The 144,179-nt window shown below is 43.2% G+C and overlaps 3 protein-coding genes and 1 long non-coding RNA gene across 6 annotated transcripts; 1 reads left to right on the forward strand and 3 right to left on the reverse strand.

The window, feature by feature from the left end:
- Window positions 1-34,203: 34,203 nt before the first annotated feature.
- On the reverse strand, window positions 34,204-58,965 carry LOC135244478 (uncharacterized). 3 transcript variants are annotated; one of them, XR_010326977.1, is made up of 4 exons: window positions 58,560-58,965; window positions 52,694-52,834; window positions 37,735-37,848; window positions 34,204-34,776 (listed from the first exon to the last, which is right to left on the reverse strand). It is a non-coding gene; the product is annotated as an uncharacterized LOC135244478 (long non-coding RNA). The 3 variants fall into 3 exon arrangements; XR_010326975.1 differs by having other exon boundaries at window positions 34,204-36,012; XR_010326981.1 differs by having other exon boundaries at window positions 34,204-36,012; window positions 52,694-52,837.
- Window positions 58,966-72,720: 13,755 nt separating this feature from the next.
- ndufaf5 (NADH:ubiquinone oxidoreductase complex assembly factor 5) lies at window positions 72,721-78,830 on the reverse strand. The gene is made up of 11 exons (XM_064316828.1): window positions 77,909-78,830; window positions 77,776-77,816; window positions 77,428-77,491; window positions 77,291-77,338; window positions 76,383-76,486; window positions 75,629-75,668; window positions 75,008-75,205; window positions 74,651-74,711; window positions 74,423-74,506; window positions 74,204-74,286; window positions 72,721-73,422 (listed from the first exon to the last, which is right to left on the reverse strand). The coding sequence occupies exons 1-11, from the start codon at window positions 78,245-78,247 to the stop codon at window positions 73,324-73,326; spliced, it is 1,161 nt and encodes a 386-aa protein (XP_064172898.1). The 5' UTR covers window positions 78,248-78,830; the 3' UTR covers window positions 72,721-73,323.
- esf1 (ESF1, nucleolar pre-rRNA processing protein, homolog (S. cerevisiae)) lies at window positions 78,664-91,458 on the forward strand. Its single transcript, XM_064316816.1, has 14 exons — window positions 78,664-78,767; window positions 80,098-80,623; window positions 80,886-81,223; window positions 81,661-81,774; window positions 81,885-81,994; window positions 82,809-82,961; window positions 84,511-84,625; window positions 84,885-85,074; window positions 85,235-85,390; window positions 87,966-88,096; window positions 88,584-88,668; window positions 89,380-89,477; window positions 89,925-90,077; window positions 90,263-91,458. The coding sequence occupies exons 2-14, from the start codon at window positions 80,107-80,109 to the stop codon at window positions 90,575-90,577; spliced, it is 2,475 nt and encodes an 824-aa protein (XP_064172886.1). The 5' UTR covers window positions 78,664-78,767; window positions 80,098-80,106; the 3' UTR covers window positions 90,578-91,458.
- Window positions 91,459-118,827: 27,369 nt separating this feature from the next.
- Window positions 118,828-138,925, reverse strand: LOC135244505 (isthmin-1-like). Its single transcript, XM_064316841.1, has 6 exons — window positions 137,683-138,925; window positions 126,151-126,312; window positions 123,915-124,161; window positions 120,802-120,945; window positions 120,259-120,348; window positions 118,828-119,633 (listed from the first exon to the last, which is right to left on the reverse strand). Exons 1-6 carry the CDS (start codon window positions 137,818-137,820, stop codon window positions 119,116-119,118), a joined length of 1,299 nt encoding a protein of 432 aa, XP_064172911.1. The 5' UTR covers window positions 137,821-138,925; the 3' UTR covers window positions 118,828-119,115.
- Window positions 138,926-144,179: the final 5,254 nt, after the last annotated feature.

A 144,179-nucleotide genomic window follows, 5' to 3' on the forward strand; every position in this document is an offset into this window, starting at 1 on the left:
TTTTTCGTTTTTTTTTTTTTTAGTTTCGTTGTTGTCGACCGTTGTTGTCGACCGCCGCGAGCGTCGCGCGAAATCGAAGACGCGCGTCAGACGTCGACGACAACAATTTGTTAACTGGGACGCGCGCGAGACAGATACACTAATTGTTTGGGGTGGAGGGGGTGGGGGGGGTGGGCACGAGTGGCGGACAATGGAAGGGCTGGCAAAGTCATTAATCACGTCTCCGGAAATGTGCAGATAGCAGACGGGTCGAGTGAAACACGGGCGATCTGTCAGGGGCCGATCGCTCGGTGACACGATCTCTCACTCCAGATGGCCAAAAACAAAACAAAAAAAAAAGAATAAAGCTTTGTCTGTTTGCTTACACTGGAACCCTTCTCAAATTAGAAAGACAATTGAAACATTTAATAAAAATGCTATATTGTTGATTTCAAATTCTCAGAAACTTGGTGGAGGTGAAGGTATCAGGACCAATAAGAAGTTTGACAACAAAGGACAGGTTTGAATGCACTACAATACTTTATGTTGGCGGTCAGTAACCTCTCTTTGTCTCCCTGCCAAAGAGAGAGCAAAAAGAAAGCAAAAAAAAAAGTGCACAAATTAAATTTCTGGCATTTATGAGCCAGATGGCCCTTGATTTTGGCCAAATTCGCTCAGCCTGACCCGCACAATGTCTGACTGACACATAAGCATATTAAATTGATTCGCCAGATAACTCCGTCAACAAAGAAGCCGGGGAATTTATTGCGTTTTTTTTTCATTTGAAAGGGAATGACAAATGACTTTCATATTGATATTGTTAAGTGGACCGCAGAGCAAACACGAAAATCCATTAATCAATGAAAGTAATGCATTCACGACAGGAGCGAGCGCCCGGTTGTGCGTCCCTGGGGTACGATCTCAGTGATCAGAAGTAAGAAAGTGCTAGTAGTTATTGGGGCGGGGGGCGGGGGGGGCGGTGGGGGGTTGGGCTGGGGGAGGGGGCGGTCAAGAGGGTGGAAGGTGTGTAATAATAATAATAATAATAAAAGTAAAATAATTCGTTTTTTCACTGGGAACAATGACACAAAGAAGGGCCAGCAACAGGACAGGCACTGCAGATTGTTATGAAATATAGAGAGCATGCGCTCGCTTCTGTTATTGAACCCTCTGATCTCATTGAAATACTCTCAAAACACCAACATGTTCAGTGCAAAATCCACTCTGGTGTTGCTTTTGTTTTTTTTTTGTTTTTTTGTTTTTTAAAGCTACCTGAGTACCTTTGTTCAGTGTTTTAGTCACAGGAGCTCAAACAGAGTTGTTTTAACACTGAGAATTGCGCTGTGCACTGGTGCGATGCGAGAACAACACGTAGAGACGGGGGACAGACTGTTCACGCGTAAGATAAACGTGAGTGTTAAAATATTATAGGGGCCAATTTGCACGCTATTATTTATAGTCAGACCTTTAAGCTCGGGGAATGTGAGCCAGACGCTGTACATTTGAAGATATAAAATATGAAAATATCAAATTGGGCCTGGAAAAAATAAAATTAAAAAAAAATCACGCATTAAGTTTTTTTTTTTTTAATGTCTTGATCTTCAGCAGTCGTTAATTTAGGATTCTCGGAGCTGCGAGGCACACTGGGGAGGTTGACGGGATGCGAAATGTCAACTGTTAAATGCAGTTATTTGTGCCGGCGTGCTTACGTGCGCGTGGCATGCCGAATCCTTCAGAGAGCGCGAACGCCGCGGCTATCTCCAGACGAGCGCGCCAGCAATCTCCCGCTCCGTTTGAATCCTTTTTTTCTTTTAATTTTTTTTTTTCCCCCTGAGGTGAGAGTCGGTAGAAAGGAGCTTGGCTTCCCGGCTCGCTCTGAAACGGAGCTCGTGGCCCACTCCTCCTCCCTCTTCGCCCACGCTCCGCAGAGCAGAGTGGATGGCGGGGAATCTGATTGAAATCAAAATTGCCCAGTGCCCCCCAAAAAATATACAATAATAATAATAATAATAATAATTAGATTTTGACTGTATTTTTCCCCTATCCACCTCCTCCAATTTCAAGCTGTGGGCCATTCCCATTCAACGGCATGCTCCACATCCTCCTACCAGCCATTGCTTCTTTTCATGCTAAAATACACCACGTGAGCTGCCAGAGCTTACACAGAGCACAGCTTACACAGACTGCATATTCCTGACTGACCAGAGGAGTCGCTATTGAGCAGATTGGGAATAACCTGCTGACTAGAGCCCTCCCTCCCCAAGTATCAGCAGATTGGTGGACAGGACGTGTTGAAAGCATGTTTTTATTGGTTAACAATTCAGTCAGTTGTACACATGCTGTCCAATCCAAAGCACCCTCCAGAGAAGTAGGCGTATCATTTTTTATATTGAAACCATATACGTCTCAGAACCTGTGTAATCTCAGAAAACTGCTACATTCATATCAATCTAATGCTGTTTAGACATGCAGACCTTCAGCTACCAATAGTTGTGGTTTGTGGAACGCAATGCACAAAGTGCAAAAAAATAGGCGTTCTGGCCCACTTCAAACACTAGATTTACACCTTGTGATGCAAGTGTTGTATGACACGTTCTATAATAAAATCTATTATCGTTGTATCAGTCCTTCTATCCACATTTTGATAGAAAATAACATTAATAACCATCTAGTGAAACAATCAATCTCAATTTGCAAATTATTTAGGCAAAATTATAGTTGTTACTGCTGTCCTAAACCCTAGGGAAAGCATCAAATAATGACTCCACTCCAATCAGCCTAATCATCTTTTGTAGAGTAACTGTAGGCTGGATTTCCTTTAAATATTGCTCATGATTTTTGACCCATTCATATCAATGCAGACATAAGGTCCCATAGGCCTTATGACCAATGCTACAGTTAATCAGACATTCTGATAACCTCATTCACATTACCAATACAGCACAGCACTCCAATAGCATATAAAAGTCAACACATTGCAGACATTTTGATAAGGTCAGCATTATATTGCAAACATTAAATTACTTTCTTTGTAATGTTGATACATTTCTCTTTCCTGCAAGTTTCAATATTGATTTTATTTGGTTTGATGATACTGACATAAAAAAAATAATTTGTTCATCATTATGAAAACCTTGATCCTCATGACTCTAAAAACAAACAGCACTTTAATTTCATTAATTTCAACAGATTTAATAACCTTGGTGTTTCATTCTTGCTCTATGTATATTGCTTATTTAATAACTTACTGCAATAATTCTCAGAATGTATCACCCACTATTCCACAAACCTTTTTCACATTAATTTGTATTTAAAAACCTCAACACCCTAGTACAGCTACACAAAGTATTCATATAATGAAACTGTTGAGGAACCAAATACCACAAATTTTGTTTTTGAGCGTTGTTTACTCACTGACATATTTGCTCGCTTGCACAACAAACGATAAAATACAGGCATATTTCCTGTGTGCTTTTGATAAACCTTCTTCCTTGGAGCATGCTTTTGATTGGATAATGTGAGTAACTGACAGAATCGACCAATAGAAACATGTTTTCAACATGCCCTTTTTGCTTTGGACACGCCCCTCTATTCTGACTTGCCCCATACTCTCCCAGCCTCCTCCATGCTATAGCCATTAGCATTTCTGCCTTTAGCGCATTGGATGTTTATACACAATCTTATACAACTGGATATTTTTACTTTTAATAAGTACCTTGCTCTAGCGTACCGTGCCAATGCTCCAGTTGGAAATCAGACCTGCCGCCCCTAAATTACAGGCCCAGTTCCCAAAATATTATGCTACAGTGCGCTCTATGCATTGTCCAGTGGGACACTTGGTCACAGTTTCCACCGCCGCAGGCACGGTCCGGACACAGTGGGGGTCGTCGTGGTCATGACACTAACACAGTCTGCACATATGGTGCACCATTGCACTAAAGACCCAAGTACTTCAATTGAATGTGCCAATCAGGCTCTGTTCATAGGGAGGTTTTTTTTTTTTTTTTTTAATGCTCCATTGAATAATCTCACATTGCACTTCATCTTCTGCATCTTCAGGGGTGGTAAAATACACCACACCTGCTGTAGCAATGGTACATTTCAATGCCATTGGGCAGCTTAGTGTGATATCTGGGATGTCATCTGGTGAGTTCTACAGTGTTAGTGGGAATCGACCAACCATGGTCTCACAGACCAAATTCTGGCACGGTAGAGCATGACAACAATAGCATCCTGGTTGTTATGAGTGAAGAGTCAGAGATAACGCTCGAAAAGGTGCTGGGCAAGAAAGGGAGAGAGATTTAGATTTTAATTTTTTTTTTCATGAATAAGCATGGTGCAATAAACACCAGAAGGCTTGTATAAGTAAAGGGGGTAGGTCAAACTTCAAAAAACAATGTGACGACAAGTTTTCACAGGTCAAAAAAACAACACTGGTAAAAAAAAATAAAAAAAAACAACAGCGGGAAGAAAAAGTACAAAGTGTTCGCAGATGACAAAGCTGTCGTCGGCGTAGGAACTGGAAAACAGTGCCGGCTGTAGTTTGGGAGATAAAAGGCTCCACAGAAGAGGACAGCGTGATGACAGCAGAGAACACACTGCACCTGCGTCTGGCTAGCATCATTGCACTTCAAAGAGACTTCTCTAAAAATACACTACAAATTGGCCTCGCGGTAAACACTCAGCGTGCATTACATTACATAACATTTATTTCGCGGGCGCTATCACACTATCACAAAGTGACTTATATGCAACCGAGCCTAAGTGTGTTCATGTCAAACACGCGCACAACAATGGAATAAAAATGCTAAGAATGCTCCCAGACCGGCAACAGCATACATGAACAAACAATGGCAAGTGTGACAATGTAGAAACCATGACACAGTCATCACAAGAATATATCATAAAAGAGCAGATCCTACCAGTGGCATAATAAACACTATGTGTTAATCAAACACAAAGCTTAACATGTGGTCCTTGGGTTTAGTTTATTGTACACAGAAAAGCACAGAGGCAGTGGCCAACCTAAAATTACACCTGCGGTACACGTCTAAATGTGTGTGTGTGTGTGTGTGTGTGTGTGCATTTATGCATGTATGTGAATGCTTGCAAGTGTGTGTATGCATGAGGCATAAGTGTGCATGTATGCATGCATGTACGTGCACCTGATGTTGTGTGTGAGTTGTGTGCTGTCTGTGCTGTGTGTGTGATGTGTGTGAGTGTGCTTGTCTGTGTGTGTTTGTGTGCAAGTGTGTGTGCCTGTGTGCATGCGTGTGTCTGGGTGTGTCTGTGTGTGTGCATGTCTGTGTGTGTGTGTGTGTGTGTGTGCATGAGGGTAGGGGATATGAAAGGCTTATCCTGAATGTGGCCTGTCCTTATTTTGAATGCAAACGAGTCCTCTGCATGCATAGAGATTACCTATTTACTGCACAGCACTGGAAAGTTGCCGCGGAACATGCAATTTCAAAATAAAGTAACAGAATTGATTCCCTCCAAGCCCCCTTTGTAATGAATAAGACCCTTTAAAAAAAGCAAAGAATGTGAATAATAAAGACAGAATTTTAAAAGCAGGCATAAATATTCAATTTCTGAAATCTACATTAGGAGGAAAGGGTAGACATACTAATTGCAAATAAATCTATTCTCTATATTAAAATTCAAGCATTAATGCTCCACTGTAATAAAAATGTAGACAATGTCATCAGTAATGCTATTAAATTCAGAAAACAAATGTTACGCCTGTCTCTTTCATGAAGAAAGTGGTAATTATAATGTAAATTGCATAATCACGATGCAAATGCATTGCACCCCAGTCACAATTTATTTATTTATTTTCATTTATTTTTTTTTTTTTAACAAAACCTTCAAATTGTTAATTTCAAAGACAGTGAATACTGATCTCTTTAAAATAAATAAATAAATAAATAAATAAATACATAAAATGATTCATGCGTAGGAAAACACACGAGTGAGCGTGCCATGTTTCATCTGCCAGCGAAACGTGCTTTATATTATCGTCTTCCTGTAATCACATTCCCAAACAACAATTTCCACCCCGTGGGGGTTTCACAGAAAGATCCTACACAGAGAAATATGAGCATTATTCTTCAGGTGACAGATCCATCATGGATTGTGTTAGCTCGCATGCGCGCGGACGCAAACAGAAACAAGGAGGTTGACAGGGAAAGGGAGAGAATACGCATGGATAAATTACGCTATTTTCTTCCATATCCTACAAGCCTTCTTCATCTCCATTGAGTTGTACAGCTGTCTACCTATTTCACTGCACTGGAATTGGGCAAGGACGTTGGGTTTATTGGAAATGAACTGAAAATGTGTGCGCTCCTGGTTCATGTTTGATGTCCTGTTGTTACATTTTAGACTAAAGCCAAATGGAAAATTTGATGTGGGGTGTTCATTTGGAGAAGAAAAGCAAGGAGGACACAGCTAAATTTCCATTTTGCACCATAATAGGCAGGCCCCATCTCTTTGGAGACACTTGGAAAGCCATATTACATTGTTATCAAATGACAAATGAGCAAACTGGAATACCTGCTAATACTGATCATCATTTTGCCCTGCTCTTCTTCAGCTTTTGTTCTGTATTATATTCCCAAATATGAAACTCTGAGGGAGAGCGGGAGATAATGTAAATTGCGCCCTTGCTTTGTTCACATTGGACTTGCTAAATTGACTTTCAGTGGAGCCTGGAGAAAAACAGGCCTTTGTTTCCGGTTGAAAAAAAAAATGTGGAGCCTTTTTTTTATTTTATTTTATTTTTTTTAACCAGGGCCCATCGGAAGTTCTCTATTCGATATTTAAATCAAAGGAAGAGTAACCTCAATGGCATAATGACATGAACCTTTAAACTCGGAGGGTATTAAAACAGTGAACTTGGCTGAGCCATCTCCTCGTCTGGCTTAGCAACAGTCACTAAGCACCATTACACCCTCACACTGAAAGCCCCAGCCACGCCCTGTGATACTAAAATGCCTAAATGCTCGTTGAGCTTCTCACGGTCACAGAGGGATCAGTCCAACAGCTCATAAAGCGAGGATGTTAATTAATGTTAATGGATCACAAATTTTTAGAAGATTTTTATTTATTTATTTATTTTTTTTAATGGACTCCCACACAAGGAGGGAAAAAAAAAAAAAAAGCTGGCACATTGAAAATGCACTCCATTAGTTAAACACAAAGGGGGTGGAGGGGATATCAGGTCATTCAATTCAATGGCAAAAAGAAAAGGAAAAAAAGGAGTGCGCTATTTTATTTTTCAGGGTGCCAAAAGGAGCAAATTCTGTGTTTTTAAAATCACTCGGGAAGTTCGGGCTGAGTCTTACCTCAGCGTCACCTCCCGAGAGTCTCTCTCGACGTTCTGAACTGGAGAAATTGCAGTCTGCACCGGACCGGTTGAAGACTGCCGCTGGACGGATCAGTGAAACGGCAGTGTCACCCTGGGCCAAACTGCTCGGATGATTGACTGTGATACCGGAATGCCGAGGACAACAAGTGTCAGTTCAGTCTGTTAACATCAGGGACCCACACTCTGAAACCATTATTTCATTTTCAGCAATGTTGTCAGAACTGAGTAGTACCCGTTTGGTTCAGCACAGGCAGAATTTTCTCTCTTGTAGAACGTTTTAATGTTCTAGAACTCATTTCTCTTCGAGATACGTTGGCAAAAAGGAACCTTGGACACAGAATTCAGCCAGAAGCAGCGGGCCTCCCAGAACTGGAGAGCTCCACGGCGTGTAATCAAACCCTAACTGTGCTAGTGTCGGCTGTGTCCTGGAGTTCAGCTCAGCAAGTGGGCTGCAAGCAGCAGTTGCTTGACTCCATATGTAGAACATTGCAGTCTACACTCCAATTAGATGATTGCTACAAAGGAAGATAACCTGCATTGCATTCGATTTTGGAACATTTTAAATTAGAAAGATACAATTTTTGTGAAGCTGGCAATTTTGCATGTTGTTTTTGCAGATTTAAATAAAGATTTGAATAAAGTTAACTTTTAACAAGATTATTCATGAGTCCTATCCACATCGGAGTTCAATTTAAATTGAACTGGCATTGGTTTGATAGGAAACAAGACAATATGCAAAAACACAGAGACGAAGGAGAATAAAACCTGGAGTGATTTAATGCACTAGAAGTACAAAATACCCAAATAGCACCTATTGTAGAACATGCAGATAATCCCCCACTTCTTTTAGGCACTGCAACCATTTTGGTGCCGAAGAACATTCCTCATTGCTACAAGATTTAAATAGAAAGGAGGTGGACTGCTTGGGAGCTCACAGCAGCAAGACATAACGTCCCACTGGCCCTCCCCAAAATGTAAGTGAAAAATAAATGTATGTCAAAATATATAACAACATATTACAAATAATATGTCTCCTGTCTGTTCTGGCCCCACGATGGTGGAATGACCTCCCCGTGGAGGTCAGAACAGCTGAGACACTGACCCACTTCAAGCGACGACTGAAGACTCACCTCTTCAGGCTGCACCTCTCCCCATCCCTCCCTCCCTCCCTGTAAATGACTGTAAGCTTAGGGTTGTAACTAGGTAGCTGTTTTGTAGGTGACTTACTTAATGCACCTGTCTTAACTACTGCTTGTATTTTTGCATAGACTGTGTTGCTGCTGTTCTCGTTTGTGTTAGTGTTAAACAGTTTAACCTTCAGGGTCCAAGTTGAACTATGCAGTTGTTCCCTGCACTTGGACCGGTATTTCTCTCTAGGGTTCTCGTCATACTTGTTCCTGGTTATGGTTATACACTTTGTTGTACGTCGCTCTGGATAAGAGCGTCTGCCAAATGCCTGTAATGTAATGTAAATGTAATCATATATGTAGAACACACGTTATAGCTGGGCAGAATAAGAGTTATTTGAAAACTTGGCAAACAATATCTGGCAGGCACATTGATAGAATCGCAGTACCAAGCGAAGATTTTCAACTTTGCAAAGTGACGTCTACAAAATACTCCATTGGCTGAAGTTCCAGAGTACAGAAATCACCCAGTGTCTTTGATCTGTTAAAGTAATTAAAGTGTAAAAGGAGGCTTTGCCCTGAAGAAGTTTGGAAAGTGACCCGGCACAAGACAGACCTGACTGATGGGACCCAGGCAACAGGCGAGTGGGCACCGCCAAATTGCGCTCGGGCAACTGTCACCTTCAGAGCAGCGAGTAAAACGAGTGCAGAAAATGGGTTTCGAGATCAGAAAGCGAGCGTGTGACAGATCTCTGAAAATGTCTCATCGAGGAAGATTCAGCCTATTCCCGAATTCTGACACCATCAGGTCTGAATGTAGGGATACTTACTGTGCATCGCAGATTTATACAGTGCCATGAAAAAGTATTTGTATACATGATATGGATGGTTTCATAAATCATAAAGTAAATGAAATAGCAATTTTAAAAATACAATTTCTGCTTACTCAGTTTCCATCTGTCTAATACTACATTTTGACTGAAGTTCTGAAACAAATTCTGTGTGATAAATATGGGCAAGAAGGTGGGGCCCTGGGTTGAGAAGGCGGGGCCCTGAGCGAGAAGGCGGGGCTCTGGGCGAGAAGGCGGGGCCCTGGGCGAGAAGGCGGGGCTCTGGGTGAGAAGGTGGGGCCCTGGGTGAGTAGGTGGTGCCCTGGGAGAAGAAGGTGGGGCCCTGGGTGAGAAGGCGGGGCCCTGAGTGAGAAGGCGGGGCTCTGGGTGAGAAGGTGGGGCCCTGGGCGAGAAGGCGAGGCCATGGGTGAGTAAGCGGGGCTCTGGGCGAGAAGGCGGGGCCCTAGACACTGTACCTGATCTGCCTAACAGGAGGGACAGCTCTGTTCCATTCCCCAACATGACTCTTTCTTTCTGTAATGCCTTTTCCCTCTATCGTCTTTTCCCCCTCCCCCTCTCTGCTTTCCTCCTGTGAGACTGAAGAGAAAATAATAATACACGAGAAGGGCAAACTGCTCTTTAAAAAAAATAAAAATAAAGAAAGTTACAAACATTTCAGAGTTGTGAATGACCCCCATTCTTGCTGAGTTCATATCTCTGCGGTTTCGCTGTGTTTGATTTATTATGGCAACTTTCAGGGCAGTGGAAGAGTAAAGGGTTTGTAAAGTTAAAATAAGTGTGTGCTTTTTATTACCATGTGTATACAATAAAAAAACACTGTACTTCCGCAGGCGTGTTTGATTTCAGATTGCCTCTGCATGTTGGTGGATCTTGACCTTCTATGTAAGGTTGTGCTAGTGTATTCATCTACTTACTCAAACTGTGAATGAGTGTGGTATTTGCAAATCTGAACTAATGTGATTGATTAATTTATGTCTTGCAGGGTGGAGAATGAATTAGCCACTAACAGTGCCTTTTGAATGTTTGATTACCTCTGCTTTGCTTGTGTGTTCTATTTGCAATCATTTGCTTATCAATAAATGTTTTATTCATAGTTGCAATAAAACAACCAATAAAACGGTTGCAAAATAAATGCATTTTTAATGATTTATAACATTATAAAGCATATTATTTTTACTATAGTACTGTTTTGTGTGGATTCCTCTAAGTCTTTATTCATCCCCATCAACAGCAAGAAGTATTATTTAATTATTTTAACTATTATTATTAAATTAAATAAAAAATGACAAAGGTGATATCGCATGCGATATAACACTGGTACTTAGTACACACCAGATATTAACACATATGAAGTCTGACAGAAGAAATTAAAGCTGGGGCACCAACTTCATTTTGCAGGTTAGCTGTAATTAATGTGTATTTTTGGATTCTGGAAGTGAGAACATAAAACAATCTGGAGGAGAGTCTGAAAATAAATGAACTACCTCATGCAATTTATCATTGCCAAGTAAGGTTCATAAACCTTTTTTTCCTTTTTTTTTGCCACCTGTGGAAAGTAGGTCTTAACTATTGATCAGACACGAAAGCATTGGTATAAATGTTGTAATATTTGCTCAGATGCATAATTGTAGAATAGGAGATTACAAACGACGGGCTTAGGGCTTCTCCAAGTTTACACCTGACAGTCAACATTTATTGTGAGTGGTTTGTATATCATTCTGAACAGAATGTGTTTATAGATGTGCTTATTTGCATCATTATTTTTAATAAACACTAATCACCATTTTGTTTTTTCTCAACTGTTTATAGCAGTTTTAGTAAATTTTCCCTACGTTTATCACTAACAGACATTCTGGTTGCATCTGTGCCAATCTAGAATGTCAATATTGTGTTAACCAACTACATAAATATGAATATGTTATATGGCCATAAATATGTTTACAACACAGATTGTGAAAGCCGATAAGAATATCAACAACCATTTGAAAATTCTTAAACTGCTTCAGTTAGGGACAAAATAAGTAAACAAACAAACAAGTAAATAACATGTAATGCAGTATTTGTTAACTGTACTAGACCTAACCTCACTGCCTAAGGCCATGTTCTATTCATTTCTCTGTACTATTAATAATAACATGTATGCCATTACCTCTTCTAAGAACTGGCTATTGATTTCCTGGATTATTATAAACCCTGTGACAAGATACAGAACTGGAATCACCCAGATTCAATTAGTTTGTTCAATATCTGAGGAAGATGTTATGGCGAATTAAAGCTCCTTAGATCAGAAAATATACTTTGTTTTGAAAATGCAAAAAAAGAAAAAAAAGAGAAAAGAAGAAGCACAAAGAAAACTGGGGCAGGTCCTTAAACAAATACCCAAAAAGTCTTAACAGCTAATGACAGACATTTTTGCTGGGCTTACACAATGGGGGGGGGGTGGGGGGGTGTTGTGCCAAAATGGCTGCATGATCAATACCTGCCAATGGGTGGCGGGATGGATTTGTGTATTGAAAAGGGTCTCCTTCACATGCTCACACATGCGAAAAGATTAGGGAGATTTGAAGGGGAAGGGGGGGGGGGGCGCCACAGAGCACAGGGAACATTTGAAGTGACATCTGTCCACTTTGATGATCTCAGTCCCTGCCAACTGCTCAGATAAATCAATTGGTCCTGCACCGAATCAATCTGCCAAGCTGGGCCCCATTCCCCGCTGCAGTTAGATGAAGCGCATTACTTAACAACGGAGAGAAGGGGGGGCGGGGGAAAAAAAATCATAATAATCCTTTCGGTCAATAGATGAATGGAGGCGTTCAATCCATGTGGAATCCCCCTGCTTCTCCCGTTCATGCTACTATAGAGAACCGAGGTTCATGCGAGAGATGTATGTGCTGTTTCGCAACGGCCCAAGTTCGTAACGCACGCACGCACGCACGTAAAAACCGTGCTTTCCCACTCGAGTGGCAGAGCCGAAATTACCCAGAGCGCAGCTGGGCAATTAGGCGATGTAAAGGGGATGAGAGCGCGGAGCCGAAGTTGAAAAACTACGCAATTACGTTTTTTTATTACTCGTCGAAAAAGAGGATTCATTAACACCGCCGTCAGAGGCGTGTGTTGTCGGCGGGTCTCCGCGGCGGCTTTTTTTTGACAACGTAGGGGCTCGGCGGTCCACTTCTGTTTGCGAGAGACCGCGTTCGTACAGCTCCCGGTAAGCATGTCGCGCGTCTCCGCGGCACGTACCTCGTCTGCCGGGTTCCAAACGGTCGATTAGTTTGGGCCATCGAGAGAGACGGGCGTCGGACGTGTGCGCGACACTCCGGCGATATGCGAAGCGCCAAGAGTTTTTCAGCGCGCTCGTTTCCGTCGGGGGGGGACTACGATCCCCCTGGAGGCTGAGAACTCCTAAAATGGCTCCTAAAGAGCTTCCGTTTATATCCAGTCATCAACACCAAATTCCCAGGCTGCTTTCAGAACCATTTCAGCCAGCTTCTTTTCTTTCCTGCTGCCCCACCCTTGACGGAGACTGGAAGTGGACCTATTCTTCGCAATGGCGCCATGGCGACTAACGTTTATATTCCACAGTAAAGGGCCAAAAGACGTGACATAATCAGCTTACCGGCATTCATACGATACATATCAGAGTTTCTTGGTTCTTAGACAATATCAAGACAAATGTATCTGCAAAGACCATATAACAGGAAGACGGTTTTCTGCCTGCAAAAGGAATGCAAGATGGTCTATAAATACAGGAAATGTGACTGAATTTAGGGTGTATTTTTTGCTTAGTTTCAAATTTAAACAATAACTCTGTCATCGTCTTTACACCTGCATTTTACTATAAACCCTTGTGAAAAAGAGGAATATGCAGAAAATATTACACTCTTTTCCATGCAGTACATTTACGCAGATGGACGTTTTTACTGAACCATTTCCTCCATCCATCTTCAGCAGGTAGGTTATGGGCAAGTACCCTGATGTGTTTCTTTCGTTCTGTTTTCTGTCGGTACGAAACATTTTCGTGAAACTTAACGAGTAGACTCAATTTGGGACACGGCACAATTCCTGGCTTGCATTGTCAGTTCTGTGGGTGTTGGACATATGCGCATTTCCAAGTACCATTCTCGTTAGAGTCAGTAATTAATGCCTGCCTCTAGAATATCATGCCAAAAAAAGCTGTCAAGCGCTATAGGACGTGTTTAAAGAGTGGAAATAAGCCTTGTAGAGCCAGTCTGTCTGAAATTCGTATTTTTAGCCTAGCAGGCTATGTCTGTCATTCCGGAAACATCTATTCAGAGAGCAAAACTCATTAATGCCAGTTTCTTTTTTGTTAAAAACCAAGTATATCCAGCGGCTCTCAGTCCTTCAGATGATGAAGAATAACATTTGGAGAGAATAGAACACAAGGACAAATTACAAAATTCCTCAGACACTCATGAGACAGAATCAGTCCATTTTAAAGGTGGGCTCGTCCGAAAGGGGCAGTAGAAGGTCTTTCTACTGGGGGCCCAACACCACACCAGGTTTCACCATTCCCACAGATGCGCTGTGCTAATAAACAGATTTCCAGTTACTGCTTCCGATGATTCATGTGCTTGTGTATGTGTGGCTGCAGTTAAAGCTTACGAGCACCACACTGCAGGGATACTGCATCTCACAGACTTTAAAGACCAGGCATGTGCAGAGTTTGGACCTAACTGTGGCTCGAAGATATTAAGGTTTTTCCATCCCTGTTTCTTTTTTTTTATGTACACAATGGATCATATCAGTGAAACACTATTTGGCATATCAGAGACAGCATGTAACTTCATATAGCATTGACCTCATCACAGCAATCGCACAGGAAATGTCAATGGAGGTGCTTAACCAACCATTTGAAATGCCCTGTCAAACTTGCAGTGAGCTAATACTGAAGATTTTGGAGGGACATGTCTCTACTGAATGTTTCTATACCATTGGTGCTTCACATTCTCAGTTGCTGGATTTTATGTGAGACATGGGAACCCAAATTGTCCCAAAAAAATTCAAAACTTTGATTAGTCATGAAGTGAAGATTATATTTACAAAACGTGGATAATAACGACCTATTAAAAGGAAAGTGAGAAGATGGTAGTTTCCCGGTGCATATGGGTGAGCTGGCTGTAACTGTATTGGATTGATTTATTTTAGTCAGCATTTTTAATTGTGGAATTGTCACCACCCACCCTTCCCTTGCAGCGAGCCAGTTAGCTTCCCATGTGTCCCCTAACCAAAGTTTAATACTACAGCTGCACATGAAAATTGCACTGAATTAAATCTTGTCTATTAGAGCGCGCCAGTCAGCAAGATGGCTTTATGTGCCTTGTGCGTTGAAGTCTGTGCCAGAAGAAATCTCTCCTGCTCGCAGCGTGTGGTGCAGATGAAGTCGTTATTAGCCGCACAACACAGGAGAGATCTGCTCAGGAGTGCAAAAGGAGCCACAGATTATTGTTTGAATGATCGTTTTAATCAAGACGCTGCGGCCTGGTTCGGTGAGAGCGGCATTTATAAGGGTTCTACTTATATTTATACACCGCGTGTCAGGAGGCAACAAAAACCATGAAGTCATTTATTTAATTTATGCGCTGGTGCACCCGCGAGCACCTGAAACACCTCAGCTCATCTTGCATACAAAGACCAACCAGAGGAAACTAACAATGGTATAAGAGCTACAGAGGTATGATGACTCCTGTCCCGAATGCATACTCCATTAATTCAAGATGCTCTCTGCTGGGCAGGCACAAAATGGCCGCCGTCGCAGTCTAGTTCTCAGTGAACCGCCGCCCCGGTATTAACCGAAGATTCAAAGCATCTGCTCCAGAACGGAATTGAAATGTCCCGGAAATTTACCCAGAAACAGGTGAGTTCATTTTTATTTAACAACAATCATTGCAAAAGTATTGGGTGTGTATTATGGTTTTCTTTCCATTTTTAATCGAGTTAATGCTCGTTAGATATATATATAACTAGTCGAAATATGAATTCTCGTCTGTTTCCATTAGAGTGTTTATCATTACAGGGTTTAGTGAAAGTGTTCATGAAATTCAGACTCTTCCTTTAGTCCAGTTAATGTAAGATTTCAGTGTACAAGTAAGTATAAGCCATTTGTCTTTTTGGTGTTTGTTTTGTGCACGTTCTCATTGAAAAGTGCTAGCCTCCCAATTGAGCACGGCTCTGGTATGCCTTGTCAGCAGCAACGGCACAAGAGATGCTGACTGTAGGGCAGTGTCTGTCCATTAACTACATTCTAGGGGGCTAGTAACCCTCAAAACGCAGGCCGCTAACTATGAATGCGCATCAGTGAGGATTAAGCAGCCATTTTGCTGCTGGTCACTGAGGTGCAGTTGAAAAACGGGGAATTCATTAAATTCCTACACAGTAATCTTGCACTAATCTTTACAATAAATATGGAAAATGGAGTCGCGTGTTAGCAAAGGCTAGGAACTTCAGACGTTTACACTTTTCATTATTATACTTTAAAATAATGTTCAGTTATGTAATACGATAACCGTTTTCAGTCTTGTCATTCATATTTACATAATATGAAAAATAACATGAATACCTCTTAATATCGACAATCGCAATGTGCGTCAAGTGTTTTTTTTTTTTTAGAAAAATGAGGCTTCTGTTTATGTCCCTTTAATTTTGATTGATCTAAAAAAGGGGGAAAATCCCTTACGTGGAAGAGTGCGGGTATTGATTCGGCACACCCACAGATGCCGATCCACGATAACTACAAAGCCATGTCCTAGGTTTTCATCATTCCTGACGGGGCAGAGATGAACTATTCAGTTTTGGTTCGGTTGGGTTCGTTTCGGTTCGGGTTGATTTGGTTCAATTCAACTCAGCTCAATACAGCTGTGTTTGCACGGCACTGTTCACATAGACCCAGTGTCTCAGAGGTGTCTTTACAGACTTCACAGGCCCAGAACCCCATGAGCAAGCAAACTGGGAGAGAGGCAAGAAAATAAAAAGAAAATAAATAATTATTAACAATAATAATAATAATAATAATAATAATAGTAATCATATTTTGACAGTACCTTTCCAGGGCCCAAGATCATTTAATAAAGTTTTTTTTAAAACACAAAAAAACAAGGAACGGCATGTTCAGAAAGCAAAACAGATATGACATTGATACAGAACAGAGTAGAGGATACAGCATAAAGACAAACGCTCAAGCATGCTAATCAAAGCAATAGCGGAAGTTAAACTGAAGGTGGGGCGGGAGGTGGGGGGGGGTGGCGGTCCACTGCTGGGAGACACCGGCCTGGCTAATTGAAAAGTGGTGACGTGGTATAGAGAAATTTGGGTTGCAGCAGCAGGCGGTGCTTAGCTTGCAAGAAGGACCGTGGACCGTAATGAGTTTAGTCGGGGTCTTGTGAGGCTGGGCCCAGCAGGAAGGGTGGGCAAAACAACTGGGGAGGGTACCAGGATGTGAAATTGGGATTTAGCATCATAATTTAATGTATTTGCTTATCTGACAGGGACTGTGGCACATTGAAAACATTTCTGTAAATGTGCCAGGGTTAGCCAGGGATGCTAATATTCATATATATAATATTCATGTATAGTTCCTTGGCTGTGTTTCTGTGGACTGTGGGAGGATCCAGAGAAGAGTATCCTGAGAAGACACACAAGGACACGGGGAGAACACACAAGCGTCACGCAGGGAGGATCCAGCTGAGCGGGACTCAAACCTGGAACCTCCTTCTTGCAAATCAGGCTGTGCCACAGTGTCTTCACAGGGATACCATATCCTCATCCTTCCTATCACAGGGAGCATGAGAGCAAAGCATGATGGTAAAGAGTCGCTCCGAGAAACTCATCATCACCATTATCACTCATTACCAAAGTTATATATCTCCTGTAACTCAAACACGGCCATCCAGAGTAAGATCCAGAGGCACAATCTTACTAAACAGCACAATCCTGTATGAACACAATTTTGGATGGACAAATTTAAAGCATTGCTATCTGAACTTTTCATAACTTCATCACGTCACAGCTGAGAAATCAATGCATTCTGAAGGTAATCGCACTCCGAAGCCACCACAGAAACCATTGGAGTTCCTGTTCAGCTGTTTGGCCATCGAATTTCCACTGTGGTTAACAAACAGAGACCTGGCCTCGAAATTCAATTTACCCCATTTAGCGATAGGATTACTGATCCACGAAAGCAATGCAGAAATGCATGATCATCAAAGCAGGGAACTCCATTATTGTTATTGGGAGGTTCAGATGAGGCTACACAGACCCTATAAAATAAATAAAAAATAAAGAGAACACACCCTTCAGTCAGTGAAGCATTTCTTATTAATTGATCAAAATTGACCATCGTATACAGATAATCATTCTAGACTAACAATTAGACAAAAATACAGACGTGAAAACATTAAATCAAACGAGGATGGATGCCAAAGAATATAGCCTATACCGAGCGGTAGGGAACGCGAAGCGAAACTAATTAATTTCCAGTTACCCACGCCATTCGGAGACTCGCATTGATTAAACGCTCACGGTAATGAAAGGCGGGCTAATGGCAGAGTCACCTTTACAGCAGCGCCACGCTTTTCCCCGTAGGAGCGCTCGCGACCTTGTCTAGCCTCGACATTTAAAAAACCCCTCGAGTGACGATGGAGCGGTGCCGTCTCTGGGGGGTGGAAAAACCACGGCCTGCGCGACGCTCTACTGAGACAGAGCGCTCGCCTTGAGTGCAGAAAGAACTAATAACCGGAGCCGACTCTTGGATTTTTTGGCTGCCCTAAACAAGAATGAACTGGAGGGAACAAATCACGGAATGGAGGGAGGAGGAGGAGGAGGAGGAGGAGGAGGGGGGGCGGGGGGGTTGCGGAGGGAAGGAGGAAGCAATCACGAACCGGGAACCGGGGTGGAGGGGGGGTTGTCGACAGTGATCACAGACCGAGGAATTGACGCAAGAACATTTAAAACCTGAGTTGTGTGGCCCGTGGATGCTTGTGGTCCTAAACGGCTGTATAGACCGTTTAGGCCGGCAGCCGGTACTGCTAAATAACACACTTTTGTTTTAGCAATACTTTCAAAACCAGCCCAGAGCATCCATTTCATTCCCTCTGCAATGACCGCAAAGCCAGACTAAACCATCCATTTCCATTTCCTGCAATGACCACTAACCCAGCCCAGGGTATCCATTTCCATCCCCGGGAATGACCACAAATCCAGATTAAAGCATCCATTTCAATCCCCCCGCAATGACCGCAAACTCAGCCCAGGAGCATCCATTTCCATCCCCTACAATTACCACAATCTCGGCGGCGAATGTTGTTTGCAGAATTTATGCTCCTGTCCCCGAGCGTGTGAGCGTCTACGTAACAGGTGAGGCATGACTCTGAACGCGCTCCGGATAAAAAAAACCGTTTCCGAGAACACGCGTTCACTTTCGGCTAACTGCGTATTCGCCGCAGACGTGCTCGGAGAGCTTCCCGTCGGCATCGCCGTTCGCTTCTGTTCGTTCCACAGCTGCTGCTCGCAAAAAAAAAGAGATCTTGAAGGAAAACCTGAAGCAGCGCCACCAAATGTGTTCATTAAAAAAATTTAATATAATTTAAAAAATAATAATTTGAAGGCCTCAGCAAGTACCATCAGCTGGTGGGTTGCATGTGGACCCACAAAAATCCACAAGCACTGAAAAAATTAAGACCATGCCAAATTTACTTTATCTCCCACAAATGCACAACATTGTGGGAAATGAAACAAGTACTCCAAAACATGATTTGTGTTCATTAAACAACAATTTAGGGCGATTAACAGGTAATCCGCTGATCGTGGCAGCCAAGCTTTTTTTCGCTGTTGAAGTTTCAGCACTGTGGCTCTCTCATCACTTTTATAAAGAAGGATAATACATAAAATGTGCTCATCAAATAATACGATTTGCATATTGCAGTCTCTACACAACAGCTATTGATATTTTTGATCACAGGAAGATAAATAAATAAATAAATAAATCCTCAAAGTATCCATCAAAAATATGTTGAAGATTTCCCCCCCAGCAGAATCTTATAAATATCATATCATCACGTGTAGTGGCCAGAGTTTCATCGCATGCCAGCTCGGAGCACTTCATGAATTAAAGATCCATCAACATCTGCCTGGGACATGTGGCGTGTGTGAGAAGCGGCTCAGCACATGAGGACAGAACGTTTCAAGGCATTTTCTCCTCGCTCTCCTTCAGAAATCTGACGTTTGGACGTGTTGTCTAGCCGACCTCCTCGAACAGGAAGTCCGCTCCGATGCCGATCTAGGAGCCCCCCTTGTTTTTATCTTCGGTATTTTCTACCGAGACTAGGAGCTGCCAGCTTTATCGTTCTGTATCTAAAAAAACTGAGTTCTGAGTGGCTTCTTCACAAAAAACCATTGGCTCTTGGGAACTGGAACCCACACACATCCACAACAATCCTGGGGGGTCCAAAGTATTGAAGAACAAGACAGAGGGATGACAAATAGAAAACCAATTGGAAAGTTATGCATTAAAGAAAGTCCAATGTTCTGTTTGAGCAATTTTGTGTTGAGATTCTTTGATATAAATGGCAGCATGGGAACATTTTGTTTTTGCAGCTCGAATGAAAAGCCATCATGTCAAATCTTTGCAGAGGTTGGCAGTGCAGTGTCGCACAATGCCACTGACGTGGAAGCTTCCGGTCCACAGGTCAGGTCATTGCGCGTCCGTTTGATTTAGCCTTCTCTACGTCGTGTTGTTTCAGCTGTGTCTTTAATTTCCACCTATTTTAATGACCTTGTTTTGCTTTTTCAAAGCGCATTGCATCCAATGGCTGCCATTTGAAAAATACAAAAGAAAAATGGACAATGACTTTCAACACCAGGTCATGCCAAGGAGTAGAAGAAAGCTGGACTTCACATCAGGGTCTATATATAAATTTGGCTGAATGGCAGGAAATCCTGTGGTGTACTTCACCCTTCCATTTTCACCTGGAGGCTACTCCAGCTCCCACAAGCCTTTGCACAACACAGGTGAATCCCCCGTGTTATTCAATCGATAAAATCTAAAGTATCACTGGCAGAATCTATGTACACAGCTCTGTAGGTGTCCAACACTCTCCAGTAAACTCGCGAGCAAACTCAACCAGTACACTTTTTCTTGACTGCGGCGAATTAGTTCTTTAAGCGGTTGCTGAACTCGTCAAAATGTGTTAGAAGGAAAAAAGAAACATCGCTTTTGTCAAAGTTAGGGACAAAGGTTGATTGAATCCCGACCGGAGGGGAACAGAAACGCATTAGAGGATATGGTGGCAAAGTTTCCAGACCTCAGCACTTTCTGTCAGCACTGTCTGTCAGCAGTAACCTCATTTAGCCAAAAGGGACTTTAATATTGTCACATTACAAGTGGGGAAAAATTAATTTGGGCTTTTTTCCTGACCCCTTAATTTCTTAATTTCTCCCATGAATATGAGCAGATTCCTCTAATTATTGTGCGGGATCTCACCATATTTCACCCTATTTTCACTCTTTGTAAACTTCCCACTTATAATTCTGAAATAATTCAACTGCCATACTGTATACATATCCATAACGTGTGCTGATCCAAATGTCCGAGACAAAAGCACGGTTTCGGTATGCTGACCCATAACATGACCACAGACACGTTTCTTCTTCCTTCTCCGTACCAGCACCAGAAACCGGGCACACAGTTCACAGTAATCTTGTCAGGACCCTGTGGCTAAGTGCGCATAAAGGACGCCCCTTATAAATTTAACACTACGCCCTCAAGCCCATTTGCTGGGTGAAGCCCCATTTCTCACTCGCAGCAAAGGCTCCCTCTTTCGCTTACAATGGTGCTTAACTTTATGCTGCGGGTTTATGTGCTGACCTCCTCTATCTGCTGTGATGCTGCTTGACTAGACACCGTCTCTTCCCACCGTCTGAGTCTTTATTTATGCGCTTTCTTCTGTCTCTCTGGGTAACAGAATGTACGAAATGTGCTTTTTTTTTCTTTTTGGTGAAGCCCATGAACGTCAGGTGAATCCCCCATTAAGGCCTGGCGGTGGAATTCCTCGTCTTCCGCTTGGCCGAACATCAGCTAAATCCCCCCCCCACCCCCCCCTCCAGGACCCTTATGAATTGATCCAGCGATTATCCCAGCGGGAATAATCTTCCCAATGCCGTCGCTCCCTGGCTGTTCTCTCAGGACCCGCCTCAATGGGCAATGCCACCCCCCCCCCCACCCAGCCCCCCCAGCCCCCCCTTTGGAAAACAATGCAGTGGAAATGCACTGGCAGGAAAATCCCCGCTCAATACGGAGGGATTAGAGACTGCCCCTCTGCGTGAGCCCCCCCCCCCCCCGGATGACCGCTCACCCGTTCGCTATGCGCCCATTTCCCCGGTTCATTCCAGTTCAACCGGGCGGACGCCTCCCAGCAAAAAAAAAAATAAAGGAAAATAATTACAACTGCTTAACTTTAATCCTTTCTCTCTTTTTCCGTGAGCTCATCTTATTGGTTACGCTGTGCACTGAATCCAGGGAGAAAGTGTCATTTTAAAGCCTGTTAACCCCTCAAAAAAAGGAAAAAACTGTCCAGGGAGTATTCCTGCCTCTCACATGCTTGTTGGGATTAGGCTCCAGCACCTCCAGCAACCCTGACCAGGAATAAGCGGGAATAAATAAGTAAATAAATAAATAAATAAATAAATCCATGCGTGGCAACCTTCTTTGTACAGAATGAAGGCACATTATGCAGTGAACCATGTAAAAATAGAAATATAAACTGATTTTCTTTCTATTTACAGAGCTTCCCTCTTCAGTTTCAAAACTCTATTTTATAAAATGTCATTTAAACTTCATGCCACATTGGAACTATGCCGCATTGGTATGGTCTGCCATGAGCACCACATTCTATCTGGAAAACCAGTTTAGTACTAATTAAAGAGCTTTCTTGGAATGCAGGACTGCGTTTACAGTGTTTTAAGAGGGTGGGGAGAGAGGGAGAGAAATGCAGTGAATTAAATATTGTGCGTACACCACTTAGGCACACCGACGTGCTTGTACACTGTCCATTGTAGGCCATTCCTCCTTACAAACATTGGACTTAGCGCACCTTCTTACTGTAATGTTTCAGCCATTTTAGAAAATGCAAAAAAATCACATGGGCAGTGTAAAGGATAGCTGACGCCTGAGGTAAGATGGAGCTATGTCAAACCTTTCCTAGGATTAGGCATAACATTGTTCGAGGCACAATATGCATTCTGTACAGATGCCAGTGTCATTTTCAACTCTGTACTGCATTATAATCAGTGAGGGAGACCAAGGTGCCAGCAGTCTCTCCAGCTTGGCAAAGGTTTTAGTGTGGCGCTGTCAGAGAGTTCGGGACGTCTTCTGGCCGACGAAGAACTCCCTATTAAAATCTTATTTTCTACGTCTCGGCAGACTGGCAGAAATGAGGATTTCGAAATTAAGTCTGTCCATACCTCATTTGGGTTTCCAACATCTGAGGAGTGGACTAATTAAAAATCAGCAAAGGAGGGAGAGACTGAGACAATGACTAATAATCATAGCTCTTTAGCACTTTTTATTTTATTTATTGTTATTTTTTTTTACCATGAATAAATGTTGCATCATAACAGGCCAGTGCAGAATCTACCTATTCAAAATGCAGTTGCTCAAGAATTCAGATAGAAATGCTAATGTTCCAGGGTGACAAAACAATATATGATCTTATTTGTAAGGAGGAGAAATATTAAGGCTGTGAAAGATGATCTCTCGGCTATTTAAGAATTGATTAAAATGATAATCCCCATGAAGATAATGAGGCGAAAGGGTTCAATTTATCACAGATAATTGCATTCCACTCAGTTCACAGTGCAATATGCAAAATGCAATATTCTTTGTTTGGGTGTTTTAATAACAAATCTTTAAAAAAGGTGTTATCATGTTTTCTTTTTCATTACTACCTGCAATATGATGGAATGTGAGCATTTGAAACATTGCCATGCTCAAGGAGAAAGAAGATTGCAGTTAGACTGAACCTCTTGTCTCGGATTGCAAATGATTGAAAATTATACAGTTTTCAGACGAGGCATGAATAATGTTTGTTAAATATTTTGTTGTTAAGTTAGTTTCATTCAGTTAAAAGGCTATTTGATTTATCCTTAAATTGTTGAATGACACAATAATGTATGTTTTCTTTTTTTTGTAGTAACAACACGTTCGTTTTATTATCATTTAATTGTTGCAACTGTGTAAATACTGTCCATACAATGAACAATGAGTGCTAAATGGATTATGCAAAGTTAGGAACACACTGTGGTTACATTGAATAGGGCCTTTTGTCTCAATTACTCATTGAGAAAACTGGTTTAACACGTGGGGGTGGGCTGGGGGGGGGGGTTGTTTTGGTTGGCCTCATCTCCTTTGTGTGAAAAGGTGCCAAATACCCCATAAATGTGTTTGTAAAGTCCTGGGTATTGAAGTTTAATTGGGGTTTTCCTACCGAGCACCCAGGCCCTTTAAAGTTGTAATTTAGCTTCCAATGGGCTGGCTTTTGTTTTGCACAACAGAAAGTTGGGTGATACATCCTGCTTATCTGTGTCAGTTCCTTCTGCTGCTGGTATGTATCTCCCTGTCATACACACACACACACTTACTCTCTCACTCTCTCATCCTCTCCCCCTCTTGCTCTCTCTCTCTCTCGCCCTCTCTCTCTCTTTCTCTGCAGATGCTTTCGTTAGGTTTGGAATGACTCCTAATCCAGAAACAAAGTAAAAAAAAAAAAGAAAGAAAACAAAGAAATAGAAATCTGACTTGGAGGAGATGAGATTGGTGTTGAGATGACTTTGGAAAAGCCATTTCAAATAACCTAAAACTGTCCCCTGGTGAAATGAAATACACTGCAATATGTCAAAATAAAACATATTTTCATAAAAGATAAGGCAGCGTTTCATGATATATGCAAAGAAATATATACATATTTCTGCTTTCAGATATACTGATATAATCTCATGCTATACTCAAAAAGTACTCATATTTATAAAATTTTTCATTATTTTTTATTTCTGCATGGGGGCTTTTCTGAGAGGACATTTCTGTTCAGAGGTACTTGCAAAGGCAATGGTTCTATCAATCTTACCTTGGCTACACAGCTCCCACTCAGATAATAAAGTAATCGACAGAGGGGGAAAAAAGACTAAGCTCTTTGTTTGATTGCAGAAATGTCTGAAAAATGCAGGCACTTATGTGAGTAGGCAAACATCCCCTATTATCTCACAAAGCTGCGATAGAAGATTTCAAGAGCGCAGAGGGAATTCCACGTGTCAATGGAAACAAAATTTATGTCATAATTATCTGCAAGATGCTCTCTTTATGCATTGAAAAAACTCGATTTTTCCCCCCACGTATATATATTTGTAGTGGGTTGTTTTTGAAACTTACAATGGCAGTTTCGCAATGGCGAGATGCCATGTTCGTTTTATTTGCAATTTGTTCATAATTGACTCAGAAATGGAACTTCTTATACTACTACACGAAATCACAGGCGAGGAGTACAGTTTTAAAAGTGAACACGGACTCTCATTGCAGTGCAAATCGTAGAATTTCATGGGACTACAGTACATTAAAGTTTCCAATAAATCATTCTGTCTTCCTGAAACAAGCCGCATATACGTACATACTGTATAATAAAACAATATTTTAACATTGTGATCATGTTGATATTTGCAGTCGTTTGTATTTTAAAATACAAAACTAAAACTTGAGAGTTTGGAACAAAAAGGAAAATTATTGCGAGTAATTTTTGTTTTTTCTACACCTGAGAAAACTATGCGTTGTCTTTGATGCTTGATACAATGTTTTGTGTGATACTGTTGACACAAATTGGACGTAGCCGTGACGCCTTCTCAATGGGCAAACTGCCTCTACGTCACGTCGCGCCTGCCCCCCACAGACGGAAAGCGACAGAACACCAATGTCAACCCTATGTCAACCCTATGTCGCCTCTCTCGGGGTGCTGTCCGGGAAGGGGCTGGGTGGGGGGGAGGGGTAGCTGCTTCCGGACGGCTCGAATTCGCCCGAAGGAGGAAGCCAAGTGCAAGGAAGCCATACTTACAGCTCTCTCGTTAACAGGAAGTTAACACTCCTGTGTAAATCACCCCAGCCTCTGGCCTTGTCATTGATCCCAGGCACCAAAGCGGGAAAGAAAAAAAGCCTCAGAGAAAGGATGGAGTCTGCGGTGGGGGAAAAGCATTCGCACGGATTTGCCGTATAGCGGGAGCATGAAGAAAAGCTAAACGAAGCGCCTGATACTGTAAGACTTTAAAATCCCATTTCCTGTGTGAGATTTAATTCATTTTATTTTTTTGTTTGGGCAAAGAGCCGGAGGGTAGGGGTCCTTACCCGTCATCCATTCATTTGCAGATCGTGCCAGCCAATGGCAATGTCTGCCATTATTGATATTGGTTCTAAAGATGACTATAATGGACAGATTACCAGCTTCCTGCTGCTGACGCTAGGGCTCCTGCAGCATAAAGAGCACACCTGCTGCTTTGTTGATGCCACCTAATGCTTCCAGTCATGTGACCCCGTTGGTCCAATGGGTTTGCGACCAATCCACTGGAGGCAATTTGGGAAGCAGCTTAGGGTGCCTGAAAGGAGCGTATAACCCCCCACATCTTTAATTTTAGCAATGTTAAAGAATTCGGAGGAAGACTAATGGAGGCATTAATGGAGAAAGAGTTATTCCTTGTTTTTTGATTTTTGAAAAAAAAAAAAAAAAAAACAGCAGAGACTGTCTCTGACACAAGCTGGAGAAAATGTAATTTTCATTAAATCTGTCGATAACCAATGGGAAGCAGGGCATTCCTGTTCCTAAAAATAAAATGATCTTTAATTCAATTCTCACCTCCTCATTTAAAAATGGATTATAATTATCAAAGATAATTAAAATAATTATAAGCATGGTTACAGCACAGCAAAACCGAGGTCAGCAATTCTAACTTCCGGGTCTTAAATTATCACAATATATGAGATCATCTCCATGTTTGTGATAACATTCTATTATTCACCTCTTTTTTTTTTTAAGAGCATTTATTTATTTATTTATTCATTAATCTATCTGTCTAGTCTCCTTATTTTCTTGTTCTTTAGCCAGGTAAATTAATTGAAAACAGATTGTAGTAATGGCTTGTTTAAAGGCTGCTATACAGCGATGGCTGTCTCAGTCTGTGGCCCACCAGTAATTCTTTAATCCAAATAGTTGGATTGGTCTTGGAATAAGCAAGAGGGAAGAGTTTCATTAAAAGAGTAGCAGCAGTATGCTGCCTGTACATCAATACATCATGCAATCTTACCAATCATTTTTTGCTGACACGGTGGAGTAGGGCAGCTCCAACGCATCACCTTAGTTGACCATGAACATCTCTGAATGCATACGGATGGATGCTGTAAATCTTGGGACAGAAGCTATAACTGTATAGCTACTTAATACCAGAATCAAACACTTCAATATTTGATGCCCAAAGACTCGATTATGGATTTCTGTCTTAGGCCATTCATGAGAAAAAGGTTATTTTGGAAGCATATGGTATCTGAATGTTTTTTAATTTTTTTTATAATGTATTTTACTTTTGTATTTTCGGTCGTACTCCAGGCATCCACACTGACAAAGTAACACAATTACAGTATTAGCACTTTGGGGGAGAAATCAATTACTTCCTTCGCACAACTCTACTGCTTTCACTGCCCATGGGTGCTGATACCTTGTGAGGCAAATCATTTCTATGGCAACCTGTCTAAGAAATGTAACCTTTACGGACTCAGAATGCCGTGCTGTAAAACATACCAATTTCTACCTTCAGCGGCGCAAGATGAGACCGGGAGTTAGCACCACGTTCTGGAAATTCTTCACCAAACTCAATTTCATGGATAGAATCAGGAGGCCGTACTTGGCACCCAGAGTATTATAAGAAGAAGAAGAAGAAAAGAAGAAGAAGATTATTGTTATTGTTGTTGTTGTTGTTATTATTATTAGACAAAATATATAACGAAGATAGGAAAACGAACACAAAAACAAATTCAATGGCAACAGTAGGACATTCAATAGTTAAAGATACAGTGGCTAAGACCAGATTTAAAAAATGAATAAGAAATATACAATATAGCTAAAGGGGAGGGGAAAACAGATCCATCAAAGATCCGCAAAGGTCCATCAGACTCCAGAGGTATTTCAGAGCCGAGAGTCTAGACAGAGAAAAGTGTGATTTCCCCCCCCCATTGTATGCAATCAGGTCCCGGGGATAAATGGAACGTTTGTAGCTGTTTGATTTCAGATACCATTCGGGCGACTGAAGAGTGGATATCTCTTTCAGATATGAAGGGCCCGCGCTCGCAGTCTTACTTTGGAGGGGGAAGTGCATTTCTCAAATCAATTCCGATCCCGACCTGCCAGTCACCGGTGACACAGAGTGACGGCTTTGTTTTAGACCGGTCCCTCGAGATGGAAATCTGCAGCTGTCGAATGGATTTTTTTCTGGGAATAGTGCTGATTAGAGCACTGGGGCAGTCAATCCTGAAGAAGCAAAAGAAGTCGCGCAGATGGGCTTTTCAATATCCGGCTCGCTTTTTTTTTTCGATGATCGCCGTAGATATGCGATGCCTGATTTTTTTTTTAGGTGAAAGAATGGTTCCTTGCAGGTGGAGTACAAAAGGACGGGTAGAATGCAAAAATAAAAACAAGGTTCGTGACCAACAAGAAAGGCATCATTTGTGTTATAAATTTAATAAAAATCTAGGTCTGTCGTTAAAAGGAAAGTATATCAAAATGAGGCCAAGTTACAACAAACAATATTGGCCATCTTAGCTTGCACAAATGAAACAAGTTCTATTCCAAAGTAATGATACCACAAAGGTTCCTAAATTATTTTATTTAGCTTGGTCCTGGGTTTTTTTCATCTTATAATCTGCAGAGATATTTTTTTTCCATCCATCGCTGTCAATCAGCCATACAATCTGTTTATAGCTAGGGGTCAGGTTTAGGTTCAAAACTGGCCCCTAGACGGACCCTTGCAGGACACCCAGAGTTGGGACGTTGAGGTCAGATCAGGTACCGCCCCCGCCCCCCCCCTCCCCAACTAATTTCTCATTTTTTGTCAGAAAGGAAAGATGATGGACTACAGCCAATAAAGGGGCAGTGTGGTCTCTCGGGCAATGTGAAAATGTGTTGAAGGCAACACACAGATCAAGAAGAATTATAGCACTGGAGTGAGCTGGAATCTGCAGCCATCAGCAAGCCATTAACAACTTTGACAAGGGTCATTGCAGCTCTAAGCTTAAACCTGACAACATCATAGTTTATTTATTTATTTTTTAACAAATATTAATTTGATTTATATGTACACATTCATTCTCCATATGAACTGCATTCTGTATAAACACTATTTCCCTTTTGTATAAACAGTAATTCTCCATATTTCATGCGTTCAAAGACAGACGCGTGAAAGTATTCAGATTGCAGCAATTGTACAGTATCACTCCCAACAGCACGGCTCTCTCGAAATCAGGCGTTCTTTCAGGTTAATTAACTGCCTACTCTCTCTCTCTCCCACCGTTGTCTCTTCTCCTCCCTCCCTCTCTTCGGTGTGAATCTCTCAATCCGATGAAAAGAGACGTGCGGCAGATGCCGCATCCCGGTTTTGTGTCGAGCGTCAGCATGAAAGAACCTGGGAGAACCTGCCAGTTTCCTCCGCGGGCGCGGAAACCAAAGTGTAGCCCGCGGGCGTCGGAGGAGAAGACTCGCAAACAAACTACCTGGCAGTTCGAATCTGCCGTCCGCAAGCAATTCTGAACGCGGCTAGAAACTCACCATCTGCACATATCAAGGAGAACGATTACAGATGCGTTACAGGGTAACACACAGTAGTGATTAAATGCGCGGCACAATGATGGACAGATCATAATGATGGTGGGGGTGATTCCTTGTGCGTGCACGCTGTAGTGAGACCGTACCCCCATGCCACAAGGTGGCACTCACAGCTGGTGTCTCACTAAAAAATCCAGGGTACAGGGAATAGCGGAAACCTTGTCTGAACTGTGGTAACGACGGGTAACCTATTCTGTAAATACCAGTGGAATCAAGGAACAAGGCCACCGGGGACATGAAATTGAGAAACGCAGTCACTAAATTTCTCTAAATTGTGACGGAAAGGCACAGAGAATCAGAACTCAGTATCACGTGAGAGTGATGGAAATGAACACAGCCTGGCCATCAACAGCATCGCATGTGCTTTCTGCTGCCTGAAGTCATCACAAGAAACCAAGAGCATCTTCAGTATTCTTGCCTAGATGTATTTCAAAGCTTTAAGCTTTTCTACAAAGACAGTGTTTTTCTTCTTCTTCTTCTTCTTATTTTCCCCATTATTTTGCCAATTTCATGCCCAGGCTCCTATAGCTGTAGCCATTTCAAAAGCAGACTCTTAATTTTCGAGTCTACACAACCTCACATTGCAGAGGAACACCTTCCAACCCTCCACCGGCGACTCCGCAACGCTCCAAACGAAAGAATAAATCGATAAACAGTGTCATTTTGTTTTTTTGTTTTTTTTTTTGTCTTCCCCGCGGCGGAAGGGAGCTCGAGAGCGAGTGGGAGTCGTCTCTCGCTGCGGTGGGCGAGCGGTGACTCACCGGGGGTCGAACGAGCCGTCTCGGTGAGTCGCGGCTGCGCCAGGCCGCCGGTCAAACTGCAAGCCCGTCTTTGACGTCAGGAGCTGCAACCCAACCGGCAAAAAAAAATAAAAAAATAAATTGAGAGAGAGAGAGAAACTCGCTACACAGACAACGCACCATCTGGAGAGGAAGTATAATCAATTATCGTACCAGGCAGTAAACTCTAAATAAGGGGTATCAGGGGATAAGGGATATGCAGTCTTGGAGAGCCACAGTGTCAGCAAAGTTTTTTTGTGGTTTGTTTTACAACAGCAAACAGTTTCATTTTATTTTATTTTATTTTTTCTAAACAAAGTGTGTGTATTCTTCAGCCAATCACAAACCACTATAAACCAACAGATACAGCAGCTGTGCAGGACTGGGCTTCGATACGCATCACAAACTGCAGGATGGGTGCACGTGGTAAAGTGGGACAAACCACACCCATCTGAGCTTCAGCACATAGTACGCCCTAGCAGTACCCTATGAGAAAGTCATTTCAGAATCAGAATCAGAGTAGGCAAGACCGCATTCATGATCTGATATCTGATATCATGAATGACAGCCGGGGCCAGCTCTAGACGTAAGCAACAAGGGTAGTCGCTTAAGACGTCGTCTGTTTGGGGCAGGGGAAAAACAAAAAAGGAGGGGAAGCATTAAAATCAGTGTGTTGTGTCTGTTATAGTCAGTGACTGGCCCCATGATCCCCTGTCTGCAATTGCAACTGTATTTTCATTTAAAAAAAAAAAAAGAATATTATTAATGCCACACTTACTTGTTTCCCCCCTGGTACATTCACATTCACAGCTACACTCTACCGGCTTTCACTTCGACTTCCCAGAACATTCTAGAAAACATGCCCTTGTACAGAACAGGTGCGCATCAAAACCAGAAATAAAAAAGGCACAATTCGATGTTCTCTTTCATCTCGGAACATTCCCCCATTCTATGCCACCTAAAACTCAGATTTTTTTCCACAAAAAAAGAAGAAGAAAAAATAATAATGAGAAAAAATATCCTTGGATACCCCAGCCTTAAACCCTGGCGTTGAATTATAATAAGCTCAGTGTCACATTCAATTATTTCCTGCTCTTTACGACGTGAACCCTGGGGTTGATCAAGTGCTTGGCTTCTCACGATTACAATCATTACTGAAGTCTCTGCAGCGTCAGACTTCTCCTCAGCAAAGTTTCACCCCAGAGTCTCCAACAGCAGTTACCTTATTGGAGAGTAATATATGGTTACACTGTTTGATACTTGTTTTCTATCGTTTTTTTTTTTTTTTTTTGTTTGATTTGAGGTACTTGTCAATTCTTAATTATGATTAATGCTTTATTTATTGATTTATTTTGTGTTGCGCAGGTGATGACACTGATTAAAGAGCTTTGAAATTTATTAATTTTTTTTCTGATTTTACTGCAACAAAAAATAAATTGTGCATATAACGATTACATTTTTATTATTACAGTTTTGCTCTTCTGAGTTTAAGGCGTCACAATGTAATTGCTCTGCTATGTGTTTGTGCTGTCACTGTATCTGAATTTAAAGGTCCTCGTCTCCAATTATCTCTTAGCACTGACCCAACAAGGGGTGTGTGGCGTTGCAATTTAAGAGTCCACGGGAGCGACATTATGATTTTAACGCCCTGTCTCATAATTATTCCGAAGGGATGAGAACTGCATAGTTTTAATGTCATACATACAGTTGAACTGTAAAATTTGAAAGTGTGTTACTGATATATTACTGACAAACGTGGCCAAACCGCAAGTGCACAAGAAGAAACTCAAAAAGAGGTGAGACAAAACGGCCATAATTCTTCAACAACTACATCATCTCAAGGGGTCTGGAAAATACACATAAAAAGCTCACACTTACAGTGGCTAATTTGGGAAAATGAGCAATAACATTCTCTTCCCCTTTCGGCTCGGTTGTCCTAGTTACATTGAAAAACATAAAGGCTGAAAATTAAAGTTCTCAATAGCCGTCAAGCATGAATCTCTTCTCATTCTCGGCGGTGGTTTTAAAACCATCAAACCTATTTTATGAAACCCAGTTACTTTTGTGCATATGACAAAACATTCAATATCAGTCTCTCACATCTATTGTATGATTGCATGACCCAACCTACCATTGGTTTTGCCAGTATCATTATAAACATTATCAAGAAAATTATTCCTGTTACATAAACTTTATATAATTCTGGTTTGAGCTCTTATGTATGTATTTATTTTAAGGAATCTAGCAAAGCTAGTGCGGCAGGATGAGAGGAAAGTAGGTCAAACCAATCTTAATAAACACTCAAAAGGTGAAAATGACTCATCTTCCACAGTCTGTTTTGAACATGTGTTTCCTAATCATTATTTTAGATATTATCATCATAAGCTTAATGCGCGCTTTCATAAGTGTTTTCAACATTATCATCCAGATCATAATTATTAGCTTTGGCTAGACTGTGGGAGGAAACAAGTAGCCTGTATGTACAGTGCTAATGAATCATGAAGTGAGGGGGGGTGGAGAGAACTAGATTTTGACCATTTAAAAAATTCGGATACCAAGCAGACTCTTTCTTTCAGCAGATAATAACGGCATTTGGCATTCAACAGTCTTATTCACACCCGTCAGTACTGAGACTGCAACAACAGATTTCACATTATCGTGCTGCGTTCGGGAATTCATTCCGGAAGCGTCGCGGGCCTTCCGGAATCCCAGAGGTGTCTGCGCGAAGGGAATCTTTGAGCCAGATCGCCGCGCGTTCACAGTCAGATATGATTCAGGAGAATATTTCACGCGGCGCGGAACTGAAAAGAACCTGTGAGAAAACAGCTGAATGTGAAAACGCTGCTCGAGTGTCACCACACTCTCGCGTCCCTTCCTGTTTTTTTTTTTTTTTTGGTCAATCATGGAAGGGGAATATCTTTAATGCGTCTTAACACAGAGAAACTGGGTCAGCTTTACTATAAAAAATGCAGCAGGCCCTACTATTTCCTGTCGTCTCTTTAAACACATTTTAAGGGCAAACTCAATACACGGTTGTTGTATGTGAAGGTAAGTGTTTGTCAAAGGCATTGACTGCATTTGTTTAATATGCTTTCCCCCCCTTTTCGACTCAGTTAGTCTAATTGTCCATCCCATCCATCCATTATCTATACCCGCTTATCCTGGGCAGGGTCGCAGGGGGTGCTGGAGCCTATCCCAGTGCGTATTGGGTGAGAGGCTAGAATATACCCTGGACAGGCCGCCAATCTAGTCACTCACCATTCACTCATACACTCATACCTATGGGCAATTTAGAGTCTCCAGTTAGCCTAACCTGCATATCTTTGGACTGTGGGAGAAAACCGGAATACCCGGAGGTAACCCACGTGGGCACGGGGAGAGCATGCAAACTCTCGACTGGGGTTCGAACCCATCGCTCGTTGTTGCATCCTTTCGCAATTCGGGAGAGGGCGGATGAGAATGCCACGCCAGCCGATGCTCACCACGCTACAGTTCACAAGTCGGGACTCACAAAGACACGAGTCGAAAGGAACTGGGCTTGCAACCGAAAAGGTCGCAGGTTCGATTCCCGGGTAAGGACACTGCCGTTGTACCCTTGAGCAAGGTACTTAACCTGCATTGCTTCAGTATATATCCAGCTGTATAAATGGATACAATGTAAAAATGCTTTGTAAATGTTCTGTGAGTCGCTCTGGATAAGAGTGTCTGCTGAATGCCTGTAATGAAATGAATAATGAATAATGAAAGAGGAAGTTTTGGTGTCACATCAAACTTACATGTATACATTTATGTTGCTATGCTGGTATTTATTAAATCGGGGAAATTAGTGTGTGTGTAGTATTTCAAGCATTCAAAAACAAGTTAATGCATTTAACAGGATGAGGATTCATATTTTTTATTCCCATATGGGTTTGACCTTATTCCGAACAATACCCAATGCATAACCATTTGAGTCCCTATTAAAGTATAATGAAAAAAAAATTTCAGCCATTGGTTCAAGGTTTTTTTTATTTTATGTTCTTTTTTTTTGTACATCCTACATCATTTTATTTAGTATTTTTGGTCAAAATGTGTTATCTTTTATTAGACTGATAAACTCGGCACGTAATCACTTTCATATGAATTCCAGTCATATGTACTTCCACTCTTAGCGGGGCTGATCCAAGAAATGACTCTGAACAGATGACATAAATTAAGATTATGTTTATTTGCGCACACAGCATGCATATTGGATGAAAACAATAATGTGTGAGCACAAATTAAATTAACCATGGCAACGCAACAGTTCTTTTGTACATGCGATATTGTTTAACAACAAAATACGCTTATGACATTCGATACGTGTACCACTTAGTTTAATTGTGTATACTACACTTTGTGAATACATGGCATACTTCCTTCTGAATTTTTTTGGCATTACAGTATCACAATTTTTTCAGTGTTAGATAACGTAAGTATTAAATAAACACTGCAGAAATTTTAAACGCATAGGAACATAGCACGTTAGCAGTAAATCATCAGATAATTTTATGGAGTTACTCCCATTGGTCAAAAGTATCATGTGGCCATCGGTACACGTTGCTGCAGCATCAATCACCACTGGCAGGCTTTTCTTGAAGATTGAATACTGAAGTGAGATTGGAGTGCATTTGAGATGATTGCACATGTTCAGGAACCTGTACTAAAGTAGATCACTAGCCATGTAAGTATAAAGGTAACGTGTCTGTATCCTGATTGGTCATACAACGCAGACACCATCCCCTGCACAGAATAATAACAAGGAAAATAAAAACAATATGAGCAAATATTTACATTTAAACAAAATCATATCATAAATGTCTCACTGGTACTCCCAAGACTTAGAAAACATGAAAGGTATGCAAAACCAGTGGCAAATACAAATTTGAAAATGAAAAGGATAGATTGCCTACAGGGAAAAGCTCTGGATAGGTGTTTTTACTTCGTTATCCTCCTATGCTTTGAAGAGAGGCTTTTATCCTTGAAGGAGTATAAGCATACATTCAGTACACCCTGTTGAACAAGGTGATACGAAGGAGCATGTCTTTTTTTTTCTTCAATATTTTGTCATTGTCTGGTAATAATATCACATGTCCTTGCGGATGCTGGCATTTTTTTTTGTCTGTTTAAACTAACTAACTTGGAACAAATGAGAAATTAAAAATGACAGGCTTTTAACCCCCCCCCTCCTTTGTTCTGGAGAAGCATAACTACTGGCATATACCAAGTGGAAAACCAAGCACAGAACCAAAAGAAGCAGTGCGTTATTGATTTTTTTTTGTTTGTTTCTTTAAAGTCATTGTCTGACACGTAGTGAAAACCTGTCGCAAGACATCTTTTTTCCTGTCAAATACAATACCTCAAAGCACTTTTTTTTTTATTTCATCTGATGGCAAACAGTTGTGTTTTTTTGCGAAGCCGAGATCTTGAAGGAAGCCTGATGCAATCGAAACATGTACACCTGCAATGCTCTTCAGTCGAGCCCCAACAGCAAGGCAGGCTTCCGGGCGGCAGGTCCTTTGCGTACCGCAGACTTCAAGAAGTTCTTGTCTTTGCCATGTTGTCATTTAAAATATTTCTGTTTTCATTCGAGGCATTACACGGCTTGGCCCCTGAGTATTTAACCAAATTTTTCACCTCCTGTGAGGGTCCCTCTGGGGCTGTTTCGGCAGAGTTTTTCCTCTGCGTGCACAAAACCTGTTTTAAACTCAGAGAGCGACTCGGCTGATTCTGCAAAAGGCTGACAAGCTGTAGGATATCCTGCCAGGACGTACTGTATGACGAAAAGTCCTTCCACATCCACACTTCAATCTTGATCAAAAACCCACTTCCTGTAATGACTCGTTAATTCAATTGCTGCTGGCATTTTATTCTTCAGCCTCCATTTTAATTGAGAAATTCTCTTTTGTTTTCTTTTAATTTGTCGACGTTTCTCTGCAGTGATGTCCACTGTGAAACGTTTAGCCACTTGAAGTAGACCTGCACGAATCAAAACCTTTATTTGTGTCCAAAAGTTTGCACTAGACGAAAAAAAAAAAATGCCATTACGCTCAGGATGTACAGCTCTGTAAAAATAGCATTCCCTAAACCAGAAAGTATGGGCCTTTAACTCACTTTCAGGACACAGGTCATCCTTACAGGAAGGCAGGTGTCAGAAACGTATCTGTACACAGACACCTACCTTCACGGCAAAACTTCTGATGTCCGTGGCTATTATTTATTAAAAATGGAAGAACTGCCAAAGACATCAAATCGAAAATATATATATTAAAAAAAATCGCTTGTGTCATGTTGGCCCCTGACTGCTGTCATGGAGGATGATTGCGCTGTCTTCTGTGTGATGCTGGCGGAGGATGAAACTCTAAAACCCCTGACATTCCTCCCAATTGCACTTCCAGAAGTCAAGATTGTCCATTGTGCTGGACAGGCAGCAACAGCAGCCTTAGGACAGCCACATTGTTAGCCAGTGAGCAGGAGAGGAGGACGTCTATACAGGACACAGAATGAGCCGGCAGAACAAGGGGCCACAGACTGAATTTAACCAAGAAAAAACTCTGAACAAATACTGGGAAATTTTCTCTTAACAGTTATTTAAAAAAAATAATAAATAAAAAATGACAAGCCAAGTTTGCTGGAATGGCCTGTTCTTGTCATATTTTTTCTTATGTTTCTTATGAGAATATACTACAACCAATCAAGCAACTATACCATTTGCTTTTATCTGACCCATTTTTTTTTTTAAGTAGCTTGCTCAGGAATGATCACGGGCACTGGAAAGACTTTGGGCCTAGTAATTTCATTGCATAATGTTTAAAATGTTTAAAATCATGTCAAGTGGTTCATAAGGCTTTGTTATTGCACACGCTACATGGAGACGGTCAGTTTGATATATGCTTGTGGAACTCAAATGAGCTTGTAAATCCTCAAACTTTTCTTTCTCAGGGTTTTTTAATTTCCTCCTCTAACATTCCACATTCATAAAACGAGGTAGATGTGAAGGATTTATATGACAACTAGCAATGTCTGTGATTAGTGTATCGTAAACTTGATATGCACAGACTGCTGTATTAATATTCTGAAATATTACAGCGCAGCAATTCAGTAAATGGCTCCAGAGAGCGTGTTACCCTGACAACAAGCCTTTACAGTGTTGACAGGGAAAGCAGACAAATATTACAGTTAACCCTTTGAAGAGTTTTTTTTTTTCTTTTTTTTTTTCTTGAGTGATCTAGAACGCCATTGCTTTCAATTACCGGTAGTGATTGTTACATCAGCATTAGAATGCTCAGTTAAGAACATTCTAAGCACATAATTGTGATCTTATACCTTAAAGAGAGAGGGGGGGAGGTTTCTAATTTTCTGGCTACTTCTGAGCAGTTTTTACAGTTGCAGTATATAAACATGTGCGTGCAAAAATTAGCACATTTAGATTTTGCTAATGCCACGTTATGAATAGGCCCTGCGGCGTTGTCAGTGAATTAATTTTCAGCTCCTGCCTCAATAAGAGTTAGCGACACAGATCAAAACATGCTAGTTAGAAAGCTAACTGGGCAAAAGTTTAACTGTATTGTCAGATGTGATTTTTCGATGACACTGAGGACTGCATTTTACTGTGGTTCCCAGTCTGTCTAGACCTCTCAGATGCACAAATGAGCATTTGGAATATTCACTCAACAGAAGAAGAAAAAAAAAGGAACTCACCACTTTCAGCTGAACATTCAGAGCCTTCAGCCTTGAAGTTGTGCGAACAATGGCCGCCATTCATCTTTGAGGATGTGGGGGTACGTTCAGTCGCGTGCTTTGGTGTCCGTCCCTCTGGAAGGCCATGGAACAGTCAGATTTGGCCAGGAGGGAAGCGTTATGAGGATAAACCGAAGTAATTCATGAAATGCCAGCCTAACTCCAAAATTGCACACTGTGATGCAGCTGGACATTGCCAGACCGGATCCCCTTGTGGTCCCTATGACTGCAACCTCTGCTTGTCATTCTTACGGTGACAGGTGAGAATACAGCACACGGGTTCAAAGTGGATTTCAGGGTCTGTTAAAAGTGACCGCTGTGACAGATGTTAGAAACTATTCATCAAAAGAGATAGAGCGGCTTACTATGTAATCTTTGTCATGTTGAAATATGGCGACACTTAAGGCCGAGAGCTTACGTGTAACTCTATAACCTCTTTGACATCGACCGTGATGTCTTTTTTTTTCAGACATCACAGGGATTCCAGGATTACCTCCTGGTGGGGAAAAGATCTGTAAGATCTATTCAAATGCTATGTGTCACGGCAACGACAAAACATCTACATATTAATTTCATAATACTTAATTAGCTTATGCCACAACACGTAGACTGAAGGACTGAAGTATTGATATGAAAGCACATATTTCACTGCCTCGCCCCTGAGTCGAGCTCAGAAATTGACACAGAGACGTTCCATCAAAAACGGCATAAAGGACAAGCGAGCCACTCACATTTTAAAGGACCATTTTCAGTCCCAGGGAAGACAGACACTGTAAATGATTTTGGTTTTAATGCGCTGCTTCGATCTGAAACAGCCACAAGGACGCCGCAAAATAATAAATAGCAGAAGGAAAAAAAGAAAAAAATAAATTTCATGGTGAATCATCGGGAGAAATGTTGTTTCGAACCCGCCGCCATTACCATGAGGAAGTGCAATCACAATGCTGCCCGCGGTGACAGCAACACGTATTCATCTATGTACAAGTGTGCCAGCCTCCGCCATTTGTATTAAAAGAACTTTTAGCTACTATGCCTCATACCACACAGTGTACATTTCAGCTTAAGCCTCTCTCTCTCTCTGCACGAGCAGTAAAACAACTATTACTACAACTTTTTACTGTCTCACAACACAACTTGCTTGTAAATAATTACCAAGCTTGCAGACATCACCGCACTATTGCACTGATAAAATACAAAGTAAAAAGGAAATAAATAAATAAATATAAATAAAAAATGGAATCCATACCGAGCTATGAAATGGGGGAGTAATCCGCAGCACAACTGCATTTTGTATTGGACTGCCGAGTGGACGGGGGGGGGGGCGGGGGGCGGGGTGCAGCGTGTAGATTTAGGGCCTTGTTTTTCATCAATCACCAGTGCCTGAGCCTCCGGAAATGCTGATCGGCAAAACAAGAGGGTGGGAGGAGGAGGGACTCTCTCGGGAACCGGAGGGGATATTTCGACGTTAGAATGTTTTAATAACCAGCCTCCCCGCCAGCAGATGTTGTGTTGTGGGTATCTGCTTCTGGGGCAAACAAAGCGAGGGCGGCTTTGGTATACTCTCAAAAAAGTTTACCAGTTTCATCACTGCGAGACAGAAAGGGTAAAAATGATTTTATTCGCCCAGCGACCTCATTTCTGTAATACCGTGTTTTGAGGGAGATTTATTTCTTATAACGCCTTTGTGAGCATTCATAAAGCATTCACAAGCAGAGTCATTGCTTTCCAAAGACTGGTTGGTCCTGCATATGTCCTATAATAAATTAATACATTGTATATAAAAGCTATAGAGGGACATTTTTGCTTGTAAAAGGTCCTATATATGCATTTTCAGGGACATATGAATTTGTTATTATTATCAACCATGATTCTTTGGTGGCTGGTGCACATCCATAAACTTCACAAAGAAAAGAAGGCATTCGAACCAGTGGCCGACACAAAGAATTAATGTATACTATTATACTGGTGTTCACATTCATTTGAACACACACATATTAATACACACACACACACACACACACAGATAAATACATACACAAACGCATACGCACAAATGATAATAGTGGTGATATGTACTGTACAAAATATCAAATATGTTGTGTCAATAAATGGGAAACTTGTAGAAATTCTCATGATTAAATAACGTGCCATGGTCTTCCATGTTTGAATAAAATTAAAGCACAGCACAGCATCTTGTCATTTCATATGATTCAGATTTAAGCATTTTATTCACTCAAATCTGTACGCAACAGCCAATGCATAATACTATTCGTATAAATATTATGTTGAATCTAAGTTGAGAAACCAATCAGAAGGAGGTGTGAGTCCAAGCAAGTGGTAAAGGAAATTTGGGTTACACTGATAATCGGTGCAACTAGATTGCAGGTTACTGCAGTAAATCATATCAAATGCAGTTTTGTCCTAATTTTTCACAAACTAGAAGTTAGAACATTCTGTTCCCTCCAGAATATTTTCATCAACAACTTGGATACAATTTAAATACATTTAACCATATACCATTTTACTTTACAAAAAAGTTTTTTTTCATTAAAATGGTTTGTCTTTGCACAAAATGTAATTGATAGTGCTTCCTATTGAAGGCACTTCTACCATAATACAGATAACATAGCTTCCACATTCCATATTGCTTCATATGTACAAGTACATGCAAGTGCACACACACAGTATGTGTATGTGCTGGCGAGCAATAGTCGCAACTCGTTTGCCGATATTATTCACGCCGGCAAGATTGTGGCAAACCAGTGACAGAAACAGACACGGTTGCAAGCATCCCAGTGCCGGTGAATACATCCTTTTGTCTGGAAGACATTGTTCACCGTGGTCCTTGAGCTACCTTCTCAACCATGCCCACATACAAAAAGAATGCGCATGAATGCTCCAAGAATGTCAGATGTTTATCATCTCAAGTTGATACGGAGCTTTCAATCCCGCTACTTAATATTCCTTGCTACTTAATGGATTCATAGCCATTTACTTTTAGTCTTATTTATTGAAAATGTAGACTTGGAGTTTTTTTTTTTGTTTGTTTTTTTGAGAACACTGCCAAGTAGTGCAAAGATAATTTACTTTGTAATTGCAAGAGAAGCATGGCCACTCAAGAAGGTTGGATATACTGTATGTGGGCACTTAAATACAAAGCGGTGTCATCATATCTTCCGTTTTACTTTTGTATATTATGTTTGTAACACGGTCTCATGCACAAAGTGGTCGGCGGCCATGTTTGCTCTCCCACAGAAGCTATTGAGGTGCATTGTGGCCACAACTTGAAGCAATTTAACAAATCTTAGCCTATGAGAAGGCCTCTGGCCTTACTAGACAATAATCTTTTTATTTTTATTTTATTTTTTTTCTTGAAGGGTTGGCCGTTTCTTGAAAGATTGCTATTGCAGCAGCGGCTAGCATAGTAGCCATTTTGTCCAGAGTTAGCCAACGAGAAGGGTACAGAGCGGTATATGGCTGCTTAGCTTCAGCAGTTTGACATGAGAAGGGTACAGGGTGGTGTGGCTGCTTAATTAGCAGTTTGACATGAGAAGGGCACAGGGTGGTGTGGCCACTGGCTGGTATGACTTCAGTTCCGGGTCAAAGGTTAAAAACCAGTAATCCCCTGGTTTAAAGTGGTCTTTACTTGCTCTGGCCCCACACTGCTCCATGCAAGATAAAATTATTCTGAAATTAGAGCTTTCCTTTCTTAAAAAAAAGGTTATAAAAAAATTCTAAACATTATATTTAAATGTACAGACAGCAACATTATTTGATCTGAAACTGAAATAGAGTCAGTGTATCCCAATGCATCTTCGGGAACTGAGTATAAAGATTAACCTCAAACCACCCTGATTCATGCAGCATGGCCCATGTGATATTTTCAGCGTTACTTAAACTGTCTGAGAGAGAAACTGAGCTTTCATCCACCTCCAACAATGTTTACCACATCTAAACAGCAGCATTTCCACAAAATCAATTATGGAATGGTTTTTCTTTTTTTTTCCCAACATCAAAAGGATGTAGAGTGTGTGAGTAAAAAATGTCACATCTGGGAGGTTTTTCTGGTTGCTGAGAAAGAATCAAGGTGAGTCTAAAGACACTTTTAGAGTATCATAAATGACTGATTTTGAAAATACATATTAATGCATGAACATTTTTTCCCCCCTCACTTTCAAATATTGTAGTAAGCCTTTTGGTCTGCACATCTTCAGCCCGACAACAATCGGCTGCTGAAAAATTAATGAAACCCCCCTTTTCATAGACCTTAACATCAGCCTACCAAGAGCCCCCCCCCCCCCCCGTCCCCCTCCCACCCGCACATTCGCTTAGTAGCACAGCCCGAAACGTCGGGGACGAGCATAAAAATGTCCCCCGGGGAGATTATTTATTCCTCTTACGGGCCCCTGCCGCCATCAAATTAAACCGTTGTGAAACGGCACCCTAAAACAGCCACCGTCCCTCTGTCAGAAAACGCAGGGGGACAGGCCGCCACCGCCACCGCCGCCGCCACTGGCGAAAGCCCAAATTATCGGAAAGACGTCGACCGGCCGCGGAGTTTTCGATGACGAAGGGTATCTGGGGCGCGATTCAATCTGGGGGGGGGGTGTGTGCAGGGAGGCTGCTGTAGCAGCGCGCCCGTCTCCAGGGCCCGGGTTCAGGGCTGCAGTAAGACCCATTGATAACAGATTACTGCTTCGATTAAGCCTGGCAAGGAGAGGCAAGCTATTCTGCTGCGCTGCCCGCAGAAATCCCTCTCTCTTTCTGTTTTTATTTTATTTTTTTTATTGCTGAAGAAATAGTCTGGCTCTTTCCATTTTTCTTAGGTCCCTCTTCTGGGGGTGGGGGGTGGGGGGAGACGCCAGCGTTCCCGCTTACTTCGCGAGTTCCCCCACCGTCAGCTGATCAAGCACACCCCCCCCCCCCACAACATTGACGCTATGCTAAAGAAACTGCAGCCCTCATCTGTCAAAGCCTTGGGGCTTTTTTTGTTTTTACATCAGCCCTTCAATGAGGAGGCAGACGACGAGGAGGCGAAGGAGCTGCACGAAACACGATGGGAAATATATGGTAAATATCCAGTATTCCACTGCAGTATACCTTTACAATTATACATCGCAATGTCTGAAAGCAGCAATATTTTCTGCTCGGTCATATATTTTGAAGTTTTTCAATATCTAGGTGGGGGTGTCCAAGATAATATTATTGTGCTCATACGTGGGGGTGGGGTGGGTGGGGATTTGTTCTTTTTTTCAGAATGCTCCTTTTATAACCTTGACCTGATGAGGGTCAAGGATGCCGTGCCACTAACAAATCTTTGTTTTTACTTCGTCCTCCGTGTTGTGCATTTCTGTCCTTGCTTTGGATGACACCAGCTGTTCAGTCAGAGATTCTCTGCACTTTCGCTGTTAAGTCTGCTTTGCTTTTCACTAAACCTGCCATCTAACACTCAGCAGACCGCCTAGCCCCCTCTCTATCGATCTGCCGGGGAGAGGGGCGGGCGGGGGAGGGGGGGGGGGGTCACCGGAGGCCAAAAGCAGAGGAGCCCAGCGATAACTCTCATGCGACTCTGCCGGTGGAGATGGGGGAGATACGCGCATCGTACCCATTTAAGATGCTCCGAGCACAGCCAGGCCTGGCGTGGGGATCCGTCTAATCCCCCGCTTCTGTCTGAAGTAGCGGCGGCAGTCCCACAATGCACCGGGGGGCTGGATCACACAGACCCCCTCCGGGCCCCCGGTCGCCGCCATATCGCCAGGAGATGGAAAGGAGATTCACAGCCCCCCGGCTTAAAATATAACAGAGATCGGCCAGGTAGTCTAGGTGTGGATAAAGAGTATTTGATGTCCTTTTTTTTCAATGCCCTTTCAACCACTCCATCCTCCCATCCCCCCACCCTTCCTTCGGTTACATTTAAAAAAAAAAAAACACACCCACCCTTTCCTGACACACACTTTAAAAATTTTTTTGGTGATCGCGAGATACGCTCAGAAATTGGGTACAGATGGGGACGGGGGCCCGGACCAGGAGGCATGCGGAGTCGGCAGGTGCTGGGAGGGATTACGGCACTTTGCTTCCTAAATAAACATGGGACCCCTTCGCCTAGGCAGCACCCCCAAGGAGAAATCAGCAATGGGCTGAGACTTGTATCTGCAGAGGCTGGAGAGTGGACGATGTTGTGGCAGGGGGTGGGGGTGGGGGGACAGGGTTTTTTGGGGGCCCGGTAACACACCGCAGGAGAAAACAGGCCTCGTCACACTCGAGCGAGAGTCTGAAATGCACTATTCTCCTCGGATAATGAAACTCGACCCCCCCCCCGCCCCTCCCATGGAGAGCCCACAGACAGGGCCCAAGCGGGCGATCACGTTCCTTGCAGGGGCACTGACACCTCCCCAGAAGACCGGGCGCCCGCTGGGCCGCATAGGATGGGTTGGGGGCGGGGGTGGGTTTGGGGGGGGTTGGGGAATGGGGTCCAAGGGGGGGTCAGCCGCCCCCAAAGAAGCAGGTTATCGCCTGGCTTCACCCCTTTGTACATCCCTTCTATTTCATTTCTCCATCCCCCTCCCTTCCCCCTTTGTCTCTAAAAAAAAGGGGTTCTGGAGGGCCCCCGTCCCCCGCAGGTTTTCAATCGGCACCTTGGAAACAAGGTGCGGGCGGACCCCCTCGTCCCGCCGAACCGCCGAAATTTAGCGCTTCGCTGCCAGACCACGTCCAACAGCCAGCGGACACCCCGGCTCCCCGGGACCTCCGGTTCACAGGCTTTACCGCCATCCCCCCCCCCCCCGAGAGCCTCGCAGGCTAATGTATATAAGCACACCAAGCGCCGCGTCGACGGACACGCGGCATTCGCGTCCACGCAACGCGGCGGATGGCCAATTACGCATTCGAGAGCTATTTCGCCTAAAAGTGGACAGCTAAGTAAGTGGCTGGGTTTGCGAGAGAGAGAACAGCTGGGATTCAGGAGACACATCCCTCTGCAGCACTTTCAGTAACCATGAGAGGAAAATGCAGATGATTGATGGACGCAAGTAAAAACTAAAAAGCTGCCGGAGAATGTTGACACAGCTGCCAGATGGTCGTATGTATTTATGCATTTTGCGGATTTAATTACTGAATTTAATGCACGTATTAGCATTTAACACTGCGCAAGATCCAACGGACCAGTGCATTGCTGGTAACCTGAAATAAACGGACTGCTCTGCATAGTGGTTATTCTCAGTTACGTCACAATAGTTATAACTGCTTTTTATTGTCTGTATGCAGTACCTGAACCATGACTTTGTGCCCAACAAACATTTTTATACAGCCGTAAAAAAATAATTTTATTGCATAGTATGAACTGTAAAAAGGAGTGTCAAACGCAGGTGCTTGGCTCTGTTCTGTCTATGAGTGGGTAGTGCTGGCTATCACAGGCCACGTTAATTAACCTGATGCTAAAAAGCGGTGAATTTTACGAGAGCTTCACAAAAGCTGGGCTAACAGGTGCATAAAGATGGGGACCATTTTATTTTAGTTTCATGGTGAGCTCCTTGGGTGACAAACAACCTTGAAATCAAGCAAAAGGGAAACAAAGCATGTGGTCCAAAGGCAAGAGTGTAAAATGCATCGAAGCTCGAAGTTGAGAAGCAAGGTTTAACAATTTACAAAAGGTAAACGAAGAAAGAATAATATTTAAAAAAAGAAAGGATAAACGCTCTTTCTTACTGGCATCCTGCTGGTGGCAGATTTTCACCCCAGACGGAGAGAGAGCTTTTATCCCTCAATAAAACTCCGTGAGGAGGTGGGAGAAACACCTCTCCCCCGGCCGCTCGACTGGAAAAGCATTCATTCTGATTATTCAGCGGCGGGAGCTCGGGGGCGGGGTGGGGGTGGTGGGGAGATCGGCCCTCACCAGGGACGTGCCCCAACACCAAAGTGAAATCACTGGGAGGGGGTTGAAAAAAAAAATGTTTGGTCGGCTCATGTTTCTCCAGTGAAGAAACCAAGGGGGGGGTGGCAATCACTCCTCCTGGTCCAAGACTGGGGGCTACACATGTGTCACATCAGCTTTGTTTAATTCAAATGATGTAAATTCTGCAGACACCCCAAACCCCCCCAAAAAAGGAGAGCCCCCATCAGGGCGGACGGGCTATACTTTGTTTTCACTGTAAAATGAAAGCCTACAGGACAGCGGATCTCCAGGAACAGGGGTTGGGCAGCCCTGCCCTAGAGGCAAACCTCACTGCTAAGAGGGATGCGGACCTCTTCCTAACAGTTCTGACCGAGCATTAAAAAAAAAAAGCAGCAAGACGTCGCCAGCAGGGTGGAAAAACAGGAAGCTCTATAGACGTGGATCTCCCTCTTTGGCTCGGTGACCAGCGCGTGTGGGTCAGCCTGAATGAAACCTGCGACAACCTGGTAAGGTGTGGGGGGGTACTACAGGTATTGCATGGACGGATGCAGCCACGTGGCTGACGTCAGCATTGTGGGTTTCGCGATTCACAAGGACACCTTGCTGCTTTCCCTCTTACTGCTGGGGTTTGAGGTGCAAAAACAACCTGAGTCACAGATGGCTACTTGCAGCTGTGTAGGAGAGCGGTATTGTTTGAAACCGAAATCTCTGGACCCTGAAAAGAGAGGCTTTTATTATTCTTTCTTTTTTTTTTGTACATCTAGTTCCTTTTTCATAAATCTATTAAGAGCTAACGATGAGTCATGTGCACACCGTGCATGCGATGACACAATTGCAGACACATGCACACACACGCACACGCACACACACACACATACACTGCAAATGAAATGAGAAGGAATTTCTGAAGGACAACTGAAAGAAGCTTGAGGACAAGTAGTGCGGGTATGTGGTCTGCATACCTCTTCCTCATTGGTGACTCAAGACATAGTGCGACCTGATTGGTTAATAGTCACTACATGAACCGAGAGACTGAAGGTGCAAGAGAAAGAAGATATAGTGCTTTTAGCAACATATGGGTTTGAGAGTACAGTATTAGATGTAGCATAATCAGGCCGGGTGAATTCATGATAATAAATGCTCAGAGCTCAGTGTTAGTCGAGGCTCTCCCACTGTCCTTGTTCAAGAACGGCCCACTTCTCTCTCTCGTCCGACCTTCCTGTTGGCGTGTTTGCTCTCACGCACGCTCTGATAAACCAGAACGTGTCCAATCAGGTAAACTGTGAAAGACGGACCCACTGAAGAGGCGTACTTTCTGCACCAAACAGGGCTGCCTTTTATCCGACTCTGAGAAAACTAGTGTGGAAGGCTCCAATTTGACCTGAATGGAATTTTTAAAATTAATTACTATAATTTTTTTTTAAATTTTTGAATCATACTTCTCAGAATACCTTTTTGTAGGACACCAGTTTTTGGTTATTGTTTTGTTTTAGAGGAGCGTTTCCTGCGTTTCTCGCTCTGTGATTGGCTGTGGGCTTCTGCTGTAAACCTACCGATAGTACGTCCAACAAATAACAGGATGCTCATTCAGGCAGGAAGTCTTTAAGCTCTTTAATTCGTCTACTTGGTCTGTTTTTTTTTACCGCAGGGCCATGGCCTTGACAAGAGGAGTCAGCCTCGTCAGATAAATATGAATTAATCACTACCAACATCCACAAAGAAATGATTCAAGCCTGCACTGCTGAAATGGCTTTGTAATAATATGAATCACCACCGTTTAAATGCAAGTTTTCCTATTTAGACCTTCCAAAAAAAGTAATAACCCATAACAACACGATAATAATTTGACACGGAAGCAAGAAGACGTAGGTTTTTGGCGGCGAACACCATCACCGTACTGTGAATCATTCTCGACAGACCCTGGCCATGTGTAAATATGCATGAGTATCACTCATATGTAATCCTTGAAGGGCCTCAAGGACGTTTTGAATTTATTTACCACCCCCGATTCCGCCTAGCAACTGCCAATCAACCGTAATGCATATTCCTCCCAGTGCGTTACTGCCTGACAGAGAAGCGACTGCAAATGGACGAAGAGCCGGTGGGGTTTACGCCACTGGGGAGAGGCATCGCTGCAGACTGGCAGCTGTTGTGATGTAGTCAAACAAGGTAGTTTAATTACATTTCGCAGCAGTTTGTGCTTGTGGTTCAACTACATTCACTAATTTTTTGTAGTGGTTGTAGTAGCTGATTACATTTTTTTGTCATTTCGAGGTGTTAAGTACAGGAATTTAATAACTAATTTTTGCCGTAAGATATTTGCTTCTTCAAACCCCTTTGACCAAATGCCTCCTCTCTCTCTTTTCCCTCTAATCCTGGTTGGGGAGAAAGCACTCCGCTTCACAATAGTTGCCAACGGTCGAACGCCAATCGCCACACATCGCTGCTTCTCCCCAGTGAGCAACTTAGTGATTCTCCTCCTGTGTAAAAAAAAAGGCATTGCTCACATGCACATCATATCTAGGGAATATAATAATGATGTGTTTTGGTAATTTTTTACTAAGCAGTTTGAACAGAAATGTCACAATATCACATTGTTAGGTTTTGAGTTCCAAATCCTGTTTTTTTTTTTTTTTAAAGTAATTTTTAGAAAGCATCTGTCTCCTTCATTTAAAAAGAAGAAAATGATTGGCTGTCTGTCTCAGTGGAGTGTATTGACAGCGATGCAATCAGAGGTCAAAAGTGATCTTTTGGCCTCTAAATTACAATCAGCATGTTTCTCTCTACTCCCTCGCGTCCGTGTACGTGTCCTATACGGGGGAAATTAAGGGAAAGGTCTCCGATCCAGGCACGCTACGACGAGAGCCCTTTGAAGACTCAATTGCCAATGATCACCTCCAGTTCACTTACCTGCGCGGAAAGCAATCCATGGCCTCCCGTAATCAGGGTAGATTGCACCGGCCCTAATGAACATTCCGGAAAGCTCCGGCCTAATGACAGAGCCATTCAATGCAATCAGGAAAGGGTCCGATGCCGTTTATAAATGACTCTGAAGATGGCTCGATATACACTGGAAGCGCCGAAGTCCGTTTCGCCAAGGCGGGGGACCCTGTTGCTCTCTACTGCGGTCGGAGAACATTATAATTAGCGGGCCGCTCCGTAGCTTCTGTGCGTCTCCTAACTTTGCCCTTTTCATCTCGTTTAAACCCCACGCTCGGTGAACGAACGGTGGAGGGAAAATAGAATGCCAAGAGGAGGCATTGAAAGAAATGACATTTTGTGGTTGTACAAGAAAAAAAAAGAGGCACTTACAAAATGATACAATCAAGGGAGATTAGCTTATAATGGACTACTGAAGGTCAACTGGTGATTATAAATCTAAAAAAAAAAAAAAACATCTTCTAAGAGTTCCTGGGCTTTCTGTGGCTGGCCGGGTGCCTTTTGAGTCACACGCCATATGCTCGCAGTTTCCATTTAATGTTGATGTTCAAAATTGCTAATGCGGAGGGTTTTCATTAATGCAAGCACAGTCCCTTAACTCCACTAAAACCGCGAGCTCTGCTTCGCCTCGCAAATGGCAGATTTTCGCACATGGTGTTTACAAGCTATTCCCCACTGATGCGGTTTGAAGACAAAACTAAAGAGAACCAATGATTAAGGATTCTTCCCCCAGTTTAAGCCATTACGAGACCTGATTAATTCAGGGCTATGTTCTTGTCTTCCAGCCAACGTTTTTTTTCTTTAAGGCAAGGCGTTGCTAAGCAACCTCGGTTGATTATCAGTGTAACTGACCAAAGCAAAAGTATACTTTTGTGTATTAAAAATATAATTCAAGTATACACAAATATTTCAAGTGTACTTATAGTTTTTGCACTTAATAAAAAGTATGCCTAAAATATACTTTTTAAAAGTATGCTTCCAAATATATGACATTAAGTTATACTTCAGTATACTTAAAATAAGCATACTAAATTGCATATACTTATAGTGGTATTTTAGACTTTATTTTCATCACTGGATAGCATGCTACTAGTGTACTTTCTGAGAGGCTACTTGACTTACCTAAAAGTGTATTATATATTATACTATTAGCACTGTTTCCATTCTTGGGAAGTGTACTATTACACGTTTCTAACACCAGTTCAGGATAAAGCCTATACACTGTACCCCTGCTGCCTTGTTTAATTGTCTATCATGGTTTTATGCCTTTCATTTTAAGTATGTACGCAAGCATATGTATATTTAGTTGTTCATTTGACCCATAATAATAATGTTCCGTGTTTCTCCTACTTGGACTACATTTGTGAAGTACAACGGTGACGCGTGGGAAGTGCATGGCATGGTGGTGCAGTGGGCAGCACGGTCACCTCACAGGCAGAAGGCCCACGGTTCGAAGCACAGCTGTGTTTGCCCCGCGATGGATGAGTGACCGAGTCTTAAAACCCACCGAATATTAAACAGAAACCACTGCAGTGCTGCATTTGTCACCCTCACCTTTCCTTATTGCAAGAGGGGAATTTTGTATTTTTCTTAAGAGTTCCGCGAAGGGGTAATTAATTAGCCCTATGCTATATTTGATAAATAAACAGGGAAATCTCTTAGGAGCTCCCCCATTTGTGTTGTTTTTTTTTTTTGCATTATTCCAGATGGTCGTATTTTCAAATCGTACATCTTGCTCAGTTGGGTCAGCAGAAGCACACGCAATGGGAGGCTCGCAGCTACAGTTTTTTCCACATTGATACTCGCTATCGTAACAGCCAGTCACAACATAATATCACAGATGTGCGTGGAGGAGAGCGCGCCGCGGCTGGTGAAAACAGAGCCAGCCTACACAAACGAATGCTCATATGCGCAAACAGCCCTCGTGTTCAGTCTACAGGGTTCTCGTCTTGACGTATCCTAGCAGTGCACACATAGCCACTGTGTGAATTAGGTCTGCCTTTCAGAGTTCATTGCTATTGAAAGAAAATGCACCACAGTACAGACTGCTAGGAGTTCATCACTTCATAACTTGTAGCTATGTCTTAGCCTTGATCAGAGTCTACATGCTTTTTTTTTCCATTGCAAATTGTGCATATATTTCTAAATACTATTTATTTATTTACTACTCAAATTGTGCATGTACATGGGGGGAAAAAAAATATGTTTTAATATGTTCAAAGCATGGACAACACAATTCAAGCCAGCTCTGGGTTTTGCATCAATCTGGGGCATGATTTATCTTCTTTCTTAAAAAAAAAGAAAAGAAAAAAAAATTAAAAAATGAAATTTAAAAAATCACTTGCCACGAACGCGACACAGGAAATCAGACGGCCGCCCAGCCGAGAGCGTGTTCCCCGCTCCTCTGCGACGCGCGATCCTGCGTCCGCGAGCACGGCGGCTGTCTCCCCATCGCCATATTTAGAACGTACCGGAGGCGATGATGATTAATTTCCCTGCGTTGACACTTTCGAGGACTCTCAGTCGTCTCTCTCTCTCTGTCTCTCTCCTTCTCTCTCTCTACTCTCTATCTGTCTCTCTCTCTCCCAGTCATCTCTCTCTCTCTTTCTCTCTCTCTCACTTTCTCTCTCAGTCATATCTCTCTCTCTCTCTGTCGTCTCTCTCTCTCTCTACTCTCTATCTGTCTCTCTCTCTCTCTCCCAGTCATCTCTCTCTACTTTCTATCTGTCTCTCTCTCCCAGTCGTCTCTCTCTCTCTACTCTCTATCTCTCTCTCTCTCTCGCTCTCTCCCAGTCGTCTCTGCTCTTAATTGTACTTCTCTCTCCTGGCGTGATTCGTGTCTTCTCTATCTGAGTCCATCTCTGTGACGGAGGCGGGAAAGCGCAGGATGAAATCACAATTCGAACGGACAGGGAGGGTGGTGCGGAGGTGTCTTTTTATTTCAGCCTTCCCTCGTCAGGACAAGGACGACAACGCGCAGGATCCAACACCTTTCATGATAACGGTGCAGGGGAGAGTAGGTAATGCTTTCATTTTTAACCACGCTCACAGGCTCACGTCAGGACTGACAAACCTTCCAACTGGCCCCCAGACCCCCACCGTCGTAGTCCGGTGTGTCAGCTGGGAGAACGGAGGGAACATGGGTTCGATGAATGGGAGGCCAAGCAGGGAGCTCCACCGTCGGCTCGTCACAACCGTCAACCCATGTGCTGATTCGGCGGTAGCCTCCATTCTCCTAGACCCGGTGGACTGGCTCAAGACCATCGATATCCCTGCTTCTGTCACCAGTCTACCATGTGAGATTGCCGGTAGCCATTCCAGAGGTATGTAAACCCGTTTGCTTCTGTAAGTACACAAAATCGGATAAGAGTATTAACCTTTGTGTAAATCAAATATGTAAATCTACTTTTTTTTGTTTTTTACTGACCGATCTAATGCGGATGTAACAATCAGTACTGTAATCCATTCATACAGATTAAATACCTCGTTCAAGAGTACGAAAAGCAGTGCCCAACCTGGGAATCGAACCTGCCTCGTGCCGCCCTGTATGACTGATGTAAATAAGGTGCCAATAAAATATTTTCACTAAATCTATGATTGTGTTCAATTCTGCAAACAGAAATACAGAGCTATGATGCACAAAATAGCTTACATTTCTGGAAACTGGGGCATTTTAGAGGGAATTCTTGAAAGGCTCAGGAGTGGGAGGTTGTTCAGTGCAGCACTGATGACATCAGAAGGCAATGTTTGGTTAGTAGGAACATTGTTCCAGGAACTAAAAGGGACGTTGATCCAGGAACATGTCCTACTCGAGTACATCACGTTATCTGGGGGTTGTGGTGTGCCGGATATAACCACTGCTGACCCATTTGGTTCCTCCTTGAACAGCTGGTGCCCTATGCAACCACCTATGTTGCATATTCCTAGAACTGGCACTCAATTTGTCCAAAGCAGAAACTCTGCTGTCAATCTCTCTCTTAAAGCTTCTCCAGGTATAGCACAAAAGATGTTTATGCGACAGAAAAAGCTTTCTGGAAATGGATCAGCTAATGTGAAAGCATTTAAAAATCCAGGAGAGGGGTTACTTACTGTGTGTTCCTGTCTCTCAGTCATCGTTTGCTTTTTTTTTTCCCGACAGCCTCTCTATCGGTTGAGATAAACATCTGGCCCTGCTTGGAAGAACACCTCTCCGGTCTTCAGCGTTTGTGTTCAATAAGGCTTTCCTTAAGCCTGCTTGAGAAACACAAACATGCAGCGGAAAGTTGAAAACAGCCAATGTGTACCTACTTCACGTCTTCAAAAGATGCACAACTGCTGATCTGTGTGAGTGGTTGATGTGTGGCGCATATTAAACACTGCGACAGAAGAAGTTAGGTGCATTTCTGGATCTCTCTCTCTCTCTCACTCTCTCTCTCACACACACACACACACCATGCAAACTAGCATCCCTGCAGTGTGTATATGCCCACCGGCAGCGACATTTGACAATGTTACTGGTTAGATTCATGTCAAGTTTTATTTGTATGTGTGTATATACACATACATTGCATGTTTCGAATCTGTATATTTAGGAAACTTGATATTTGTACCCTGTTTGGCAGCCCGCTATAGGCAGTATGTTGTATCCCATTCCCACATCAGACACACTGCTCTGGTCCCTGGATACCGTTGCCATGCTGTTGGCTGTAACGGGTGATGACAGCGCTGACAGTGCAGCGCGTCTGACTCCTGGAAACACACACGCTTCCTGGAGGGCCCCTGAGGGCCCCAATGTGAGAGACCCCTGGGGGTGAAACGCCAAACAGGAGGAGACAGTTTGTTTTCAGTAAAAGTGTTTTCAAATCAGCCCAGTTAATTTCACTACATAAACCCCCCAAACCCCTTCCCCTTCCCCTTGTCATCTGAGCTCACCTGAAAACCATCTGTTGCATTCCTAGATTTAAAAAAAAACTTTTCTTCTTAGTAGTAGCAGTAGTAGCAGCAGTAGTAGTAGTAGGTTTAGCAGTAGTAATAACAGCAGTAGTAGGTAAATGATTGTTTATTTTCTCTAAATATCTGTCTAGCCTGTATACCTGTGACATAGCCTATACACCTCGGAACCATACAAAGCACAATTCTTAATGCTAAATCAGTTCTAACTGTGGTAATTTAACTCCAACAGAGTTGAGCAGAGACAATATTTACTTTTTTAGTTACTTAAGCTACACCGTTAGCATATGCATACTTTAAGCAGGCTGGGCAGTAAGGGAGATGCAAATAAATATAAGTGCAAATATTTGGAGTCAATATTTATGTCACATATGCAAAAGCAGAGAGGTTTTTATCTCCAGCACATGGTGGGCATATCTTTGTAAACCTGTCAAGGGAGGGAGGCATTGAACTGTTTCAACAGTAGGTGCTTTGTTGCCATAGAGAGAGAAAAATCCATATTAATAACAATAACTCAATAACAAAATAAGGTGGAAAATGGTAGGAGAAACAAAATACATTTTTCTGGGGAATATTCAAACAATGTCATTTTTCTTCATAAAATATTACAATTTTCTCCACTAGAAACACATGAATACAATTCAGTTGAATAGGTGTTCTCTGAAAAGCACAGACACATACAAAAAAGAAAAGAAAAACAAGACAATAAAACACACGGGATCCAACACCTCATGTCCATGCAAAAGGCCATCAGATCCGTTGACCACAGAGTTCTTTATGTCAAGAGCCCCTTTTGACATTTTAATTCTGTCAATGTTTTTAGTTACTGCACGCGTTCGCTCGGGAGAACGATATGATGCAATCAATTCCATCTGCCAGTCACGTCAGCACTTAAAGCTACGGCGCCCGGTTTACGAAGGGCCACGGGCTGCAGTGATTGCTCACCCCAGAGCCGTCATTACCATCAGAGGGATTCAACACTCTGCGCGACGAACGTTTCGACCCCGTCCTTTGACTTCGGCGCACCGTCAATTAGAAAGTGCGGAGAGCGAAAGTCATTTAAACGTGATTTCAGCTCCTCTGACAAGAGGGCGATAGGAGCAGTTACAGCCTGTTTGTTTGTTTGTTTGTTTATGCATTCATTCATTCGTTTGAAAAAGTTGACCCTGTCTGCATCGATTTGACGGAGCAGCTGAATGGAACCTTTGAGTGTAATTCCTAAAAAAAAAGAAGAAGAAAAACCAAGTAGTAAAGGAAAGGACGGCGATCTTAGTGGGTAAACAAATGAAGAAATAACGGAATGACGCCATTCGCCTGAGCGTCTCGAAGAAAACGGAAATTTGCCGCGGTCGCTCTGCGAGCTCGTTCGGCCCTGGGGGCGGCGAAGGAAAAGGTGGCGGCAATCAAGATATGGCCCGGGGCCCCCCGGAACCCCGAGAGAGACCCATCAGAGCCGTTTCGCGTCTCAAAATTCAATTGAGCCACAACGCGGCTCTCGCTTGCCATCGGCGGCCCTGTCTGGTTTACTCGGTCTGCGAGCACACGGAGGGGGATTTCTCCTTAATTTAAGGTAGCCGCGACTCTGGGGGGGTTGGCGGAGATAAGGTCCTTTTTTCGGGGTCTGATTTTTCTCAAATCTTCAAAAGGAGAATGTGTTCCTCTCATGTCCACCAATTTCAGCTCACCTCTCACTATCGTTGCTGGGGGTTAGACCCTGTTTATGTTCTTATAATGGAATACTGAGGACAAATACGATTCATAAATATATATATATATGACATGCAAGTGGACAATCGTGATCAAGTGTGAAATCGAACATCCCGTCATATGATGGAGTGAATTTCCTGTTATCTTTTGTGGGGCACATGGCTCATGCAAAGCTCATTTTATTAAATTTACATTTGCTCTCATTTGCTTTTCATTCATTTATTTCCTTGTTTTCATGCCTGTGTCCCTCCCTGTTCAACACTGTTGGGAGTTAAATTGCCACTATTAGAACTGATTTAGCATTGGGGATTGTGCTTTGTATAGTTCCAAGGTGTAAGGTACAAGGACTAGACAGATATTTAGAGAAAAGAAACAGTCATTTACCTACTACTGTTATTACTACTGCTAAAACTACTGCTGCTGCTGCTGCTACTACTTCTAAGAAAAAAGTTTTTTTTTTTTTTTTTTTAAATCTAGGAATTCCAACAGATGGTTTTCAAGTGAGCTCAGATGACAAGGGGAAGGGGGAGTGGGCGGGGGGGTTATGTAGTGAAATTAACTGTGCTGATTTGGAAACACTTTTACTGAAAACAAACTGTCTCCTCCTGTTTGGCGTTTCACCCCCAGGGGTCTCTCACATTGGGGCCCTCAGGGGCCCTCCAGGAAGCGCGCGTGTTTCCAGCAGTCACACGCGCTGCACTGTCAGCGCTGTCATCACCCGCTACAGCCAACAGCATGGCAACGGTATCCAGGGACCAGAGCAGTGTGTCTGACGTGGGAATGGGATACAACATACTGCCTATAGCGGGCTGCCAAACAGGATACAACATATCAAGTTTCACAAATATACAGATTTGAAACATGCAATGTATGTGTATATACACACATACAAATAAAACTTGACATGAATCTAACCAGTAACACTGTCAAATGTAGCAGCCGGTGGGCATATTACATAGTTTGTTGCACATTCTATGGGATTCAGGGCTGTTTTAACATTTTTACAGCCCCGAAAGAGTTCTTTCAGGACCAAGACACCGACCAAACACACACACTGAAAGTGCACCTGTTTAACAGCACTGGTGTAAAAAACGTCCAGTTTGAAATTTAAAACGTTTCTTGAACATAGCCTTGGAAGCAAAGCTGTAATTACACAGCATCCAGACATTAACACTGTTTTTTTTTTTATCTTTTTTTTTTTCCCCTTTATTTCCACACTGGCATCCTGCTCATTAGCACAGCATCTGACATTCTCTCTAAGACAATCAGCACCTGTCCACCTGACGGACTGCCAGGGGAAAACGCGAGAGGAGACGAAACGCTGAAGGACTCGTCCGCTGGAGATCTGCTGGAGTCCTGCTGGATGTTTACTATGCGCATATTCAAGGCGACCACAATTAACAATTCACTCAGAATCCAGTGAATATTAACAACCAGGTGCAGTTTTTTTGTAAACTCACAGATGCGTGTACAAAGAATATCTGTACGTATTTGTCTGGATGAAGCATGGATAAATGTGATAACGAATGAGTAAATTTGCCATCGTGGGAATTATAGACATTTTTCTTGTACACTGTAGAATTTTCAGCACTAAACAAACTGTAATAAGTTTTCATATGACCATGAGGGACCAAATGTACCACATTGGAGTTAAACGCACTCTGACATTTTTCTGCGTATTGCAAATATGTTGACAAGACTAGCACAGGGGTGTCAAACTCCAGTCCTGGAGGGCCGTAGTCTTTCCTGGTTTTTGTGAATTCCTTTCAATCAGCCACCAATTTAGGCCTTGAGAACAAAGTATACGGACTCCTTTCCTCCTCAGTTTATTCTTTGGACTAGAAACTAAGTTCTACTGAACAACAGTGCTATGCAAAAGTAGCTATAGCCATTGTTGTTGAATATGTTTGAGCTAATGTGGGTTGCTTGCCTCATTTGTTAAGTTGAGAATGTGAGTTGGCAGTTTATTGTGAAGCTTCAATTGTTTTGTGCCATTTTTATGCTATCATATGTTTTTGCATGAGCGCTTTTGACTCCCATGATGGCTGACTTTAACCGCATAGAACATCATTAATTCCACTGTGGGGGAACCTTGTTTATATGGCTTGACAAGACACTCTAATAAACTAAGATGTAGAAATGAAGAAAACATAAAATTTAATGCATTGCTTCTTAAAAGAAATTAGCAGTTAATACGATTTCTCAAGTTGAAAATGATGTTTTGCTTGGGTTGCAATCCACGCTATAGTTGTGATATTACATTTCAAAGACACAACCCTACCTAGCTGCCAGAGTTATGTGAATTAATTTTATTTTGGTCTTTTACACATCAGCAGATTCTTGATGGCTATCATCTCTCACCAAACCAGCTGGCTTCCAAGATCAAGTGCTTCTGAAATGATTCATTATTCTTTTTTTTTTCATTAAAAAAAACAAGCTTTCAGTGTTTTAAAATAATAAATAAATACATAAAACTAAGCACTCAAGGCGTACAACATTTAAGTGAGAAAATTGTTTCAGCATAAAAAGAAATGCAGTTATAATTTACATAATGCTTTCTAATCTAATTTCTTCAATCGCCCCATTGATACCTCAGTGGACTGTGCCCAACGAGTGTTGTATTTGAGCTCAGCAAACACGGAAATGAATAACGGCAAGACGCTCCAAATCTACTTGTTTCTGATGCAGCAAAATGTCCCTCTTTATAAATGTATCCCTCTGTCTGGCTGTGTGACCCTATTCAGATTAGAGACAGGCTGCCTTTTAGTTCTGGTAACAAACGGACGTCAAATTTGATTGAGAAAGCCCATTTCCAAGCAAGAACAGGAAGGTTAGTGCTGTACCTAGATGCACTTGTTGTCTTTTATTGAAGCAAACTCCAGCCCACGTGTCAAAAATAGACTGGAAACCCCTGGGGGAAATCCACGACGCGATTGTTCACGTTTGCAACTTCTGATTACCTTAATAGGCTCGCTCAGTTTATCTCTTCAATCAAAGCCGAAAACGACGAAATCTCAAATGTCAGGTCGTTTCGAAGCCCTTGTCGTGCTGCCCACGTCCGGTCGGTGGTTTGAGAATACTAAGAAGATTAAACTCTCTCCTTAGCTAACATGGCTTTCGTAAGTCAACAAATTCACCGGCAGCCTACCCGACAGCCGGTACTTATCGATTCATTTCATCAAGCAAATGGCAATAAGAATCATCCCATTAGACAGGGGACTATAGGGGGGCTTTAGCAAATCCTGCTTTATAAGGTCAACACTTCCAAGTCAGGAGGACTCCGCGCGCACACAACGAGCTTATATATATATGTACTCACGGTTGGCCTCGTGTGAACTATCCTGTGCGTTATACCCATTCCTCCTTGTCCTAAATCTCGTTTTTTACTGCAGAAGGACATCCATGGAATTTATCTATCCGTTAAACACACTGCCGTTTATTTGGTCTGTTCGGGCTTAGCAATTGCTTACCAAGGCAATTAATTGAATCAGTTAGCCGGTGTTTACAATTAGAACGACACTGAAAATCCTGCGCAAATTAGCATCCTGGAAACAGTTGTTCGCGCCCTCCTGTTAAATTGGATGGAACTAGCTCGGAGTCATAAGGGGGAACTTAGTTTTAAAAACGTTTTCTCTTCCTGCGCGCGCAGTCTGTGATTACTGCAGAAGGAGATTTAGGAGGTTTACAAATGAAAGTCCGCGGATGGCTCATTACCGAATCCCGGGGACGCCTGGCAACGGTACAGCGATGCTGCGCACAGATCGCATCTACCATACGTCACGTGCCTCCCCGAATACCTGCCTCCACCGAACATGACATTCACCTCAGAAAAAGGATGTCAAGAAAACAGTTTTTATTGGCCTCCCCGCGGAGAGCGCGCAGCGACGAAGCTGCGTTTGACTTCTGCCCTGCGTCGCAGCAGAGAAGCGAAGTGGGAGAATGGTTGCGCAGAGACGCAATTATGTCCCCGCATCCAGGGTGTATATGCTCCGTTTCATTACCCTGCAGAAACTTGTTCACTATCTGCGGTGTGATTTGTGCCAAACTGCTTAAAAATGTGTGTTGATTGTTTATATCTCAGTGCCCTTTCTCTCGCACTCCATGGCTCACTAACATCACATTATTAAAAAAAGAAGTATATTCGGTTTTAGATATTACGTTATGTAGTCTGTTTCATTCAGGTGGGAATGAGCTAGTGGAGTGGTAAACAGTGTAGCCTATATAAAATATATACTTAGTCATCTGATTCTATTTATATAGCATTGTATTAATCTCATAGGAAAGCCTTATGCGTGATGCATTGCACACGATTGCATAAATTAACCATTATAGATTTCCAGCAGGCTTTTTTTTTTTTTTTTGTCAAGTATATTAATTTGCCTCAATGAGCAGGCCAGTTATCCAGGTACGCCATGGGCATTTTCCAGCCTGCGTGACTCCAGCGCTGATGTCTGGCTTTCTTTTGTCAAATGCTTGCATTACATGCAGACCAATCTAATAAACTGATTTTTTTTTTTTTTTTTTCCAAGTGGAATTAAAAGAGGAATATGCAGTGCACTACGAAGCTAGGAGAGTAGCGTACTCTGGTTGAGCCAGCAGAGGAAGTGGCTGCGGTGGCGCGCGCGTTCCAGTGTGGAACGTGGTTTAGCAGTGCACGGGGATCTGCGGTGCCAAACACAAAGAGCACGCTCGGGTTGAAAATCAGGCAGTCATCCGATCAAAAAAAAAAACATGAGATGGGGGGAAAAGAAAAGAGCATTTGGTTGCTTATAAGAGCAGTTGGCTTTAGTTAGGTTGGTCAAAGAGAAGGAAAGGAAAGCAGGACTGTTTCCTCCAATTTTTATTTTTTTTGGTAATCGTGGACAAATACTGCCCCCCGGTGGTCATTGTGAATAACCGGACAAGCGCTTTTCTGCAACCTTTGTTGAAGCACCCAAAAATGGGTTCTGCTCATGGAGCGTACATAGGAACTGGAGAGGGCAGGAAGGGCCAGTTGGTGAAGCCTAGGAAATAACAGGAAACCGCCTCTGCTGCGCATGTTGATGTTGAGAGAGAGAGAGAGAGAGAGAGAGAGAGAGAGAGAGAATGGGTGTTGGGTGAAACTTGAATGCAACTATAATTTCATATAGCACTTCACTTGTTAACCCCTATGTAGTTTCAAGTGCTAGTCTGCACTGGCCACCTCTGTGAGTCCAGCAAATCCAGCGACTTGTTCATCTCACTCAAGAAAATTGCATCAAAAAGTAATTCAGCATGTAGTGAATTACGCTGTGCTTTTTAATGCTGTACTGTATCCATGTGATGTAGCCTGGTGTTCAATGACTCACATCCTGCCGGCAATTGCACAAAATGCCAAGTTACCATTTTTGGACCTGTGATACATATTATTTGTCTAGAAGGTGAACAGTGTTTTGGCGTGACCAGTCCTGCAGCATCATCTCCAGTCAATTAATTCACTGCCGTCCAGGGATGGAAAATTAACCCTCTGAAGAGCCCTCCTTTTTTTTTTTTTTTTGTGTTTTTCAAAATTCCAAGTCGGTGTTCTAGAACTCCGTTGTTTCAAATTACCAGTAGCATTGTTACATCAGCATTAGAATGTTCAGTTACGAACACTGTGATCACATATTTGCGATGTCACACCTTAAAGGGTTAAGTGTTGCCGCAAGTAGAGTTAGGCAACGGAGCACGTCTCCTCGAGTGCCTTTCCAAGTAATCAGAAGGCTGAGGGGCGATTACTAGAGCGTGTTCTCAGGGAAGGAATGGAATAAATAAATAAATAAATAAATAAATAAATAAATAAATAAATAAGTAACAGCCCTGCAGCCAATTGTTTATGACAAAGCCTGATATCTCCTCTCTTCTTCCACGCCTGACTTGAGCTTGCTGTCGGGAGTCCAAGGTCCCCTGGGCCTTCAACTCCAGACGCTTCAGCAGCTCAGGTTTTGGGTGGGGGGGGGGGAGGGGGGGCTGGGGGGGGGGGTATGGCTGGGGGGGCTTCCTCCTGCCTGCCGTCTCCTGCCTTCTCTCTTCCTGAAATGTCATAGACTGGTCATACTCCATTAACACTCTCCACATATTTATTTTTTTCTGCCAAAAAATTGTTAGAACGTGACTTCCTGGTGACAATGTGCAAATAGAAACTGAGGATGCGATGGACAAGGCTACCCATTGATGCCATTAGCCTGTCATAAATTATGCTGCAAGGGCTGATGGGAATCCACTTGTTACAGCAAGCAAACAGGCTACTCTGTCATTCGAGGTACTAATGAGAACTTGAGCTGAGAAGAATGAGTATATACTACGTACAGCAACTCCAAACAGTGTAACAAATATTGTTATAACATTGTAATAAACAATGTTGTTGCTACTTGTAAGGTTACCGGGATATTGAACTTCTTGGAAACACAAGGTTACTACCTGATAAGGATGAGTATATTTCACATGCAGCAATTCCAAAGTGTCATAAATAACATTGTTATAACATTGTAGTAAACAACACTGTAACTACAGTAAGGTGTGTGTGTGTGTGTGGCGCCATCATTGCTATTAGCCTCTACCCTCACCTAGCCTGTCAGAGGCCAGTCAAACGGTGCGGAAAACCAAAGCGAAGCTTAATATCAGCGCCGAACGGATTTCCGCCGCTGGTTCGCGGTTATTTCACCGTCCAGCAGAGCAGTAACTTCCCCCCGAGCCAGCGTCATCGATTTACACCGCTGTGCACCCTAACACACGGCAGACGGCTAACTCCTCTGAGCCCCGCGCGAGCGTTCTCTCTCTCTCTCTCTCTCTCTCTCTCAATTCAATTCAATTTCAATTTCAATTTAAGTTGCTTTATTGGCATGAAATACAGACATATTTATTGCCAAAGCATACATATAATATGTAAAATAAGAGTAATATTAAAATAATAATGATAAATGTACATATACAATAACAGCAACAGAAGTAAATCAATAAGTATATACAATGTTTATATGGGGTGGGTGGTCACTCACTGTCCCTCAGGTTATGGCAGGCTGAAATGAACTGTGCTGCAATTGGGGCTGTTGATCCTTCCCCTAAAAGAATTGCACATTTTTCTTCTTTGATTTGTAATTAAAATTATTTATAATTTGGGATAATTTTGGAAATATTTTTTTCTAATTTGTAAATATTTTGTGCAAGTAAGGAGGAAGTGCATCTCTGTTTCTACCTCTCCTGTCTTACAGTGACCACATATTCGCTCTTCTTTTGGTACCCATGAGTTTTTGTATCTGCCTATTTCAATTGCAAGCGTGTGGTCACTGAGCCTGTACTTGGTCAGGATCCGTCTCTGCTTCGTATCTCTGACAGAGAAGAGATACTCTGCCTGTGCGTATTTTCTATTTAGGGCCCGATAACAATTCAGTTTATTTTGGGATTGTGTTTCTTTGTTCCAGTGGTCCAGATAGGAGTTTTTGATGTGTTTTATAATTTGGTTGACTCTAATGGGCTGTTGTGAAGCAGTGCTGGTCTGAAGCTGGTTTGCATTAGTATGTGTTAATGTTAGTCTAGAGAGGTTCAGAACCAGCTGACTGAGGGGATACTTTCCTGGGCTGAGCTCTTGGGTTTGGAGTGCCAAGAATTGTAAGGAGTCTGTTGGACTCATTTTTAGATGTTCAATAAAGTTTAATGCCCTTTTTTGAATTTGAATGAGAGTCGGAAATCTGCCTAATTCAGCCCTGCATGCCCTCTCTCTCTCTCTCTCTCTCTCTCTCTCTCTCTCTCTCTCTCTCTCCGTCTCAGTCTCCGGCCCTCCATCTTGCGCGAGCGAGTCAGTCTGGTGTGAAACGATGGAGTCAAGGGGAAACGCGGCAGAAGGCTGGAGAGTCGCTGCAGGAGAATTTAATAAATAAATGAATAAATAAATAAATAAAAAACTTGGCTTTTTAAGGCGGGAGGAACCTGGGAGAGGCGATCGCTCGGCACCGCCGGGGACCCGCGGGGCGAAGCGTGGCGGTGAAACCGGCGGCCCGTGACTTCGACACGGATTAGTAGGAAGCATCAGCCTCTGACAGCAGCGCTTTGCCTTTCCCCCACAGCAACCGCTTCCAGCTCTCCAGCCCCCCAACCCCCCCAACACCCCCTCCCACCTCGGGCCAGGATCCGGTGACATCCGTTCGCTCTCTGATTCGTGCCAAGCGCGCCGAGCCGCGAGAGAGGAGGAGGAGGAGGAGGAGGAGGAGGGGCCGCGAACGAACGGTCCGCGACGACGTGCGGGGTCTAATTAACGGCCCTGTCCGTCAAAAAGGGCGAAAGCCCGGAGAAGATTGCGCTGTGTAATTTCCATAATCCGTACCCCCCGCCCCCCCTTCGCAAGTTACGGTCCAGTTCGGGCGAGGGGCTTGGTGCATCTCGCAATTTCGCAAACATGTGATTAACCAAAGAATCAGTTAGACCAATTACAGCAAATAGGCCCGCCCATGTCATTATCCGCTACCCAATACGTCCCTGTAATTCTCATCTCGAAGCTTTTCAGTGATTATTTGCAGGCGCCTGTGCGCGCGTGCTTATTTTATTTATTGAAATCGGGGCAAAACAGTGCATATTTGTTGAATGTTGCTTATACCTGGTTCGTATTGTTTCCGGGAAAACTGTTGCAGGTTTAATTCCCAGGTAGGGAGCTGACATTGTGCCGCTGAGCAAGGTACTTAACCTGATTGTTTCTGTAAATAGTCTGATGTGCGTACCGATAATGTGCAGGTCTACAACATGTCAGCAGCTGCATACAAGTCACCTGGGAAAAGGAAATAAATAATGAATTGTGATCTGGTAAAAAAAAAAAAAAAAAAAAAAAAAAAAAGAAAAAAAAGCTAGACGCTGTAAGAACGCTCAGCTTTGAGTGATGTCACACCAATACGCACGGAGCACCTGGGCACAGCAGGTGTGTAGAGGAAGCGAGATTCTCCTCTGGCAGGGCTGTCGGCATGGAAACGAGGGCGTGGGCAGGGCTTCGGGATCGAGAGGGGGAAAAGGGGGAAGAGAGATCTGCAGCGCCGTGACACTGCTATGTTACTTGTCAACGGCAGTGGATCAACTAAGGACACAGACCCTCGATCACTAAGGCTCGACACTGATGGGCCTTTTTTCCCTGACTCTCATGAAGCCCATGTTCCTCATGGAAAATAGGCCTACAGAATAAAAACGCAGAAGTTAAGTTTCTCAAAACCCACCAATTTTGACTTTGAAGTGCATGATCAACCCATGAGCTTCTGATTCAAGATTACATTCCAATATCTACTTTGAGTATAGATCAAAACCATATCAAATGTATTGAGTCATAAAAGCAACAGATATTAATAGCCTAAATTGTAAGTAATTAGACGTTATAAGCAATATGCATTGGATGAACTGAAAATCACCACATTTGATGGCAAGTGCATCTTCCTATAAATGCCTTAGGAGGTGGCCTGATGGGAAGATTAGTTTTAAATTGCATACAGATGAACTAATCAAGAAACAGAATATAGAGTTAGGCTTCTCGGTAACACTTTACAATGAGGTCACATGAATTTGCATTAAATAATGTAGTTGTTAGCTTGAATTAACGATGCCCAAATACATTAGCATGAAATCTAGTCAGTAGTGAACAAATACATGAACTAATGTATTAGTTACAGGATTATTTATACATTATAAAAACATAGTATAAACTTATAATTAATGAACCATTAACAAATACATGAACTTTTTTATTTTTTTATCTCAATATGAACTGGCATTAACAAATGTAGTTGTTAACATGAATTAATGATGTACCAGTTCATTAACAAAGCTGTACAGAATAACTTTTCAGTTGTTAGTAGTCAACAACTACATTAGTTTATGCCAATTCACGTGACATTACATGCATTGGACCATTTATCATGGTTCTCTGCACTTTATAACAGGTGCTAAATCATTAACCCATCACTATCTCTTATATGAATAGTCTGGGCTGGCTTCTTTACATCCACACAGATTGATCCACAGGTATATATTCATATATAAAACAATAATTGGTTTACTTCGTTCCTACCTCAGCGGTCTGTTAAATAGAAATCCACATACAGTAGTTATCCCCTCCGTCTTAAGACTCCTAGTGATGAGGTACTTTTTAAAAGTCCTCTGTCCCTCTGCTGAACCTGGAACATTGGGTATCAGCCATTCCGCTCTTACAGTTGGAACAATCTTAAGATAGACAAATTGATTTAATTTTCCCATCCCATTGGCCTCACACTGACAATAACAAAAAGCAATCAGAGACCGCGCAGGACATTTTGTGAAATATTTTGACAAAACACAGAACATATTCTTGCCTTGACATTTATCATAGCAATAATATAAATAAATTTCATATACCTCCTCCTGGCCCTAATAACTTTAGCCAATCTGTCTCATTTTCCTGTGAAATTGGATGGCAGATTTACTCAGTTAAAAGTAAAATGATTTAAAAAAATTAATTCAAGAAATCCTAAGTACTGGTGGGGGGAACTAAAACACAGTTTGAAAGGACCATAAAATAAAAAAAATAATAATAAAAATGTCATTCGTTCTACACAGTTAAAACAGTCTGTTCACAATAAGATTTTCCACCTTCAGATAATTGCGTAAGAGCCTCTTATTGGCGTGCAGCCATTGAAATGGGCAGTGCGCATTAGACACCATTACCAGACACTGCGGCAAACCATTTCCCCTTATTAGACGCAATGAGCGATGCTGGGCGTCCAGGTCCAGCAGGCATGTCCTTATTGTGATCACGGCTTACCTTTATTACTGGGAAAAAAGAAAAAAAAAAGACTCACTGCTTTTCAGACAAACAGAGTCGCTGTTAGAAGGCTTCCAGTTACCTTCTGAAAGGGGCTCTACGAAGAAAAGCTGAAAAGGCTGGAACTAATGGCTAGGGGACTGCGGCGACCCTGAACCGTATCGAATGTGTTTTAGGCCGATACGTGTCTTTCCTCGGTGATGCTAGTTTCATATCTGGCAGTCCAACTTTGTCTCCCTCTGCTCTAACCTGGGAGGCATTGAGGCTTTCCTGTTGACTTTGGCCATATTTATTTGGCCATATAACTTCCCAGTCATTAAATGTCAATTTCTGTAAAATGCTTTGTTGGAGACTAGTGAAATTAAGCACACTGTCAAAATACTACTGCTACTGTTGCTGCTTCCACTACTACTGCTACTGCTGCTGCTGTTGCTGCAACTACTACTTCTACAACTACTACTACTAATAATATTATCAACCATCCAGAAAGTGATCTGAAATCTACTCAGTGCAATCAGTTTTATTCCTACACGCTGGAAGGTGTTGCAGAGTAAATAGCAAATAGTAAATAGTGTTACAGCTTCCTTTCATGTTGCCTGATATTCATAATGAAGGGCCATCGGTACAAGCCAGGAGACAGCAGGCTCTGCTCGGACTCGCGTTCGTACCGACGCGACGCTCGTAAAACAGAATCGCCCACGCCCCTCAAATCCGCCGCTCTGCCGGGAAGCCCTGCGGCAGCGTACCCCCGCCTCGTCTCGGGACCCCCTCGCCGAAATTGTTCCAATATATCTGCCTCGTCACCATAAAAGATCCGTCGTGTCCGTCGAATCCCCAGCTGCCGTTCCGACCCGGCGGAAGAGAGCGCGATAAAAAATAACAATAAAAAAAAGAAACAAAAACAAGCGCGTAAAAAAAAAAAAAAGCCGTGGCCGTATTTTATCGCGTACGGCGTCGCGCAGCGCGACCACGGAGCATTTTTTTCCTTCCTTTCTTCGCTCCGAATTATTAATGCGATGAGCGGGAAGCGAAAAACGGCAACGACGTGGAGCGCGTTCGCGGTTACTCGGCTAACCAGCGCGCCGCCGGTGACCCCCCCGGTGACCTCACACAGCTTGCCTGCGCCTCGGATGCCAGGAAGATGGAGTCATGTCTCTCGGACTCCCGTATGGTGTCGTCCACGGGTCACTAATAATCTCATCAAAATCCGTAATGCTATTAAGGAGGCACTTTTACACTTGCCGTAATAGAATTAGCCTTAGATCTCCACCAAGCTACTCTGGGACTCAGGTTTCTTAGAAGTCTTTCTTTGGTCTTGTAAAAACAAAAACAAAAAAAATTAGATAAACGAACAATAAAATTAATGAAATTATGAACGCAGGTTCATGCTAAGATTATATATTCAGAAGAAAACAAATAACTTTATGGTCGGCAGGGGATCACGCCACAGTGTTCGCTATTTAGTCACAGAAACGGTTCATTTAGAGGTGGGTTGTTTTACTGCCCTCAATTTCCAAGAACACAGACAGGGGAGAAATTGCACACATATCCATTTCAGAAGATGTTAAGAGAGCCATATTGGGATTTATGAATAAAATTATGCTCGGTTCGAGCTGCAAGAAGGAGCAAAGGATAGGATTAGCACTGAAGCCAAAGGGAATTTATTTCACTGGTCAATCGAGGCACCATTTAATATCGTTCCTTTAAGGCTCAAAGTTCCTGATTTTTTTATTTTTTCACTCTGACATTGATCATTGGTAGTGTGCCAAATCCCTCCAATAAACTGCCCTTCTTAGCACAACGGGCTCATAAATCAGTGAAATTGCCTGACACCCCCGAATCGAACCCGAGGGACACCGACTATACCTTCTTCCCCAGCTGTTCATTAAGAGGCTACCACACGGACACTTAGCTACAGGGGTCAGGACCTGTATTCGCGAAGCGTTTAAAAAAACGGGAGGGCTGATCGAAGGGAAGGTTTTACCGTTTAGCTCATCGTGGATAAGGTTAAACTGTAGATGGGAGAAGCCTAATCTTATATCAGCACTCCTAATCTGCGATGATTCATGAACACGGGCCCAGAGTTAATAAAATGCATCATCAGATGATCTGGGATCGTTTTTTTAAATTTTTTTTATACCACAACAGTGCCTAAGGTTTGGCTATGGACCGGTGAAGCCTGAATTCTAGATGAGTGCTTCAAACCAGAGGAGCTTCATGAACATGGGAGCACCACGGTCAATAAAATGCATCAGAGTTACATTGCTGATCTTGGATCAGTTTTGCCGTTCAGCCCGTGATGGGTAACGTTGGAATATGGACAAGGGATCAACGTGACCCGAGATCAACATGGCCCTAGGTCAACACTTATACTCTGGGATGCTTTTGAATACAGGCCCAGGTCTCAGGAATTAATTTCATTGCAGATGAAATTCAGAAAGCACACTCAGCTCTTAAAAACATGCGAAGCCACGGAACCCCAAATCAAAGGCCCGCCTGCATCATCTCCGTCCCGCGAGCTCATTTGCTTTGCAACAATTTAGCGATGAATAGGACAGCGGGACTCAAAGGACAGTGACGCACGCGGCTTGCTTCCGTTTCTACGAAGCTACGGGGCGAATATGAAATCCAAAAAAAAAACACTCGCTACTCAATCAATAGTCCTGTTTTTTTTTTTTTTTTTTTTTTGTTCAAGTTCAAGTCGCCAACAGCACCCCAAGGCAACAGGGAGGGAGGGAGAGGATCAATCGGCAAAGACGACTTCCTTGTTGTTCACCAGCGCCCCCCACTGACCAATTAGGTGACCACAGTCTGAATCTACAGATAAAGGAGAGACGATAGCATCGGCAAGAACAGGCCATTTAGCTCTAGTCACACTTGCCAGACAATTTGCTACCATTACACAGGCTAGAGGACTATACGAGTATCTAGCTCACCATTCCCTACGGGCAGGATCTAGCTACCTCCCGGCTAGGAGTATCTAGTGCACACCATTCGCCTACAGACTAGAGAGTATCTAGTGCTCACCATTAACAGTGGCGTGAGAAAGTATTTGCCCCCTTCCTGATTTCCTCTATTGCTGCATACAGAGAAGGGTGGGCTCATCCTTCAAGTCTGTTTCATTCCCATCTGCCCCCCCCCATCTGCAACGGTCACCCTAGGCTTGCTCTTGTGGGGTTTCAGGCTGGGGTTTACTGGGAAGTGCATCGTGACAATTGTTTTTTTTTTTATTTGTTTGTTTTTATGTGCTATGCTGCTAAATTTTGACTTGATTTTGATTTGACTCTTCCAAACTGACAGTGGTCGCAATGCACTGCTTCTCTCTACCATGAACACTCCCTCTCCTGTCCTTACCTCATTCTGTGGAAACGTCCGTCGAACCGGACACTTGAGGGAGGTTTCTGGCCAACCAGCTTGCGATAGCAAAAAAAGAAATAAAAGCAGTGGTGAGATCTAATGATGCTTGTAATTGGAATTTAAGAGATAACACCTCAAGACCTTTTACAGCACATCGACAGCTGTTTAAACACAGAGTGACTGAATGGATTTCCACTAGACTGACTGATCCAAATAACACGAGGACCAGCTGGAATCTTGACAGGGATGAATTACATGCAAACTCTCAGCCTCTCCCTTGGAACAGCTCCTTAAAATAACCAGGCCGCTCTTAGACTTGCCTGTCAATCAATTTCACACTTAATCACTGCTTAGGATGAATCTATGACAAAGTAAAAACCCACAGAATGTGTTTGACGTGACACAGTGAATGTTTCTAAAACAGCTTTGTAAAAACCACAGACAGGCCTTTTTCTACGTCTACATAGGGGGTCGCCCTTGATATACCAAACCAAACAGTTTTCTCGAGTGCATTTTTCATGATTCATGACTTACTACTGCCAGCTCCCATTAGAACTAGCCTGAAAATTAAACGATGGCTGTGTGATAAACTATTAATAATTTGCACATGAGCAATGCCAAGCTGTCCTCCTCGAGATAAACCTGATAATTGGTCAACACTGGGACATGCAGCTAGGGCTTGTGGGTAATGGAATAACTCCATGGAAACATTGAAAGTTCTCCATGGTAACAATGCACTTGCCACCCCGTTAAATGAGACCATGCTTATTTTTGGCTCATTAGCACCCCTGGAGGCCTAATATTTACATGATCTTTTATTCAGCGGCACTTATGTATGTAAATTTATCAGGAAACAAATCTAATTTACATCCATTGATAAAAGCAGTGGCTTCGAGGTAAATAAGGTCTGAATAGTGTGAGGACAAGAGTACTGAATTAACTTCACTACAAACAGCATCGGTTCAGGTATTGTTTTAAAGATGTTTTGTGCTTAACAACATGCAAATACGCACACATTAAGCATTGTTTCATTTCAAATACACGTGCTGGAGTACAGGAGCCAAAGTATCAAAAATTGAGTCACTGTCCAAATACTTACAGACTGCACTGTACATATGAGGTTGTATATGAGGTTAAAGTGCAGATTGTTAGCTTTACTTTGAGAGTACATCCATATAGGGGCGACAAGGCTCAGGAGGTATGCTCAGACACTGCCATTGTCTGGCAGTCGGAGGTGCGGTCAACCCACCCTGGGCATGTCAAGGGCCTTGAGCAGACACTAACCCCTACTGCTCTGGCATGAGGGCATCAATGTAAGCGCTTGGATAAAGCGCTATATAAATGCAGTCCATTTACCATTTATTGGGTGACCCACATAGGAATGTCAGCTCCTTTCTTTCTCTGTGCTTTGACAACAATACTTAGAGGGATGTTAATATACTGAGAAACCATACTGCAAATCTAGGCAGAGGGAGCACTTATCATGTATTAATTCACCAAATCACCTTTTGTGTTTTTTAAAAATGAAACAAACCTCTCCAGCTATTTCAGGCCAAGTTATGTTCAGCTGTTGGAGTTTAACAGTAATGCCACGGTGATTTCTTTCTGCACACCCCCTTGATTAACTACATATCAGGAATGAAGCACCAACATGTCGAAACTGCAGAGCACTCAAGAGATACTCTCGATTGGCTTTCACGCATCACACTGAACTACAGTACCCATCTCTCTGCCAGGTTCAGCTTCACTATAATATATTTTTTTTTTGAGTGCTTAAACCACAATATGCAGCTTTTTTTACATTTAACCTGCAGAAGTGACTCGAGCTAGCGTCTGGAAGCAAGCCAGAGAATGATTCGACATTTATCCCAGATCTTTAAATGTCACCTCTAATTAAGCTTTCACAAGAGCCTTTAATTATGAGATAATACAATAAATAGCACAAATGGCCTGATAACATATTAAAAAAAAGGAATATAATGAAGCTGTTGGATGCCTGCACTTGGAACCCTGCCTTCTTTAACTGAAATGCCTTTCCTGTTTGCCAGGCATGTGACCACGGTTTATTTCCATTTGTCATTTTTAGCGAGACAATAACCCAGCTGAGATTTCAGATAAAAATACATTTCCCCGTTGTACACAAGTAAGGACATAAAACAATGCCTCTTTTTTTTTTGGCTGCTATTAGTTGGGTTTTTTTTTTTTTTTTTTCATTTGCAAACTGTTATGTTCCAAGATAATGAGGGGATGCAACAGTCACTCTCTCACATTTTGAAAAATATTTTTTCTTCAAAATACAATTGTATCTCTATTCTCCTCATCGTTCTGAGAGATAGATCTTCATTTGGTGCCGATACGCACCCTCCTAATAGAATTTCTCAGTCTCCCGCAGATTTCATTAGCTTTGATTCCTCTGACAGAAACTTGAATGCAACACATTCTGCACCGATTTAAAAAATAATAACAATAATAATACACCCCCACACCCCACCCCATGGTGATTCTTAATACTGTTTCGCATTAATAGCTTTGTCTTCCAATGAATCAAAACTTTTGCTAAGCGGTCATTGCACAGTTCTCTATACAACCAGCAAAAAGTATTTCTAGACACGCAAGTTCCCATGGATGAAAAGTATCTGGACACCCCTAGGTCTGGGGCTGTTTTCCATGCAAATTTTGGATGAGATGTTGGATGTCAGGCGTCCACGTACTTTTGGCCATCTAGTGTATTAGAAAATGCAATTCCAGGAAGTTGTTTTGTTGGACAACGCAAGTGTACAGCTCATGTATTTATTTCAGTTATATTCAGTCAGCCATGCTGTGTACAACTCCCCCCCCCCCAACCCCCCAAAGGTGATAGAATATTCTCAGTAATCCTATGTCCATTGTGTGAACACTAGAGGGCAGACGAGAGCACAGTGAAAAGATACGTGCAGAGAACAGGCAGTACCTGATTTTCTTCCAGAAAACAAACAGATTTTTTTTAAAGAGCTGTCTAAAAATATAAAATCAGGGTTTAATTTGTCTCATTTTAGGCCCAGACTCTGTTAATGTAAAAACAAGTTGCAAATATAAAAATGATAATGATAACATAATCAACGTAGTCTGTACACATCGTGCTGAATATGCAGGCTCCAGACAGTGCTGAATTTGTATCTCACACGCCAAACAAATCATGGGCTGTCTGCTGTCTGTCATTCACAGCTTTGCTCTCAAAAATATCGCTAAACTGTCATACACCACCGTTATCACAAAAATATTATCCCTGAATTATCATCATTTAACATGTACTGTATATCCAGTTGATGTTTTGGTATGGGGAACCCATTTTTCAGACTAATACAGACACATTGATTTATTTTTGATTTATAAAATATTTATCCAGTTATCTAACTTTATCAACACAGTTCTGCACAATTTTTATGCATTTATTCAAAACATTTTATACAAACTTTATATGAACTGTAAGCTCACCAGCTTTGCAGTTACTGTATAAATGCTAAATACTGCACATTTATTTGAGTGTGCGTTCATTAAACAGTATCAGTACCCTGCAACACATTTATGTTCAACAACCTGCATTAAAATATTTAAAATATTTTCTCAGTCAAAACAACACAGAACAATACATATAACAACCACTTCATATAATTCAGCGGTTCTTACAGAAGAAGCTTCTTAGCCTGAATATAGGCTGCATTTCAGAATTTATCTGGTCCAGAGCTACTCGTGCAGAAGGAGTACACTGGCGCCCCCTGCCTGTCCAAAGACGTGCCTGAACTGTACAGGGGGGTCTCTCACAAGTTCTGGAAACACACCAAGAACTGGGAGAGTGCCGAGCTGGCAGTGAAAACGGACCAGGTTTTTTTTTTCTTTTTTTTTTTAATGACGAAGACACTTTTATCGACAGATAAAACGAAGCGCGTATTACCACGAGAGCCGCAGATACAAACGCGGGATTTTACTGCCCCTCCTTCGATCGGTCCGCGGAGGTCGGCCGGCTGAGCTTGCCGAGCTCGCCGAATGTGACGCTCCCTGAGCCCCTCCTCGCCGGTTTCGCCTGAAAAAAAAAAAAAAAAGAGCGATTTTCCCCAGGAAATACAGCGAACGAAAACGCAATTCACACAGACGCAAAAGCACCGCCTCGAATACCAGATATTCTTATATGACTTCTTTCATTATTTTAACCTGGGAGAAAATAAAGCATACCCCCGGCACCAGCTACAGTAATGCTGCCTCGTGGTTTATTCAAAGTTTCGACCCGAGAGGTCTTCGTCTGGCATGCGGTATGATGAGGAAGACCTCTTGGGTCGAGACGTTGCGCGTGAACAAACCACAAGGGAGCATTTGCTGGTGTGCGGGCAGACCTGGGTCAAATACGTATTTGTTTTGGATTCAAATACTTTTCTGTGCTCTATTGATCTTGCCTGGTGTAACTGAGCCTGCCAATATGACCAGAAGGTGGGGTCTGCACTTTTTGAGAGTATTTCATTGGTTCCAATACACCAGGCAAGATAAGTAAAGCGTAGAAAAGTATTTGAATGCAAAGCAAATACGTATTTGACCCAGGTCTGTGAGCAGGTATCCTTGATTTCTTCATTGTCTCATTCTACTGTCCTGAATTTGGCCACGCCAGTTGGATGTGCCTGCGCCACCTTCTTTTCACCGTTTTAATCTGCGTGCTATTCATTAGCCCACCTCTGCACGCCAGGCCTTCTAAACGCCACTCCATCACTGTAATTAACTGAGCGGTGCATTATTAAAGAGCGCCTTATTCTGAAGGAAGAGCCGCGTGAGTAAGAGAGAGAGCCGAAGAAGCCTTCCGGGCGATCTCGACAGACCTGCGACTCGTGGGGCTTCCAGCCAATCATGTACAAGATCTCAAACGTAGCAGGAACCGAGCCATCTTCATGCCCGTACATTTCTGAGGGAGATAAAAAAAGCCAGTGACTGTTAGATTTTTTTTTTACAGTCTCTCTCTCGTCTCTCACTTGCAGCAGCGTTTGCGTACAGTATTTTGTATCTTTCAAACTCTCCCTGACATTAGGCCTCAGTCTCACCTTGGTAAATGGCGGCAGCAGCCAATATGGTGTCTCTGTGCAGCATGGACTTCCGGTTCCAGGCACAGTTGCTTTCTCCCATTCCTGATGGGCAGAAATATCACACGCATACATGCAGAATCCATGACAATTACATAAATCAGCAGCCTTTTATCGTCAAACCAAATGTGTGTTATGCAAACAAGTAGCTTCTCTTTTATTCGTATAGTGAACATGGCTTGGAAATACCTTGCAAGTCTTTCATCACTTCAAGCATTCCTGGGTAATGTACCTGGATTTCATCAACATCCTATATTTAAAAAGAAATAAAACGGTAAATACACACACTTTATTATATACATGACATACTGCACATACTCACATGCAATGTAAAAATGTATGCAGTTAAAATGTCAAATTTATCCTTTTATGTTTGAAATGTCAAAGATAAATGCTTGATTTATTATCTAACCAAGTACAGTAATGCAGCACAAAGATTCTCTAGACGTAAAGGTGAGCCTATGGCTTTTTAAAATTTATTTTCACATTAAAGTTAGTTCTGTTATCGCCCTTAAAGTTCCCCTGAGATGAAGGGTGGGACTTTACCACGGTGAGCATGGTGAACCCCGCCCGCCCCATCAGGTTCCCCAGGTCGGTGACTGCGGTGTAGGGGGAAACGTGGGGGGCGAAGCCCCCCTCCCGCTCCAGTTCGGCCAGCTGCAGGGAGCAGCGTAGCTCGTACAGCGTCTCCCCCCCCACCATGGCCCCGATGAACACCCCGTCCGGCTTCAGGACATGCTGGATCTGCACGGAGAAATGCCTTAAAATTCCTCACGCTGCCACCCTCCCCAAACACACAGGGAGGTGTATTTTATACACCTAACATACACACCACCACCCACCCCTGCACCCCCTCCCCAACAAAACCTTAATATCAATCTTATCCTGGCCCTTCTCCCTCCCAGAAATATCAAACTCAATTTGGATTTTTTTTCTCTCTCTTTCCAGTCACATTTAACTGCCCTTGCTCTGATGCCAAAAAAGTGAAAGTGAGTCTCGGTAAAGATGGAATGGATGGGTACGCATTCCATACACCAATTCCCCGCTGAAATATCATCCGCCTGACATTTACTGAAAAAATCTTTACAAAAAGGGCCACTGGTGGTCCATGCCGTTACATAACATTCCTGATAATTCTCGCGCTTGTGAGAGAAAACATTAATCTACCTGTCGGAAAGCTCCGGGAAGATCGTTAATCCAGTGCAAACTGCAGGGACCAGAGAGAGGGAGAGAGGGAGGGAGGGGGGGAGAAGAGAGAGAGAGAGAGAGAGAGACACCGTTGTTTACTTCTTCTGTCGTCTGTGTGAACCTCTGTCATCATGCATGAGTTTCTTTTGTGTGCTCTCCGATCATACAGATGAATATTATGATGCCTGTTCTAGAGGAATTGATCACAGAGAAGAAGGGATAATGCAAGAGTCTACAGGAGACTAGGCAATTGAGAGCTAATCAGTATCCAAAGGGAAACAGCTTTCCTTTTAATTATATTGAGATTTTGTATGACACTACATCCCAAATGTGCTTAGACATAACTGATAAAAGCTAGTAGTGAGTGGAAGCAATTGGGAGAACCTGGAATAGACTATGGAATGTACTTTTGACCCCGAAATGGAAACCGAGGGTTATTTAAGATTTTTTTTTTTTTTCAAATTGTAAATCAGTGTTCTAGAACTCCATTGCTTTCAATTACCAGTGGTCATTAATACATGAGCATTATAATGATCAGTTAAAACACTATAATCAACTATTTATGATCTTACACCTTAAAGGGTTACAAGTGGTCAACTAAAAATAAATAAATAGATAAAAATAATTTAAAATAACAGAAATAATGCTCTGTGCAGCACAGGGGAAGTGACACGCTGCACGGTGTCTTTCTTTATTGCCGCTGTGGTGTTGAGAATTGGGGAAAGCCGCCAACCTCATGCTGCTGACCACCAGGTCGAACGTGTTTTCTTTGAAAGGAAGGAACTCCTCGTCCGCCATTACACAGTGGGTGGGCATTTCCACCTCCTTCTTCCGTTTCTGAAAATACACGGCACGGTGTTGGACCATATGTCAACATAACTCTTGTTCGCTTCCCTCCAATTCAAAATCCACAGATTTTTTAAAAAAGGTTTATGTTGTTTAACTGCCTTATTTGTGAGGAAACACACAATGCTAATTTCACAAACAGAAAATTGAAGGTGTCAGGTAAGTGAAAAACAGATACAATTACACATTCTCCTCTTTAATGAATTCGTCCAGAGTGAGAACAGGAGAGTGCAAATGAGTCTGCTGCATTAAACAGAGTGTGGAATTGGGTCAGTCGATAACAGCACTCTGCATGAGCCCCATAGCCCGACATTACTATAAATCTGGGCGATGTCATTGGCCAGCTATGATCACAGTGGAGTCCCACCCATGGATAAGCATTGGTCACCTGGGACTCTCGAGATCATCACTGCAGCAATATGACATGGCTACCTGGTTGGCTCCTACAGGCTGTCGGTTGTTGTCAATCAAAGATATGCCCCTCCTTCAAATGAGAACAAACCCTCCTATAGTATGCTGTGGGGTTTGTTGTGTGTAAAATAGTCAGCGGTGAGCCAGTATACTGAAAGAGTGCACAGCAGAACTGTCGATTCCAAAAATGTGTTAGTAATATGTGTGAAAACACTGCAGAGGGAAACAGCAGGAATGCTTGTGTTTAGGCCTAATTTGAAAAAGCTCAGAGGACATCAGTCACAGCTTTTTTCCCCCAAGCTAATTTCAGACAGACACAACATTAAATTACAGAAAATAGACTATGTCTCCACCAACTGGTAAAATATTAGATTGCACACTTACCAAAACATTTTCTGAGATGTCTGTTACGAAAAGTCTCTCAACAATATCCTAAAATAAACAAAAAATAAATCAATATTATGAACATCGTCAAGAGAAAGAAAATAGTTAAAGAGTTTGTAAGTCAAACACACGAATACCTTGCTCAAGTGCGCTGCAATGTGATTTCTTCCACAACCAACATCCAAGGCTAAAGGAAACGTCCTGTGAAATGTTTGCAAATATTGACATATTCATGCATATGCTGTCCTTCTTCACATTTCACTGGATGCTATTTCTAGGCAGAATTAAACGGGGAAATCATAAGTTAATACTTACAGGTACAGCGTCAATACACAGAGATCTACAAATGTAACTCCTGACAGTAGTGTTCATGCCGACAGTATAGTGATGACTTGTCAGAACAGTGTTTGCTATCATTAGTAATCATATAAACTTCATTGTGTTTACAATAAACCTTGAGCTACAGCAGTATCGTCGTTTAATACCTCGCAATGTCATAGACTCTGTCTGCAACTCTGCTGCCAACCTATAGAAAAGATACAGGGATGTCACTGTGAACCACATCATATCCTACATTTCAAACGGGGCAGGCTGTACATCCAGGCGACAGCTACACACCTCATCTCTTAGATAATCGTACTTCACTGTGTCCTGTAACATTGAAGCCCAATTCTTCTGTTTTCGTTTCATGTTCCTGTCAAAAACATTCATAGCTCCGCCAAACCCGCTAGAAAACGGCTTCCGATGGGGCATTCTTGCTGAACACAAATGTTGCGATAAAGACAAGAATCCATTATTCTTATTGTGAAAACCTGATCTGTCTGCCACTGTATCTTTCTGACTGAGAATCACGGGGGACGCCTGAGGTGCCGCAGGATGCCTAATCGACCGAGTACTGTACAGTCTCTGACACACACAACTTCCACCGATTAATCTATTACTTATCACGTTATTCATATTTCTGAGTCTGACGACTTCTATTAGCAAGTAGCCTGAACAGACAAAACCGCTGGACTACATAACAAGCTAGGTGGACAACACAACAGCAATACTGATGGAATGTAGTTAAATGGTTAGCCGACTAGCTCAACTCAGCAACAGCGGTCGGCTCTGTTGACCTCTGGAAGGAAACCAAAACGCCGCGCGATCCAGCTTGTGCTAAAATGTGGATCTGGATTTTTCGAGCGAAACAATTACCAAGCGTTTTATATATTCATATTTAAACACGGCTTGGTACACGTAATGTCCAAACAGGTGCAATAGATGCGAATACATACTCTAGGTTAAACCTAGTTGGATGGATTCTCAGTATTTTTTGTATCCTTCAGTGTTATGTGAAACGCTCCTTATGGCCCACCTGCCTTGCCGTAGGAAAGAAAGGGGTGGGGATAGAAGAGGTCAGGGAAGTAGTGCATGGTGGGAGAACACGTGGTTAAAGTGAAGTGTCTAGTGGCAAATAGTGGATCTGTGTTTTACAGTAAGGCTATGTTTTGTTTTCTTTTATACGATTCTAATTGTATAATTAGGTTAGCTCATAAGAGTAATACTAATAAATTTGATATTGTTGGTGTTGTCGCGTCTGATGAGAGTGTATTTGCCACTGGCTTCCTGGGGTATACCAGAGAAATTAGCAATCTGGCTATTCATTTTGAGTTAATGTGGGAATGGATTCTTCTTGGTTGATCGCAAGCAGGATTTTAGCCGTTATGGAACGGTATATAGTTTTAGGGGTGCTAGCTACAAAGATTAATTTGCTGACAATTTACTACATGCATGGCTAACTACTCGTTAGCGCACTCGTTCGATCATACGTTTGGAAATAGAGCTGCTAACCGCCACTGAGATCTCCTAAAACAAATCTGAAATGATCGTCCATTCTGAGAATTGGAATTTATATGCGGGGCTAGCTAGATAGGTAGCTATCTGACTAATCAGCGTAGATTGTGTAGCATAACATGCAAGTCTGAAGGTACCGCAGTGTCACTCCACTAGTTACCTGTTAGACATAATTTCCAGGAATTGTTTTAATCTCGAGACCTCTTAAAACACTGCAATGTGCTAACCTGGAGTTTAGACCTCAGGGTGAAATCGCTGGACCCCAGAACTGCATTACAACCGGAACAACGCATTCTTATTTAATAGATTTTGATGGCTAGCTGTTCCCGTTACAATGCAGTTTTGTGGTCTAGGGGGTTTAAACCTGAGGTCTAAACCACAGCTAAGCACAGTGCAATAGAACTGCTGTATCTACCGCCCTCACTAACTTGAAATGTTTGACTGTTTCGTCCAGCGTCCGCAACGGCCTGCTTTGAATGTCCAGCTTGATGCATTAGTGCCGCGTTACTCAGATAACAGTCCCTTAGAGCCGAGAACTGCGGATCTCTCTCCATTTATATGGACGCCAGGTGTGAAGGCAGCGTGGCCAATCGGTAGCACTAATTGTGCAGTTAATAACCTGGCAGATAATAAAATCAGGGCGGAATTTGGATTTAAGGGGCCAGATTTGAGTATCCATGCATCAGTGCGTGGAATGTCTTAACGTCCACATCTAATCTCGTGCATCTAGCTTTTTTGTTACAAGTTATATGATAAAAAATATTACCATTGATATGCAAATGAAGACAGACAGTCTGAACCATGAAACTCAGTAATAGGCAAGACACAATGGGTGGACAAATACTTTGCATTTAAAGCACCAACCATGTCATAAAGAGCATTGTGTGGATGTAGAAGACAGGTTCCTGTTTTGCTTTAAAAGTCCCAGTGATATTTAAAATAAAATTTTCTTTGTATGTTATTTCTTCCAGGTCTGGGACATGGCTGACAAAAAGAATCTGGGCGGTGATGACCGCTTCCTTCGGGTGACGAAGGACCCGCGTTTCTGGGAGATGCCGGAGAAGGAGCGCAAGATCAAGATCGACAAGCGCTTCCAGTCCATGTTCCACGACAAGCGCTTCAAGCTCAAGTACACGGTGGACAAACGGGGGCGGCCCGTCAGCCACTCCTCCACCGAAGACCTGAAGCGCTTCTACAACCTGTCCGACTCCGACCAGTCCGACGAGGAGGCGCCGGCAAAGGAGAAAGAGAAAAAGAAGAAGAAGAAGAAAGAGAAGTCGGAAACGAAGGTGGACTCTGCATCCCAACGGGGGGTTGAGGAGGATAAAGGAGGAGAAGAGGAGGAGGATAAAGGAGGAGAAGCGGTGGACGACTTGCCGGAAAAAGCCGTGAAGAAAGACAAGAAGACTTTGAAATCCAAAGACGTCCAACGCAAGCGCAGTGAGCTCCTGGATGCTCCAAAGGGCCCCGTCAGAGGAGTGAAAGTGTATGAGGAAGGTGAGTACCACAGATGCCTGAGCATGAGCAGCTTCACTTTCATTTTCAGTAAAGAAGAGGAGTAATCTGACTTTTTAAAATGGAGAAACTGCAGAGTAAAAAGCTGCCAGTAATCTGTTTGAATTTCTGCAAAAAACGCTTTAATACGGTATTTTTGTATTTTTGTATTTTTTGTTTTCTGTTCTGCCATTGGTTTAATTCTTCAGTGGAAATGTGTTTGAGGATTTTTGTTTGGTCGTATTCACATTTAATTTTTTTACAGATGGAGAAGAGGAGGAAGCCAGCATTGAGAGTGACAAAGATGTCGTAGAGGCCAGCGATGATGGTGACAGCGAAGGTGGCAGTGAGGAAGACGATGAAGACGAGGAGGAGGACAATGATGATGATGATGATGAAGATGAAGAAGGGAGTGGCTCAGAGGTGGAGTCCGAAGAGGACAGCGACAGTGGCCCTGACTTGGCTCGCGGGAAGGGCAACGTGGAGACCAGCTCAGATGAAGACGAGGATGATGATGATGTGGAAGACCAGCTGAGGCGTGAGCGAGAGGAGATAGAGCATAACTGGGGCGAGATGTGGAAGGACGCTCCCCGAAACGACAACGTGAGTTTAACCCCCTTTACCTTTCACCATCCCGCACCATCAAAGTTTGGGTTGCCGTATTTACCTGCAAAAATATTTCTGCATAGTGCAGACTTTCTTTTGGAATTTGTTCCTTTAAAATGAAACAGTGTGCCTCTTGTGTACACTGTTAATCCTTTGAAGAGTAGGTGTTTTGGGATGTTTTTTGTTTTTATTAATTCTATATCTCGTTCAATTGCTTTCAATTACCAGCAGTTAAATTACCATTAGAATGTTCAGCTAAGAACATACAGTAGGGCTGCCCAATCCTGTTCCTGGGGATCTACCATCCTTTACGTTTTCGTTCAAACCCTAATTTGCTAGTTAGGGTTGGAGTGAAAACCTGTTGGACAGTAGACCTCCAGGAACAGGGTTGGTGTTCCAAGGTGGTGATGACTGTTGTGAATCCTCTACTGTAGGTTACTCGGAGACTGGCGGCTTGTAACATGGACTGGGACAGACTGAAAGCGAAGGACTTGCTGGCATTGTTCAGCTCCTTCAAACCCAAAGGAGGGGTTGTGCTCTCTGTGAAGGTAAGACACAGGTGCTTTGGGTTTGAGGTCAGTTCTGTTTGGTTAGCGATGAGGTGATGGCACCGGCAGAAGTGTGACTCACGCGTGTGTTCCGACGGGCCGTCTTTCAGATCTTCCCCTCCGAGTTTGGGAAGGAGCGGTTGGAGGCGGAGCGAACACAGGGACCCCTGGAACTGGTCACGCTGCCGGAGAACCCCGAAAAGGACACAGAGGAAGAGAGGTGCGCCCTGAAATTTCGGGTCCAGACCTGGCCCTGTTTTTTTTTAAATGCCTTTCCTCCCTGTGGAATTCCCCAGTCACGTTCACCATGCAGCTACACTCATCGCTGCAGTCTCCATGATCGTTGTAACAAGGAGGCCATCTTATCCTGCTGAGCTGTTTACTTCCACATCTTCTTGAGTTTTGCTTGAGTGTTCTTGAGGTAGTGTTTGCTGGAGAGTGTAATTATGGACCTGCTCACTCTGGGTGAGAGCAGGGACACACTCAGTCCATCTCCCACAGAGGGTAGCGTGAGAGGAAATTAGCTGTAGGTTAACTTGATTGCCTACTTCTGGCAGCATTATTTAATTGAATCTGATGCTGTTGTTCTTTGCATTTGTGGTCTATTAGCATTTCTTTTTCTCCAGTCTATCTAAATACTGTGTAGGTTATTTATGTATTTATTTAGCATTGGGGATCAAGGGGATATTTTCTACCTTTTCCCAATATTTTCTTGAGCAGCAATTAGAGCATGTCTAATGGTCTGATGCTGTTTGCAACATTAACATAGCCACCATCGTAGCAGAAAGACCAGGCAGGCCAACAGAAACACCATGGTCACATGTGTGCGTCTGTCTGTGTGTGTGTGTGTGTGTGCGTCTCTCTGTGTGTGTGTGTGTGTGCGTGTGTGTGTGGTGTTGTGTGTGTGGATGCGTGTGTGCCTGTGCCCGTTGTGTGTGTGCATGTGTGTGCGTGTCTGTGTGTGTGGATGCGTGTGTGCGTGTGCCCGTTGTGTGTGTGCATGTGTGTGCGTGTGCCTTGTTGCCTTGTTGCAGGGTCCACCGTGAGAAGATGAGGGAGTACCAGTTCAAGCGCATGCGCTACTTCTACGCCGTGGTGGAGTGCGACTCCCCGGAGACGGCGGCCAAGATCTACGAGGAGTGCGATGGGCACGAGTACGAGAGCAGCAGCTCCACGATCGACCTCCGGTAAGGATCAGCGGCTTTAGAATCAGTGTCAGGTGAGAAAAGGTGTCTTTAGGATCAGTATCAGGTATGGAAAGGAACCCTTAGAATGAGTCTGAAGTCAGAAAAGGTGTCTTTGCCGTTGAACTCGGGTAATGGAAGGTCCTGAGGTGAGTGAAGGTGCGTTAATTAACATGAATATCAATATATGTTCGCGTTTTTAGAATTTCGTTTTGTACGAACATCAATCGATGCTACATGCATTTTACAAAAATTCACAAAATGTTTTATGATCAAAGAAAGATGACAAAGAACCGATGAAGAGCATCTGACATTTTAAAAAAAATCAATAAGACCTGTGTTCATTTTTATTAGTTGCTGAGTAACTTCTGTTCATCTTGAATAGATTTGCACAAAATTAGTTACCTCTCAAGTTTACCTGTTCATCAGAGATGGAGTTAGAATGAAGATCAAACTGGAATTGATACTGCTGTTTGCTTTGTATCCGGGACAAAGTGAAGGAGTTGATCTGAGGGCAGAATTATTTGGTGTTGATTTTGCTGACATACCTGAACTCTGACCGGCTAAGCGTTTATTTCAGTTAAAAAAGCACTCCAGGGCAAAACTCAAAAGGGTGGCCATTTTCAGCTATGTCTGTGCATTTCAGATTTACATGGCTAGCCAAGGGAACGCAGCTATTGATTGGATTAACCTCAGGGCTCAAATCAAGTTGATTTCCATTTGCATTACAGGCAGGTCGTTTGACCGCAGAGCACGGGTACAGCCTTATTTTGAGTCACCTTCGCCTTCAGAATATGCTGGAAAATTCAGAAAGGATTTACAATTTAATACAGTGTACTTCCTTCGAACTCATATGGGAAAAATTAAACACAAGTGCACGACTTGATGTTTAATTTGTACCAAATGCTCATATTTAGTGGTTCCAAACATCTGATGAAACTTCGTGACCCTGGTTTATGCAACTTGCAGGAACCATTTGTTTTCCAGTGGAGAATTATTCATCTTTTAGACAGAAACTAGGTTGTAAACACACACTGGCTTGTGCCTTGGCCGTTTATAGGTGAATAAAATCCATTGTTGCAGGACCACAAGCTCCTACTGACTTGACAGAATTGTTTAAAACCTTTTCCCTTTGGTTTACATTCGCTGTACAGTTAATCAATATAAATACTGATATGGCTGAAGTTGTGTACCTATTGGGGAAAAAATGCAATTAGGCACAAGATGGATTCATTATTGCTTTGAGGATACTAAGCTGTTATTTGTCTTAATTTATCAACTTAAAGATTAAATACACATTATCTTACGAAAAAGATAAAACTTGTTTTTCCTCTGTGTTTAATTAGACTTGTAGTAGAAAACAAACTTTTATTTGTAACCACAGCCAGAGTGTTAGCCTTTTTTTTTTTTTCTTTTCCAGCTGCTCAATAGCTTTCCCATTCACCGCCAACGAAAGGAAATTTGTCAATCTGGGCCTAGGAGCTTAGTCTGAGCAAACAAATCCCCTCTCTGTTTAGACACAAATATTATGGTTCCTGTCTTTCTCCAACAGGTTCATTCCGGACGATGTTTCCTTTGATGAGGAGCCAAAGGATGTCGCGGCAGATGTGGACTTGGCTTCCTACACCCCCAAATACTTCACCTCGGCGGCCATGGCCACTTCAAAAGTAGGGGGGGGCAAATTTTCAAAGTATTCTTTTAGATATTTCCCGAAAGTATGAATGGAAATGGTAATAATTTGAGGAAGCCATGTCGTACCGGCCTCCTGAATGCTCTGAATTGTTAGGGAAACTTCTGTTTAGGAGCTAGCTGAAAAAATTAGCTAACTGTATTGGGCGTATTTGGTTGAAGCAAAACCAGGTTCAACACTGGCTCACGGTGTAGTATCATGACTTGACTGGAGATGGCGCTGTTGTGTCCCCTAAGGTGGAGCTCACCTGGGACGAGACGGACCACGATCGCGTCACCATGCTCAGCAGAAAGTTCAAGAAGGATGAGATCCTAGACATGGACTTCCAGGCATATCTGGCCTCTTCCAGTGAAGAAGAAGAAGAAGAGGAGGAGGAGGAGAAGAAGAGGGAGGAAGAGGAGAGACAAAAGGAAGAAGAGCTGAAATGTAAGTGCATTTTTCTTGAATGTAACTGCATTCACATTTATTTTTTCTTTGCTGTATTCTTTTTTTTTTGGTTGTACTCATGCCTCTTGGAATATGTTTAATGTGAATTTAAACAATTTGTTTTACAACGAAATTCGTATTGTGTGTAATTTGTTGCTAGCCAAAAAGGCAGAAGACTCAAAGACCAAGGTGAAGAAGACCAAGAAGAGCGACTCGGACCAGATCGCCAAGTACCGGGAACTCCTGAAGGGCATTACGGACCAGGACACGAAGCAGCAGGACAAAGCCATGGAAATGGAGATCACCTGGGTGCCAGGTAGGCCACATTTCCTGAGAATCCCATCTGTGGGGGTGTGTACGTGGATTCCCGGCCTGTCCTGTGACTGCAGGTGTTCCCAGTCTGTGTCCAACCTTCAGCATTGCCTTTAAGCAACCACCAGAGGGCAGCACTGTATAAAAACGGTGGCTCTGGCGCACGTGTGGTACTGTACCTGCAAGCTGTACTTCTTCAGCAAATCCTTTGATAGAGAACCTCCAGCAATAGACTGCTGAACAAACAAAGAAGTAAACGGCTCTAGTCACATCCTGAGCAGTTGTGATCTGTAAAGGGCAGTTTTCATTTCATGTTTAATACAGAACCGCATTTGACCTTGGTGGGATAACATTTGATGCAAATGCATTAGAATTATTAAATAATGCACATCATTCATTCTCATATTCTAAACCTTTTGCAGAATGAGTATAACCTCAGGAAGCAGGTGACAGGAGATCGGAAATGCTGCTGTTAAATAAAGGACCTAACTGAACGTTTATTCTGCAGGTTGCTAGGTTGTATGGCGTTCGTTTGTATTTGACTATGAATGTGGGGTTTGAAATGGAAGGCGTTAATACAGGCTCGATTGTGTACTTTGGAACACAATGACAGTGCCTTGTCTTGCTTGCAAGTTTTAACAGGACACCCGGGCATCATTGACGGTTTCGGTGTGATGGGGAACTGTGGTCCTTTGTATGTTAATCTTGGCCGCCGAGTTCTGAACATGATGAAGCCTGTCCACAACTCTGTGAGCAGCGTGAGCGCACGATGTCACAGTAGTCTAATTAGGAAGAAACTAAGGCTTAAGTACACAAGTTCCAGAATTCTTAGATAGCCTGGCACCGTATGGTATGTGTGGTTTCAGAATTGTGAGAAGGACAAGAAGCCAATTCAAGAAGGAATGAGCGTGGCGTGTAAGGTGATACCATCGCCTTGACCTCAGGTGAGGCCAGGACTGATAACTCGCTGATAATCATGTTAAATTGAGCCATTTTGGTTGCTGTGCGGATGACTGTTTTCTCGCAGTTCAACTTGAAAAGCTTTAAGCTCAGCTGTTGACCTAGCCTTCATCCTGGTGTTGACAACAGATCCTTGTATCACAACAATAGCAGAAAAAACACAAAACAGGGTGCCACGAAATAGGGAAATGTGTATGCTTCCTCCAAGCCTTTTTGTCGAAGGTTTAGTGACTTAGCGTGTATTTTGTGGTGGCATTAGACTGCTATTGTGTTGTATAACGTGTTGAACCTGAAAACCGAAACGACTGAACTAGACAACTGAGCGTTTTGGGATGCAAGAGATTAACGGGACAATTGACGGAGATACCTTTCCATTCATCATCCTGTTGCAGAAACACAACACATGGTGGCTTCATGCAGCAATACAAAACGGGGTGTGATGTGGCCTCAGTGAAACTTTGAATTAAACACACTGAGCATGTACTTTAGCCGTTGGAAACACAAACAAATATGGGTTGATAAGATGAAAAAAATAGTTGGAAGAAAAAGTTGAAAACATTTTTTTTTTTTTCATTGAACTTTCATTTGACAAATAGAATTGTGGCCTTTAAATAGCCGTTTTATTACTCTTATTTCGTTTGAACTTTGCGGTGAAATCGAATTGTGACCTGTGTGTTGTTTTGTCTCGCTTGTGAGCAGTTGGCGGGGTTGAAGTGGAAGACTAAGCCGTATTTTTCAGTTATCCAGCCCTGGGTTTCTGTGGTCGCTAACTCGCGGAGCATCAGAACGCTGGCCCTCAAACTCGGTAATGCGAACCATACACACGCACCGGGCCCCGTAACAGCTGCTGCTGGAGCGCGTTGGACTGGCGAACGTTCCCGCCAATATGGCCGCCTTCGACAGGTTTCAGATTGAGACGGATGACCCGTCAGCCCCTGAATTAAACAGGCGTTCTGGAGCAGGGCGGGTGAAGCCGGGTTTATGGCAGTGTGTGTTTTTGGCGGGAGGTGCAAGCCAGCTTGTCTGCCCCGTTTGCTGAATGAAAAATAAAGAGCGCCAGAGGGCTGAAATGGCCGCTCGCCTTTGGAGAGGCACTTGCTCTCATGCAAACGCAGTGGGGAAGAACCTGTAGGGCCCGCACTGAGGCAGTCTACCTCTGTACGTCCTGTCACGTCCTGCTGGGACATACACGAAAATCTGACTGCCGCCACGGCGCATTCTAGCCAGGGGGGGTGGGTTTTTGGCATGTGGGGGGGGTGGGGGGTGGTTAGCGAATATCTCACGCTAACACTTAATTGACCCTGATCCTCATCAGCTGGTCTCTGTCACATCCACGGAGAGAGAGGAAAAATATGTGCAGCATATTCCCGGTTTTTTTTTTTTTTCCTTTTCTTCTTTTGACTTTTTTTTTCCCCTCCCCATCTGTGTGCAGATGGACAGTCTGAAAGCAGTTAGGACGGGGACACTCTCTTCTGCGTAAACACCGTTTGAAGTTATGGCGCCGTTATGGAATGACCCACTTCTTTTCTTCTTCTTCTTCTTCTTCTTCTTCTTTCCCCCCCTTTCCGTGCGATGTGCGATCTGTCTCTTCACGTCTTGTTTTCGTCTTCTCTCCTCAGGCCTGAAGGAGACGACCGAGCAGCTGGTGAAGAAGAAGCTGGAGGGGAAGAACGCGCTGACTCCTTGGGAAGAGTTTCTCCAGAAGAAGAAGGAGAAGAGGAAGGTGAAGAAGAAGGCCAAAGCGAAGCAGGTCAGCCCCTTGTGTGTCGTGTGAGAAGATCACTTCATACCTACAGTCCAGGGGTGTCCGGTCTTACCCAAAAAAGGGCCGGTGTGGGTGCAGGTTTTTGTTTTAGCACAGCACAAGGACACCTGGTTCTACTGATCTTGATTGAAGACCGTGATTAGGCCATTTAGCTGAATGAGGTGTCACAGTGGTGCGCAAGGGAAAAAATCAAGACTGAAACAGATCAAGCCAAATTCAATTAACCATGTCGCAAGTGGCCAGTGGGCATTCTGGTCGGCTCGTTTGTCCTGTTCCTCCACTACATGACGTCTGGCTGCTGGACCCATATCCAACACAGCTCGGCTCAGTCAGTGTGACTCGACATGTATCTGCTCCCAGATCTTCTCCGCTGTTCACCTCAAGCAAAAAAAAGTAAAAAATGTGTGTTGTGTGCCGACGTCAGGTTCCTTTGAGCTTCAGAGGTGTGTGTTTGTGGCCCTTCTTTTTGCAGGGGGCCGAGGGTTCCGACCTCAGCGACGACGAGCTGCCCCCAGACGTCGACCTCAACGACCCCTTCTTCGCTGAGGAGCTGGGAGGTGAGCGACGTTCATCTTCCGTTCTTAGAAAGACAGCCCTGCTGCCCCCTGCTGGGAGAATGGAGACGCTGTCACGTGACTGTATTTATGTGCTTCGTGTCTGCGTGTGTGTGTGTGTGTGTGAGTGTGGAAGGGAAAAAAATAAGCACTTTATTTATGTATTTATTCATTAATATTAAACACATTTTTTCTTTTTAGCACCACCAGGGCTTCTGTTCCTGTCCTTGCATAGATTTAATAAAAAATCTTATTCTTGGCCTTGGGGGTGGGGGCGGCGGGGGGGATGGTGGAATAAATCTTTCTCAGTCAGAACAGTCCCTTGGGCTCATCAGTTGAATCATTTATAATTTAGCCTTTTGTCTAGTATTTCTTTTTGGTCTGAAATGGAATCGGTCGTAAAAACTAAATGGTACAAAACCAAACAAAACAAAGACTTCAAACGGCCTTCGTGTTCGCGGCTTTGATGTGCGGACTCGAGCACGATGAAAAATTACTCAATCATAATCATTTTCGGAAAAAAAAAACGTCCGTTGTTTTTGTGTCCAAAGTTAACAAACTCATTTTTTAAATCAGTTCTAACGGAAAAAAAGTACATGCTGTGCAGAACATGTGGTTACGTCAGCTTTTCTGAGATACCCGGTTATTTAATGGGGACGTGTTCACTGGGGCATTTTTTTTTTTTAAACGTTCGTGCGCCTCTCTCACGCACAGGAACGGCAGCGCTGAAAAGCAAGTCAAAATCGAAGAACAAAAAATCGAAGGAAGCGGAGAGGACTCCAGAGGAGGAAGAGGAACTTGAAAAACGGAAGGTGAGCTTGTGCAGAAGTTTGAGGTGGAACCACTTTCAGTTTAATGACGGAAGATAGGCTTGTACAGAAGTTGGAGGTGGAACCACCTTCCAATTTAATGTGCACAGCAGATTGCTCTGCTTACTTCCTTGTTGTACGCATAACCTTCACTTGATTCAGGTATCATTGGTTTCCCTGAAAGGAAACTGCCGGTGCGTGCTTCCGAGTACCAACCACGCTACTTCAGCTGCTTTGCTTTATCTCCTTGGAAACAGGTCATAGTAACTCACTATTATGTCTGGCTAGAGAGGAATCGCAAGTGATGAAGCCTTTTTGTCTATTCCCTCTGCAACGAGGTGTTCTGGAAAAGAGCTTCCGTACTACCTGTGTCATTTCTGTGTGAACATTCCAAACATCGTGAGGTTTTTCCGTAATAAAACGAGCGTTCTGTGTCGTCGGCGTTCCCAGGCGGAGATGGCACTGTTGATGGACGATGGCGAAGACGATGACAAGCACAAGCATTTCAACTATGACAAGATCGTGGAGCATCAGAACCTGACCAAGAGGAAGATGAAGAAACTGCAGAAGAAGAACGAACTGCTGGAGGACGATGACTTCCAGGTCAGTACTCAACACAGACCGACTATGGTCACAGCTCACATTCATCACGGTCACTATTCTCAGACAAACTCACATGATCTATTGAGCCTTATTGAGCATTATTAAAAAGGCTAAATATAGGCTATTTATTGATTGTCACTGATTTAAAAAAAAAAAAAAAATCCTTCTTTCTGATTGGACGACAGGTGGACGTGAAAGACGCCCGCTTCCAGGCCATGTTCACTTCCCACCTGTACAACCTGGACCCCTCGGACCCCAGCTACAGGAAGACGAAGGCCACGCAGAGCATCGTGAAGGAGAAGCAGAGGCGCAGGGAGGAGACGCAGAGCAGGCAAGAGGCGGCGGCCGCCACCAAGAGGAAGCAGCCCGAGCCGGAACAGGAAGTGGCCGCACCCGCGGAGACCAAGAAGGCCATGGACCCGGGACTGTCCATGCTTATCAAGTCCATCAAGAACAAAACGGAGCAGTTTCAGGCCAGGAAGAAGCATAAGACAAAATAGACGGGCAACATGGTGTGTGTGTGTGTGTGTGTGTGTGTGTGTGTGTGTGTGTGTGTGTGTGTGTGTATATGTGTGTGTGTGTGTGTGTGTGATTAGCGGGTGACAAGCAGGCAGTATTCATTGTATCGGTGGATTTCTAGTGTTTTATTTGTTTTTCTTCCTGTTTTTTTCTTCCATTATTTTGGTTCTGAAAGGCTTGACACTGAATCCGTGTGTGAGCAAAGCATGGAGTTATTTTCTACCAGATTCTCAATGAAACTGTCTTATTGACATGTAAGCTCTCACTATGTACTGTGGTTGTCCAGGAAGTTGGAACTTCTTTTTTCTTTTTTTTTTTTTGAAGAAAATGTCCCTGTGGAATGTGCTGGTATATAAACGTCTTTGAAGTACCCAGCACGAAATAGCTGCCGGGCAAGGAGTTTCTTTTTTCTTTTTTTTTCTACTTTTTTATGCTGCATAAAGGATTCTCTTGTGCGTTCATTTTGGCTCCGGAACAATACAGGACATAACTGCAGTTTCCGCTCGTTAAGAACCGGACGACCGCAGTTGCAGCCCTCGTTCCCTGTGATCCTGGGTAGAGGCGGACGGCTCGAAAGCTGGCCTACCAACGCCGCCGCCACCGTCGTAAATAAAGGACAGCGCTCTGTGGCTCGCTTGAAGACCCCGGGACACTCAGACTGATGATGGTAATCTGGACGAAACATTCTCCAGGTCAAGTTGATCTTGACCTTTGACCTCTGTCTGACCCAGGGAGCTCCGGTCACTCAAGGACTCGCAGGATGCTCCTGGGGGGGTTGAGTGGTTGAAAAAGCTACTTGAGATGTGCTGGCAGGCTTTGCTTATGACCCCCCCACCCCCCAACGACTCCCTATAGCAACTAATTTCCAAGATCTCCTGAAAGCCTTTCAGAAAATGAACTCTGAGGACGTTTCAATACCTTTGAAACTCTGTTGTTCTCCAGAAATTGTGTGTGAGTGTGAGACCTGCAAGTCTAGTTTAAGTAAAACTATTTAATAAGATAGGTTTAATCTTATTAATAAGTTTTATTTCATAAAACAGTGTTCTTGTGAATTAGGCTTGACATGGGGGCATTCTGGTGGGGGTTTCTGGGTTGGCCTGCTGGGGTCTTGCCCTGGTGGGGTTGAAATTTCTGAGAGATCTCACTGATCTGAGAGATTGTACAGAGGGGAGGGTACAAAAACGTACAAAAAATGTTAAGCTCCACTAAAAACAAAGGTATGCAGCCCCAGGATTCAAGGGGTTAAAAGACCCAGCCTTCTCTGGCCTGTGGGATTTTGTAAGTGGCCTCATAAAATAAACAAAATTGATGGCTGTATAAATTTGAATGTGATTATCCAATGGTGGAGACATACGTCTCTGAATCTTGTAGCCGGTACATTTAAGAATTAGATTCATTATAGGAATTTACATAATGGCTTTTGGGCCGGCCTAGATCATTGATGTGCTCAAGACGCCGAAAATGAATTATGAATCATATCTGTCATAATAAAGGATCCACACCCTTAGAGATAATACAATCAGGAGCAGCGTATCCTTTTTATGAAGGCACAAAGTTTCATTTTGAGTTATGCTTCAGAAATGTTATGAGGGACACTTGCTGCCACAGATTTCAAGGATAACTACGTGTCTTTTTTTAAAATGATTTTTTTATTGTGAGTCGTTCAAACGCATAATTGACCCCCTTAGGGCTTGGATAATGGTACGGCCCATCAACCCCACCACTTTCTGCTGTGGATCCAACCCAAGGCCATTCAAAACTCATGGAAAATGACAGCTTTGGTTAGCACTCTATGGTACTTTACTTTGTGATACTTTAAGGAGGCAAATGGCCATGATTCACTCAAGAGTAATGCATGCAATTTCAAAGATTACTGACACTAAGCGGTTTTTCTTGCAGGAGCTCATCCGCCTTAAATAGTTTGTGCTTGATTTATTTCAATTATATGTCTTTGGAATTCAGTATGTAGAAAATGCATATAAGGAGGTTGATGGATTTATCATCCATCCATTATCTATACCCACTTATCCCAGCATGCATTGGGCGAATACACCCTGGACAGGCCACCAATCTATCACAGGGCACACACACCATTCTCTTACCATTCACTCACACCTCTAGAGTCTCCAATTAGCCTACCTGCATGTCTTTTGGACTGTGGGAGGACACCGGAGTACCCGGAGGAAAGCTACGTGGACATGCAAACTTCAAACAGAAAGGCCCAGGCTGGATTCGAAACCAGGACCATGGATTTATCAGCTAGTACTATTTCTGGATATTTTTGATATAGTGAAAAGGGTTAGAATTCCTTTATGATTTCCATTTGTTTTCAATAGTTTTTTTTTTTTTTTTTGGCTGGATATTCTCTTCCTGACTTCAGATCAGAAGCTGGAGTAATTAAAACAATTTGCTTTTCGAAGAAATTCGCTTTTCAAGGATTTCAAAGAATCCTGCTTGCACACACGACATCCCCGCCGTGTTCCAAAAAACAGTTGAATATCTGCGCAACGTCGAACAACGTACACTGTCATGTGTTTGTCTTTCCTAGTTGAATAACAGTACCGCTCTTCCACCTCTGTTATGATTTCAGCTTCGCCTTTTACAGTTAAAAACCTGCAAATGACCCCTGGCTAATTCATTGGAAACCTTTTCTTTATTTATTTTTTTTTTTCTGCCAAAACAATTCCATTTCACACCGCAGGACCACACAGGCGACTGGGATACGATCAGGGCTCTTCTGGAAGTGGAACACGGAACTGTTTGCACCTCTCTCGTTTTTTGTGCGTAACCTAGAAACAATTTTCACCAAACCATTCCGAGGGGTAAAAAAAAGAGTGTCGTGGGGTCTCCTTGAGAGAGCTTTTTGAAGTTTGATTTTTTACCTCTAAACCCTTAACAAATTCAAGCCAATGTGGCGGTGAGTTTGCATAACAATTTCAAGATGGCGCTCCTGAAAACAAAACAACAGTCACAATGCGCTACAAAGGGCTTTCAACAGAGTCATCATCCTTCAATGTGCCTAATCGCAGGCTACAGATTTAGTGCTTCAGTTCATTCCTGTGTCTGACACCACAGACCCCAAAAAAGGACACCGTCGATGGGCCAGGGGCCGCACAACAAGGGCCGATCCGTTTCGGGGTTTTACATCCAGCTTCTGCTCTTAATTATTGTTTTTTTTTTCTTCTTCTTCTTCTTCTTCTTTTTTTCATCTACCTCCAGTTATGTTAGCTATTGCTGCAGACTGCACGAGTATCCTAAGTGTTCTGCAGCGGTCTGTTATGGGAGCGGGTCAGCCTCAGTGTACACAGCCACTTAGAAAAACAAAGTCAGGGTTATAGGTTGGAATAAAAACCAGTTTGCAACACACACTGGCCATTCAGGACCGGAGGTGTAGGCTACTCCCCTGCCATAAAAAAATACCCTTTTTGTTCTTTAAAGAATACATTCAATGTGGCAAAATGCCCACATGTATACGAATGTCAGTATGTCAGCGGATCTTCATTCTTTAAACAGTTCCAAATGAACGACAATATGAGATCAGAGATCAGCTTAAAGTGGTGCTGGTTGCACAAGGGTTTCTATGCTAAGAGTTTCTCGACTGCTCAAAGTTTGGATTCTGTTATCACCTTTAGTGGCACGGATGTTGCGAGAAGTTGTATAACAAAACTTGTTACTGTTCCTTGTCAACAGAGCTGAAGTTGTAGTACATTTCCTGCTACTGTTAGAGTGAACAGCAAAGCTGAGCTTTTGCCAAAATGTGAACCGTTACAAGTGTTCATTTCAAAAGCTGTGTACACACAGTTCACATATATTTTTTTTTTTTTTTAACAAGCAGTTAGGTTTGTGTTGTGTTTAAGATGCCCACACAATATTTTCATTTTTCTCCAGTAGTTATTTCAGGGCCACAGAGTATATTTTACACTGACATGAAAAGCGTTCCCTGGCCTCTGGTTTCCAGGTCTGGTTTTTGTCAGTGACGTGTGTTCTGTCACTCGGCACGGTCGTAGAATGCTACCGAGTGACCGGCCCCATTGTGTTTCATTGAGTTTTCCGTGGAAACAGTAGTTAGGACATCTCGCAATGGAAAAAAAAAAAAAGTTTGCCGGAATTTTTCTGTCGTCATTTACAGGTTCATTCGCAATAAACTACAACTGTAAACCGCCACGCTGACATCATTAGTGTATCTGTTTCTTTTCTTATATTTTTCTTGTAATTATGAATAATTGAAATCTAATAATTAAGATGTCATGCTACAATTTTAAATGAAACATCATTTATTTAAGCTGTAACTCATTTGAATCTCTTGCTTCTGTTTAAATATATTGGTTGTCCACCTTTTTTGGTAGAATACATTGATTTTCACCTCATAATTATTCTTTTAGCATTTTGAGTTGCCTCTTGTTCACAGAACTGAAGTACCAATTAACATTTCCCCAGTGTTCTCCAGAAGTGAAGCCCCCATGTCAGCTCAATACGTGGAATAAAAACCTAAAGACTCTTTAGCCGTTAATATGCCTGAGGTCTCATTTGTGACACATAGCAATAATGGATCCAGAGTGATTCACGTTTTACTCAGCCTTGAAGCCTAAAAGCTGCTAATGAATCCGATACATCGTCATACTGAGTATACCCTTTGAGATAACTTCCACCTTTTGTGTTTTCAGGAACTGGCTGTAGAGCTCCTGACACATGCAAAGGAATGGCGTAATTGTTCAAAGGTCGTTTATATTGTTTATTCGCTCGTTTCAAATCATCTAATAAAAGAAAGTTAACACATAAAAAGAGCACAAATAAGACCGTTTAAAAAGTCTAATGGAGAGCGACCAGCCCTTGTAAAAACAAAAATGGTTCTGCTCACATTCTTATGAGGGCAGGAAATGGCAAGACGAGTGGGTTTTATTGGGTATGAAACATTAGCTTAAATTAGATCGGGTACCATCTTCGGTTTCTCATTAGCACACAAGCTTTGCAATGAGGCAACAAATCCCTTTCACCAAAAAGGGAGCAGCAGTAATATATATCTTTGTTGAAAGACAACTGTCTCCCAAGTGTGTGTGTTCTACCCTAAGGTGACAAATGCCTGTCATTCACACTACAGGCAAAGCGGAACTTACCTTGTTACGTGATGATGTCATGGAAAATGCTATTGAGCCACTTAGCCACAGGCGCTCTATGTATGAACCAAGAGGGGCATTGTGCTTCAAGTTCTGCCACAGTCACACTGTAGTGGTTTCTGGTCTGTGACATCGATTTGGCTGAAACCTGATGCAAGTTTTTACTCACCCCTGAAACAACAGGTCTATATATTCATGCTGTATAGTTGTATAGTGCCATTTACATATGTTTTGGGGGGAGAAAAATTAGCTTAAACTGATCAATTAAATTATGAGCTTTTAAAGGAGAATCCAGCTGAACTGCTCTCATCAGGCTACTGGTTCATTGCATATGATGGCACAGATCATCTTATTTCCTATATGCATTTATGCACAATTTCAAGTGGTTTGAAAGTCCCGTAGGAAAATGTTTCTGTCAAAATAAAATAATAATAATAATAATAATAATAATAAAGATAAATACATATATTTTCAGAAATGCAATGGCACACTAAGTAGTGTGTGGGCTTGCGGCGATGTGGTGCTGAACATGTCCATTACTGAGAGCTCCTGCTGCGAGACCCCACGCTTCGCAGGGCATTAACCGCCTGGCTGTAAATTTGCCAGGGGCCATGAAAAGCAAATCCGGCAAACCGGCCATCCCTCATTCCAGACACGAGCTCCAGCCTTGGCTTTTATTGCGCCATTACAACAGGGGAGAGAAATGAGATTTCTGTCATAAACGGAAAGAACCAGCGGTTACCTCAAGACGCCATCAGAAAACATCAGTCTTATTTGTGCGAGGTGCGCATTTTCTTGATTTGTTTTGGGGGCTTTGTTGTGGGGGGGAATAATTCATAGCTCTTTTATGTAAAACAGTCGGTAAAATGGGCAGCGGAGAGTTGGGAAATGCATGCACACAGGTGCGCTGAAATGGGAGGGTAGATTGAGATTTTAACCCTTTGAAGAGGAGGTTTTTTGTAATTTTTTTTTTGTTCAATATTCTTAGTCAGGGTTCTAGAACTCCCGTTGCTACCAGTCACCAGTAGTGATTGTTACATCAGCATTAGAATATTCAGTTAAGAACTCTCTCAGAACAAAGGGTTCCAAAAGGCTCCTCTGTGTCTCCATAGAGGAATCCTATATATTCCAAGGGTTCTTTGTCAGACAAAATGGTTAAATCTGGGAGCTTTCACAGTGCACATTTGTTCTGTTTAAACTAACATTCTTACTTCTGTCTGTTTGCTTACCTAATTGGCTAATCCAGAATGACCTATATGCAGTAGCCGTGCAGCCAGGATATGTACTGGAGCAATTCAGGCTAAGTGGCTCGTTAATTAGTACTGTAGCCGCGTCCCAGCTTGGAACTGCACCCACAACAACTGTACCATGGTAGAATCGATCTTCCTACTGATGCCCAAATGGGAAACACACTGTATACCTAAGCATTCCGGAAAACATGTTCCTCATTAGCTGAACAAATGAAGTCTAACGGGCCAGAATCTCTACAGAGTTCTCATTCCTTTAAGCTATCTGTTTGGCTTCTTTGAAAAACAAATAGCCGTGTGTAAACTGGTCTTTGCATCTGGGTCGATCTTGGTATTACTTTTAAAAGTGGTTAAAACACAGTGTGTTTGGCTGACCAATAATATTCCTATAGGCATTTCAATCACACTGGTAGCAAAATTCTGTTTAAAAATAAAAGAAAGGGGCAAATAGGATTGATTATGTGTGTGATCCTGGAAGATATTTTACATTGCGCAGAAAACCCATATCAGAACATGAAATTGTAAATTTTGGAGAGTCCGTTGCAGGTTTTATGACTTACACTCTGTAGTAATACAGTTGGACAGTCGTTTTGGAGAAAACTGCAGCAAGACAGACAAAGCAGACACGAGGGTATTGAAATAATATCACTGACTCTTATCAATTTCAGAGAGTGTCTACCCCAGGAGAGCAGAGGTTTCAGCTGGAAGGACTCGGCATAATGGAGACAATTTTGGAACAATTTCAGCAGATCTGTCGCAGATGATTGAAGGCATGTTGAGATGTACCATTTTGCCAGCACGGACCTGGCTAACCAGTGTTTGAAATACGGTTGGTTAAGCAATTTTCGTAATTTTGTCATTTTCCGTCTGTACACTTACAACTATTCCCAGGATTGATACCTAGCTAACAATGTGTTCCTGTTGAGTTGGTTTCTTTTATTGAATATGCCACCCTTTGTCTTAGCTTGCTTTTGAAAAGCAATGCAATTCATTTTTGTTCCCTGTAGGGGACATGAGTTTCTGGTCTTAATATCAATAACCATATATTCTAATATGCTGAAACCTACACAAGGGACATTACAAAAAAATTAAAATAATATTTTTGAGAATATTTTCACCGTAACGTTTTTTGTCAACCACAACACTTTTTTTTTTTTTTTTCTGCTGGGTCACGGGAGGATATGACTGACACAGCTATAAACATGCAACACATCAGATGTATTGCCTCTGGTATGTATAACATTATATATCCTACTGTCAGTCTAAGGCTGTCCAGTTTAATATGTCATTTTTATAGCAAGTCCAGTTTTCCAGGCTGCCAAAGTAGACAATGCTTTTATGTTTCTCTTTAATATTATATCTCCTCTTATGGAAAATGATTTTTTCTTGTCTTTATACATCAGAAAGAGTATTTTGAAAACACAGGGCCAGTGATAAGACCTTGGTTTTGAGAGCTCAATCTCTTTCAAATGTCACTCTTGCTATCGCCCCCCGTGTATAGCCCTTGTGATTGAAACTCACTAGAACTGAAAGCATAAAAACAGGGAGAGCTGTGTTTCAGGAGAGAAAGGAGTTTCCCCAGTCAGAACAAACTCCCTTTGCATTTGCTTATCAGGACAAAAAGAGATCAGAACAGATGAGGGTGCCTAATTAACTGACTGAACCCCTCAAAAGTCTCACTTGGGGACCCAATCTATGCTTCACCCAGTGTGGTTGCCAGCCGCAGTCAGTACTGGCGCAGTCTGGATCCAATAACAGACCATAATATCCACACGCTGGAGCAAGGGCCTAAACAGAATGAGCCACTCAGCAGCACCATATTGTCCTCACTATCTTTCAATCTGATATAATAAGGATCATGTGACGCTGAGGATTATTATGTGTATTTTCAGCAATCTTTCTTCAGCATGGGTTTGGCTGTTGTAGCATCAGCCTATGGAGCGCAGTTTTGTCCTGGTAGCTCAATGGAGTCGTTATGCAGTACGTGCTAGCTTCGAATTTCAAACGTTCAGACAGGAAGAGCGTGTCGGTGACACTTTCCTTTGTTGACAGTCCAGCACAAGTGATTGTTCATCTGCTAAATGTTAACTTTTTGCAGAGTTTAAACAGCATGCGCTGTTCCCCGACTCAAGATCCAAGATTTTGACGCTCCGCCTTCGGGTTGGTGTTCTATTCCACATTTGTTCAATTAAATTAGATTCTTTACAGAATTGTCAGTGTGTAATTGTATTGTATTATTAAGTATTGTGTTGGCTGAACCTTGTGAAAACAGCCGTTTGAGTTACAGTCGTACTCTCAGTTTCAAGACACTCCATATGCTATAGACCTAGCCAGTGTACAAAGTGCATTGACATGCATTTAACTTTTTAAAATTTCAATAAGCTTTTATTGGAGTGCGAAGCCTGATTTGTTGCCCTATTAAAGAGGCCAGAAATCAAATTTTCTCAGCTCAGTTTTTTTGGTGACTCCAAAGAAGGTTTTTGATTTTTTTGCAACTCAATTTCCCAAAGTGTGATCCCTGGTGTGAAGTCCCACTGACAGGAATTTAAAGAGTCTCCGTTTTTTCAGACCTCATGATCACAAAACCTCAAAAAGATTCCCAATAAAAAGAGCGTCATCCAGACCAGATGTCTCACAAAAGCACGTCTGTTTTTGAGAGTTCCTTTTCAAGTCTGTCTCCTTCGACAGGGCATGTGTAACTATGTACACTTTCGTAACACCTTTCAACGGCCAGACGTACAGGACCCACCTCAGACATGTCAATCGTCTGTTCGTAACTCAGGTAGACGAGGCCGATTTGGCAACACCGGGTGACCAGGTGTCAGTCCGCAAGACTCGAGTCTTTCTAAGGCTGGCGGTTGTCTGATGCGGAGGAAATATTATCTCCTGTCTTTGTTTATCGAGAGCAAATAATATAAAAGGGATAAATCAGAGGAAGCTTGATTATCAATGGCAGGTCTGAACATTGAGAACAGACTCGAACTATGTAGCCGAGAAAGCTGGCGAGACTCAACCATCCTTCATTTGTAAGAGAGCGCCAGATCTCATCCTATTTTTCTAGCAGTGGCACACACGCCAATGCCGAACACCCAGTGCAATTTTCATAAAGGCCAAGGTTTTCATGCGCCCGATTTTTAAGTTAGAGGGGAATCACCATCGGTTTTGAGCATGGTTTCCTTTACGAGGCCAGATGCCTCAACGTCCGTTTTTGCTGAAGGTCGTTTGCGTCACACGTGAGACAGAGTTCAGCCTAGAACATTAATGGCCAAGGCTGCTAGGCTCAATCTTTGCCATACTGAAGCAATGCAGTGGCCAAGCTTGTATTGGAACTTCGAACCGCCAATGAAAAGTCCATTAAAACTAATCAGTCTGTTAAACATACTGTAGATTACCTGTCTCATATGACCAGGATACCTGCTGGAGCTCTCTCTTAACTCTTGTGCACCCTACAAGCCATACATTATTATCCACTTAATGAGAGAGAGAGAGAGAGAGAGCAAGTGAGAGAGAGATGACAAAGCTTATACCCTTAAAAATGAAGAATGCTACAAATGTATGACATTGGTCAGAAGAATTGCATAATTTAAGGGACTTGATGAACAAAACATGCATCCTACTCATTTACAGCTGAAGACTACCCTGCACTACAGTGCTTATATGCCATGCAAACTTAGTTGTTGGCTGATGATGCAGTCCTGCCTTGGCTTGGTCCTAGCCTGCATTCACGATGATTGATTTTGCCAGCTGATCCATTTCAGAGCCCAGTACTTTATCCTATTTTACAACAGCTGTTAAAGCACATTACCAGCAATTTTCTGGATGTTTCTGGTAAATATAATCATCATTAACCTCCCTCAATGGGAAGGAGCATAATCTGAAGTAAAGTAAAAATAATTACCAGCACTAATCTATAATGTGCTAAAACCAGACCGGCCCAAATGACCCACAATTGTTGTGGCAATGCGATTTCTTAAAAAATGAAAATAGTATACTGTATTTATTTGGTTTGGCATCACTAATAGTCAAATAGCTTGCATGTGTCCCTTTCTTCTACAGTAAGTTTCCCAGGTACAGTAGTTCACTCACACATAGCCAGTATTCCCAGTTTTTTGCAGCATGCGCAGATAGCTCTCACGCTTACGCAAATGCAGTATTATAGCAGAGCAAGCTCTCCTCTGTTTGTGAGTCTGAGGAAATCGATCTGTGCCATGTTGCACTCCGACTGCAGCCCGGTGCAGAGTTACCTGCTGATTGTAGCATTTTGAGTCTTTTTTTATTTCCCAGAAGCCAGGGCGTGAAACCCGAGGACTGAGAGCTCGGTTGACCGTCCTTTTTGAAGTTTCTGCCCTCTCCAACACTGAACAGATGCCAGGGATGAGCTGATCACATGACCATGGTCCCTGGTCCTGGAGAACGTCAGAGTAAGAGAGCATGATTTTGGCTGCCAGGTTGTCTTTTTTTCCCCTGCCTTTAATAGGCCAGTGTGCAGATGGAAATAATTGTCAAAGGGCAAGAGCTGATTGAAAGATTCAGTCTTGAGGTCAGAGGTCATACTGGCGACGCACACCCTGCGATGGCCGATGCTGGAAGGAATTTCTCTGTGAAATGTCAGAGTGTTTGAAGACGTTTCTAGAAATGGGCACTACTGTACACCGATAATCTAACTCACGTGTTCAATTTGACAGTATCAATAAATGCTCATGTTTGCTCTTGCCGTATATGGCTTTTTAAAATAATGAAATCTTGGCAATGGTCAGATGAACTGGCCGGCAATGGACCTGGATCGAATATGTATTTGCAATACTTTTTGAAATTCAATTTTGAACTTCTTTGAACTCTTTATAATGCTGTATACTTTGTTTATTATCTGTGCTTTTAATTCTTATTTTTAATCTTTTCAAGGGAAGTGCTTTGAACACAACTTATATACTAAAGAGTCGTCTTCTGAATATTGCATAAAATAGATGTTTCTTTTAAAATCAGTAATTTGTGGGAACTGCACCGTCTAATGGGCTAATGTAACTGAAATTAATTTGACCCAGGTCTGTCCAGTATTCGTATGCTACCCTTGCTTATATCACCTTTAGAGTACAGGGAGATGGTGTCCAGGATGGGTCAACATTCTGAGCTGTGTAGCCCTGCTGGAGGTTCTGTCAACAGACAACATTCAGGCTCCACAGGGAGAAACATTATCCCTCTAGGATAACGGTTTCTATGACTACAATAACAAAATACAACTGATTAGGATTTATTCCATTTAAAGTCTCGCCATTTCATGTGTAATTAAAAAGGTCAAAGTTTAAAGTTAACCTAAAAACCCTTAATTTAAGAGGACTCTTTTCAGATGAAAGAAAGAAGAAATCCAGGAATAGCCAATAAACTTGTGGTAGGTCCATTTTGAAGGTGAGGCATTACCCGAAAATAAAAACTTGATACCATTGTGTGAAGGCACAGACCACCCATTTTCAAAACCACATTAGAACCTTCTCCAGCGATTTACTGTCCAAACGAGCAGCAAAATCAACTTGGCTACAGCGGGCCCTATCCCCCTATCCAACTTCGGCACTAGCCAATCAAAATCTCCCATGAATCTTCATAACGTGCCAGTGCTTGACGTCAGTTTCGTGCTTCATGTTCCTGGAAAGTCCGGCCCAAAATGAGCCTGTGCACCAAACAAAGCCAGATTCATGCAAGTCTGTTGTGGACTTTGGAAGGTGCTTCCAAGATCCAATTAAGATTAGGAACTGTGGCTGGTCAAAGGATATGATTTTGAGGAACCTTCCCAGGCTCTGCTAATGGTGACATCTCTTGTGGGGGGGGGGGGGGATTTTGGATTTTTTTTCAAGGTAAACAACATAAAGGCTGGTTGTTTCTCATCTTATACAGTAGGTACAGCACTTTCTTGTAGCGTCTCACAGTAGTCTTTGGGGGCTGGTCTGTGATGGAAGCTCTGTTGTGTTGTTTTCATTTTGCCTGAATTGAAACAGTGACAGAACGTAGTAACCGAACGTCTCCAGTTTATTTCCCTTTCTTCAGTGATTCCTACAGACGATCAATCAGGCCCAGACAAAAAGGGGATAATCCCGAGCCAATATTTATTTAGCCACGTGAAAGTCAGCCCATTTTATGTTTCAGTTAATCAGGCCTGATTTATGTGCCATCTGTTACACTCAAAGCAAGCTGTCAAAAGTTAAGTTTCCATTTCGTCTTGTCACACAACAGGGTTTAAGTCCTTATGCATTCAAAACAATGCCTGTGAAGTCAGGCTAGACCTCTGCTAAAAAAAAAAAAACAATAAAAAAAAAACAGGCCAATTTACGAGCAGATTTCCTTCAGCAGTTCTCTCAAAAAATGTGTTTGTGTATCTTGTGACATGACAAATCACAAAGCCTAGAAGGAAACACATGAATTTTCCTATGAATAAATCAATGTAATTTGAAAGATAAAAAGCGGATCTCTCCTCTCAGATTTTTATATTTGATTTATGAGATTTCATGTTTCCTTTATGTTTTTTGACATATGCTAGAGGTATGAGGTGTGTACTGCATACTTCATGGAAGATTATGAAAATCCACGTCCATATTTCAAAATGGTGTATACTCATTTCCCGAAGCCCTGCTTTCGTAGATTCTAGAACATTAATCACACGCTAGAACATGTGACTTAACCACACAAACTTAAGGCAAGGAGGTGGTGTGGTGAAATACTGCCATCGGCAATATGGTGGAGGTGGGGGGGGCTGTTTGTGTGAGGTCTATGATTTTTCATCCAAAGAGAAAACGCAGGTGGAGACAGGGAGTAAAAATAAAGCATTTTAAAATTGAACTAAAATAAAGATAAGTATGTCAAATCGGTGAGGAAAAAAAAAGAGGGGAGGGTGTTAACAAAAAAGCCATGCCCAGTAAATAAATCTCAAAGTTTGTCCATGGTACAACCCCACTGACTCCATTAGCTGTGACTAAGTGGCTGAGGTGGATTGGCCACAACCAAGCGCGGCTGACCAACGTGGCATATTCACTGTGAAATATGAACCGTCAACAACATAAGATCTCAACACCAGCAGAGAGAAAATGTGATTTTTAAAAAGAGCCATTCTGCTGGTTTAAGATCTATTATTTTATAGTGGTGTTGTTCTCTGGATGCGATCGCTGTACGGGAACACAGTTTTTACTGTAATCAAATTGATGTGTCTCGAACCCGTCTTTAAGTCATGAGTGAACTGTGAGTGAACCTCTGGAAGCTTGTTTAATGTCCTTCCTCCGTTTCAGAATATTTACACTTTACTGAATTTCATGCTGTCTCTTATATTCCATGGTTATTGGTTTGAGTCCCAGCTTGGGCACTGCCACGGCACTCATAGTTAAGGTACTTAACCTGAATTGCTTCAGTAAAAATATCCACCTGTATAAATGCATTTATATTAAATGTCCGCTATGGATGTCTAATATGTGAATGTGTTTCAACTGTGCAAGCAAGTAAAAAAAATGGGTGTAAAAGAGATGCATGCAAATCTTCCACCATTGTCAATCTCAATTCTCAGGACCTTTTGTTATTTTTATAAACTGAATTTTTTTTTTCTTTAGAAACCTCAAAAATGTGCTTTGTGATTATTTTACATTGAGCACAGATCAGCTAAAAGCCATCGAATTCTCACACGTCTACTTCCCGTAGAAAAACAGACCCTATTCTAATGTAATTACAGCAAGCACATCTTTCACCGAGTTGACATTTAACATAAATAAAACAGTGGTCGAATTACAGACGATGACGTGTTTTAAGTGCTATTTGGACAGCGAATACCCTGCTTGTGGTAAAAGCTGAATATTAATACAATTATCACTCTTTCACTGGGACTTTAAATCAAAACACCAGGTCCTTCAGTGTAATGTAATGATTTGAAACTCATGTTCATTGACCAAAAAAAGGCTATGCTGGTAGACACATATTCCCAAAACGAAATGTCAAATCTGCCTTTATTGTACAGTAATATTTTGAAAGGCTTTTATGAGTTGATCACCTTGTAGTGAAACTCATGTAGTGTTCATTCCCCCCATCCCAACCCCCCTTTCCATGATCAACCCTTTTACTGACACTTGTAAGACACTACAAGCTCAGTTACCCATGCGCATAAATGCTGAGGACAGCAGTTTCTACAGAAAGTGTTCGTGTTATTCAATCCAAAACAAAAGTTTTGAAAATGAAAAAAAAAGATATAATAATAGGTATCAGGCTTCACATGGTTTCATGTGGATGGAATGAAAGCCATAATAATTACACAGAATGTAATCTGAAAACATGGCGAGGGCAAGCGCACAGATTTATTTGGAATTAATGTTTGGTTGCGACTGTGGGCGCGTAAACAGGTTGTTGACATTTTCCACTCCTTGCCTCTTTGAGTTAAAAAAAAGTCTCAGCGCAGGCCCTGTCGAAAGTTATTCACGTTCAGTTTTCCAGAATTCACAACTGTTTATGTGAAACATATGACAGTGGCGGCAAATAATTCGATATGACAAATGTCGGTGTGTGTTCCCAGACACGCGGTGTGTTAAATGTGCAATGTTTGCCGTCGAAAGCATGTGACCCTGACATTTATTGAATAAAAATGATGTTGAAGCTCGGCCAAGACCCTGCTGGGTGTTTGAATATTCCTAGTGAACAAATGACTCAATTCGTTAAGTTGTGTAAACTGAGAATCAGCAGTATAAAAGTCATGACTGGAAACAGAACTTTGTACTCAGCTATAAAAAATTAAAAAAATATAAAGAAACATCAGCGGTCAAGTCACTTTTGGCTTGTAAACCACCAAGAGTCAGAAACCATTTTATTCTTTATTTGCCAGACAATGTAATTCCCTGTAAAATGAAGCATTCAAAGAATTCATTAATCCATCCCAGGAGAGGGCCTGTCTGACTTTAAGCAAAGATGGGTTTAATATGGGAATGGATGTGTTTACAAGACTAGTGGTGCTAAGAGCTTGATTAATACATTTGTGTCATTCAAAATGGCAGCCATAAAATAAGCAACCAGTTCACACACCCTCATACGTGAATATCTCCACCTGCAATAACATAAATTAGAAATTTCACTGTTAGAGCATTAGCATTGTGGTGTTGCTGAAGGTTCTCACTGAGTCTTCCCCTGCTGGAAACTACATACTTCAGAAGTCAAATCAGAGATAAAGATCAGCTGTCAATCATACGCCACTGAGGGTAAACTGTGTTTGAGAAATGTATTCAGCACATTAGCTCTCAAAGCAGGGAGTCAGTCTACAAGGATTCATTTCTTTCCATTTCATACGAGACTCCATAGTAAAATTCACTCAACAGACATTTTTCAGAGCGTAGCCAATTACCTCAACTTGTGTGTGTGTGTGTGTGTGTGCGCGTGTGTGTGTGTTTATGTCAGTCTTTTGAATAGCCATGTGTTCTTAAATGGTAACCTGAACCTCACAGGACATTCTTAAAAGGTATCCTTCACCAGTCACAAAGTACATTGGTAACAAGGAATAGAACAACGGAAATGGCAATTGGTTGATATACTCCCCGAGACCCTATATTCAGGATGTAAGGTCCACCAATCAGCTTTGACCTTGTTCTCTGGGTTATGAACAAGAAACTGTGTGATTGGTGGAACTCTATTCTGTTTTCTACCAGTAGCGTCACAGATGTCGGGATCCTATTTTATTATCCCTGGAAGTCTGAGGACTCTGCAGGCCCCCAGGTCCAAGGGGTGGGGGTCTAAGGTGGGGGTCAAGTTGCCCTGGTTTCAAAGGGGAGGGGGGACTCTGCATGTGGGGAGAGGGGTGCGCTGCCACCCTCTGCATCCCAGGACATCTGGACAGGCGGACGGGCGCATCTGGGCCTCACAGTTCACTTTAGAGCGATGCCTTTGACCTCCCCCACCCCACCCCCCCCCCGTCCCAAAAAGAGGAGTTAATCTCTCTCCCTTTGAACATGTGGCCCCGAAATGATTTCCAGAGACAGCACACAGGCGTTCAGGCCGCCAAGCCCTCCGATTGATCACAAAGTAATCGGTTCTGTCACACAGACGGGAATTCGGTTGTACGGCAGGCCGGTCTGAATCGGAGACGTGGCTCTGTGTCGTCCCGTAACATGTGCAGTTCACATTCTGGGAGAAGCACATCCCGAAAACATATGTGGAGTGCGGGTCACGTTAGTCTTTATTTCTGTTATGCATGCATCCGTGACCTTAAATGTAGTTGTTTTTTAATGATCCCTGTATTTAATTATATTGATCTGACCAGCGTTAAACACTGGAGGTGAGCTCTGTTTATTAATGAGCTGTAGCGGGCTACGAGTGGCATGTCCTTCTAAAACACAGGATTTCTGGTTAGTAATACACCCTACACCGGCATTGTATCGGCAGACAGTTATATAATCCATGTTTTCCCCCTGATTTTATCTCAGTAATTATATATATATATATATATTGTGTGTGGCATTGTGGGACACTATGTGTTTCACTGTGGGATACAAGGCAATCAGTCACATACACGCCTAAACTTTAACTGCACAGTTACCTTGCAGTGTAATTAAGCAATACAGGAGAGACCGTGCTGTATCGTGAATACAGTCATGACTACAGAGTTGTTGTTAGGTACAACGAGAAGCAGAGTGCCCACAACTCTTTGCAGCTATGATTGTATTCCAGACATAGCAGGATCACGAGTGCCGTATTGCTTTGATAAAATCGTTATGACGGAACAATCAATTGATGACAATATTATCCGTTTCGTAATGTTATTCATAAGTAACAGAGCGATAACGTTTACAAACAGGCTGTTCGAACAACTGTAACGGTATCGGATCGACAGTCACCGTAGAATGTGATCTCAGCCAATCGGCATCTAGGACTGAAACGACCTGTTTTATAATGCTGATTGATATCACCGTCGGCGAGGGAGATTGTACAGCGCAGTGGACTCAGTGACTAATAACATAAAAGGTTTTTCTTTTTTATGTGGTATTACCTCCAGCACGGCGAAGGGGAATGAAAAACGACGTCGTCGTTTCAAAAGAATTCCTTGCCGGGCTGTCCAGCTGCACCGCAGGTTAACGTTCAGGCAGGGCCTTGTCCAAGTCTGAAAGAGGTACAGCTACTGTGAGACAGGAACTCTCATGGAGGTTGTGGTGGGCTCCTCGCTGGCTGCTCTTGTAGTTTTGTGGATGTGAGAGCACTGCTCAAAAGAGGTTTCTTTTGCCACTGCCACTGATTGAGGTTTGTGATATGATTTACCAATGTGTGTTTTTGAAGGGATTTAGTGGGCATTCTTCCCCCACTGGTAACACATACCCTCAAAGCATGCCTTTCTTTTTTGTTCTTTTTTTTTTCCAGTGAACATACAGCTAATCTCTCGCAACATTTCACCCCTTTGGAAAACAATAGAGTTGGGATCAGATTCATTCTGGCAAGCTTGCCGAAACAATAACTTTATTTTATAGCTCTGTTGTTTTCCTGGAGGTATGAGGCTATAGCTATAAAGTCTCTGTTCCATTCAGCCTTCATTAGATTACCCAATGTGTTTCTTTCAAGTCCAGCCATTAAATTAGGTGTTCTGTGTTCGAACATTACACAGCATTTGTGGAAAAAAAAAAAAATCTTTTTTTGCTTTTATCTGACTGCAATCATGCATCTCTCACTCTCTCTCTCTCTCTCTCTCTCTCTCTCTCTCTCAAACCTGTTTCAAGCTGTAAAGTTTGCCTTTCAAATAGAGCAAGAGTGAGAGGGGGCGAGAGAGAGAGAGAAACAAATACAATGAAATAAACACAGTCATCTGTGTTTGCTCTGAAATGGTGCCAAGGTCTGAACCTCACAGCTTCACAGTTTTATATTATATTTTATATTATACTCCAGGTGATAGTAGTTATAATTGGCTCTGAGAAATAACTGTGGCAATTAGAAGAAATAACTTTGGTAAAAGGAGAATAGTGCACTGAATAGCACTGATGCAGCAATGCCATGATTGACAGCTACTCTGGTCACAGTTCTTTTCTGGTTGAATGAAAAAGTGTGAAATCCTAACCCATTTCAAACTCTTGTGGAAGTGGGTGTGAAGAGTAATTTATGTTCAGAGCTTTCGTTCATATTCTTATCACACTGCGAGTGACTTAACTCCATCTGCAGTCTCACCACAGACCAGTTATCCATTTTTAGCCCTTTTGAACATTTAAATTTTCTTTGATAGTTATGGGGTCAACCCCTTCCTCTCTCTGAACCTACAGAGAAAAGAACTATGTGTGTGTGTGTGTGTATGCGTGCGTGTGTGTGTCTGGTGTGTGGTGTGTGTGTGTGTGTGGGTGGGTGGTGGGGGGCACTGCAGGAAGACAGATTAGCATGACCTAGCAGTGATAGATTGCAGAGGACTGACATGCAGATCAGGGTGGGGGGGACAGGGGAAAAGGGGGGGGGGTCACTTTCTTTAGTGTTACCTACTGGTCTCAGACCTGTCAAGATGAATGAAAGAATCATCAATTGTTTTTATTCAGTTTCTAGGATGTGACATTATCTGAGTTCTGTAGTGGCTCGTCTGCATGCTAACGTGCTAATAGTAGACAGGGCATGTGAGTACACTCTGCGTGTGTGAGCGTGCATCACTGAGGACGGTCCACAGGAAGAGTAGCCGGTGTATTATTGTGGAGTTGTAATTGGTGTTTGAATGCGGGTTTTCACAATTTCCTGGTGGAGGAGGAAGAGGAAGAGGCAGGCCAGGTGGTCGGAGGCAAGCCGGGTGGCTTCAGTGGTTTCCTTGGTATAAAATAATAGACGACTCCCCTTAAACTCTATCCCGTGGCTTAAGCCACTGTCAAAACATTCTATAGGAACACACAAGCTGTTGCTGCTTAACAAAAGGACATGCTCATATAAATTTTTTTTTTTTTTTTTTCCACAAAATCACATAATTCTCTGACAGCGTACGGAAACGAGAGTACTATGGCAGCACAGTAACAGAACGTGTTCACAGTCGTACAGTACACCCAGAAAAAAATGTGCTGTATTTACCGCTACAAAGTACAAAGAGGTGGGTACAAAGAGACGTTATTAGACACAAATTAGACGCATGAGAAGGGAAGGCCATTAACTTGTCATCTCCCCGCACGGTTTCTGATTAGATTTTTTTTTTTTTTTTTTTTGCGCTTTGTTTTCGATCAATCAAACCCTCCTCCCCCTTCTCCCCTCCCTCCTCCTCCTCTTCCTCCTTTCTCTTCTCGTCGCCCCGGCCCAACCCGAGCCCGAAAAACCGCGGGAGAAAAACAGTGGGAGAAAGGAAACAATTTAGGTGTAATTTTCCTCTGAGTGCTGCCATGTGTCTCCTGTTCTATTCTGGCCTCTGTTCCCGTGGTGACGATAGCCAACCTCCGGCATGCCAGAGGACCAGAGTTCAATTCAAAAAAGAATGACAGAAACAAAGAAAGAAAGAAAGAAAGAAAGTAAGAAAGATCGAAAGAAAAAAAAACGAAGCCAAAAGGCAAAGATTACGCCTCTTAGTGCCACGCCGATGTCAGGTTCGTTTTTCTTATTGGGACGGCGCGGGCTTACATGCCCCCCAGGGGAGTCTTCCTCCACCCCAACCCTGACGGGGCGCTACGCGCTAACGGGGCAATTATCAAAGGAAAGGGGGCAGCTTTGATCCCGCAGAGAGATGCCGCCGTCCCTGTAGAGCAGCTGTGCTTGCCCCCCGTACCCCCAAAAACTAAACACAAGGGAGCCCCAACTTTGGCCGGAAACTCACCTCTCATTGGTTGTTGAGGGAGGGGGCGTGTCACTTGGTTCTCTTTGGTTCAATGATTTGCAGTTGACCACCAGGGGGAGCTAGCTGAAAATATCCCATTCCAATTGGGAAATGCTAGCACCAAGTACATGTCACCTCGTGGACTTGACAGCCACACTCTCCATTGGCACAGTCCAAATTCAACTCCAGACCATGGGGCTCTATCCACAAATGGGGTTTTAAGTAGGCTACCCTACACATGGCACATGGAAATCATATATTCTTACAAGGGCATAAAATAGTAAAGGACGTATGAAAAGCCAGAAGAATAACTAGTACTGGCACTAAGAACCACTGGTTCCCTGGTAATTACGATTTTAAAGGAAGAGATGGAACTCTCTGGAATGAAACGTGTCTGTTTTTTCTTAAACGGTTCATGTGTTGAAATGTAAATAAACCCCATCCATGCTCCAAGCAGGTTTTGTTTTTGACAGAGATTGGATTGTGTATTGCTGTTCCCCTGAATCTCTGGCTTCTGCAAATCATATAATCTTAAATGTGGCCTGCCAGAGATTTATAGCTTTGAAATAAATTATACGCTAGACAGTAACCTAAAGCAAAAATAGGTCCTTCACGGAAAAAGAAAACGGACGAAAATGCAAATGATTTTATCCATAAATTTCAAATAATTGACAGCTTTATGACAACCTTTATTTTTATTTCCTTATTTTATTATTTATTTTTATTTAATTTTTGAACTCATGCACTGCTGGGTATTTTTTAATTAAAAGGAACACTGAAAAGGGCCTAAACTGGATTAACCATCTGTTGCCATTTGCCGTTGTTTTCGAGAGACGATTCTGAAGAACGCACCCACGGCTTCTCTGTGTTCCTTTAGCTTTTTTGCTTTGTGGCAGATTGAATCGGTTTTCTAGCTCCAGCTTTATCATTTCAGGATGTCGCTGGCTAGCTGGCGCAGCGATTCGGTGGCTGAGTTATGATTATAAGAGTCTTTATGGAGCGGGAGGCGTAAAGAAAGATGAATCGCGCGGAATAAATCAGAAGTGTGTGTCTTCACTCGGTGCCCCTGTACTGCCATGGGTTTTTTTTCCCTGCTGGTCCCTGAATATTGGATTCCAGACAGGCCCTGTTCAATTCCAGAAGTTTATTTTATTATTATTCTAAGGTTATTTAATTACTATCCAGTTTAAATATGCTTAAGGTTTGTTCAAAATGAAATGTCAAGAGAAATAACCGGAACAGACATTGTTACAGTTGTCAAAAAGAAGAAAAAAAAAATCTCTTCTTTAGTCAAAATCTGGTCTGTCATTCCATCTGATGTGCTGCAGTGATCCTTAGGGAATGTGCAATAGAGATTGCTATATCTACAACTGAAGTCAGCTGTTTTGAACTGATTACCTAGAGATGTGTTAGATCATCGTTTTGACAGGAAATCTCTGGAAACGTTCATCATGTTAAATGGGGGGTTGAGGGGCAGGGGGCAGGGGGGTTCAGGATTGCTGAATAGATCACACAACTGGCAACCCAGGGGCCCACCATGGATGGACTCCTGGCAATAAGAAAAAAGTTTTCAGATGCATCAAAAAACATGACCGTGTCCAGGTCTGAATATGCACAGTATCAGCATATCTAACTGAGAGAATAACAAGTAGCATCTTGGTTTATTTTAAGAGGTCATCTACTGTGTGCACACACCTACGATGCACCGTGTCTGTACGTTGGTGCAAAGAGTACATGGGAAATACTTGGCATTCGCACCATTTTTAAAAAGAACCTCCTCCCCCCCAAACCCTCCTCTCTAAAATAATAAGCTTCTGAAGAACGCTGGTGTCTGACACCCATGACTGCCAGTAGAGTCTTAGAATTCCATTGTTTCTTATTATTATTATTATTATTATTATTGCATGATTATTTATTCATTGCTTTTCTTCTTTAGAAAATGTTCTGGAATCTCGGCAGCTGCACGGGCCATCAGCTATGCCGTGATGAGATGCCCCAGCTTTTGATGCCGACTTACTACCCCCCACCCTCCACGCCCCACCCCCCACCCCCACCGCCAACCCCCGTGAAAAAACCCAAACAATTAAGGGCGCGGCTGCGAGGTAGCCAGCCTTTCTGTGTCCGCTGAGACCCGCTATCCGCTTTCATCGCACGAGAGAGATCCACCAGCGGTGGGGGCCCGGCCTGGGCTTTGGGGGCCCGGTCTGGGCTTTGGGGGCCGTGCGAGGCTTTAGCACGGGCCCTCCGTGCCACTCGGGGGTATATCGAGTGTTTTGCAGGCGGCGGGGCCCTAAATTCGAACCAGACCGGCGGCACAGAGGGGAAGATCAAAGCCCGCGCCCCGCCCTCCTCCCCTTGATGTTCTCAGATGTCCAGGACTCCTGTCAGAGTAAATCACGTCGGTCGAAGCTCCCGCCCTTACTGGCACCCCCAAAAACTGACCGTGCCCCCTATTACACACACCCCCCCCCCCCCTCCACCACCTCCACCCCACCCCTCCCCACCCTCGAGGCACATCCCTGTCTTTGTCGCACAACAACATTCGACGCTCGAAAAATAGCCTGACAGCGCCCGACTTTAAAAGAAACCACAGCCATTTCCCTCTTCCCGCTGAATGCAGACCGCCATTAATTAAGCCGTTCCGCTAATGCCTGTGATGTCCCGGAGTTTAAACGCAAACGCGCTCGCCGCATCCTCTTCCCACGGGCTGCGCTTAATACCGCAGCCTTTGAAGTCGCTGATGAACCTCCTATTTTCTCGAACCCGGGTTATTAGCCTGTCAGCGAATGCCCTTTCGCGCGGGACCTCTTGGCCCAGCCTTTCGCTAGCGCCGCGTGTTTTCTTAGGCCTTGTGCCCTGCGACGCACAGAAGAACCTGCTGCTGGAAGGGGGCTTACGTGGTGTTGAGTGATTCCTCGGTGCTGCCGCTGCCCTTTCAAGGGAAAAGGCGAACAGCTGGGCCCATTTGCCGAGCGGTAGTCTCGGCACATCGGCTACCGCGTTCGTTGGCTTCCTGCGGGCGAAGAGCGCAAAGCGCTGCCAGGCTCCCGGATCCTGACAGCTGGGTCGGCACGACAACCGGACAATAGGAGCCCTGTGGCGTTGCAGGCGAGCAACTTCCTGAAATGCGCTGTGCACCGTCCATTATGTACTGTGTGTGAGGTGTGGCAAACAATGTATCTAATTAAAAATATATACCTATATATGCCAGCCAATCAATAATCAAGTCTGTGGAACAGAGACATGGACATTGGACAGCACTAAAATCGGATTGTGTACAGATGCAGAGACAGAACGTCACCGATAGGATACAGTATTTAAAAGCCTGGGGGGGGGGGGGGGGGGTTAAAGGTCGGGAGTGGTGGCATATCAGATGGAGGAGAGTGAGCGCAGGCTAGAGGAGGAATCACAGCTGTCTCCCCCCCCAGCTCTCTCATCCTGACCCCCCCACCCACACACACACACACACACATACACACACACACTCTCATAATGCCTCCCATATGGGAGTCACGCTCAAACAGAGCCACAGAGGCTCTTACGGGACATTAGGCCTGGCAGGCTACCGCAGCTACGCGCTACGCGCTACGCGCAGCGGCGCGCGGGGGGCTATGCTCAAACCGCCGGAACCCTCAGGACCGCAGTGGGCTACGGTCGACCGCGAGGATTCGGCGAAAACCCCGCGAAACTTCCTCGACACCTTTCGGGTCTGCCAAACTGCGCTTCCCTTCGACAGAGACGTCTCGCGCGCGCTGCACGACATGTGGTTGTTAACTTTGAACAGTTCGGCCTTTCTTTTTTTGTTTTTTTTTCTTTTTTTTTTTTCCTCCAGGTTGTTTTGAACGGAAACGCTTGCGCAGAACAAGGCACGAAGCGGCGCCACTGCGTAAGATCCAACAACGTGACTTATTGAAAATAATAATTTCAGGGTGGTCGCTCAGATTGAACATCAGCCAACACCAGCCAGTGTCAATCTGTCTCTCAGCCAGTAGCAAGATCTGATTTTGTGTTCCAGGTTACAAACTGTGCCTCGTTCTTATCTCCAGTAATGCAGATGAGAAAAGTAACCTGGACCGACTATACACCTGGCATTAACATGCATCCCAGGTGATTCGATTGCAGTTGGATAGCACTTGACCAAAATACAGGTGTAAACGCATGCAAGATGCGTTGAGGACAGATTGTGACCCGACCATCCAAACCACATCCGTCAGGTCGTCAGGAATACATTTGTGACTACAGTGAACACAAGTGTGAATACAAATGCGCATTCAATCCCCATGCATTAACCACGCATTCAGAAATATGTATTTGCGCAGTGCAGATGTTCCCTACTGGACGAAAAACAGAGTAAACACAAAGTTCAAATTTAAATCAACTCTTACAGAGCACATAAGGTCCCTTCTGGACTCGCATGCACTCTGTTAGAGTTGAATTAACACTGTGTACATTTTACTGTGTAGTCCTTGGCTGATATAAAGGAAATCGTGCATGGTTTGGAAACCACTAGGCGCCTTTCGGAAACAGCGCATCCCCGTTTGCATGATAGGTGTGACGAGAGAAAGAAAGAGAGAGAGAGAGGGAGAGAGAGGGGAAAGAGAGAGAGAGAGAGAGAGAAAGATAAAATCAAGTCTCACTTCTAAGGCAGGTTCCTTTCCTTAGCGTTGGCTGGCTGGGTGTGACATGGGGGCAGGTGAAGGGGGAAAGTGAGGAGGCGGGGACGGGGTGATCAGGACGGGTCAGGACTGCAGCCAAACCCCCGCCCAAAAAAAAATTAAAGAGGAGGGCCGCGTGAAGCCGGCCCGGCGAGAGCCCGTCGCCAGCGGAGCGCCGGTCCGACGCGCGGCCGATCGCGCAGACCGCAGCCCTTTGATGTGAGCGGCCGCGGCGGCGGGCTCTGACAAGATAAGGATCTGCCCCGCGCCTTTCCCTCGCAAAGGGACTGTAATCTTAGCCCCGGTGTGGCGGGGGGGCGGGGGGGCGGGGGGGGGGTCTTTTAAGGAGGTGATCGGTAACAGATACGAGCTACGAGGTTTACTCTACAGAAATGCCAGCCCCGCTTTTAGCCTGTAAAACATTCCGAGCGTGTAAGGGAAAGTTGGTCGCGTCAGCACGTTCTTCGTGCTGATTACAGTTTGTTCGGACTGTGTTGACAGCATTTCTGAAAGTAATGTTTTTTTTGGTTTTTTTTCTTACCTCATTTACTGGGATAATAAAAGTCTGACTTCAAAGAACCTGCCTTGCAAAGCTGCTATGAAAAGGCATTCCTTCTGGATGGTGTGAAAGATCAATTCATGCTTTCTTTTAAAACCATTTTTCTCTCCAAGTTTTATTTATTTTTTATTATTCTCCTAGATTCTGTCACCCCACAGCCCACCAGCTGAGCCCTGCACTCACTGATGGAGGCACACGCTGTTTGCTGGGGGTCCCAGGTAAACACAAATAGGTCTACCCCCCCACCCGGTGTACGACCGCAATCTTCTCCTCCTATGACTAAATTGGCAATGCATCGCTATCATCATTACAGCACAGACATTCCATTTAAATTGTGATGTCATAATGGGGAACTTATCTGGTATTAGAGGAGGGGCTTATTTTTGTGACACCAGGGCAGTACACTGAAGCCCTGTGCGTTAATGGTACAAGCCAATGGACCAAACCAGTCTAATTTTAATAGAAACATAACTTACACGTCGCTTGTTGAACCTGCTCTGCATGCTAACTGATTATCAACGGGCTGAATGCTCTTGCAAGGATGATGAATGATTTCGATAATCCATTAATTGCATTACGAGCCATTAGAGTAATTACCAAACAAAGTCATCTTGGCTTCTCTCCTGTGCATAATTTTTTGGTCACGATTCAAACAAAACATTGCTTTCCCAGGAAAGGAAGGAAAAAAATACTGACCATCTCAAGCGTATATTGAATCGATGAAATGCATTTGTTAACTCTGAAAAAGCCTTCCATTCTACAAGGAGAAATATTTAAAGTGTGCACAAATATGTTTAAGACCACATTAGAAAAGCATCGCAAAAACCTCCAGCTTATGTAAATTTTTAAATCTTCCTTGGTGAAATACCCTCCCATTCTTCAGTTTGTTTCTGTTTGGCAGATTGAAACTCGGGGCAGATACATTACATCCTCATATTCAAGACCTGTGAGGGGGGAGGTTGGAAAGTTGTCAACCTTACCGACTGATGAAAGGAAAGGTGGAACGCCGTTAAGTACTTGGCCCGAGTGCTTGTCCTCGGAGCACAGGCACTGAAATAGCGGATGACATAACGGCAGGAGAAGGGTTGCATTCAGACAGGCCAAGCATAACAACATCACAGGTTGCAGGTTTGATTCCCACCCGGGGCACTGCCGTTTCACCCGTCAAAAAGGGTACTTAGACGAGCGTTTGATACGGGGCAGAGGAAAGGTTTTGGCAGGAAGCTCAGGCTTTCTGAGGTGGGTTTGTGTTCAGCGAGCCCCTGAGGTGTGGAGCTTGCCGGAGTCACCGTGGATGAACCTGACAGTCCCGGTCACGGGTTAAGCAGAGTTCCTCTCGGCAGGGTGAGGGTGTGTCACACGCTCTGCTTTCCCAGCCCTCTTATAGGAAAAGGGGGTTCCTGGGGTACGGATTTTGGCTCTGAAGGAAAAACCTCTTGAAACATCTAGCGTTTGTGTGTGTGTGTGTGCGTGCATGTGAGTGTATGTGTGTGCGTGCATGTGTGTGGGTTGTATACATGTGCGTGCGTGCATACGAGCGTGTGTGAGTGTTAGAGTGTGTGTGCGTGTGTGAGTGAGTGTGTACGTGTGAGTGAGAGTGTGTACATGTGCGTGTGAGTGTGTGTGTATTTGCGCGTGTGTGTGTGTGTGTGTGTGTGTGTGTGTAGATAAGCATTCCCTGTAAAATCACGCTGGAATTTTGGGATGCACGCGTGCCAGAGGCTGTGGAAGGGGAGCCGGGGGGGGTGGGGGGGGGGGGGGGAGAGAAAATGAGACGTTACACAATCACATCTGAGGCAGCCGAGTACGGCAGCACAGGATGGAACTAATACACATCCTGCCACAGCTGTTGGGACGGCTTAATTAAGAGAGATCGCCTTTCCCATGATCGCCTCTCTCACAGCACTGCAGGAAGTGAAGAGGACTGTGGGAGAACTTACCCACGACATCTGAGAAACGATCCAGAGCGTTAAAAATTAAAACTGTTTACACTGATACCACTACAGGAAAAAAAAAACTATTGGACCGGTCTCAGGTCCCACATACAAAATGGTCAGACCAAGCAAATAGATGTGTTTGATTTAACGTCATTTAATGCTTTTATTTAAACATTCATTTCTCAGAAGTCCCTCGCTGACACCAAACGTTGTCCGCCTAAGAATAATACTCAATGAATGAAGCATAGCTACAATTTAATAAATACTTTACAAAAATAATGCAGTTTTTACATGAGCAAGAATGACATAGGGTCAAGGATAATAATAATAATAATAATAATAATAATAATATAATAAAAATAAAATTGGACTGTATGTTGTTTTTTTGATGCATGCTAAATAAACAAGTTTATGAATGTACAGAGAAACCTGAATATTAAACCCAAACCAAGGTTTGGAGAAGATTGCACTCTTCGAATACAGAAAGCATCTGGTCCTGGTAGCTGTTAGTCCCTGTAAATAGTTTCTGTTTGCAGACAGACAGACACACTGAGTGCCCTGTCTGGTCACCACACAGGATCCCTTTTGTCGAGAATTAGATTTAAAAGTTTAGCTTCCCTTTTTCCCTTTATCTGCAGAAACAGAAGGCAGATGTTCAGGTCCAAGCATCAGTCACTGTTAGAAGTGAAACAGCCGCCTCATTCAAAAACTGTACATGGCCCAAGTTTTTTATTTTTTTATATTAATTTTACATCTGCTTCACCCATGTTGGCATTGTAAACACATACCACATTAACTACAATACCCATGAACCCCAAAAAGGGTCTCATTTTCCCTTTGTACAACAGAAAAAAATACATTTCCTCCTTTTGATGGCCAACACTGATTGACAGCAGATGACATTTATATACAAGTTCTGGTGGACAAAAAAAAAACATTAAAAGATTTGTGATGTTAAGAGTTTTAAAAAAAAAAAAAAAGTTTGTTGTCATCGGGTCTGCTAAAATAAGCAACATTTGTTTCTAGGGAAGTAAATTAGATTACACGGATGCGATGCAAGAATCTGCCGTCTCCGCTGAAGAGCTCTCAGCCTCACGAGGCCGCGGGCCTCTGTTTGGCACGAATCTCTACCCGAACAACCCAGAGGACGGACAGCGGTTTTCTTCTGCCACCTGCCTAACGCCCGACATCTCTTTTCTTTTCTCCCGGTTTCCGCTTCTCGGGTCCTGGTCGCGGGACCGGGAGACGGGAGCCGCCTCAGAACTCCTTGGCCTCCTCGATCTGCTTGTTGTAATCGTCGTCGGCGGGGTTCTCCTCGCACTTCCGCCCGTTGTTCGGGGGCCGGGCCCGGTTGTAGCGGCTCCAGTCCCCCTTGCAGAAGACCCAGGGCAGGACGTCCACCTTGTAGTGCAGGTCCTCGGAGAACTCGGTGCTGATGAGGTTGGGCGAGCCGGCGCCCTTGCCGCGGGTGACCAGGCGCATGCCGTCGTCGTAGCAGCAGTGCTGGGCCGCCAGGGTGGCGGAGCGCAGGGTGAGCGCCGAGCGGATGCAGTAGCGCGCCGTGGGCTTGTAGATCTCCAGCCGCTCCTTGGGGCCGCTGGCATCCTTCCAGCGGAAGTCCCGCCCCGCCGCGGGGTCGCGGATGTCCGCCGAGGAGTAGGCCACCTCCGTGGGGTAGGTGCAGGGGCAGGAGGGCAGGTCGCTGGCCACCTTCAGCATGTACTTCTTCAGGAACTCGCTCTTGCAGTTCATCCACCTCTCGCAGCTGTCTGTGTCTGGAAGGCATCGGGTCACGGTTAGCCTAGCCTAGCCTAGCCCAGGGTACAAGCCTGGTGTAAACAGTGTAGCTCTGAGCGATAAACCCCGCCCACTTTTTTTTGGGATGTAACCTATCACTGCTAACCGACCAAACGGATTCAATGAAAGGGAGGCTAAGATGACGGTGGCAGTTCAAACCAGGGATTCAAACTCAAACAATGAAACGGCAGAGAGGGGAGACATGCATGAGGTAAGTCATCAGGGGTTTCTGCAGTGTGTCTATTTCTGCTGCAGAAGGTGCTGTTTCCAGGCAAAGTGGAATTAGGAATTATGAATCATCTTTTGAAAGGATGTTCAGCTGTGACATTTCAGATGATGTTTAAATTATCAGATGCTATCAGGGCTACTCAATCGTGGCCCTTTAGCTCTAGTGCTTTTAACCACATGACCGAACCGATCATTATCTCGTTAAAACAAATTTGGCTTAATGTCCCCACCTTCAGAGAACATTAGTTCTTAAAGGAAGACTGGGAAACCTGCCAGATTTAGACTGTCCGGGACCACATTCAAGGTAGCGCATGACGGGGGGGGGGGGTGGGTGAACGTTAATCAACTATGAACTGGAGGGGTCTGAAACCTCACCGACACCGAAGAGCTCGGTGGCGTTGAATTCGTCCGTTCCGGCAAGCAGACTGACTTCGGTGGCGGCTGTCCTGAAGGCATCTTCGATTCCTGTTCAGAGCAACCCACAGATTAAAGAAAGAAGAAATGTATTTATGAACACTTTGTGATATATACAGGGGGATTTGACAGGTTACAATAATGGTTAGGGGACTGGGCTTGCAACACAGGTGGAGCATTGCTGTCGTACCCTTAAGCAAGGCACTTGGAACCCTGAATTTCAACAGTAAATAAACATCCAACCAAATGAATGGACTGTATTGTCATTCTATTTATATAAATTATTGTTGAAAATTCTATGCCTTTGTCTTGCATCTTCCTCTGCTTTTGTCTTGCCAGATTAACTGAAAAAATTAATTTTAATAACAGGTTAAATGTCTAAAACCGAATCCTCACAATGACTGTCATTCACTCTCGGTCACCACAGTAACGAATGGCGAATGGTGTGTGCTGATTGGTCACCCGGCCCTGGCTGTTGATGCCGACACCTCCGGTTTCACTGACCTGGGCAGGCCGGCATGTCGCAGGTTCGCGACTCGGTCGCCGTGCAGGCGTATCCGCACGACCTGGTGCGCTTCTGGTTCCCGTTGCCGCAGGTGACGCTGCACGGCGACCAGCCGCTCCAGTCCCCGTCGCCGTCGATGTAATCTGCGGCGGGAAAGGGAGGCGTGAGGAGGGGGGGAGGAGGAGCTGACAGCCTGCCTGAGGTTCGGCTTCGGCAGCGGTGGGCAAAGTGGGGGGGCAAGGTGAGGGTTAAAGAAAAAAGATACAGGGCAGGACAGGTATATATGGTGGGGGGCTTAAAATTATTTCTATTACCAAAGGGGGGGGCCTGACCAAAAAACTTTGGGAACCACTGTGTAGATGGAGGCCACAGGACATTGGTACCAGAGGCTCTGGGTCAGCCTCTAATGACCCACCCGTTAGCACGTTAGCACGCTTCTGATAATGACTCTCACAGTTACTGGGAAACTGCAAGAGCTAAGCTCTCCACACCACATCGGAACACGCGTACCCACTCACTGATGCGTTAACTTTGGCTACACTTGGTGCACACAACTCATTTAATCAATTTACAAAATCCTCAGAGAACACTTTAAGGCATTTTTCAATTCGCTCGATTTCAATAAAATTCACTGAACTGAACGACCGTGGCTTACATTTTCCATCATTCTGCAACGTCTTTAAATAGGTTATGCTGGGTTTAAAAAAAGAACAAAAGTCTTATTCCTTCACTGTTGTCTTCTACACCAACCCAAAAAAAACCCACAACCCTCCACCCTGCTGGGTGTGATTTTTGTCACTTCACTTTTTGATTTCCACACAGGGTGGCCAGAACATCATTAAGTACTCAAGAAATGCCCCAAAGGACCATTTTGTAGCTGCTTGAGCACTGTGTATTGATGCAGTGCAATGAAAATCATGGCCGTCATGAACGAACTGTCTCAGGTTAGCTTCAGTTGCAACAGGTATCTGGCAAGATTAGAGATACGGGATTGGGGAGTGGGGCGGGAGGGGAGTATTTCAATAGCAGGAGGCCATATCTACAAACCACACAAGGTTGCCTCACAAACTATCCAGTGCCAAGGTACTTGCGTAAGAGATGCTAATCTTGCCATCTGAGCCCAAACGAGGTACGGGACCAAGAATTCCGTGTGGGAGGCTAAAATCGAAGTAGTTACGATAAATCATCCGTCACATCCATGAGTCAGAATGCATCTGAAAAGAGAAATGTGGCACTCGCTATGGAAAACTCTGTTAAAAGGTATGTTAATTAGGACATTTTAAAATAAATTCTAATGAAGAGAGCTTTTAAGCGACCTTACTATTGGCAGTGAAAACGGACCAAGTAGAGGTGGCTGCTATCCGCATGTTTTAGCAAATGTGTCGTCTTCATTCTGAAGTGCGGAATGGTCAATAAAACACATATTATTTTTCCAAGTTAATTTACAAAAAACCTGGTGATTATTCAGCATTAAATGCTTAAAAAGTGCACAGCCTGGTTCTACATTTGTTCCTGTGCAATGTGCAATGATGTCGCAAAGCTGCGATATAACTGTAGAATATTAGCATTGGCTACACGCCTCCATTCGGTATTTAGGCTTCAGCATAACATCTGCCGCCTATTAACGGCCATTAAACTTGACTGAGGGCCAGCTATCAGACTGTGACTCCACGATAATCTCAAATGACACACTAAAGAGAATTTTTTTTAAAAGGAACAACAGCCGCAACACACAGTAGCACACAGAGAGCAGATGTACGTTTAAGAGGATTAAATATAAAGTGAACTGCGAGAGGACTATCCGCACGGATAACGGGTATTTCTATTTATTATTTATTTATAGTAGTTATTATATAGTCACTGTGTAGAATAGCCTGCCAGGTCCTGTAGCAGAGGCAGAAACTCTGAGGGTTTTCAAGACCAGGCTTGATATGGTGTTAGATACAATCTAGTTTGTAGGAAATCAGAGCACTAGGCATAGTTTAGTTAGGAAAATGGGAAGCATCGTTGGGTTGAATGGCTTGTTCTTGTCATTAGGTTATGTTATGCTGCTAATTGGCAGAATCAGGTGTGCCAATTCACAGTTGAAACCTACAGGACAGTGAATCTCCGGGATCAGGGTTGGGAACCACTGCCTGCAGTTCAAGCTTGACACAGGGCTGGATTCTCTCCAGAGCAAAGGTAAATGCTCAGAATGGCCTATATTCTCACCAGAAAATATCCTTCCGTCGTAAGGTATGGAGAGGTGGTTCACTGCGGTTTCTTGCCATGCAGAATTTGTGAGATCAGTGAGGTCCCTGTTCTTTGAATCGCTGACCATGTGCGCAATCAAGGCGCCAACAAAGATAAGGCATTAGACCCGAATCTGCAAATCTCACATATAATAAGTACACACGATTAAGCCAGATGTAAGCACATCTGTAACGGCTGACGTGAGGTGACTGCTCATGCCAATGTGACCCATGTCATGGTCACATGAGTGAGATAGCGACAACATTTTTTGGGGGAAAAAAAGCTACCCTTCTACAGTCTGGAGGTCTTTTTTTTCTTCTAGCCACTGGAGAGTTTTTACCTCAGTTTGCTTTTTGGGGGTTCAGGCCTGGTTTCTGCCTAATTTTCCTTATCTTTCTCTGTAAAGTGTCTTTGTGATAGTTCTCTGTAAAAAAAAAAAAAAAAACATTGAATTGAATTGTTCACGAAGGAGCAGGTATTCAGCCGAGTTCCGGTACGTTCTGGAATGTTCTGGTAGACGCGCCGGCTAAAAAGCATCTGCCAAATGACTGAACTGTGAATTGCTAATTGCGAACAGACATGCTGAGGCACTGTGAGAATGCACTTTGCAGGAGGCTGAAATTCTTTCATGTAAACGTCTATTATTTATTCAACGCCCCCCCCACCCCTTCTATCCGCCCCTGAGTCACATGACAGGCATTGGGGGATATACACTGATATCTTTACAAGATTATAATTTACACCATAAATTTGAACATTTTAATGTCGCAGAGGAATTTGTCTCAATAAAATTATCTCTCAACAGCCAGATTCATGATTCCTGACTGCATATGTATACACACACAAACACACGCACGCACACACACACACACACACTCACCGTATTCCGTCTGCTTCTTGTTCTCGAAACCTCCTCTCTGGGTGGCCCCGCCTCCTCGTCGTTCCCACTCTGGTTTGAGGAAGTTGCTGTCGTCCGGGTTACCACCGGTGTTGCCACCGGCGACTGAGGGTGACGATCGGCTCCACCAGTCCCTCCAGCTGGACGACCCCCTCCCAGGTTTGCTCTCCTTCCGCAGGTCTTGCTCTGGCTCCGCCCCCTCCCGCCCATCCACCACCTCGATGGTCACCTGAGGAAACAGGAAACACAGCGTAATGCACTTTTCCCCGACCACCGTGGGGCGCTGTGGAGCATTAGCTTGTGCTCTCAGGGAACCATTAAACTCGAGTGGTTACCGAGGTATTGCAGTTTAGTAAGCCTCTGGTGCCAAAAAGCTTATTTCCCCACTGAAGTCCATTCAAAACTATGAATTACCCTGGCCAAATGATACTTTGGACAGTACGTTTAAATTCAAAAATGTCTTCACGCAGTACTAATTACTCTCCAGGAACCAATTTTATTGTTCTGAGCCCCACAGAAGATATAACATTATTTCCATTCCCATTCATCCCTTCACGTTTAGGTACCCAGTGTGCATGCTCTGGTGCCAAAAGACCCGTAGTCAAACATGGCAGCCTCCACGAACTGCCTTCATGTGCCAATGAGCAGCTCCCATAGGAACCCACGGGACCGGTAGACGGAAGCTGCCTCCAGCTCTTCCTCCAACCCATACACACCTACAGCCAAAAGAACTCACTTAGCAGTGAACTGGCCCCTTTAGGGCAATGAAGACGTTCATTACTGTATTTCAGTATCGCATGACTAAGTTTATGACTGTGCTATGCTGCCCAATTACCACCAGAGAAGGGGTCTGTGTGTTTCAGGAGTATATTCTCCAGAACTGGGATCTTCTGGACCCGCTAGACTACAGGCTCTGCTGGTTTCTTATTTTCGCCTTAATATCAGCAACTGATTCAGACCAAAGACCCAGAGAGTTAATAGTCTAATTAATCGTTTTAATTGATCAATTAAATGCAACAAAAACCAGAAGACTGCATGGCTCTCCAGGACCAAAGCTGCAGAACTCTCCAACATAAGTTTGAAGCTTTGGGAAGTTATCGGAACAAAAGATCATAACACAGTACGACTCTTCTGCACATCACCAACCAAGTCAAAGTAGGAGAGAGAAAGAATGGATAAAGTGAAATTTTTTGGTGGAACTTGTATGTGCTGCGACCATTGGTTGATCTGAACCAATCAAATGCAGTTGTTTACTGCAGTAGATTAAGTAGGCTCAGATGAGAGTAATAGAAAGAATGTAAGAACGTATCTCCAGCAGCTACATGGTAATTGCACCATTACTGCAATGATCTCTAATGATGTGTGAGCTTGTAAACATGCATTTCTGTGTTTTCATGTGTATTTCTGATTTGGGTTGTTTCTATCTGTGCACACACACACACACACACACACACACACACACACACACATGCATGGACATGCACATACACACGTTCCCGTGCTATCTAAACAGCAACGACATACATATCAAGATGCAATATGCTGTCTGCATAATCTTTATAGATTATAGATAAATTAAGATTAGGTCATAGGACGTTACAAGATTGCATTACATATAGATACTGAAACACTACTAGCAGAATAACATTTTTAAAAAAGTGAAACCCTCTGAATTCCCATTGCTGCTTCGGTAGAAATGTTATGCGACTGTGTGTAAGAACTTGTTTGACTGAATGCGGGTCCTCAGTTCCATTAATGCAGTGAATTTAAAATGGCGTCCAGTTGAAAGGGCTTAGTGGTGTGCATCAGAACATTCAGTCTCTCTTCCGTTTGCCAAGAAACGACCCGGAGGTTTTCTCTTTCATTCCTCCCTTTCTCTTACCCACTCTCTTTCTCTCACAAACTCTACTTTTTGAGTCATTGTAATGCATAATATCTCTCTCTCCATATAAGAGTTACACAATTTAATCTTTTTCTTTCTCTCATTCCACCCTCTTTTTATTTTTCTGTTTCTCTTCCTCACCAGTCACTGGTAGATGCCAAGCACATAAAGAGTGCTGACCATATGTGTCGACTTGTGTCGCCCGATTCTATTATATTCTTGTTTCCATTTCCACCAGAAGGCATTTGTGTTTCTGAGCCAATGAGAATGAGGGAAAGTTACCTGAATGTTGGGGGGTTCTGCGTTTCTCAGCCAATGAGAATGAGGGAAAGTTACCTGAATGTTGGGGTTCTGGCGGTTCATATCGGCCTTGGCGAGGTCGGGGAACTTGTGGAGATCCAGGACGAAGGCACCGGGCCCATCCCTCTGGAGAGTCCCACCAATGCCTGGTGGCTGGTGGACGGAGGGGGAGGAGCTTCTCTCCACACTGACATCACTCTGAACAAACAGGAAGAATAAACACTTATTCAATTTTAGGAATTCAGCAAATGTGGAATATACTGCAAATATAATATAAATATACTGGAAGTCCAAATGAAGAGCAGTGAAATATGCAATTCAATCGCAGCTTCATTATATACCATTATATTCCATGCCCACACATTTAGAATATATTCCATTTCCGTGAGGATATCCAAAATGGCTTAAAAATCCATTCATAAACCTGAATTTACTACAGTTGATTTTGTTTTAAGCACCTTGCTCTTGGGTACAATAGCAAAGCCGCACCTGGAAACAAAACCCAAAAACCCACAATCTGTGTGGCAAGCCCGGCTCCTTAACCAATGAAGAGAGGCTCCACAACCCCAAGTGTTGAGTGGTGTCTGAACTCTCTTAACTAAAACCTCATGAAGCCCATTAGGCAAGCTATGATTCTTTGAGTGGTGAAAAGGGAGATGGAGGGGAAAAAAGCTATATGAGACAAGGAATTTTACGAAGCAAAGGCTGACCTTCCTTAGCAAAACAAAAAACATGCTAAAATATCGACGCGATAAAGACTAATGTGTCCCTCAAGAGAGCTGCTTAGCGCCATTAAAATAATATTTCAGGCTGACAGGAGTTCAAATGGGAGTAACCAGGCATCGTAAATCCTGCTGTGGGACACTACAGTGGTCTGGGACAAGGGCAATCTGAGGGACCGGGGGGGATGGGGGGTGGGGGCAATGGGGGCCGTGTCAGTGAGGGTCACGGAGGAGCCTAAACCACACAGCCTGGGACAGACCCTCTTGTCTCCTCTGAGGGACAGCCCAAAAATCTCTTCCCTTGGGTGGGTTCAGCACGGGACACTTCAGGTCACATTCCCATACAAAAAAAAAACACAAAGCTGATCTTTGGATTTGGAAGTTAGCGCAGAGGTGTGAATTCTCACCTCGCACTGTACACAAGTTAAAAAAAGAAAACAGTCTGATTTGAATACTGTCAGCCTGGCACAGTTTCTCTGCACCTTTATTTTACCAAAAAGTCTTTCAGAGATCTCTTCTACAAAAGTGACCTAGGAGTTATAAAAACTTACAATTATACCAGACGGTAACCTTACAGACATTGGTTAAATTATTATTAAGCATAAAAATAATAATTTTCCTATAAAAATTATCACCAGATCCTTTGTCGGTAGATTACTGTGAAGCGTGTTGTGACTGGCAATTGTTTGTAAAATGCATTGTACAAAGAAAACTCAAACAGGCAACTTTAGACAGTTTTGCTGCAGAGCCTACACAGGTGTTACACGTAATTCCTGAAATCTGCAGGTCCCCGAACACAGCCCCTGCTCCGTTTGACGTACAGGTGAGGGGGTTTGGGATGCGAACACTCCCGTAACAGTGGAGACGGGCCTGTGAAGGGGTCCCCGGTTGAGACGTTTCTGTCCCAGAGAAGCTCTGCGCGATCCCATTCCTCGGGGACCCCTGTGCTCTATTGATTGCGCCGTTTAGCAGACCGAAATTAGCGCTGCAGCTTCTTACATTCATCATCTCATTTCCTGATTGGCCACCGGGGAGGAATTATTATCAACAACAACAAAAAAAAAACAACACAGGGGGAGGTGAATATACGCCTGTAGGCCGATCTCTTCTAACACTATAAAAACCGACTACATCAATGTGGAATAATGGTTAGGCGACTGGGCTTGTACCTAAGACATGGTTCCTCAGTCTTCTTTAGAAAGGGCTGGTGTTGGTGCAAGCTTTAAACACCGTGATTCCATTAATCAAGGTCCTTAGTAAAGACTAGTAGTAGTTGTTCAGTAGAATCAGGTGTGTAACTGCTTGGTTGGCACAAAAGCCTACACCCACACCAGCCCTTTCTGGATAAGATTGAGCACCCCCCCTGATCTAAGCTTAAGAGGTTGCGGGTTCACCTCCCAGGTGTGGGACACAGCCTTTGTACCCTCAAGAAATGGTGCATCAGTATCTCCCGTTATATAAGCGTATTTTACATAAAAGAAAAATAAGTAGGCCGTGTAAATCACCTCTGGCCAAAGGCATCTGCAAGCTGCTTAAATGTATCTCTGCCGACCGGGGATGAGACCGAACCTTTTATGGGTCATAAAGGAAGCGTTATGGATCTTACAGTTCTTCGGCTGGTTGCCGTTTGGGCTTTCATCTTGTCTTATCTACTGAATCTGACGTTACAGTCTGTTCTAACGGGACTCCCCCTTGACCTAGCCCCCATTTTTTACTCACAGATGAGGTCGATAGAAAGAAACAAAAAGAACAAAAAGGCAGCCCACTATTTCAATGCAACATGCAAGACAAACATTGGATGTTGACAGTGTGTGGGAGATGGTATGGCGCCACACCAAAAGACAAGTCAATCTCGACAAGTATTTTCATTTTATATTTAGACTTAAAATCTCATTTCTGTTACTTTTTTTGGTAAATAAGACAAAAATATTGTCAATGAGGTGAGACAGTTTTACTAATTTCGAGATTTGCAAATGAGGTAAGAAAATTTCACTTGTCAAGTAAACAGCAACATAAGCTAATATTTTATAGATGAGAGAAAAAACTATTTTAAGGTGAATATTTTAAGTCTAATTACAAGACCTGTTAAGACAGACTTTTTTGCAGGGCTCACTCTTCTACCAAGCAGCCAACTGATGCAGCCAGCTGATGGATAGATGCTGAAGGTTCAAGCCAAGAAAGCACAAGCAGGTCTACTGTTGTGAAGATTTCACTTGATACAGCAAACACTCTCCTGTCTCCTGGAGTTTGTAAATGTGTCCCCGGGAACCCTCGAGACATGTGGTCCCAATCACACGCACACACACACACACACACACAAGAAGCAATTACTCCCAATTGGACAGACAGCTTTAAGAAGCCACTAATCCTCTCTACTTCTACAGCGGACAGCACGATCAAAGGACACCATTGATCTTCTTATTTGGATTTTTCCTCTCCTTGTTTTTTTTTTTTTTTTCCTGCACGCGCTCAGACCTGAAAGTGCTGCCGTAAGACTTCAGCCAACTGGCCGCTAAGTTTAGCCTTGGCCATCGGTGAATGCACCGTAAAATCTCCCAAAGTTCACCTAGCCTAACTGTAACTTATACGAGTCCAAGCGGGACCACAGGTACTCTATGAGAGTGAGAGTGAGATCGAGATTTTATTGTGTATAAAAAAAGACCCCGCCCACACACTAACTAGCTTTGCCCAAGCCAACGAGGAAGTTCCTCAGGAAACGATGGCCTTCATAAAGGGACCTGCTCAGCTGCCAAAGCCGGATCTGTCCGGAGGTCTCAACTGCACTGAAATAAAATAAAACTCCCAGCCTTCAGATTTGCAAGCAGGTTAACCAAGTGCTACACAAAAAATAAAAAATAAAAACTCTTAATCAATGTTTCATTCATTGCAATGTTCACCACATTCATGGAGGCATATGTGTAAGTTTATTTCTTTTTTATGATTCATTAATTGCTAGGAATGCCCTAACACAGTCCCTTTGCCACAATACATAAGCAATAAAAAAGGTTAAAAATTGAAAAGTTTTTTGGGGTTTTTTTGCCTTGAGGCAGTTCACTGGAAGGATTTTTGATGTATACACTTTCTATGCAGTTTAAATGCATATTATTTGGTATGATTATGAATTAACAAATGGTTGAACAGATACACTCTCCGTAAGACTAGGTTTCCCCAGCCCATCTATCTAATCCTGAAAGTTTGCAGTAAATCTGTGAAATTATACGTAAAAGCCCTCGGTCACCTTCACCAAACTTCTCGTTAATTGATTATCGGCTATAGTTTCTGGACCTTCGGAATTGAGAGGCATCTCTTCCAAGTAAAACGACAAACAGCATTACACACAGTTTTCTTTAAACACTCCCTCTCTCTCTCAAGACTACAAATGACCTTTGGTTTGTGGGAGGGCGCTAGGCAACCTGTTCAAAAGCACGTTTGATCCTCTCACGCTCGACGGCGGCTCATCGTTCGCGCTTCTCTCGTCTTCGGAGAGCGCTGATGTCACGGTTCCCTTTTAAGGTTAAATCCCGAACAATCTCTGTGAACATCTCTCTACGCACAGATCCGTTTCATCATTCGCCAGCTAACATAGCCTCTCCCCCACTCCTCCCCCCCCCCCCAAAAAAAAACCTAAAAAAATGGGTGCTACAAGCGTCCAAATGCACTTTCCATTAATCGCGAAACAGCTGTTGTGGTCAGGTTTGCTTTTCAAAGGCAGCTTTGAAAGCTCACAATTTAAACATGATTTACATGATTATCAGTGCGTTACATCTCCGGGTCTTTCAAAGCACGATTCAGCCTGGGCCACCTAGGCCCCTCCCCCTTTGAGCAACTGAGGCCCCTCCCCCTCTGAGAAATCAAAGCCCATCACTACTGAGCGATCCAAATTTGGTTCCTTTTCATCATACAGAAAAATCTCTGAAAAAATATAAGGCCAATGGATGAAAAATATATGGCAATTATATATATATATATATACATACAATACTATATCGTTATGCATTTGTATGTCCCATGTACTTTCAATAATGTATGAAATATTTCTATATTTCTGCAATGCATTCTCACAGTATACATGTTATTTATTTACTGATTGATTGGTTGATTGTACAAGAATTACAGCCCGGACGCTCAGCAGAGCAGTGGTAATGCTTTCTGCTTCTGTCTGAACAGGCTGTTCCAACCCAAAGGGAAAGCTGCCAGTTCAATTTAAATGGCGTTTAAACTGAATTATGCTGCCATTCAGTCCTTTTTAGAGTGTTCTGCCATTAAGTGTAATTTGAGTAGCAAACTATAATGTTGTTTTCCATTCCCCTGATAAAGGAAATAAATAGATTGATCCACGCCTGTCATCCCAATCCACAAGCTGTTTAATTCCATGTGTAGAAATTATTCTGTACACAGTAAAATGTTCAGTGTGAAATTACCTCTGATTGAGCATTTGAACTATTGAAGAGTACACATGGTCCCTTTTGAACTCACATAAACATAGTCTGGGTTAATTTAACACTGAGGATTTTACTGCGTATTTGAATGAAAACTACTTGCATGAAAGAAAAGAAAAAATATGAAAAGAATGGAAAGAAAAATTCTCCATTGTTATTACTGCAGTTTCCTTTCTTGTGTAGTGTCAACTGACATGTACAAAATTGTACGTATGTTGTTCCTAAAATCCCACAATGTAAATACGCCAGCGCAATAGGAAACTTTCACCTTCTTTGAATGTCTCAGTATTTTTCACGTTCTGACATGACTTTACCAGAAACACACGGGATAATTGTGCCTGTTCCCCCCACCCCCTCAGTTCAGATTTCTCAGTGAAGCACCTCAATGCCGTTTCATGTAAGACAAGAACGACTCAGACCAGCAAGAACTCAATTGACAAGCAAAATCGAGTTTTCAAAAAAATGAAATCAATGCAAAGACTGAAATGACAAACTCTGAGCCAATGCACCAAAACAGTGCCGTGGGCCTGCCAATAACCAACCCCTCAGGAGAAGCCCGTCTCCTGAAATGTCTAAATTTCTAAGATCAAAGGTGACGGGACTTTTTTAGGGCTAATCACATCATCCCAAACATCCCAGGACGTTCCCTCAAAAAGCAATGAACAGAGCTCCCTCGCCCGCCCCCCAAATTCCTCCATCCTCTCTTCCTCCTCTTCCCTCGGTTTTTTTTTTTTTTCACTTGAGAGTTGATTAAAGGAGCATGGCATGGATTAAAGGAGCGACTGGATGGAACTCTGGGGGAACTCCAGCGGGAGGTGGGGGAAGGAAATGAACGCTGCACACATACTGTAGGACGGCAAGGGGAAAAGACCCTCTCCTCCTGCCTAGCGTCCGGGACCCGGGTGGGGCCTGACATTCCTTGTATTTAAGAGTTCAATCTTGTAGGATTCTGACAATGACAAACAGAAACCAGCTTCTTTGCCGGACAAGGGCTCACATCTCCATTTCGTATGGTGCGTCAGACATGGAAAAAAGGATTTTTCTCGAGAACCAGTTGTTCGCTCCTTACCAGGTGCGATTCTGGTTTGTGTCCTCCTTAATCTTGTCAAGCACCACACATACGACACCTGTGTAAGGAAACCTTTTCCAGTGCAGAACGACTGCTCATACCACAGCATAAACACAGCGAGAAGAAGAGAAGCTCAGCTTGGCCAACATCAATACAGGCCCCATAACTGGAAAAAAAAAACTGAAGCTCATTCATAAACCTCGTACATTTCAGGAAAACCCCCCCCTCAGCCGCAACAAGGCAAGACACGACCGGTCTTATTTTCGAATCTCATTTTGTCGACTCAGAGTTTCACTGGGGTCAGTGGAAACATCGCAGAAGCGTACTGTAAATTCCTCAAATGTGCACAACGCCGCTTGTTTAAAACAAAATTTATTCAGTTACCAGACGCCACAAAAAAATTTTTCCACAAAAATGCAGACAAGAACGTTCAGGCAGTGAGGAGATATCATGCAGTCATCAGTGTGTTTGACGGACGGTGACACTACATAAACCTTCAGCATAATGTTACATTCCATTGTGGGTGCGAGAAGGGGAGAGTTGTTTATGCAGTGTTTCAGAACCACAAAGCACAGAAATGTAGAGCATTTTCAGGAATGCACAAATATGAAATTCAAATTCAAACAGGAAATGTTTTCCTCGTTGAGATGGCAAAAACGGTTGAGATCCGTCTCACCCCCCTCTGAACATTTCTGCGGTGACAAGTCAGAGGAACGCCATCTTAGGCGTTCAGGTGAAAATCTGGCTACGTTTGGTTGAAAACTGAAAGTTTTTGAGCCAGCAAGGACGCCACAAGGTTATATCCAGGTAAAAACCTGAGCTAAATTGGTGCTAGCCTAGCCTGTTTATGGCAAAACTTCTCAACTTAGATTTACATCCCTCGAGATGTCTAGCTTTTCCTCCCTGGGTCACTGCAAGAGGAAACGTCCACCAGACCTAGGTCAAATAATCATTTGAAATACTTAAACCCTTTAGAGACCGGTCAAATTCTTTCACATTACTAACACTTTCAAATAAACAAGCACCTACATTTTCACCAATATTCAGAACAAAGGTCGTATGATTCAGAATGACGAATCAGACGTTATGATTCATAGGCGTTGATTACATGTCTGAAAAAAAGTATCTGCAGGAGTCTTCAAAGTTCACTGACACCTAAAGGCCTAAAGTGAACGAAGTGAACGAGACATTGACAGAGAGAGAGGAGGACTTTCCCATGGATGCGGAGATTTCGTTCTGTCCCAGAGCAATTCTCTTTGTGCCAGCCTTCACGAACGCCATCCATCCTCCGTTGCATGACTGGCATGCAATAGTTTCCAGTGACTAAACAAATGACAGGCTCCGTGACAGACTCTTTTCATTACGTCTTAAAAAATTTACGGGACCCTGACACAGATTGTGGTTTTTTTCCATGCATCTCCATGCCTTCAGAGAACCCCCATTGTCTTCAGTAAACACTTTAAAGCACACTGGCCCGCATGCCCATGACAAGAGAAACTGTTTAAACTTCAAATCAGCCACATATTATGAAACGCTCAAACAACCGTACATGCAATGCGGTAAGTTGTAATCAAATCCAAACGGATTATATCTCCCCCCCCCCTTCCTTCAACGTTGATTAAAATATTTAGATCTGACCATTTGTCAACGCCCTAAAGAAAGGGAAAAAAAAAAGGAATAAGCCCTTTTGAAGACAATATGTTTGAACGTACAGGGTAAATGTGGACCGTGAAGAAGGAATGCTTGGGCTACCGCTGTTGTCAGCATCGAGTCCCTTTGTAAACATCGGGCCTGCAGACCACCATTAATCAATCTGAGAAGAAATGGTTACCATGTGGTGCCGAGTCTTATATACAAACAACTTTTTTTTTTAATGTGGGTTAGGCAGAGTTTTATTTGCTCAGAGGGGAAAAAAAGCACAGCTTACAACCATGGGGGTAAAATCAATTCCACCCACCCAAAAATCTATTTAGCTCTCATTAAGTGTCCACTAAATAAACACATGGGCTCGCAAGTCCCAGAATGGTCCGATTATTTAATTATCAGCTATGTATAAGGTTTTCATTCCGCTGTTTTTTTTGTTTCTCCCTGATTCGGAAGGCCCAGATGATTAAGCAAGCTGAATCGATCACTGCTGCTGACCTCTCTGTCACTGCTGCAGTGCTGTAGAGAGCAGATCGGAAAGCAGGGGACATCCACCCAAACCGCACGCAGTCAGAAAACAGCCTCTCTTCACATCTGCGGTCTCCCAGCTGAGCTGCGCAGCCGTCCGTCCTGAGGGCTGCTATGTCTGCGCAGCGGCTGCAGACAGACAGCAGGCTCCCCGGTCAGAAAGAGAAGCCGTTAGCTGCCTCTGCTATAGACCTGGTGGTGATCATTGCCTTATATCAGTGGTCTCCAACCCTGGTCCTGGAGAGCTACAGGGTCTGCTGGTTTTCATAGTGACTCTGCACTTCATGAATCAATTACAGCTGTTGATTACACAGTTAACTCAACTCACCCGGTGTCTTGGGTCTCAATTGGGTGCTGATTCTAAGGTGAAAACAAAAACCAGCAGACCCTGTAGCTCTCCAGGACCAGGGTGGGAGACCACTGCGTTATATTATGAGCATTTAGCGCCAGAGCGACTAAGGCAACTTTCTCGTTTTTACATAGTATCCATTTATAGCTTTGCATTTACTCAAGCAGTTCAGGCTGCTCAAGAGTCCAACAGCAGTGCCCTACCTGGGAACTGAACCTGCAACCTCTGGGTCACAACCTTTGGTTAGTGACCCGAATTTACAGGTCACTGCACTGAAAAACCGAGGTCCAGTGCTTTCTCTGGACATACCGTCCATGACCCTAGACAATGTATATGCCCTCCTGAGACCTATCAGAAAAAAATAACATATATTTATATATGAATAAAGAACTGGCTTTGCAATATATTTGGAAAATATCTTGCAAAAATAGGACAACATGGAATGTCCTTTAAAAAAATGAAAGCGTACCATTTCCAGTCTCCTTTGCTTGATTTCTGGAGCACTAAAATGTGCCTGATTTGGAACATTTGGTGTCTATCGAGGTCCAACAATAAAACGCAAGCATCAAAAGCCTTTGTCAATAAATGTAATAAAGTCCCATACACTGCACCAGTGGGATGCTTATTTAGTCTGTTACTGCATAAACACCACAGATCCGCAAATGTCTCCATCTATTCCAATTAGACTCTGATTCGCTGCAACTCACAATCTTTCTCTCTCCATACTGGAGTATTTCACAGAAATGCCTCAGCTACTGATGCAGGAAAAGGACATGTCCTCTGCTGGGTCAACAGGAGCGTTGGGTTGGGTTGGGTTGGATCGGGCTGGGTTGAGTTGGTTGGGTCAGATTGGGTTGGGCTGGGTTTGATTGGATTCGGTGGGATGACACCATGATGACAGGCACTGCCCTGCAGCAAAGGGGGTGGGGTCAGGGGTAATTTATGACCCCCCCGCATCCCCCCCCCCTTCCCTCGTTGGTGCCAGTGACCTGCCATTCCCTGGGGAAAGGGCCCCACACACAATGCAAGGTTTTATAAAGAACATCCACAGATCTCTGGCTATATCATTACACTGTCAACAACACAGCGGAAAAAGAAGGACTACAGACAAGGGAGGAGCACAGCGAGGAAGGATGGCTCTTTTTTTCCTCCATAATTCCAGGAGACGTCCAAAATAAAAGGATAAGAATACAGGCAGCCAATGTGTGTCCGTCTCAAGCTCGACTAGCACTGGTTACCTCAAACTCATAGAAGGCAGTCAATTCCACCTGTTTCACTTTTGTAAAATCTATTATTAAATGGAGAACAAAAAATTGTTAACATTCTGTGCAAAGTAGCTGTGCATAATAAAACAAAAAATAGCTAAAGCACTGCACTAAACACATTTTCCATCTATGCTAAAATTATTTCTACAGCTAAGAATAAATAATGAAGCAACTAACTAACATCTAACTAACCTATGCTAATGAGCTTATGTCTCTAAATTTTGCAGCAGGGCAAACAGTGAATGACTGTAATTTACTTCATGCACCTGCTGAAAATATTTTAGTTCTGAAACATCTGTGCGTGTAAGTGCTACACATTATGACATCACTACCGTATTAGGCATGAGCAGCTGATTCCCTCCGTTTCTTAGGTAACCTAAGAGCTCCGGCCCTGGGACTGGGCCAATTACACAGAAGGGCTAGTGATGACAAGATGGGAAGCATGCACAATGGTAGCATTAACCTCCGGCGAATGGCATTTCCTTTGTTTTCCTGGACGACGCAGGCTACTTCCTGCTCTTTGAGCTCCGCATGTCGAAGAAGTAGATTATTTTCACCAAATCCAGCAGCTAGCACTGTGCCCCCAATTAGCCTACCCATCTCTCTCTCTCTCTCTTTCTCTCTCTCTCTCCGTGGTTACTCCTGATTTCTCCTGTGTTTTTCTCTCAGTCCCTTCCTCTAACCCCCATGAACCTGCACTAATTAGTCAAAACTAAATATTATGAGATCAATTGCAAAGAAAGAATGATGAAAGCAGGCTTTTTTGTATTACTAGGGAGATCATGCCATTGAATTTCTCTTCTGGGTGCTTCAGTCCAGTTAATATAGCTTATCGACACGATCCAGCAGCTGATTCCAATCTATGTTTTAACCACATAATACTTGAACATTGAGTGTAGGCCTATGCCTAATTCATTATACATTAACCTTCCACCATGTGGTTTACTACATCTGCAAAGGGTTTACCAGTGCTTTCAAAGTCAGTTAGCATCCCTCCAAATGAGCCAGGCAACTTGTCAAGAAGAGCCTTTATTTAGAGGACAAAATAATGCTGTTTTTAACGAAAACCGTCCACTTCAAACCACCTGTTTAAAACCGCTTTCATACTGTAACCGAGTTTGTAACTCGTAGTGGTCAAAACTGCTTATCTCACAAACTGTAAGTCCGACAACGTTTTACCATCGTAAAGAGAATAATACTAGCAGCTGTTGCAAAAGCTTAGGCACACTGCGTTGGCCAACTATAAGCTAAAACATGACGACCAGCCAAGGAGCTCAACTAGCGAAGCATCATATTCACGCAGTTCTCCAAATGCGTTCCCACTTTACGCGCCACAGGAAGCGAGTCTGATGACAGTCCGCACGCTTCAAGCACAGTATGAAACAAAATGTCGTTTAAATATGAACGGACTTAACAACACGTCCGTCCATTGCCATTAAAAGAATGAGTGGGTGAGTGAGAGCAATGAATACGCATAAGGAAGAGAGCTAGCCCCATGTTTGAGGCGAGCACGTTTTGCAAATTACCCAGGTCAAAATGAGATCCATCTTACCTCAGCAAGCGACGGAATCTGCAAGTTTTCCAGTGTAGCATTTCCTTGTGGTAGCGGACTGCTCCGTAACACCGTAATGTGCAAAGTTAAGAGGAGAAGTCCTAACAGCAGTAGCAACTCTGCCACCAGCCGAACCATCCTTCTAACGCGGCCGGTTTTGGGACCCTGCGGGGGAGTCGGGGGTGTCGGGGGTCCACCGCCGCCTCCTCCCGCTGCAGAGACTCCGATCTCCGGATCCGCCGCGGAAGAGGAGCCGCAACACCACTGTGGAGCCACTTCGGGTTTCAAAATGACAAGTTCAGGAAAATATTAAAATTGAGAAAAAAAACTGTAATCTGGGATCTGAAGATTCCGAACAATTCCGCGGGCACGTGTTGTGCAGTTCCTCAGAAAGAACGTGAAGGTTGCATGCGCTCAAATTAAATTGCAACAGAAAATAAATAACATCTGGTGAATGATTACTGTTACTCTTTTTAATATAAGGACCGTTAGGGTAGTTAAATTCAATTTCCTTGACACCAAGGGAATTACTTTTCTATCAGAACCCTGCTACTTCAAAGAATCAAAGAATGTCTCAGTACCGAGTGGAAACATTTCTTTCGTTTCTTTTATCTTGATCAAGTGCCGCTACAAACATAGGGAACACGTCTGCAAAATAATAAACGAATTGTCTGTCTCCGTTTTAAAGCAGAAAGTTCCGTTCCGGTGTTCGCAAGTTCAGGTAAATGTCCCGTGCACTTGCTCGAGCAACACTCAAGTGGGCTGTCCGGTTCACCTACAGTTTGTGCTTGTCAGCTTTGTCTTCTTGGTCTGAATTTCCTGCGGGTCTTACGCATCTCTGGTGATAGGGGCTCCTTCATCAACGCGATTTTTTATTTAGTTACTAGTGTTACCTTGTGTAACCTTTTAAGTGCTTAAAATCACAGCCTGTTTTAGTGCTCGAGTGTCTATAGTCCCAAGATTACTTATTTATTTCTCTCTCAGTGTTTAGGGAATTTAATTTCTGGAAAACAAATGCTATTGATGCAGTCCAACTGTCACTTTGATAGTTCCCATGGCTTTCAACGGTAGTGTTACATGGCCTAATTAAAGGAGAGTCTATCCATTAATTTCTGGACGGTGGCTTCAGCATGCAGAACTTCTCAAATCCACCCTGCCCAGCTGTAGCGCGTGCTTCGCTGCGATCCCCGTAAACTTCCTCTCACTCACAGTTTGTAAAAGCATGCTCTGCCGATGTTTTATACCGTTCTGCTGGTTTTCTGTCAAGTACCCCCCTCCCCCTTAACTTTAACCCCTAGTTACCCGTTCGACCACTGCCAGAGACATGAGCCAGTTACTGGTGACCTGCTAATTAATTATTCATTGTACGACGTTATTCTGTAAAACCATCACGTTTCTATATGAGTGGAACCTGTTTTTACCAAGTCAATGTATCCAATATCTTAAGGAAATTGACTTGTTTGAGCAAGTTATTTGCTGATCTGCTGAAAAAAAGGATTTTGGGATTATTAAATTAAACAGACTTTTTGCATGTTATAAGGTATGTTACGTGTAGCCACACATGCTACACATTCAAATATTAAGGCAGACACAGAATTCTTATCTAATCTTTGAAATCCTGTAAAACGCAACGTCCCCACAGATTTAACTGGTTCTGCTTTGACTGGACCTGGAATAGTATTTGCCCTTAAGATAAATAAAAACACCATTAACACGCTGTATGTAGTATATTGTCTCTGTCAAGCAGAAGTGCAGGGGATGACCCCCTGAACGTGATGACCTGGACCTAGCGTTAGCGTTGCCGGGGTCCCCTCAGCAGGTGGCTGAATGGCACCGAGGTCTCAGCTCAACACCTAACTCAAACAAATGGCGATCCGGGTTCGATCGCTCCTTCATGATGTTTGTTCAAAGCTTCAAAAGCCCACAGGTGTTTGTGGGTGGTCGCTAATAGATTCCAACCTCACTTTATCTTCAATAACAACAACAGCAACACAAATACTACTACTACTACAACTACTGCTGCTGCTGCTGCTGCTACTGCTACTAGTACTACTACTACTACTACTAATAATAATAATAATAATAATAATAATAATAATCAGAATGATAATAATAATGAAGTTAATTTAAAATAAATTTATGAAATCTTTGTACATGCAATCCATTCATACAGCTGGTTATTTGCTGCAGCAGTTCAGGTTAAGTACATTGCTCAAGGGGGCTAAAGCTGTGTCACCTCCTGAAACCCAACCTACAGTACAGTACACCCTCGGCACTGCAAGCCTGGTTCCATAAGCATTATGCTAAACTGCTGACCGCAATGAGGCGGTCTGAATGACACTTGGTTGTGGAAGTTGTGGAACACTGGCGCAAAATAAATAGAAAAAACAAACACTGTGGTGTGGCACAGCAAATGCAGACTTGTGATCAGAGCTGCGGGTTTGAATCCCTGGGGTAAAAAATATATTATTCCGTATTATTATTTCTTTACACTTTACACGTAACTTTATTTTGTTTTTTTGTCCGTTTCACTTCTAAATCTCGCCAAATGCACTACAGGGAGCCAGGAGCTCTACTGGTCGACTTCAAAGCATCATCTGAGGTATCCACTCCTTGGTAGCAGCAAACAGACCATTTCAATAAGCCTGCCCTGTTGCAGGTCTGTAGTTCAAAAGAGCTGGGAGGGCGAGCCCTGGACCGACCTGTCACTGATACTCCAGGGGCCCTGTGCAGATGTGTTGTCGAATATTGTTGACCCCCCCCCCCCCCATTCCCTTTTGAAAAACCAGGGAGACTAGCAAGACATCTGTTTGCCAGACACAACCCCCCTCCCACCCTCGGAAGCCCCCATTTGTGACATTATTGCAGCAGACGGGCAGTGGACCCAGGCCTGCGGTCAGCGAACAATAAATCCAGGCCTTGATCTCCACCCCTCTGTCTTCTCGCCGTTTCGAGAGGCAGTCTGCCCTTGTGTAAACAATATAAAGCAAGCAGGTCACGTCCAGCACTTCTGGCCACCGGCCACAGGAGTCCACTCTCAGAACCGCGGACAGCCGCTTTCCTCTTCGACCTTCATACAGCGAGAAAATATATGGTCTTCTCCGGGCCCTGTTTTTGAGGTCAGCGGAGGTCAAGAATGGAGAACGACGGTGACGTATCACCTAAGAGGCCGTGCTGATCACAAGCGAGCTTCATGTGAGGTCAAACTCGGCCTGAGAACTGAAACGCAAAACCGGGGCGCTATCAAAACAGCAATAATACCAGCGTGAACTGCGCCGCGCTGCTCTAGTTCGGTCGCGTACAGAACGGGCGCTCCATAAATCGTACGCAAGCCTACCCCCCCCCTCCCCCTGCCTGGAACCCGGCCAGGCCACACATAGCCACAACGTCGTGTGATCGATGCCCCCCCGGAGTTCACCTGGCCTCAAAACACAGAGTTAATCTACCGTGAAACAGAAAATGAACTTCTCGTTTTGGAAAAAAAAAAAAAAAAAAAAAAAAATCAGGACCCGGAAGGCAGTGTTTGTTTAATCTGTGACCCACTTTTTTTTATAATCTAACACAATGTTCTGGCCAAATTTTGGGACAAAAAAAAAATAAAGAACTCCTGTGTTTTGCTTCCATTTGTTTCTTACATCTTCTTATATTGTATTTAAAGGCACATCGCACTTTTACACCAGCCACTCCATTTGGGCAGGATGTCACCGGGGCGTTTAGTGGAAGGAAGGAGGGGTGCTAATCATGCTAAAACTGCTCTACCACACCTCTGTGACCATGGTAACACCAGAGGTGGAAAATCAAAAAAAAAAATCTTCCCCGGTATTTTGTTCCAATCACCTGGATTTGCTAACCAGCACCATTCTTCAGCCAGGATTTGGAGGTAATGAAACACATGGCAGGGCTTTTACTTTCCGACCCCTGGACTTTCCGCCTCTGGGTAACACCAACACCATGGTGACAGATCAAAGGCTGTTCCTCTCTCCCCTGTGGCCCAAACCTGTCAGGTGTGACACCTCACCTGGAAGCACAGAGCAGGGGACTCCACCCCGGCAGTGGCAGATGTTGCTTCCCCCCCCCCCCCCCCCCCCAGCCTGGCCCAATACTGCATTACCTCAGGGGTCCCCAAATCGGATCTTATACAGCCACAGGGACTGCTGGTTTTCATTCTAACTCCACATTTAATTTATATATTAAAAAAAGAGGTTCATCACAACTAATTCACCTCATGCCCACTGTAGTAAAATCACCTCCCTTTTTTTGCTGAATTGATTGATTGTTTTTAAGATGAAAGAAACAAGGGCCACTTTGATGATCCATGTCCATATTTTCATCAGCCTATTCAAAACCCAGAAACAAAGTTAATTGAGCAAGCTGTGTAATCCCCTGATATAATTGACGCTGAGTAATAAGGAAAGCCAGCAGCAGACCCTGTATCTCTTTAGCACCAAGGTTGCAGACCCCTGCACCAAAAGCTTTTATATTTTTTTGGAATGGGGCCCTCGCATAAATCTTACCCAAAATGCTTTGCAGTATAACAGACTGAAGCCAAATGCAGTATAAGAGACTGGCATATGCTATCCATGTGAAGTCAAAGCATAAATATACTGTACATAAAGTACAAACTACAATAATCAAATCGGATTCAGGCACATACCGTTCATCTTCTACTTCCAGCATTAATCAAACGAGGGCTCTATAAAAAGAGCTTGTTGACGTTGCTAATCACTAGTTTAAGGTAACTTTGAGTCACGTGACTCGATACAATGAAGGGTTTAGTCTGGCAATGCGTGTATGTGGCACGCTTCTCCGGAAAAACATACAGTAGTAAGCCAAGCTTGATTTAGCGACAATTACAGCGGAACAAGCTAAATATTTCATACACACACATATATCCTCAGGGAATAAAGCTTAACAAAAAAATTTAAAATATTATAAAATATGAGCCCAACAAGTGCTTTTAATCTGTGATGCCCAAGCTGGGTCAAAAACCTGACTTGATCCTAAAGTTGCAAAGTTAACATTAAAAAAAGTTATTTTTCTTTTCTTTTTTCTTTTGTTCTTTTTTATGTTTCATTGGGTGTGCTCAGTACATATCCATCAACATAAAGCCCTCCATAACAATTTATTGCCTTACCCATCACCCAACAGGAAAAGACCATGAAAATAAAATATCTGAAATCGAGCTGAATATATACATTAGAAATATTATTAACAGAGGAGCATCTTTATCTTGTCATAAATTGCACGGGTCTGTAGCCGGTTCCAGATGTGCTGCACCCTCAGTAGCCAGGGCCATAAAAGAGCTGGAAGGAGATAAAAGAGATGTTGTCGAAGGGAATCTGCCCAACTTTGGCCAGCGGCGAAACTGAACCTCTGAACATGTCGTATTGATTCACAAGGTTCATTCCTGAGAGGAAAATCTACCTGCTTCGAGGCTGTAACCGAATAGCCACTCAGCTAACACAAAATGTTCTCACGGCGTCACTGGAATGTTTTGTCAATGTCGTAGCATTGCCACTGCGTTCCAGCAACATTATGAAAATCTTTTGTGTTAGCTGTGTACTAATTCTTTGTTTGACTATGCTGCAACTGTGAACAGATTGTGTTAACAATTACGACATAATCTTGCAGCTTGATCTGTACATCCGGTCACCTATGAATCCCCATACATCTGATTGGCTGCACAATCCCACATTCCACTTAGATTCCCGGGGTCATCCCTGCAGCTCTCAGTTGGCCTACCTGGTTGAGTAAAGGTAAAAGAAGATGGGACAAGACAGGACCTAAGTGCATTTCATACAATAAGGAGGGTGCCTCTGTGTTCTGCCTCCTACACTCAATGTGCACCCACTCTTGAGGTTTTAAGAAGCTCAACACTGAGTGAGAAGTTTTAAATTTGATGCATATCAAAGGAGTAGAGGGGGGCAGGTGAGGGGGGGGGGGGGGGGGCGATGCAGTAAATTCCAGTAGTAAAACTTTCTACACTGCTGCTGTGGCCCCCACCAGGAGACTCATGATCTGGGGGGGAATACAATTGCGCAAGAACGAGGAGCACATCTTGCGAACCACTCCCCCCCTCCCCCCCCTTAGATTTTCTCCACTTGCACATTTACATTTATCAGACGCTGTGCTCCACAGCAAATTACACACAGCTCACAAGATTTGCATTCTGTCCATTTATCCGAGTGGACAGTTTTATATACTATCTAGTCTGTAGGTAACCAGAGCGCTAATTTAGTCAGGAAAATGGCGAGCATTGTTGGGCTGAATGGCCTGTTCTTGTCATTATGTTATTACATTACATTACAGGCATTTAGCAGACGCTCTTATCCAGAGCGATGTACAACAAGTGCAACAGTTCAAAGTGCAGAGGTGCAGAAAAACACACTAGAGTGAAGTAAAGATTGTAGTGCCAGAAGTGACCACATAGATCAGGACTCCAACCCTGTAGGGTAATCTGTTCAGCAAATAAACAAAACAATCCTGCCAAGTACAAA

This window comes from Anguilla rostrata, chromosome 2, assembly GCF_018555375.3.
Source record: "Anguilla rostrata isolate EN2019 chromosome 2, ASM1855537v3, whole genome shotgun sequence".
NCBI classification, from domain to species: domain Eukaryota; kingdom Metazoa; phylum Chordata; class Actinopteri; order Anguilliformes; family Anguillidae; genus Anguilla; species Anguilla rostrata.

Coding starts and splice junctions, on each gene's coding strand:
- ndufaf5 (XM_064316828.1), bottom strand. CDS start 78,247: ATGAATAACGTGATAAGTAATAGATTAATCGGTGGAAGTTGTGTGTGT. Junction 77,492..77,775: donor AGAGTCTATGACATTGCGAG/GTATTAAACGAC, acceptor AACATTTCACAG/GACGTTTCCTTTAGCCTTGG. Junction 77,339..77,427: donor TTGCAGCGCACTTGAGCAAG/GTATTCGTGTGT, acceptor TGTTTATTTTAG/GATATTGTTGAGAGACTTTT.
- esf1 (XM_064316816.1), top strand. CDS start 80,107: ATGGCTGACAAAAAGAATCTGGGCGGTGATGACCGCTTCCTTCGGGTG. Junction 81,995..82,808: donor AAGGACACAGAGGAAGAGAG/GTGCGCCCTGAA, acceptor GCCTTGTTGCAG/GGTCCACCGTGAGAAGATGA. Junction 88,669..89,379: donor CTTCGCTGAGGAGCTGGGAG/GTGAGCGACGTT, acceptor TCTCACGCACAG/GAACGGCAGCGCTGAAAAGC.
- LOC135244505 (XM_064316841.1), bottom strand. CDS start 137,820: ATGGTTCGGCTGGTGGCAGAGTTGCTACTGCTGTTAGGACTTCTCCTC. Junction 126,313..137,682: donor AGATTCCGTCGCTTGCTGAG/GTAAGATGGATC, acceptor CTGTTTGTTCAG/AGTGATGTCAGTGTGGAGAG. Junction 120,349..120,801: donor CGACATGCCGGCCTGCCCAG/GTCAGTGAAACC, acceptor TGCTCTGAACAG/GAATCGAAGATGCCTTCAGG.